This window comes from Nyctereutes procyonoides, unplaced genomic scaffold (assembly GCF_905146905.1).
Source record: "Nyctereutes procyonoides isolate TBG_1078 unplaced genomic scaffold, NYPRO_anot_genome, whole genome shotgun sequence".
Taxonomy (NCBI): Eukaryota; Metazoa; Chordata; class Mammalia; order Carnivora; family Canidae; genus Nyctereutes; species Nyctereutes procyonoides.
This window is the reverse complement of record NW_026575146.1, coordinates 43,927,744-44,071,922: the sequence shown is the minus strand read 5'-3', so window position 1 is coordinate 44,071,922 and position 144,179 is coordinate 43,927,744. Positions and strand designations below refer to the sequence as shown.

Genomic DNA, 144,179 nt, shown 5'->3' with positions numbered 1-144,179 from the left:
AAGTTGAATCTTCTAAATTGGGAAAATCAGGCAGGTGCTAGATTTAAGAAGTGCTGTGAAGAAGTAAAGGGAGATGACCATGGACAATTTCAAATATACAGGGCAAACATAAAGGCCAAAGAAGAAATAGTACTCAAAGTAGGCTAAGAACAGCTTTATCTGCCAAGCAAAGTGATAAGTTTGGAAAGCAAAAGGGTATTGGGTAAAAATGACTGGTGAGAGGTCTTGAAGTTATTTTTAGCCAGTCATGAGCCCTTATTTTTCACTTTCAAATGCATTTAGTAAGGGATGAAGAATTGCCAAAATATAAATGTATGCACATAATTCTCTAAGTCAGACTTTTTTGGGTTCTTGTTCTAACTTTTAATTTTGTTCCTTCCCGTATGATTTCCTACCCTGAATCATCACAACCTGCCAAGCTGAAGATGTTAATGACCAACATATTCTTACCCACTGTTTTAGTTTCTCATTGTTCCAGTTGTTTTATTTCATTTTGAAATTTTGCTGGGATTTAAAATGATGCCACACAACAGGTAAGTTTGGACCATTCCTTCAACATAACAGTCCCATTTTATCTTTGGTGCCATTATTACTGGCTTTATTGTTCATGAACTCTTCACTTCTGAGTAATAGCACTAAGTCTCAGTCAACGAGTTTTAACTTTTGGACCTATGAGTCTGCAGTCCATTTTATTCCATTTGTTTATTTTAACTAAATGTCACTGACTTTGAACTGTTTAATCTGAAGCATCTGATCTCTCCTGTTCTTGGATGCCTAGACTTTGGCAAGCCAAATGTTAACTATAAGAATTGAAAAGAAGAAACACTGAAACTAATGAATTCACTGGAAATGGTTAGCAGTCTAAAGAAAATATGACCATCTGGGTTAAGTTATTGTAGGTTATGGATTGGGCTTTCTGTTTAGTTTGGCTTGGAGAGGAGGGAAGTTTTCCCTCCTATCACCCGTCTACACTTATGTCTAGAGGCACAGTGTCAGTATTATTCTGTGAGGAGCTTTAGGTCTTCTGCAAGGCTATCCCATTAGACAAGCAAATCTATGTGATCTTGCACATGATGGGAATTGGAAAGCTTTCCCACATATACTCACACAGCTTCCTAAACTTTGCCCTGGAGTGCACAGGGAACATAGTGTATGGTCTACTTTCACTAGATCCAGGCACCTCAGGTTCAGGTGTGCAACTCTGTCTTAAATTACCTCCCCAGGGTAGTATGAGCTAGCTGAAGGCAAAGTGCAATCTGAATCTTTTCATCTAACATGGACAAGGACTAGTACAAGCTCTCCTATTGATTTGTGGCTATCCTCGGGAAGGGAGCAGGATGACTGTGAGCCCAACTCTGCTCTAGCAAGAGGTAACACTGGCCTGGATGCCCCTCAATAAAGGAGTATAGAAAAAAAAAAAAACCTCATTGGGAGATTTCAAGGAGAGGAAAAGTTAATGATTCTGCCACAAAATTCTATCTGGATTGAAAAAAGAATTCTGTTTTTATCCTCTAAACCTAGAAGAAAGTCTTATAGAATAGTAAAGCTAATGGTAGCAGCCAAAGCTAAAGGAGTATTGTAAAAAGTATTTTATTCTTCCCCAACGAAGCTCCCTGTATATGATTACATTTTCAGAAGGGGCTGAAAGTTATTTTGCGAAAATTAAAAGCATAGTTAGAAAATTCTGCTCCAAATACAATGGTCTGCTGGATTTGAAATATTGCTCCAGAAACAAGCCACATGGTGCTAGAGAATACCTGAGTCAGCAGAAGGTGGGGAGTACCGTGAAGACGGTATTTATTATGTCTTGAGAAGACTCCATAGGTCACTGCTGATTTCTGTTTACACTGTGCTGACCTTTCACACTCTGGAGCAGTTTGTTCAGCTGTGATCTACAACCAGGAGCACATGCAGTTTGTCATCTGTGGGGCCCTGGACGAGCCAACCAAGAAAGAGGCAGTATGGATCCAGAAACGTCCATCAGCCTGCAGTTCTTGGAGTTCTCTGCTTTCTCATTCTGTACTTTTGTACTAACAAAAATTTATGGGATACTAGCGTAAAGCATGATCCAAACAGATTGGATTTTAAGAAAGTGATTATTTCCACTATACATTAGGTTAACTGCAAAATAAGCCTCCAAAAACAATCCTATCTCTAGGTCATTATTTCACCCATCTCAATTAGGATACATTCAGTACTGGAGTGCAACATAATACTTTTTGTAATGGTCTACACCAACTCTTTTGCAAAGGATTATGTGAGGTCACCAAGCTGTGATTATAAAGAACCCATGGGCAGTTCTTTTATCCTTTGATAGATGTCTGTGTGCTGACTCGCTGGGGGTCTGTTTCTTGAATTCAGAGCTCCCTGACAATTTTATCCAGCCATTCTGAAGCAGAAGATTCCTCCTGTTCTTCCTGGATGTGATTGCTTAACTCTGCTGCTACAGGAAAAATGTTTTGTGATTATTTCCAGACTAAAAAAAGGCCCATACATATGTTAACACAGCAATAATAATATAGTGCTTGTTTTCCACATAGAACTCCAATTCCAGGGACTGGACCACTTTGGTCACTCACTCCTGACCTACTATATTAGCTCGTGGGGCAGGTGGGTCGTCTCTCAAAGAGGAACTCTCATATACAGATTACCCTTAATGATGGCCTCCTCTTGAAAACCTTCCACATACTCTGTGATCACTTAGCACAGTGTACTTTCCCCACAATAGCACCCCATACTGTACCATCACCCCACATAACTGGCTATTTGAGGGAAGAACTTTATTCATTCATATGTATCAGTTCCAAGCACAGTACCTGACACACAGGAGGCACTCAATAAATGTGTAAGTAAACAGTTATTCTTTTACTTCTTCCTTAAAAGCATTGCTACCTTGGGCTTTAGATTCATGGATTCTTTTTAAAAAGGAGAAGGATTAAGAAAGAACAAAAGAGAAAGAGAGGGAGAGGGAAGGAGGAAAGAATGAGAGAGGAGGAAAGAAAACAAAATAAAAGATTAAAAGGGAACGAATAAAAGAAAGAAGGAAATGAAGGGAAATCCCACCTTGGTGTCCAACTTAAGGAATGAGGGGATAATAAAAGAAGTAATGTAGATGAATATAAAGAAATTAAGTAAGCATTATTTTTTGAAAATGAAACAAATAGAATTTAGAATTCTTTTTCAGCAACATCGCAGACTCATCCCTCCCAGCAGAGCAAAAATGTTAAGTAAAATATTTAAAATGTCATTTGAATGCATGGCTTGGCTAGCAGGAAAATATAAGGGTGGATTAGAGGCCAGAGATGAAAATTGTGAATCTAGAAAAGTAGGCAAGCAGTAAAGAAAGAACTTATCTTAGGACTATCTAAAAATCCTCATGAGGCCTACAACTCAGGGGTGCCTTGGTAGTGCAGTCAATTAAGCATCCAGCTCTTGATTGTGGCTCAGGTTATCATTTCAGGGCCATGAAATTGAGCCCTACATCAGGCTCCATGCTCAGCACGGAGTCTGCTTAGGATTCTCTCCCTCTCCCTCTGCCCTTCCCCACCACTCATGTGTTCTCTCTCTCCAAAATAAGTAAATCCTAAAAAAAAAAAAAAAAAGGCCAGGCTTATAATTCTTATAATTCATATTTCCCTGGGCTGTATCCAGCTCTCACATGAAAACAGTTATATTGAAAAGCTTTGTCATAAAGTACCCCTCCACACACACCCTCCCTTGCCTGCCCAAACACACACTCTGAGGGCAGAGGAAAAAAACATCCATATACATTATAGAGGGATATGCTGGGCATACATGTTTCACTGAGCTTTGGCTTTGGATTTAAATGACATAGAAAAAAATTATACCATGAGAAATTCTAACCACAAACCCCATTTATTTAGGTATGAGAGAAGTATTCCTTCTATCTGACTCCTAAGACAATACACATGGCAAAAAAATTCCTTTAAATGGTCCAGTCATCACATTCACAAACCATGAATGAAAGAGAAGAAAAGGAGAAAGACTTCCACTTCCCAGAAGTCGTACACACCATTTCTGGCCACAATTTACTCATGTACTTCATCTAGCTACATATGGCATCCTTATTCTGGATTCCAGAATTCTACTGATAAAGAGAAATGGAAGAATGAATACTGGGTGTGTGGGGGGGGGGTGGGGGGGTAGTAAGCTCTGTCTTTATTTCCAGATATTGAGAAGACCTCCAAGACAGAATTAAGGTAATACTTGTTTCTCAGACCGTTTTGATTAATGACAGAATGTTTGAGTTTTATTGTGGAATAAATCAATTTTGTTTGTCTTCACATTTTCATTAAAAACAAATGTAAGGAGATAAAAAATATATTTGAAATTGGGAATCAATTTCTTAAATAAAAAAAGGGGAAGAAGAATCCAAAAACAACAAGTCATATAAACTACAATTAGAATTCTTTCTCAGGGTGGGGGATCTTGGAATGTTCTAGGATAGATAAAACTGATCAGAATTAGAGCAGCCTTATTCTTTATCTCTTTCATTTTTCTCCTCATAATACAAATTTCCTCAAAAGAACATAGTGGCAAAGCACTCCTGCAGAGGTTTAAAAAAAAAAAAGAACAGGGAAGTAACTGATTTTTTTCTTTTCTGAATGAATGAATGAAGCATAGGAAACTGCCACCTTAAATTTTGAAAAGGTTTGGGATGCCTGGGTGGCTCAGCGGTTGGGCTGAGCGTCTGCTCAGGGAGTTATCTCCAAGTCCTGGGATCATCAGGCTCCCTGCATGGAGCCTACTTCTCCCTCTGCCTGTGTCTCTGCCTCTTTCTCTGTGTCTCTCATGAATAAATAATAGAATCTTTAAAAAACATTTTTTTGAAAAGGTTTTAAAAAGAGAGGTTTTCTATATTAAGATAGGATCTTTTTTTAAAAAGCCACAAATCTACAGCTAATATTACTAAATGTTTTTTGCAGAATGGAAGTATAAGTTTCTCTCTATAGGATTACCTTTATATCCAAAATAAACCAACAAAAACCACAACACTAAATCTGAAAATCTACAATAGAGGCACACACAATTTCCCAGATATAAGGGGAATATTTTACTTTTTGTGTGGTGCCTCCAACTAATCAACCAAAATTAAATAAATAAATAACACTTACTGTTGTGCAAATATCAAAATAGCAGTGACTACTGGGAATGATTATTCTGGCTAAGTTAAAGAGAAAACTTACAGGCTAGTTTCAGGATACAAAGAGGACAGTCTCACACACTCTTACACATTCAAACATACACCTATATCATATACTTCTGCTGAGTTGAAACAACCACTTGTATCAGCACAAAAGATCTTCAAATGATTCCATTCTACAATCTGATTTTTTAGTACCTCTACATAGTCCCTGCACATGGATAGCAATAAATCTATGGACAGGAGGAAAACAAACAAAATGCCTCTGCAAAAAAGTGACTACTGCTAAGAGCAGATATTTTGTCATCTAGCTTTTTAATGAATTTAGATCTATTAAGTGTTTTTCTTATAACAGGGCTTACAACAATCCTTTTCAGTTGTCTTCTTCCTTCCTCCTCTATTTCTGGAACCACCGGGGTCCAGGATAGGAAGACACCAAAATGTAGAATTTACCCAATGGCCTTAACTCTCTGGAAGACTGGGATCATGAGTAATATTAAAGATATTTAGTTAAGTTGCAATTTGATATGAGTGCATTTTGTAGGATTGTCCTGGGGTTCAACATAAGGTAGATCCACATAAAAAAGCTTAACCAAATCGGGCTTTATTTTTCTCTTGTGGCAAGTGGAAGAGTAGACAATCCTGCTCTATTTCTATCTTTTCACTTGGCCATCTTTAGCACTTTGCTTTCATCTTCATGGTCCCAATATGGCAGCTATACCTGCAGGCACAATTCAGACACACAGAAGAAATCAGTGACAAAGGAAAATGAAATGTCTATCTCAAGCCAGCAAAACTTTCCTACATATCCCTTATAGAATTCAACTCTGGTCTTGCTGGCCAGAATTGAAGGAAAAGCTGCAAGAAAGGCTAGACTAATGGGCTGGCTATTTTCACCAGACATATTGCCACCTCAAACAAATCAAGGTTCTAAATAGGAAAGATATGAAAAAATAGTATAAATATTAGATGCCAAAATTCTGGAATTTCAATCCGTGGAAAAAGTAATAAAGCTTCTCAGAGGAAAGTGCAATATTATATTTACTTTTTTGCTCTCCAAGTGCTGAAACATGGTACATAGTCATTCAGTAACTATTTCTTGAGTTCCTATTATATGCCAGGTGCTACCTTAGGTGCTTGGGATACCCTCAGATAAAAATTCTTGTCCCCTTAGATCTTACATTCTAGCAGGCAGAGACAAATAATAAACCATAGTCTCAATAAATAAATACATTCTATAGTTTATTCATAGGTGATAAATTCTATGGAAAAAAGGTATAGCTGAGTAAGGAGAATTTGGAGTGGAAGGTTGAATGGATGGGTTATAACAAAAATAAACAATGATCGTGTATTAATTTGCTCTTCTTTTTACCTCAGACCCTTCTAATTTCTGAACATATAGTGTGTTTTATCTCAGAAAAAAATTCATTATTTTTTCAACTCATTCTTCAAAGTGCTGAATCTAGCTGCTGTTATTTACACAAGAAATGTCAATGATTGTGTCAGGTAGTGTGTTAGGCTAGACATTGCTTCACACAGGGGGAACTGTTTGCAATTTACTTAAAGGGTCTAATTCCATAAGGAAAAAGGAAAATTCTGAGGAAAAAAAGAGCAATCAACAAAGAGAAAATGCTCTCCTGACCTGGTGCCTTTTCAGTATCAGAAGCATGGTCTTTCTGGGGAATGTGGCTTTTCAGTGGGCATAGTACAAATGAACTAGCTCTCTTCTGCTCTAAATCATAAAAATAAGAACTGCGCGCGTGCACACACACACAAACACACACACACACACCACGAAGTTACATTTCAGAGTTAAAAAAAATTCCAAAATCAACATCTCCCAAGGGACTGGGGTTTGATTGATTTTATTTAAAGTCTGGGTGGGTTTCTGACCACTAAATATTTGCTTAATTATCCCAGCAATGAAGAGTGATGCTCTCATTAGCAGGGGTTAGAAGCCCATCTGTGTTCTCTGTCAGTTTTTTGTACAGGATTATAAACCTGCAAATTGCACGTACAGTTGGGGAGTTGGAAAATTGTAATTGCAGCTCTGATACTCATTATGCTGTGAACTTGGGCAAAGCAATTTTTTCCCTGGGCCTTGGCCTATTTGTGCATAAATTGTAGCTAATAGTACTCCACTATAATACACAATTTCAACATTTTAATGTTAAGCCAAAAAGTCTTGTCTTGTGTACTACTCATTGGCAAAAAAAAAAAAAAAAAAAAAGAAACAAAAAAACAAACAAAAAAAAACTTTCCCAGATTCCGAGGCTGTTATTACACAGAATCCAAAGAAATTACTGCATAGAGAGAAATAAGAGGAATCTTATCACCTTGGAATTTGTAAGCACAGAAATCACAAACATGTCATGTCCCTGTCCTGAAGAAAATTGGAAGGGAATACTTCTCCAGAAGGATGTGATATACTGTGAGATGAATTTCACAAGTGTTTAGGGAAATGACCAAACCAAAGTCATTTGATAGTTACTCTCAGCAGGGGCAAATCCAGACTTTGCAGGCTTGGAGCATTTATATTTTTGTCAGAGAGAGGGAGGAGCTTTAGTAAAAGGAATACTTACTGAATATTTCTTTAGAATGAAAAAAATCACAACACATAATAATTTTAATGGAAAATATCACAAAAATCACAAGATGTCTGAAAAAACTGACATTTGTAACTTCCTGATGCACTGCCCTAATATTTTTCCCTAGAATTTTTTGTCTGCATCCTTGACCATCTCTTCACACAACAATAATTTTGAAAAGCATTTTCAGAGGCAGATTTACCATGAAGCAGTTGAAGCTTCAGGGCCCCTCACTCCCATGGGTACCTTGCAAGGCCCTATACCAATTTTGTATTTTCTTCAATTCCCATCACAAAGGAAAAAAATTATGGTGTTTTTATAACTGTGTATGTTACATTATCAGACTATATTCCTGAGAGGAAAGAACTTTCATTTACTAGGCTTCGATGAAAAACAAATTTTCTACTAAGAACCAAGGATTGAACAAATTTTCCCTATTAGTTTCTGACTCTAGTTTCAAATTTTGTTTTCCTCCACTACTCACACTCTTCTACTGTTGGGCTATGAGACACATTCATAGTGCAAGACCACTCATTCCTCACACCCTCCATGCCATAACACCAGGTCAGCTAGCACAATGGGCACTAGGAACCTTCCAGGAGCCATTTCCATAGCAGGTCACCTAGCATAATTCTCATTCTAAGTAAATATTCTATATGTACTTCTGAAAATGACTATGAAGCATGTAAATACATCTCACCAAACCCAAACTACCTGTATCCCTAACCCAATTTCCTCTTAGCTAGATTCTCAACACACATGACCATTCCAATACCACCCTATGCAAGAGATAGCATAGTGGAAGGAAATTTGGAATGGAAAGAGATCATGGTCTTAAACTAGATGTTTCAAATGTTTTACTTTTTTACTTTTACAAATTTTATACATATGACCTTGCAAGTGAGTTGTGCTGAAGGGAAAACATCATTCATTTAATGGTAAGTCTTTACTGATTCTGAATCCTGAGGGCTCCACACACATATGCTCCCATGACAGGGGTGATGCCTCAGAGGAAGTAAATGACTATACAGGTGTATAATATTCTGAGTTTCAGAAATAGCATTTTGGCATCTCTAGCTCATTTGAACCTGGAGATGTGAATTCTTGTTTGGATTCCAAGGACACAAATGATTCCCTCAACTGTGGTTCACTCATCTATCAAGTCACACACACACACACAAACAAAAAAACCTTATTAAATTCTATCATCAAGAGACTATGCTAAAGGTTGTTGTTGATGGAAAAATAAATAAGCCATAGTTCCTTAAGGGATCTAGAATCTAGTGGAGAAGACAAAAAATACATAACGCAAGGCAGACTGCAGTGGAAGAACAAAGTGAGTAGATGTTCAAATTAGAGTCCAAATGGTCAAACTGTGAGATCATTCATCTGAATAATTTTATAACCTCTGATCCTCTCTGATCCTCAGTTTCCCCATATGTAAAATGCAGGTAGTAATAGTCCTCTCACAAGACTAATGTAAGGATTAAAGGAGATAAATAAAATTATACAAAATTGCCTAAATATAAGGTTTTCTGTAAATATCACTCCCTCAAAACAAAGGAAGTCTCATTCTTTTATATATCTGCTTTTGTTCTAATGCTCAATAAATCTCTATTGAAAGTAGAATAGTAAATAACAGAGCGAATGAAATAAAAATATAAGAAGAGATGTGAGGACTTCCCAGGGAATATCTGATCTTACCCAAGCCTGGAAGGATGTTTTGAACAAAGAGAAGAGATAACAAGAATGCATCACAGGAATCTTTCAATGACAAATGACAAACTCAAACTGGCCTCATCAAAAAAGAAGTAATAGTTGGCTCATGAAACTGAGACCAGGGGCAAATCTGGCCCCAGGCTGGAACAACCTTGGTATCCAAACAATATGCTCAGAACCAGACTCCTCTGCTCAGCTTTGCTTTTCGTCACGTTGACTTTACTCCCAAGCAAGCTCTTCCCATGTCATGGCCAGTGGTCATCTTCAGCTCCAGGTTTGTTTACATAGGCCCAAATCTGGAATCTCTGTGGCAAGAGTCTCAAATGTGGAACAGGCTGAAGATGGTTGGAGGGTTGGCATACCTACAGAGAGGCATTCCACCCAACCTGAATTTTGGACACTGAGAATAGGGAATGGGTAGATCCCTAAAGAAATCCAGCACCTTCAATAGAAAGAGGAAAAGAACTGCTGTGGAATTCTCCTAGAAAGGACATTTCAGGTAGAGAAGAAAATAAGAGCAAAAGCTCCAATGTTTACTGAGTACACACTTCTCTAGTGTCTGTGAGGACAGAGGGGTGAGAAGGATGTGATTCTGGCCTCAAGTACAGGAGGTAAGGCATGTCTGAAAAATAAACAACCATAATCCAAGATAGGAAGTGAGTAAAGCCCTAAAAAGGTAGATAAATATCATTCAGAGAAGGCAGAGATCTCTTTCTACTGGAAAGACTAGAAACCTTTCAGAAAAGACTTGGCACCTGAATTTGATTTTGAAGGAGCCAGCAGGAGAAATGGTATTCATAAATCATCTCAGAATCAGCACTAGCATCAGCCTTTGGAACTGTGGACATCAGAACTTCCAGTCATTTCTCAAATCATCATCATGGTCAAAGATTAGAGTGGAAACAAAGGCACATAAGAAAGGTACAGGGTGGTTTGTATTGTGGCCAGAGTTATACTGCCTGAGCTAAAATCTCCATTTTAAATTTTAAGTAATTATATGTTCTTGCATTTGTCCTTTTATTCATCAATTTAACTAGATGTCTTTCTTTTATTGAGGTAAAGTTCACACAACATAAAATTAAGCATTTTAAAGTGAACACTTCAGTGGCATTTAGTATATTCACAAGGTTATCCAATCATCACCTATATCTAGTTCCAAAATATGCTCATCTCCTTAAAAGGAAAAACCATTGAACAGTCACTCCCCATCACGCCATCCCCCACATCCCCTAGCTTCTGGCAACCACTCATCTGTTCTCTGTCTCTATGGAGTTCCCTGTTTCTGAATACTTCATGTAAATGGAATCATATAATATGTGACTTTTCATGTCTGGCTTTTTTACGTAATGTAATATTTTCAAATTTAGGGACGACTGCATGGCTCAGTGGTTGAGCATCTGCCTTTGGCTCAAGGCATGATCCTAGGGTCCTGGGATCAAGTCCTGCATCAGGCTCCCCTCTGGGAGCCTACTTCTCTCTCTGCCTGTGTCTCTGCTCTCTCTGCATGTCTCTCATGAATAAATAAATAAAATCCTTAAAAAATATATTTTCAAATTTAATTGGACCTCTTTTGATACTCCTTCCCTTAGTCTATAATATGGGGCTATATATATCAACCAAATTCTACTGCCTAGCAGCACTCCTGAAAGGAACTTTCTACCACGTAATGTCCCTCACTGTGGTAATCAGTATGTCCCCAGGGGTCATGTCTTAAGAAGTTCTTTGGGCTCTTCTGTAGACATAAGCAAGTCTTGATGAATAATGACTGGTAAATTGCTGGTTGCATATTGGGTACTGGCAGACTCCAAAATGGATTCTTTGGCCAAACAGAACTTCTTCTCCAATGACAGTCAGTCAAGGAAAGCCCAAGAAGTAGGCAGAAAGCAGGGTGGCAGCTCAGCCTTGAATCCTGTCCCCCCAACCTTTTTACCCTTTATCACAAAATTTAACACCTCAGAGCATTCTTAGAGAAAATCCTTTTTTTTTTTTTACATAATGAAACTGAGATACTACAAGCTTAAAAAAAATCACATAGGCAAATTATCAGAGCTTATAGAAAAGCTCAGAAATTCATGGGCTAAACTCAGTGTTCTCAGATATGACATGGTGTCCAGTACTTTTCTCTCTAGAAAGAAGCACCAAATATAAGAAAGCAGCAAATCTAAAGAAAATCTTTCATCTCTGGGAAAGCTGAAAGGAGTCTCATCTAGCTAATTTTTAATTTGTGCAATAATAAATGAGGTACCACTGTCCTTCACAAAGAAGCTCGTCTATCTGCATCCCACTACCTCATTTTAGATTTGCTTCCCAGGGCACTGAAAGTGGATGACCCAGTACTGTGGGGAGGAAGGGAGGATTAGGGGACAGCGTTTAGGAATTGAAGGCAATGAAGACATCTTATTCAGGAGCAGCTAAAATGCTATTCTCTCTCTCCAAAAAAATCACTTGTAAATGGGAGCTGAGATCCTTCTAGGTAGAAATGCAAGCCTGTAAATACCATGTCAGGATCTTGATTTTTTTTGTAACATAAAGTTAATGATGCTTAAAATATGCACAATATGTACCCCTGTGGAACACTGAATTATCTTGATGTCTGAACTTCGGGGATGGTCTATAAAGAAAATAATTCAGAAGTGAGTAGACATAGGCGGTATTGTAAAATGCAATTAGGGAGGGGGTGGGGAAGCCCCAGATGTATATGTAGCAGAACTGACGGGGAAACAAAACAATGCTCTGATGTGCTCATCTTTGTTTTTTAATCTCCTCTTTGAAAGATTTACTTCCTGAATTTTTGCCTGAGAAATTTGTGAACATTTCCTTGGGACAATTTACTTTTTTCTTTTACCTTCGGGAAAGAGTGCTTTCAAAAACAAGTCAACTGGACCGTTTTCTCCCTGCAGAGCCACAACACTCAACCCTCTGCACCTAAAACAAACAAACAAACCAAAAAAAAAATCTAACTAATATTTAGGCTTTCAAAAGCAGGTTGGCTTTGAGCCTCACTAGGATAATCATTTGCACCTTCCTTCAGCCACACATAATACAGTCTTTATTCAGCAAATAGCAAAGTCGTTTCCCAGCAAGTCAAAGGTCACTTTTTGCTGTATTAATAGCTGCTCTGGGAGGGTCAGTGTTGTGCTATCCTACATTTTTTCCAGGGCCTGGAGATGCAATTTCCTACAATCTGCAGGCAATTTCCTACCAATTTTCTTGGGGAGCTAATAGGCTGTGACAGGAGATGGAGCTAGCAAGCAGCAGGCGGCTTCAGAAAAGACAAATTGCATCTCTGCCACCTAACTGGGCAATCTAGATCGACAGAGTTTATAGCTTTGTAGTGTTATTGGGCCCCATGCTAACAGCAAATCATTCACGCTGCTCGCTGAATTTCATATTCCCTTCCTTCCGACTTTGTTATTGCCACATATCACTTTGTAGCACTTTCCCTGGAAATTGCAGTAAAAAGGGGGATCACATATATATTAGTGACTTAAATGTCTTCTAAATTGCTTACCAGAAATGATTAGCACTCAATAATTTCTGTTTATGGAGTTAGGGCTAAGCTGCTGATTTTTTAAGTGATGGGATAGGAAGGTTGGAAAGATGACTCAAAAAGGAATGAAGACAATGATATGCAACAGGTTGTAGCCATTTGGCCAGCATAGAAGAAATTATTTCTTCTACACAGGTCCATGTGCTTGTGAACGGTCAAATGCATTTCAAAAAATAGTATAAACATTTGCAAAACATGCTCACGACACTGATTTATGCTTTGCCTAGATTTTTTTTTTTTTAAAGTTAACAGTTTAGGGCACCTGGGTGGCTCAGTGGTTGAGCACCTGCTTTTGGCTCAGGTCGTGATCCCAAGGTCCTGGGATAGAGTTCCCACATCAGATTCCCCACAGGGAGCCTGCCTATGTCTCTGCCTCTCTCTGCCTATGTGTCTGCTTAAGTCTCTGCCTCTCTCTCTCTCTCTCTCATGAATGAATAAAATATTTTTTAAAAGTTAACAGTGGAAATGCTTGCACAGGATTAAAAAGAAACACCCTTATTTTACTGAAATATTTTGCCTTATTATATAATACACATTCAACATGAAAGGTTTAGAAAAGAGAAGGAAAAATCTGATTAAGTAAACACCTAGCCAGGGACACCTGGGTGGCTCAGCGGTTGAGCATCTGCCTTTGGCTCAGGGCATGATCCCACGGTCCAGGGGTCGAGTCCCACATCGGGCTCCCTGCATGGAGCCTGCTTCTCCCTCTGCCTCTGTCTCTGCATCTCTCTCTGTGTGTCTCTCATGAATAAATAAATAAAATCTTTAAAAAAAGAAAAAGGGGAGCACCTAGCCATTGTATCCACTCAAGCATTATTTAAAATTAATTTATAAGAACACTACTCTGTGCCAGGTACTGCACAAAATTGAATATGACAGGCTCCTGCTGCTAGGGACTGCAGTCTAGTGGAGGAGACAGGAATGCAAACAAATAAGTCGTAAGACATTGTCCTCAGTATCTGAATGCCAATTGTGAAGAAAGGAGGAACAGACTGTCTGCAAAAGTAAATTGAGGGAAGAAGCAGAACAGCTCAGATGGAGTTAAACAGTGCAGGTAAATAAATAGCAGAGATTCAGAGTCTGCTCTGCTTTCCTTAAAGTGGTTCTATTTGAGAGGATCGATGTGGAAATAGTAACCAAACACTCTCATTATTTGCTTCTAGAGACCATGACTTGAAAAGCATATAAACAGTACTGTTTCAGACAACATAATCTATGCTGTAATGACTGCACTAATATTAGGGTAATATTACAGTAATTCTACCCTCACCCTGCCATAAGAAGGCTGGAAGGAGCCTCGGGATTACAAGGGTCTGCGCAGGAAAGAGTGCTTCGCAGAGTATGTGTCAGAGAGAAATGCAGAATTCCTACCTAATCTTATGAACTTCATTTCTAAATAATATCTAACTCCAGAACTCAGAGAAGCCTTGAATGTTTAAAAGAGACCAAAAAAGACTCCAGGAAGGTGAATCGCTTCCTAAAGATTAAGAAGTACCTGATCTTTACAGATGAGTAAAACACCTCTCATTTCTCTGGGTTACATTAGGCAGCCACTGGCAGAACCATTTAGTCTCTGCTATATTTGTTGATACCTCCATAAAAAGTAGTGTTATGATGCTGTCTTTTTCAGCTATCACACCAGGTACGTGTAGAGGTAAACATAAAGGATCACCTCAAAGGGGGAAAATGAAAAGTTTTGGTGTGGAAATTTTTAAACCTTAGGATTTGCGGCATTGATTTCAGCAGATCATCCCAGCTCACTGGTTTTGAAGGCAGGCAGGACAGGTCTACCCAAGTGGTAGAAATGTGAAGAATTCCAGCAAGATTTTTTGTTCTATATGATCTGTTCCACTTGCTACTTCTGAAATCTGAAACTCCATCATCCATATTTGTTCCTAACCTGAAGGCTTTTTTAGATGACAGTCAGCCTTAAACACAGAATGTGTTTTAATCTCAAGGTGTCCAGAGCCAGGCCCATAATAATCCTTAGTATACAATGGCTGGCTGAACTGAATAGAATCAAGAGTCCCTCAATTAAAATGCAAATACCTCTGATATAAACCACTTATTACCCAAGTATCCCTACAGGAAGAGACTAGTTGACCAGACCTGGGCAAAGGCCTGGCACCTGCCTGTCTGACCCTCCTGTCTTGCTGATTTAGAAAACCACTGAGACAAGTATGGGTTACCAGGGGTGGAACAGACACCAAAGTATACCCAGAAAGAATATCTCAGGACATAATAACACACCATGGAAAAAGTATGTGAATGGGTCCTCCATTCAAAGTCGTACTTTAAATCCTACAAACTATGGGAATGCAGCCAAGTGACCTGGTCAGAATATTTTATTTCCTTATCTATTATAGTATGGGTGGTCATAAGGGTCACAGGAGGTGATGCTTGTGAAGCTCATCCCATTATGGCCAGGACTGGTAAAGCACACCTTGCACAGGGGAGGCTTACAAAAAATGGCAGCTCTTCTCTCTTCTTATCCTTTCTTCATCATCCTCCCCCTCTTCTTGTTCTCCTCCTCCTTATCATCCTTCTCCTTCCCCCAGGTTGACAGTGGATGTTCTAGCCTCTCCTGCCCAAGCCATCCCTGACAAATGAAGTACAGAGCCCCTCCACAGTTTCTCAAGGATCCACATGGATCCAATCCAAACACGGGTACAGTGTTCTCTCTCCACCCTCCCTCTTTCACCTTCTCTGTCACTGCATTCTCTTGGGCATAACTTCCAAATGGGTGAGCCACTATAGAATATTATTACACCCGAATGGATGTAATAATTCAGTTCCTTCTTGCCATTTCCAGACATAATGGTTTTTAATCAGATTCTGTACCACTTCTTGTATGCTACGTTCCTTTCTCTCTTTCCATACGTCTCAGAAAAGTGAACCCTAAACTTAATACTACTGAAACCATATGACACAAAATGGCACCCTGTGGCTTGAAAGAGGCAAAGGGCTTCATTAAGCGTTTTACTTGCTACTTGAAAAATTAGGTAGAGGGAGAGAATTTAGCTCATTATATTTCCTCCATAGATAAAGATAAGTTAAGGACAAGGACCTATCCCAAATCACACAGTATCTCATATAATCCTCAATGTCAAAGTTAAAAGAAAAACTGACAGGCATATTTTCATGACCTTCGTGGACTTAGATATAAAGGTTCAGACTCTATGACTTTCATGGGGGCATCTAGGAATTAGGAATGAACTAGGAAAGGTCACGGCTGAGACAAAAAAAAATCAGATCTTTATATATGCTTAACCTTTAAGACTAAATGCCCACCAGTTACTGAATCTAAGAACACTTATAATGTTGAATGAAATTAGTAAAGCTTGCAATTTTTCATAATATGAATAAATGAGACAGAATTAAAAATATTTCCTACTTAAATTAACACTGTCCAGTGGGAAAGAAAATTAGTTTATGCTTAGTAGAAAGATACATAAAATTTTGCTATAATTCAGCCCTAAGGAATTCTTTAATTACCTCAGTAATGAAAAATGTAAAATTACTATTAGTGCATGTCCTGGGATCTTTCAACACCCATTCCTCAGCTTTAAATCACTTGCCATTTGAATATCTAATTTCATAAATATTATATTTTCAAAATGTTTGGCCCTTCAAAAGACAGGAGTGAATATAACATCTAGCAATAACGTGAACTCAACAAGGGGAAAAAATGGTAATATCCAGAGACTGTATGGATCCAACTGAGTTAAATTCCAGCCACTCATTTCTTAATCAAGCACAGTGACAAAAATCACAAATTCCACTGCTGCTCTGTCTTCAGAATTAGGTCCAACGAATCAAAAATGACAACCTTTACTCGTTTGTGTGATCTGGCAAAGGATAAGCCAAGAAAATAAAATATTTTCCCAATCAGCAAATGTTCCTATGAATGGACTGGCCAACAACCCCACATGCATTTCTCTGAATTATATCTCGTATGCAATTCCATTTTTCCAATGATCCATTAGTTAACCAGAAATACTGTACATATTTTAATGGGTTAGAGACCTTAAGGGAATTGATGCATCTCAAATGAATGCCTCAGGGGACTCTGGTTCACTGCATAGAAGATAATTCTTTCCTGAAAAGGGGGCAAGCTTCATTTGAAATTAAGATTTGGAGATCATAAACAGAATCAATTGAGCCAAGCCGTCTTTTGTAATGTATGGTGCATGGGAGGGAAATGAGCATTTGCAGGTTGTGCAGGGAGTCAAAGGAAGGCCTAGTGGGATGAGAGAAACCTTTTCCCCTACCTGTGTCACTTCAGAGCCTGCAAACAGTATGTTTTGTGAAGGAGACTGAAAGGATTTTCCCTGTCAATGTGCTGCACCAAAAAATTCATTCTTGAGAGAGAGGGAAAGAGAGGGAGAGAGGAGGGAGAATAAATGTTGGTCATGTTCCAGAATATCTTGACGCCGTTAACCACAAAATAAGTTATTAGCTTATTGTAAGTGCAGCCAGTTTCTAAAGTAATGGAGTAATCCACTGTGGATTGCAGCAAGGAAGTGGAACAAAGGGTGTGAAATGAGCAGGAGGATTTGATTTTAAACAAATTAGACCCATGACAAGGGATGTAACAAGTCATTTTTCAGTTTTCCATGCTATGGGTTAACTTCCCTTCCTGACCTTTCCAGCCTGCTAGCTCGTATTTCCCCTCCCCAGATCTCAGTCCTTTCTGGGAAAGCGGTTTTGTGCTCTGTGATTGTAAACTACTGTCTCTAGCTTCTACTAAACTGATCAAACAAGGCACCATGGGGATTGCCACAGCTGAATGCTTGATTAATCTTAAATTAATTAATCTCCAAACTATTTGTCCTCTTAATGTTGGACTCATTCCTGAACATATTGATAAATATGACAACAAATGTTCAGGAGATGTCACACCTTTGCAACGCCAGATTCTCAGAGCACTCAACAATCCCATACTTGTATACCCATCAACGCGTCTTATAACAACCGCAGGCCGACTCATGATTCGGATCATCTTTGTCCCTTCCACTCCCTTGAATTCCATGCTTGCCTCCATGTTCCAACTTCTTGTGTTCAACGGCCAAAAGCTACCGGAGGCCAACCCTGTGCAGTTGAGGTGTACCCCTCCACCAAGCCTGAACTCCCTAGCAGTATCCACGGCCATCTTACTGCCTCAGTAAAACGGCCATGTCTTTACTGCTAATGTCAGCTAGGGTTTTGGAGGAAAACAATGGCTAAATATAAATTCATAAAAGAGGTGAATGACTGAGCACGTTGGCCTAAACTGCAAGTCTCCTAACTGACCCTTCCCTCTAGTCCCACCTTTACAGAGCTATCTGAGTGATGTGTCCAAAGTGAAAAACTGACCAGGTTCTGAGGTGGGCTCCCTGTGACCCACAGAAAGTATTTAAGGCCCCACGTCGCTCCCTCTGCATCTCTGCTCTACCCAAACACGCACCATTCTGCCCCGGACTCCAACCTTGCACATCCCTCTCCCCATCCCAGAACCATACTGAAATATCCACCTTTCCTCCAAACTTTCACATCTCGATTCAGAACACACGTCCTCCGTCACGACCGTTGAGCAAAATCCGAGTTCAAAATCTCAGGGCCAGTCTCCCCTTCTCTGGAAGCTTCCCTGCCTGGCATCCACCTGGCGAAGGTCGCGCACCTCACTCACTCGCGGGTCAAAAGTCTTGGCTACTCATGACCGCAACTCCCGCAACATCCCCTCAACTCCTGCAAACTCAAGGGGTACCCAGGACGGAAAAGCTACTGGCCTGGGGTCTAGGAAAGTCTTCAAGCGAGCACTCAGCTCTCGAGAGGCTTTCAGAGCCCTGGGGGGGGGGGGGGGCGGTCGTCCACGCCACGAGGGCCGCTGCTGCAGGTCTGCGAGAGCTGGAGACCCTTGGCCCAGCGCGAGTCCGCCCTGCGGTTCCTGACCCACCCAGGCGCAGAGGCGCTTCCTGTGCTTCCGGAACCTTCTCTGTAGGGTCATCTGGGTGGTCTAGGCTTGCCGAATACAGCCAAGGACACTTTTTTTTTTTTTTAATTACGGTTTATCTGAAATCCAAATTTAACTGGGTTTCTTGTATTTGCTAAATCTGGCAAACGGAGGATGCTTCTCAATTCGGGGTGATTTTGCCCCAGTGGACGTTTGCCAACAATCTGGAGGCATCTTTGGTTGTCATAACTGGCGGGAACCTGCTACTGACACCTAGAGAGGAGAGGCCGAGGATGCTGCTGAATATCCTATGTTGCACAGAGCAACTGCCACAACAAAATTTTCAACCCAAATGTCGGTAGTGTTCATCTACATAAAAGTTCAGCAGCTGACATTCCATAGGTCCTTTTTATTGTTTGTATAAGACAAAGAGTGATCGATGACCAAAAAAAAATTTGAGCCAACAAAATTAATTAGTCTGCAATATTAGAGGCTTTAAAATGTGTAAACATTTGAATTATTTGGAATAAAGCATCTCAAGAACACATTCGGGAAAAAAATGAACTCTTATTTTTAATTATATTTGTTAACTGGAATGTGCTCCCTTAAATTAGAGTGCATGAGGAGAGTGGGCAATATGAAGCTCCAGGATTTTGTGAGCTGCAGATTTCTTCAACATTTCAGTAAGACTTCATAGCCATGGCCCCCTGGGCACCCCAACAAACTCACAGGTACATCATGAAATACCTCAGGGCTTGAACTCATGACACTGAGATCAAGATCTGAGCAGAAATCAAGAGTCCAAGACTTAGCCAATTGGGCCACCCAAGTGCCCTAATATTTTACATTTCCAAGGGAAACACAGATGTACTTAACAATTGCCAGACGAACAAACTGTATGAGTGATTAGCTTGACTAGTTTATGGTTTTAACATTATATCACAAAAAAATCAATATGGGTCAGGAAATGAGGGGTAGTGGTTCAATCTACCTCTAAAGTTGTTTAGTTCCCAACCGGTGTACATATCCAGAGTAAGTGTGGTCATCTAAAAAAAAAAAAAAAAAAAAAAAAGAGTTTTCTCATCCAATTTATGTGTATTTAAACAGCTACTAAGTTTATAGGACACAAGTATTATTAAGTTGTTTGGACATAACTACTTAATGAGCAGAACAGTTAGATATTTCTTATGGCCTAGAGTGCCATGAAAACATTACAGGATGTCACGAACAAAGAAAGTTTGGGAACATCTGCCTAAGACAACTGAGTAATTGTATAAATTCAACAGTATTTATATAACATACCACACTATTTTGCAGTTTTTGAAAATAAATGTCTTTTTCCTTAAGGAAAGGGATTGTCTTATCTTGGCCCAAAGACAAGGAATGTTTGCTAAATGACTTTGAAAGAAGGGTGGCGGGGCAGAATGCTTTTTCATTTACTTATTTTTAAAGCCACTTTTATCAAGGTATGATTGACATACCAAAAAATATAGGTATTTAATGTGCACAACTTGATGAGTTTAGAGATAAGTATATATCTGTGAAACCATCACCACCAATAACATGTTTTTTGGAAAAGGGAGCTTATTACCCCCAGAAGAAATTAGCTAAGGCATGATTTCAGTCAATGGGATAAAATATGAAAACCCACAAAAAAGAGAAGACAGGAAATAAGGAAAATTTGAGACCAGCAGATCTGAGTGGCAGGCTTTTGTTTCCCTATGTCTTGACATGACAACACAGACACAACAGCCCCTTCTGTTCATGGGAGTGATTTGGCCTCCATGTGAGCACAAAAGGCTCAAGATAAGATTTCCTGGGCTGAACATTAGAGAAGCTGATGTCACCACATCCATCTCATAATCACCAGTGGAAAATAGCCCATTCCTCCTCGAGTTAGCATAGAATTTTTCCATTGTGTTCAAAGCACTGCCACAGAAATGTTCATTTTGTCGCCTGCTTCTCACTTAGCAAACAGCATGAACATCACTGGGCCCCCAAAGCCTGGCCCTGGTTCAAATTCTCTGGCTTTCCAGAAGCCCTCCAGGCCTCTCTGCTTTTGCACAGGGCAGTATCCCCTTGACCTTTTGCAGTTTTCCACGATTGTGTCATGTTTAGACACTCACAGGAAAGCACAATTAGTTGCATCATCTAGTGCCAGGGCAGAAATGCCAAGTTGGTGAGGAAATGAATCAAAATGAATTGAAATAACCTGCAGAAAGCTGATGAGGGAGACTCAAGCTGTAGCAAACATCAATGAGTAAAAAAAAAATGATCTGCCTGAGAAAATCAATGAAACCAAAATGAGCTGACCATAGAGAAGAATTCTCTCATATACACAGGCCATGCCTGACCTCAGACATGCTCAGCAAATCCAGCACTTGCCCAGCTTACTAAAGAGAGCATGACCTCTCTCCTCTGTAGCAGTTCTTCTCGAACTTTATCGTGACCACAAGTTACCTGGGGATCTTGTTAACATGTGGATTCTGAATCAGTAGGTTTGGAGTGGGGCCTAAGAATCTACACTTCTAACATACTTCCAGGACATACTGACTCTGCAGGTATATAGATCACACTTGAGTTGCTGTTTAGTGGTGTGTTCTCCTTGGAGAGCATCATCTGGGAACTTGTTAGAAATGCAAATTCTTGGACCACACTCCAGACAGACTGAATCAGAAACTCTGGATATAGGGTACAGAAATCTGAGTTTTAACAAGCTCTCCAGGTGATTCCAATGCATTCTAAAGTTTGATAACCACAAATATTCTAGATCTGGACCATTTTTTCATGTACATTCATACCCATCTCTACCATGAAAACTTCTATTGGTACGCGAACTCTAAGATCTCTTCCTGTCCTCTGAAATCATCATCTCTTACACTTCTATTTTATGTCATTAACTTTTTATATGCCCTTATTTGTCTCCTAAATTATATCAATAGCTATTGTCTTGTCTTCCAAGCTATATCAGGAGCCACGTGAGAACAGGGACCATACCTTGTTCAGCTCTGTATCTCCAGCTCAGCAGTGTTTCCCACACACCATCTGATCAATAAATACTTGCTGACAGGCTGATGATATAATGTGGGATTCACATTGAAGTCAAATATGACTCAGGGGCAGGAAGTCAGTTGCTAGTTTGAGCATTCTCTTCAAATGGATAATGTAAGGTATTTGTATTAATTATCTAACATTACATAATAAACAAAAAAGAACCCTAATGGTTTAACATAATAATACTGATTTACTATCTTTTATGGTTTCTGTGAATCAGGAATTTAGGGTAGGCTTGGCTGGGCAGTTCTAGCTTGCTTGGGGTCTCTAATGAGGTTGCAGTCAGATATAGATGGGCTGAAGTCAACCAAAGGCTTAACTGGGCCTTAAGAATTTGCTCCAAAAAGCTCACTCACATTCCAATGGTTCGCAAATTGTGCTGGTTGTTAGCAGAGCCTCCAGTTCCTCTCCACGGGGCTGCTTGATGACGTCACAGCATGGCAGCTGGTTTCCTTCAAAGGTAGTCACCCAAAAGACCAAGTATTCTATCAGTCATACATTTCCAATTCAATGTAGGAAGGGATTACACAAAGCCTGAATAGGATAACTGGGGGCCATCTTGGAGGCTGGCTATTATAGTGTGTATCTTCTGGTTGCTACAGATAATAAGTTTGCTCTCAAGAGTTCACAGACTTAGGGAGGAAGAAAAACAATAAGTTCGCAAATAAGGATTTAAAACAAATATGTGCATTAAAAAAAATAACAGAAAGAGGTGAGAGAGTGACTGTAGGTAATGAAGTCAGGGGACACCCTGAGGTAATGATAGTTGGGCTGAATGACGAGAAGGAACCTCCGTGTGGCAACAAGACAGAAGGAACAGTTTGTACGAAGACACTGGACAAACCTGAACAAGCTTGGCATGTTTCAGAAACAGAAAGAAAGGCAAATGCATCTAGAGGGTAGTAAAGAAACAGGGAGTGCCAATGAAAAGAGGCTAGTATCCAGAAGGCAGGAGGGAACCTGGAAGACTTTCGTGTCTCCAAAGCCAAGAAAAGTTTCTAAAAGGACTGTGTCATCAATTGTTTTAAAAGCTTGGTGAGATTTTAAACAAGAAAAACATAAAACATTGGTCAATGGGTTTGGCAGGAAGAGCATTGGAGACCTTGTCAAAAGCAGTTTCCATAGTGTGATTGGGATTAGAAACCTGAGTGTGTTAAACCAAGGTTGGACATGAAGAAAGGGAGGGAACTGGTATGGGATTACTCCGGGAAGAAGTGATGTGACACAGAGAGGACAAGGACAAGTATGGCAGTCCCTCAAGGGCATGGAGTTCAGCGAGCTTTTTTGATTTCAGGCTTTGAGTTTGGTTTTTGGTTTCAAGATGGGAGATAGAACCCCTATATGAGCTGAAGGTAAGATATAGAAGCCTCTGGAATATAGCAGTCACTCAGTATATGCACTTTTCATCCTTACCCTTGTGACTGGATTTTATTTAGACACAACTAATTTGAGACAGCTAATTTGGCAACTCGGGACATTTTTGTTCCTAATTTAATTGAGAATGGTTGTTCTTCTGGTAGCTCTTCTCATTTAACCCATGAGTAGCTATTGAGATTTCAGTGTCTAATTTGCTGAGTTTAGGGAAATAATAAAAGAATCTTTTTTTCTACAGTATGCAGTTTTAAATTTAGACTAGTCTCTTTTCTTACACTCTTTGGCTTATTCTTACTGAGTTCCCGTGACTAAATGTGGCTGGGTGCAGACTCACCGCCCCAGGCGTGCTCAGCCTAGGGAATCTTCAGTGATCTCAAGGGGTAGTGAGATATTTTCCTACTGGTTGTTGAAATAGTCAACTTTTGTTTACTTTATTTACATACACATGCCATAAAGGAGGGGTGTTTTTTTGTTTTTAACAAATAGCCAGATCTTCCTATTGGTTGCTCTGAGGCACACTGGGGGAACCACAGTCCCCAGTGTTGTGATACTCAGCACAAGCAGATTCTATGTTCCTCCACTGTATCTTATTAATATTTTCTTGTTCTGTATGTGCCATAACCTGAAGAAGGTTAGGAAATACTTAAAACACTGAGTGGGAGTCCCAAGTCAGTCCAGGCCTTCTTGCTTTTTTCCTAACTCCTCTTGGATGGGTTGCTGGGTGTCCCCATGCCCCTGGAAAATTTCATTGTCTACCTTGCCCTTCTCCCTTGGAGAGTTCTATCCTCTTTCAGTCAGCAGCCTTGTATAGGACAGTATACTCAAGTTTGGGGTTGCTACCTGGAGAAAGAGGTGAGGGAAGAGACTGATAAAATCAGTGATCCATACATGCACGCAGGTTAATGGCAATCTCCCTGGTTGCTGTGAGTTAGCATGAACCCTACTTAGGAATCCCTACTCCAGGGGCAGTTAACCCAGAAATGAAGAACCCTAATCAAGAGTTCATACTCCAGGGCATCTGGGTGGCTTAGTCAGTGAAGCATCTTCTTTTAGCTCAGGTCATGATCCCAGGGTCCTGGGATCAAGTTCTGCATCAGGCTCCCTGCTCTCTTCTCTGCTTTTCCCTCGACCCCTTCTCCCTGCTCATGTTCTCTCCTTCTCTCTCTGTCTCTCTCTCTCAAATAAGAAAAAAATCTTTAAAAAGAAAAAAAAATCCATATTCCAGATTCTGCAAATGCTTCAGATACTATCTAAAATAGCACCAAGTTTCCTTAATTAGTATGGGGATGTTAGGTTTAAGTTTTTCACTGGGAAAATAAATGTGTTCAACCCTATAATTACACACATGTACCACCATCCTGCAGGAACAAGGCAATAAACCCTCAGAACAGCAATTTAGAACCTTCCCCACTTCCAGAATGCCCTGTGGTCCTGAAAGGCCTCGTTGTCTGATCCAACTAAAAGAATTGCTGACCCTTTCACGCAAGGTGCTGTTCAGAACACCTATAAGGACAGAGAACAGGGACTGCACAAGCCTAAAAGAAAGGTTGTGTGATGTTTTTGAACCTGTTTTCCTACAAAAGTTGGAACATTCTATTAGAGACTAGCTTCCATTTTTAACAGACCACCAACTTCAGTTACTTGTTGCTGTTCAGTTACCACCCCAAGCTTATTGATTGGCAACTATGACTTATTAACTTTCCAGATTCTATTGGTTGGCAGTCTGGGTCATTGTTCTGCTGGTCCCCTGCAGGTATAGTCATCTGGTGGTTTGCCTGAGGCTATAGGTCCTGGCTGTCAGCAGGGCCCCTCGTCCACTGCTTGAACAGTCAGGTCCCAGGAGCCTAGACTAGAATTCTTCATAGATGATGCTTTCAGCCTTCTCAGAGTGTGAGTGGAAGCTCAAAGGCCTTTAGAGAAACTCAATGTCACTTCCATCATGTGCTATTGGTCTAAGAGTCTCAAGATGACCTCAAATTCAAGGAGGCAGAAAAATAGACCCTGACACTTGATGGGACTAGCAGCGACATTACAGTGCAAAGAGGTGTGGCCACAGGGAGGAATAATGTGTGGGGCCATTATCACCATGATCTATTTCCCCATCAGTAGTGAGGTCGGGGGGGGGGGGGTTGAGGGAGCGGCAGATTACAAAGAACTCCCATGTACTCCCTGCCTCCCATCATTTAACACAAGAACTCAGCACATGAGGTTAAAGTGCATTTTCAACCAGGGTAGATGTAAGCTTCGTTTTTCAAACAGTCTTCTTGATCATTTTGAATTTTTCTTCTCAACAGACTACTTATTAGATCTAATGAAGCCCTCTTCATCCCTCTTTTTTATCTCATCATTTATCTGATGAAGAGTTCCAAATATTCTAAGTAGAAAAAGGGTCAGCCCCAGCACTTTGGGCTGTGTATGTTTGTATCCTTCGCATTACTTTCAATTTCCAGTTCCACTGCTAGAAGGTTTTTAAGTCACCTTTCCAAGTGTCAAGTTAGTTGGTTAAAATTAGATAGATTGATACAGAAATCTACTTCCTCTGCACATGGAATCTGCAATGTATCATAACTTGGTATGAGGACAGCACTGTCAACCCCCACTCCACTGTCCCTGTCATTCCTTGAGGCACCTCATGAACTGAATGGGACATGGGGCCTGCTGACATATGGACTCAGTAGGGATTATAACGTTAAACCTGCTTTTAAATATTACTAAGCCTTATTTTATTATCTTATAAATACTGTATCAATTTATATCTATATATAAATCTATAAAGATTATCTATGGAAGTTGTAATATTTATATATACACACATGTAAGCATATAAATAGTAAATCTATGTTAATCAATTAAAGTTATATTTTCTTCCCATGCCTCTAGTGGAACATCTTTCACACCTCTCTTTGGCAGCTCTCACAATTACCTTAATGGAACGTATCATTTGATACCTTATTTTATAATTAGCTGTGTGTACAACATCTGTCATACTCAAGGCTGAAACTAAGGTGAGAGGCGCTCACTGTGGGCACAAAATTTAATTTAAAGGGGTGCCAGAAAACACTGTAATCAAATACTTTTAAAAACCAAAACTGAAGCAAAAAATTCATGATGAACACAGCGTCAAAATTTTACGTAAAGCTAGGATCAAAGAGGATCAAAATTAGGGTAAAGTGAGTGAGTCAACAATGTGCAAAGGCACAAAGATTAAAGGTTAGGCCTTTATTTAAAATATTCATATTGTGTTCATTATAGATTTAAGCAGACTTTATTTTGGGAAGTGTGGGTGGCTCAGTGGTTGAGCATCTGCCCTCAACTCGGGGCATGATCATGAGGTCCTGGGATCAAGTCCCACATCAGACTTCTTCTCCTTCTTCTTATGTCTCTTACTCTCTCTCTGTGTCTCCCATGGATAAATAAATAAAATCTTTAAAAAATAAATAGTTTTTACTTTTTTAGAGTTCACAGTGAGATTCAACGGAAGTACATGGTTCCCATATACTCATTGCCCCCATGCAAACATAGCCTCCCCACTATCACTATCCCACCCCAACTAGTACATTTCTTACAACTGATGAACCTATGCTGGCACATCATTATCACTCAAAGTTTACATTAGGGTTCACTCTTAGTGGCATACATTCTACGAGTTTTGAGAAACCTATAATGATGTGTATCTACCATATTAGTTCCTGGCAGAATTTTCACTGCCTTAAAAATCCCTCCCTCCCCACTACCACTCCAGGCTGTCTTCATAGTTTTGTCTTTTCCAAAATGTCATAGAATTGGAATCATACAGTAGGCAGCCTTTTCAGATTGGCTTCTTTTACTTAGTGATATGCATTCAGGCTTCTTCCATGACTTTTCATGGCTTGACAGTTCATCTCTTTTGAGTGCTGAGTAATATTCCTTTGCCTAGATATGCCACAGTTTATGCATCCACTATATTGGCCTAGGTTTTTCAAGGAAACAAAACCAGGCAATATATATATCTATGTATATATGTACAGAGAGAGAAAGAAATTTATTTTATAGAATTGGTTCACGTGATTATGGAGACTGAGAAGTCCCAGGATCTGTAGTCAGTAAGCTGGAGAACCTGGGGAGCCAAGGGTATAGTGCCAATCCAGGTCAGAGGCTGAAAGCAGACAAAGACTATCTCAGTTTGAAGACAGGCAAAAAGTAAATTCCTTCTTATTCAATCTTTTTGTTCATTCGACTATTGAATGAGACCTACACATATAGGCGAGGACAATCTGCTTTATTCAGTCTACTGATTCACATCCAAAAAGACCCCCCCACACACCAGAATAATGTTCTAGCAAATATCTGGTCACATTGGGGACCTGTCAAGTTGACACATAAAATTAACTACCATATCCACTCACCTACTGAAGGACATCACCATTGCTTCCAAGTTTTGATAATTCTGAAGGAAGCTGCTATAAACTTCTATGTGGGAGTTTTTGTGTGGACATACGTTTTTTAACTTCTTTGAATAAATACTGAGGAGATTGACTGCTGGATTGCATGGAGAGAGTATATTTAGTTTTCTAAGAAACTGCCAAACTGTCTTCTGAAGTGACTGTACCATTTTGTATTCCCACCAGCAATGAATGAGACTTCTTGCTGCTTCATATCATCACAGATATTTGCACTAATTTTGATACTTTAAGAATTTCAGGGGCAGCCCAGGTGGCTCAGCGATTTAGCGCCACCTTCCGCCCAGGGTGTGGTCCTGGAGACCTGGGATCGAGTCCCTATGTCAGGCTCCCTGCATGGAGCTTGCTTATCCCTCTGCCTGTGCCTGTGCCTCTCTCTCTCTATCTCTCATGAGTAAATAAATAAAATCTTAAAAAATATAATAATTTCAGTAAAAAATTATTTATGTTGATCACTGAGTTTTTTTGGTGGCATCTTAAACATGGAGCCCAAGAATAGTCCCTGCTTTTCCACCCTAGTCCTGGTCCTGGACTTGGCTCCTTTAGGGCAGAAACCATGTTTTACTATTATTATTTTATTTTTTTTAATTTTTTATTTATGCATGAGAGACATAGAGAGAGAAAGAGGCAGAGACATAGGCAGAGAGAGAAGCAGGCTCCCTAGGAGCCCGATGCGGGACTCAATCCCATGACCCCAGGATCAGGACCTGAGCCAAAGGCAGAGGCTCAACCACTGAGCCATCAGGCGTCCCTTATTATTATTATTATTATTTTTAAGTGAAATTTGGCAGAGTAGTTAGTAAAGTACCTGACATACTCAATAAATATTAATCATAGTATTATTATGTCCCTCAAATAGCACCTTCCAGAGTTATTTGAACATAGTGAATGTTTGTTGAATGAAGTATAGACTTTTATACAATTGAAGTATCCTCTAAACTTTCATGTATTCTAAAAGCATGCTATTATCTGTTTTGTTAGGCTGAGCAGACTTGGTGTTGGGGACTGTCCATATTTTTACATTTACTTCTAACATTTCAAAAGTTGGAAATCAAATCTACTGCTTGTATGGAGTAAATGCTTCCATTGAATCCTGGATGAAAAAAAGAAAATCTTTTCTATTCAGGCTGGAAAAAACCTGGTTTCCTTTACCTTCATTGTTATGGAGTGCAGTACGGATATGCATTTGCTCTGGGATTCTATTGATGATTAAAATAACATTATGATTCAATAAAGAGTGCACCAGGCAGTGTCACTTACACATGGCTACATGTCCCTGTAGTTATTTTCTATTTGAAGTTCAAAAACTAAAGTATAATTCAGTATTGACTAAAGGGTTTGCTCTAATATTTTTATCAACTCTAATTTTACTTAATCAGCATTTATTTCTTCTATAATTTTCCTCACATTCTAGAATCATTGAAATGCTGATCTGAATGACTTGGAAGATTTTAATTACTGGCAAATTACAGAATTACAATTCCTAACATCAAAATACCCATAAACCAAAGTAGCTCAGAGTATAAATAATGATGACGAGAGAACCTTGTGAAATAGTCTATGGAAATGCCAGAAAAAACACTGTCCATTTGAACAGGATAGTCACTGATATTTTTGTGACTATGACAAGAAGTAACTTCAAAAGTTCTCACAACTGCACAAGACACGCTATTTAACAACTTGCTTTAAACAGCTGTCAATTGTCAACCTAAGGAATCACACATTACATACAATGAAATTTCTGTTCAAATCAAACACACATTTTCGTTTGTTTATACATTTATATATCTCTCAACCTAACTCAAAGAAATCATGTGTGCATCAAGGGCTTTTAGCCCAGTTGGGATGTCAGCCTCCCCAACTGTACCGTCAATGTGAAGAAAGAGAAGGAGGAACAGAGGAAAGTGGCAAGTTTAATGTCTTTTAGCTTGTGGAAAAATCAGCTCACTGGTGTCTTATCTTTTCTGCCCCCAGGAGAGGGAAAAGGCCAGTACCAAAATCCATGTCAGCACTTTTTCAGTATGACTCATTGAACCAACTCAACTAACTCTCCATCACCTCGCCCCCAGAATACATGTTGACTTGTGACTAATGGGAAAGTTTCTCTCAGCTATGAATGCTAAAAGGAATGTAGCTAACAAGGGCAGCATGGACTGGGGGCTGAGCTCGTCATACTTGAGTACTGCTCTATAGATGTGTTTCATCAGACATGCAGGTAATGTGCTAAAAAATCAAAGAGTTTATATATATAATACCACCATTAACAGGTAGCAATTGATATTTACTAAGTGCAAATAATCCATTGATTTAAAACTTGGTGAACATCTAGTTGATTTAATCTAAATAAGTCTAATATTAGTAGAGGAGTCCAGAGAAATATCCATTGTATTTTTATTTTAACAAAAGCCAGATGAAAAGGCTAAAATTCATAATGTAAGTGATCCAGCATCTCTACACAATGGTAAGGGTTGAAACTCTTTTGAAGCCCTCTGTTCCTTTTGAAGAGTCCCTTCTGCTACTAATTTGCCCACATTAGTAAGAAATAGCCATTCTGTGTTGAAGTGTTCAGTTGGATTATGGCCACAACAATGCAGTCTTTAACAGCATATAGCTTACCTGTGAGGGATTCAGCTCCTCACATGCTAGGGACTTCCTAGAGCTTTTTAACTACTAAGACATATACATTGAGATTTCCAAGTATTTCATCTTGGGAGTCTACATCTTCTAGAAGGCCAAACATCTAAAATGGGTACAAATTAGTAAGACGATGTGACCAAATGTTTAGGCACTACTGCAGAGATTAAAATCAACACTAACATTTACATTCTGTATACTGAAAGTTCAGAAAATCCAACTATTTCAGTGTCAAAATATATGATATATTAAATTACAGCCCAGAGGAGATGGTTGTCATGCTGTGAAGTATCAGTCCAGAAATCAGAAAGACAAACATGGTAGACAAGGAGGTTTGCACATTGACAAAGTGACTATTATGGGAAGCAATAGTAATCAACTGAACCATATTCCTGAATTATTTGTTTGATAGAAGTTAGAAGGACAGATGTTGTGCCTTGGTAGATTCCATTTTATTCACTCTTCAAATAAGAGTCTTTCCAGCCCAATGACATGTCTTGGGATTGAACAAATTGGCATTTGCGGTTATCAAAAAGATGCCTGCCACCTAGAGAGACATGTGAGTTTACTGTCAGTTGCTGGCTGTCAGCGGCCTTTCTGATCTTGTTGCCATGGAAATTGACATTAGACAGGTGGGGAGAAGGGGAGTTATAGGTTGCATTCTTATTTCATTATTTCAAATAAGATGTTTGAACCTTTTGCCTTCTTTGCACCATCTGAAATTGGTTTCCCTGGTAACAGAATCAGGGATGCCACCCCTTAAGAGCTGAGAGCAGGAACTCTTTCTTTGCTGATCTCTGAAGGCAGCACTGAAGGCAAGAGCCAGTAAGGCTGTGATTCCCAGGATCAGCCGAGGGGATGTAAGGAAGAAAAGAAATTGGAAGTCACCTGAAACTTCTAAGGTTAAAAAAAAAAAAATACAAGGTTTTCTTTAATTCAGGCTCTAGTCATTCAAGTAAACAAATATACAAGTGGTAGTCTGCCACCAACTTTAAAATCTGCCACCACTCGAGGTAACTACTTAAACCCCACTGGTCTACACAATTTCTCTCTCCATAGCTCAGAGAGCCTGCTTGTGCATTTTCATATAGATTATGCTCAGTTTTCCTAAAGGGGAAAAAAATGGAAAATTTCAGACAAGGGCTCATTGGGTCATCTTTCCTCATAGATCAATGTTTTCTCATCCTAAATGGTTTGCTTTCCAAGGGACTATAAGTTGTTTTTAAAAGGATTTTCACTGCAGAGGGTTATGTTCAGTGGAGAATGTGGTAGCACTAAAATGGTTGGTCTGCTTTAAAAAAATAATACACAAGAAACCATAGGGGAAAGGAAAGAGTGGCCATTAAACTGAACTATTAAGAATGGTTGCACTTTACATTCCAAATGTGAAGTTATGTATCGGGGCTATTACAATTGCAGAGTGCTGTGCAGTGGATTCAGTAGAATGGCCATGTAAATTGAAAAGCAAACTAATGTCTCTTCAAGCTCTGGAAACCACAGAAGGAATTTGCTCCCAAGTGGAAAACTCTAGGCAATCAACCAATGAATCACTCACCCAAAGAACAAGAGCTTTGTCTTTCTCATCAACTGTCTTTGATGCATAAGTAGGATATGGGTCACTTCATACAATATCAGAAAGAAAACCAGAAGGGCATAGGTTTCAGCACATACACCTTATTCGTGTGCTGATGGTTTGCATAATGGAAAGGGAAACTGTGTTTCTTTCTTTAATTCTGCCATATAAAACATGCCCATGAAATAATAAATCCAGAATGTTTGGTAAAAATAAAACTCTTGATTGAGATGCTTGTGTTGGGTGGAAGTGACAGATTTTACTTTTGTGCAAACAAGAAAGCCAACTACAGAAATGAAAAATAAGCTCATAAGACATTCAAAACCTATGATCTAGCAATATTCCTGAGATTATTCCAAGAAAATAATTCAAAGGAAGAAGAAAGCAGTTCTATATGTGAAGATGCTTAATACTGCAGTAGTTATTAGAATTAAAACGTGGTTAAAATAGTCATGCAATATTGTAGAAGTAGTCTAGTACAGGGTGGTGTATCATTTGATGGAGCCAATAAAAAGAACTGAAGATTATCCAGATATATGGGGAAGGAAAGGACTTGTGATAGCTTAATGAGAAGAGCAGAATGCAAAATGGAGTGAGTGCTGTGCATTCTCATATGAATGGTATGGGAAATACATCAAAAACAGAAATATTATGATGGAGAGGTTTTGAGGTCTTTTAAAAAATGCTTTGTAGACCCTTTCTTCAAATATATATATATATATATATATATATATATATATATACATACACACACACACATATATTACTATATATATAAATATATAGAAGTAATGATTTGATTTTTGGAATCTTCCCACCTCACTTTTACAAGTGGCTTTTGCATGTTGGCTGTTGCTTATTGCAGAGTATACAGTAAAGCTGGGTTGTTACACTGGTTACTTCACTAACTAGACAGAGTGACAGAAACAGAAATAACAGCATGCCCTGCTCACAGCAAGGGCAATGGCCACATGCATCAAAAATTGCTGACACCCTAGGGCCATTGGGTGGCACAGATGTTAAGTGTCTGACTCTCGGTTTTGGCTCAGTCATGATCCCAGGGTCCTGAGATCAAGCCCTGTGTTGAGCTCTGTGCTTAGCATGGAATCTGCTTAAGGTTCTCTGTACTTCTCCCTGCCCCTCCCACTTGTGCTCTCTCTCAAATAAATAAATCTTTTAAAAATATTGCTGACACCCTGACAATTAGTGGACTAGGTAGAAATTGTACAAGCCTTATTTAGCTCACTCCTCTTGGGTGAAATGCATCATTATAGCCTTTTAAATGGCAAGAGTATGCACACAACTCTTACCTAAACCCTAAAGGATACTGAAACACATATTTTCCTCTTGGAGAGAATGGTCTGAATGATTAGTGTTGTACAAAATGAAGGGGAACCCTCCCAAACTAACCTATTAAGTTCAAGTCCATTCACTGGCACCATGTGCATTTTTCCAGAGCACAGAGTGAACAGACACCAGTTTTCAGCAGAGGGTGCCAGGAATGCAGCACCCCTCCCATCCGAACATGCTGCAAAAACAATTCCGTGTTTCTTTACTAACTGTCTTTTCAGAAGGCAATGTTTGAGTTTGGTTATTTCTAGGGAAAGATGCCAGTTCAGAGGGTCCTGGACACAGAAGCTTGACACTTTACAAGATAACGGATGTGCCTGAGCAGACTGAACTGGAGTCACCAGGTCAGGTACCAGTTATTAATGCGCCAACTTTTGTTAAAGTCTGCTCTGAGACCATTAACTCATTGCGCAAGGCACTCACAATATAATAAAAGCTAGCTGATGAGTTCAATGGTTACCTAAACTGGACCTAAAATAGGAAATAAAGGCATGACCAGTGCCATGTTAAATTCTCAAAACAAAGTCTCAAAAAAAAATTCTTTAAGACTGTAGAAACTCTCAAATGTGTTAAAATTGTTATATTCTCAGAAAATAGAATCTTGTTTTTTTTTAAGATTTTTATTTTATTATTTATTCATGAGAGACACAGAGAGAGATAGGCAGTGACACAGGCAGAGGGAGAAGCAGGTTCCATGCAGGGAGCCCGATGTGGACTCAATCCTGGGACTCCAGGATCATGCCCTGGGCAGAAGGCAGGCGCTAAATCGCTGAGCCACCCAGAGATCCCCATGGCGTCTTGTTTAATCCCTTCAATAGCCTTGTAAGGTAGGCATTTTTATTTCAATTTGTAGTTGGAGAAAAATCCTGAGAGGCACTAAGGAAGTTGCCCAAGGCCATACCCAAATGATAATAAACCCATATCACACCTGGGATCTGTGCCTAATTCCAAACTTGGTGTCCTTCCAACACATCACAGTGCCCAGTGGGCTATTTCCGGCTCACATTCTCATTACAAGTAGGATATCACACCTGCAGCTACAGAAGAACCTTTTGTTTTAAACAACAAAAACAATACAGAAGTAGGTTATCATTCCTTGCTTTTAACTCATTACTAGGGTTTACCATCATTGGGGTTTGTAAATTACCTCTTTGAAGCAAGCGGCGGATAACTGTAGAAAATAATGAACGTACTTTCTTAATATTGAAAAGAGATCATACAAGTTTATATAACAGAAACCCATCTTGAGAAAATTAGACACTCACTTTAGGTGTCTAAAAGAAGCTATCAAGGCTCTATGAAAGATTTCCTAGGACTGCTAATGGGACAGAGATCTTAAGTATAGGGATCACATGGTCAACGAGCTGACCTCGTCTGGATCCTTTCAAAGAATAAATCTAAGCTTGAGCAAAACTAAATGAGAAAATGGGATATCACTTATTGCCTACCATTAGCAAATATGTCTTAGGGTAAGAACCATGTGGTTGACCTGAGGCAAGCTAGCATTACCATGCTCTGCTGGGAGTAGTATAAATAGTCCCAAGACTATTTGAAAGTCTTCTAGAAAGCAATTTGGCAGTGTATATCAAAGATCTGCAGTAACATTTTATCTTTTGATACAGTAATTCCATTTCTTGGGATTAATTCTAAGGAAAGGAAGAGAAATAAGGAGAGAAAATTATATATGAACATTTTCTTTACAAGGATTGTAACAATATCCCAATATTTGAAATAGCCCACTTACCTAACAAATGAGAAATGAGCAAATTATAGTAAATCCAACATTGTGAGTTGTGTGCAAATAAATTTTAATAAAGAAAAATAAAGTCGACTAGCAAAAAATCCTCCAAATAACCCAATTAAAAAATGGGCAAAGATGTGAATACATGTTTTTCCAGAGAAGACATACAAATGGCCAACAGGTACATGAAAAGGTGCTTAGCAAAAAAAAAAAAAGGTGCTTAGCATCATTAATCACTAAGAGAAACAGAAATCAAATACAAGGTGATTATCACCTCATACCTGTTTGGATATCTATCATCAAAAAGACAAGCGATAACAAATGCTAGCAAGTGAGTGGAGAAAAGAGAACCCTTGGTGCATTGTTGGTAGGAATGTTCACTGGTGCAGCCACAATGGAAAACAGCATGGAGGTTCCTCAAAAAATTAAAAATAGAATTATCATGTGATCCATCCAGCCATCCCAATTCTGGATTTATATCCAAAGGAAATGAAATGATTATCTCAAAGAGATATCTGCACTCCCATGATCAATGCAACATTGTTCACAATAGCCAAGGTATAGAAACAACCTATGAGTCCATCAGTGGATGACTGGATAAAGGAAATGTGAGACACACACACACACATAAAATTATTGAGCCTTTAAAAAAAAGGAAATGTTGCCATTTGCAACAACATGGATGAACCTAGAGAAAGACAAACACTGTATGGTATCACCTACATGTGCAGTTAAAAAAAAAAAAAAGAAGAAGAATGAACTCATAGAAACAGAATGATGATTGCCAGGGGCTGGAAAGTAAGGAAAATAGGGAGAGGTTGGTAAAAGGGTACAAACTTTCCATTTTAAGATGAACAAGGTCCAAGGATAAAAACACTGTAGTATATTAACTGAAATTTGCTGGGACAGTAGAACTGAAGTGTTCTCACTACTTCCCCAAAATAAATATTCAAGGCGATAGATATGTTAGTTAGCTTGATGGGGGAATCATTTCATAATATATGCTTCTATCAAATTATTACGTTGCACACTTTAAATATCTAATAATTATTTTTGTCAATTATACTTCAAGCTGAAAACAAGAAAAGCAAAAGAAGGCAAGAAACACATTATAAAACCATATGGACAAGAAGGTAGAACAGAATTAAGGTGCTAGGTTTTGGAGTCTGACCACCTGGATTAAAATCTGACTCCACCAATAATTAGCTGTGTGATCTCCAGCTAGTTAGTTACTGCCTCTCTGTGCTTATTTCTTTATCTGTTAAATGAGCATGAACCCAATAACCACCTCATTGGGCTTCTTTGAACATTAAGTGAGATAATACAGTGTACAAATGTCCTTGAGTATTTGGTACTCAACAAAAGTTCATTATTATTAATTATCTATATTATATTGAACATATTTGATATGAGAATACAACATTGTTTCTTAGAGGCATCATTATGGAGTTTATTTTCTTCTTCATACCTTGTTATATTTTCCAAGTTAAAATCAGAGGTATATGATAGTTTTATGAGTAAAAAAATACTATCATGTGGGAACATCTGGAAGCCCTTGGCCCAGTGCCTGGCACACAACAGTTCTTCCAAACTGTTGCTAAAATGGCAACAGACAGCTAATGACCTAGACAGCTAATGTCAAATGAATAATTTACATCCAAGACTGTTGAGAGCTGCCTGTCCAGTCCTTTACTGTTGGGTTTCCTTAGGGCTGTGGTTCACCCATATTGCCCTCTGTTATTATCAGCAGATCTTCCCCAGACCTCTCTCAGTAGAATAATTTCACTAAGGGCCGAGGTCACATCCTCGATAAATACTGGTGGATTGACTGATCTAATATGATAATCTGAAGAATAAAAACATTCTATAAAGTCAGCAGCTTGTTATTTTACACACAGTAAGTATTCCAATTTTCTTTTTTTTTTTTAAAGATTTTATTTACTTATTCATGAAACACACACAGAGAGAGGCAGAGACATAGGCAGAGGGAGAAGCAGGCTCCTTGTAGTGAGCCCAATGTGGGACTCGATCTCGGGACCGGGATCATGCCCCGAGCTGAAGGCAGATGTTCAACCACTAAGCCACCCAGGCATCCCGTAAGTATTCCAATTTTCAAAGAACAAGTTCTAACTTTTAATTATACATCACCACTCCAATTAAGCATTCACAAGGCTTCCACTACTTTAGGTCCTTGTGGTAGGTTTTCTAATCCTAATAGAAGTCTCATATAACTCAGATTAAATTAGGACTAAGTGAGGCACCTGGATGGCTCAGTGGTTGAGCGTCTGATGCCTCTGGTTCTGGTCGTGATCCTGGAGTCCTAGGATCTAGTCCCACATCGGGCTCCCCACAGGGAGCCTGCTTCTCCCTCTGCCTGTCTCTCATGAATAAATAAAATCTTAAAAAAAAAAGATTAAGGCAAATGCAACTGTTTAAAGTACTCAATTTGCATTTGTATTATAATATTCAGCTTCAAAAGTTAGTTTGGGGACCAAAAACTAAAGCAACAGCCACCTCCAAAGAGTAGGTCTTATGTTTTATTGTCATTTTAGTTCTACTCCTTACCCCTGAAGATTAAAAGATGGGAGAGATCCAGGCAAGAGACTACGAATCCACTCTAAAAGGTATTTTTTTTTTTAATTTATGTATGATAGTCACACACACACACACACACACACACACACACACACACAGAGAGAGAGAGAGAGAGAGAGAGAGAGGCAGAGACACAGGCAGAGGGAGAAGCAGGCTCCATGCACCGGGAGCCCGATGTGGGATTCGATCCCGGGTCTCCAGGATCGCGCCCTGGGCCAAAGGCAGGCACTAAACCACTGCGCCACCCAGGGATCCCTCTAAAAGGTTTTTAAAACACCGATAGCTCCATTATAAAGACTATTGCTCTAGATGAACAATTCTCAAAGTGTGGTCTCCAGACCAGAAGCCTCAAGACCAAGTAGAAACGTGGACAGTTACAAATTCTCAGGTCCCACCCAATCTACTGACTCAAAAACTCAAGAGTTGGGGACCCCAAAATCTGAATCTGTTCCTACTGGTGATTCTGATGCCCATTAAAGTTTGAGAACAACTTTTCTAGAAATATGAACCCAACTCTCAAGCATTTAACTGTTTAAGTGCCAGGACAAAATATGAAACCAAAGCTTTGGGTATCTGTTGAGTAAATTCCCCAGAGCAGAAAATAACCCTCACCCAAGCTACAGTTTGCTCAGGGAAGCCCGAAACTGTGGTGATCTGACGCTTTCATTGCTGAGCGAGGAGTGAAGAGCTGTCCGAGAAGAAAAAAATCCATGGATCTACAGCAGAATGGAGTTTGAAATGTCATCACTCAATTTCAAGCTGATGACAGAGGCAGCAGTCAGTCTCTTGATGGCATGAAACAGCATGCTGAAGTTAAGAATTTGATCTCTCTCTGATTTGTTGGAAAACTCATTGGGGAAAGTCACAACCTCTGTGTGCCAACAGCAAAAGTGCCATTTTAAAAAAAAATCTCCGTATGAATGCTCAATGGCTTTAAAGCCAGAAGCTACTTACCAGTCATGAAATCTTTAAAAAAAAAAAAAAAATTAGGCCATCAAAAAATCCCATCTCTCAACCGTTGTGAAGATTATAATTTATGTCAAACACTTCCCTATCACCTGGCAAATAGCACAACCTTAAAAAAATGCTAATTATCATATTGATGAAATATTTTGTCCTTATTAGGAGTTCTAGAAACATCTAGTTTTACAAAAAGACATTCCAAACCTAATCTCACTAGGATTTCAATTTTTACCCAGTAAACTTCAATTCCATGGACGAGCCAGATGGCATAAACCTACATTCAAGGTGCAAAGACTGCGAGTGCTTAAAAAAAACAGGATTAAATACATTTAGGGATAATGACAATCATCTCCGAACGTGTTTATGGGTAAAACTGCCTAGTACCATTTTTGGCACATAGAGGTGACCAACATCTAGTTGAATCTGAATTTATTAAACCTGAATTTGTAATCCATATTCAAAGCATGGAGTATACCAACTTTTGGCTTACCAGGGTTTCAACAATCCCATGATTCCAGACTGCTTGGGGACAGCAGCATGACTCCTAATTTCAGTTTAGGAAAAAATTGCTTTCCCACTCACATCCTCCAATTGTGAGAGAGCTGCCACTCAGTCCTGCTTTTGATCCCCTAGACTCAGAGGGGCAGGCACAACTATTGTATCATTCCCATTTTACAAGGAGGGAAACAATTGTCTTGGCAATTCCCCAAGATTCCAAACACCCTGAGCAGAGGAGCAGGACTTGCGCTAAGATGCCTCTTTCAGCACCACACTAGCAAATGGAGACGGTTTCATTAGATTCACGATAATTGAGGAGTTGTAAGGTCTACACCCTCAGAAAATATAACTAGAGACAGAATATCCGAAGCTTGAGAAACAAGAAAGCATGGAAGGAAAAAAATGCACCAAGAGAAAACAGGGCTATTTCTTTAACCTAGAGTCCTTTCAAAACCCCCTCCTCTTAATGGGCACACAGCTAGCTGCACAGCAAGCAAGACATCCCTTTTCCCAGTCTCCCACGTGACTGAGTTCTAGCCAATTAGGAATAATGAACAGACTCTTAAGTCATCTGCTTGAAAGGTTATCTGTCCCCTGGACTTTAACTTTCCCCACTGCTGGCTGGGAGTGGGGGCAACAGAAGCCCGCATGAAAGCACAGCGCGGCACCACTGGCTCAGGTCTCTAGGGGAAGGCACAAACTCCCGTGGTCTCTAAGCCACTGCATTGGAGGTCTCTGTTCTAGCAACTTAAGTGCTTCCCTCCTATTATAGAAAATAGGGAAGTCAGGTAAGAGACAACAGAAAAGATAAATACTACATTAATAAGCCATCAGCATATGTAGTACAGAAACATGCTTCATTATACAGGGGAGGGATGAGAGAAATCAGCTTCCGTAATTAGGGCTTTGCCATTCTCTTAATGAGAAGAGAAAATATTTAACAAACTCTCAGCATACACAAATATTATTTTGGCAAAAGGCAAACAAAATAACGTTGTTAAATGTATAAAAACAAGAAGGTCTGGATAACAAATGAAAAATATTAAGACAAACTGCCAACAACTTGCTGGATCCTAAGAAAACAAGAACATTAAAAATTCCTTAGGTGCTATTTTTAAATAGCCAGGAAACTTGGCTTAAAAATATTAACCGTTCTTTTCTAAAATATAACAGCAAATAATAGGTATACGAAGAAGTGAGCCACGTAGCCTTTTCAGGAGGAAACATGAATGGCCAACGTTAAGGTTTCATCTAATCAAATTAATAAAAGCTTGTCCACCAAGAGCAAGACCAGACTAATGAGAGATCACAATGGCTAGAAGAAGCTGAGGGGAAAGCCTTAATGAGAAGAATGGGGCTGAGTGCTGGGTGTGACTGGCTTAAATCAATCCATATAATAGATTAAATAAATATTAACGAGACAAAACCAGTTGGGATCCCATCTTTCTTTTACAGGTTAATGAATTCCACAGCTTTGTGAACATCATTGATCATAACACTAGACACAAGTCACCCCACATGCCTCGAGATGTGCCAAGAAAGATTTGAAGATGGCCTTTCCTAAAGAATATTCTGTCTCCCTATGAATCACCAGGAAAAAGCAGATTTTAATTTGTGACCTCCAATCACAAGTGTATCTTAAAAAAGGAAACATGAATCCTGATGAAGTTATTTTAGCTTCCCAAATAAAAGTGTCACTAGCAAACCTTCAAGGACTGACTATTCTTAGTCTTGAGTTCCCAGGAACTCAGAAGTGTTGATCAGGTGCCAGGGCAGTGCGAGCCCATGGCGAAATATATTGGCAAATTCAAAAGTGCATTTTTAAACATCCTCTGCAAATGTGTGGACTTTGCTGATAAAATCTACATTAATGATCCCAAAGCTTTGATAGAAACAGAAAAGAAGGAAAGGGAAAACCACTTATTGGTACTAAAGCCTTTACTGTAATAAACCAAATATATTTACAATTTATACAAATGTTTAACCTTCAACAAAAATACAAAAAAACATTTCACAAGATGCAAAACCAGGAAACAAGTTCATTGGAGACACCACTGCTCTACCAAGCACAGAACGTGAGGGGAACTGCAAGGAACAGAAAGGTAATCTAGGCAGATCACACAGAAAGGAAAGAACAGGCTCTGCCTACAGCCCTTGGCCCCTCTGTCCACTCTGCCTCGGTGTCCGTTTGGTCTAGGTAGATCGGTGACCTTCAGTTGATGGGACTCGTTGCCTCCTCTTTGTAGACTCAAAATAGTTTTGTGTCAAGGTTTGGAAACAGGTTTTCTTTTTTTTCCTTTTAAAGTTACAACTTTTCTATTTCTACAAATTCAAAACATTTTGGCCCGATTCAACTATAAATGTTAAACCCATGTTTTCAGTAGATGACTTCGTAGACTGTAGCCTTCTTGTCTCCTGAGCCAGTGACTATGTACTTATCATCCACTGAGATGTCACAGCTAAGCACAGATGAGGACTCTTTGGACTGGAAGAGAAAACAAGAGGCAAAGGTTTTCTGTGAATGGCGATGCTCAGAGGCCCTGCTCCTCCCCCAGGCACCTTCACTTCTGGAGTCATGGAGAATGCCCTCATCAAACTGCCATTCCTGGAAGGGGCAGTGACCCACCTGGAATATACTAGCTCCGTAGGGGGTCCGCCAAGCATTGAGGAGGTTGTCCTTGCCAGTACTCACAAACCATTTACCTAGAGTCAGCAAAGGAATATGGGGTTTAGCAAGATTAAAATACCTACTATATTATTAGCAACCCAGACTAAAACAAACTCAGAGCATTTCTAATCATGAACTATCATGTGCAACGGCTTTGGCTGGGATGTGAAGGGAGAGATCAGGTTTTAAATCTGGGCTCCACCGTGAACCACCTGTGGTCTTGGGTTTTATCGAAGCAGCAGGGGCTGTGTCAGCCCCATGAGCCACCAGATACACTTCGGAACACTCAGCACACAGTGGGTCCTCAAATAGTGAGATGATGAAGCTACTGTCCTTTTCATCACTTTCCTCATGATGAAATGGGACTAGGAAGGATTAAATGATGAACTTGAGTAAAATGCCAGACACGAATATATGGCACATAGAATGTGCTCATTGACTAATGGTCACTCATCCCTCAGTCCACTCCAAGAACAAATATCCGACTCCACATGAACTTCTTCCCTCTTCACTGTAGCATATAACTGTGTGGGGGAAGCTAAATAATCCCTTCTGTGATCCTCATTCCCTATCCTGCTCAATCCAAAGTGACTTCCAGTGTGCCTGCCCCAGGCTTCTGTAAGTTCCTCCCCGCATTAGAGTGGTAACTAACTGCCCTCCACCTCGGCCCCAGACTCTCCCGCTAAATAATAATGATAATGATAATGATGATAATAATAATAATGATAACAATAATAATAAAAAAATCTGTCAAAACCTTGCAAGCATTACCTACTGACTTTTCTCATATTAGGAAAATGGGTTGAAACGGACATCACTATGCTCTGAGGGACGTATTAACACAATAGAATTATTGCATCCAGCTGCTCAGAGAACATTTTTTCCAGACATGATCTCCACTGTATTTTTTTAAGAAGTATTTTCTATTGAGGCCACTGGCATCCTCCAGTTTCCTTTCAGCTCCACTCACCACAATAAGCAAATTTTAGGGACAGCACGCAGCTCTCATGGAGATGCAGCTGGTACTTGTCAGGCTTATTTACATGAAGAACTTCCACATTGCTACTCTCCATGCCCACGGCCAGCCACTCCCCAGTTGGGCAGTATCCAAGGGAGAAGATCTGTAGGAAGCAGAACAGGCTCACTAGTGATTTTGCCCAATAAACTGAGAAGTAAAATGGCAACAAGAAACGGGGGTAAATTAGCAAAGAAGAGGAGATGTAATTCAGCAAACTCCAGTCTGTAGTAGTCCATGGGACAAGAGACCCAACACAGACACACTATGTGTTAAAAACCTTTATGAAAACAATCAGAAAACTTGGAATACATACATCACATGGAATGAAATTATTTTTTAAAAAGTATTTTTTTAAGTTTACATATTTAAATAATCTCTACCCCCAATGTGGGGCTCAAACTCACGACCCCGAGATCAAGAGCCACATGCTCTTCTGAGTAAGCTGGCTAGGTGCCCCAAGAAATGAGTCTTACTAATAATGACATCTGTGTGTATGTTTTCACGTGGTGCTTGTCCTTTGCAGATACTCCCTGAAATGCTTATGGATGAAATGACACGAGGTCTGGGATTTACATTAAAACAATCCAGTGTTTGGGGGGCAGGGATGATACATGAGACAAGTTATGGGTTTGCAGCTGTAAAGCTGAGTAATGAGCAAACAGGGTTTATCGGATACTTCTCTTACTTCCATATGCTAGGACATTTTCTCCACTCGTATATATCTGAAATTTTCCATAAGAAGTTATTTTTTTTAAAAAGGCAGACCAAAAACAGTAGCCTAACTCATGCCGAGAAAAGGGCTGGAATGAGAAGACTCTAAGAGACTCCCCACAAGATTAACAGGGACACAAAATTTAGAACTGTGCACAGCTACACATGAGTAATGATCAAAAGATCAATCCCACCGTCAGAAGACACCTAGAATGGCACTGTTGTTCCCAGAACAAGTCTAGATTCAGATACTTGATATCTAACTCATCTCCATGATCCACAAAGTTGCCATTTCCTGTAATTTCAAACCTCCATAAATCTAGCCAGCCACGAGTCCAGTTTCCGAGGGATGAATAAGAAAACGGGCAACCACTGAGATGCTGCTGCTGCATTTTTTTAAGCTCCCCGATGCAAGGGAAATGAATTAACTTTCAGAGTGTTGTGATTTTTCTTGACTCCTCATGATAACCCGGCACATTTTTCAAGCTCTGTTTATATGTGGATCCAATAATGACCTCTCACCTCCCACACTACATGGTGGGAATATGTACAGCAGGTCAAACTGTATGTCCCTTGTTGAACAAGTTCCTGCAGTGAACTCACATATAAGTAAAACTCACAGGTCTTACTGACAAAGTTTTAGAAACCACGCTAAGCATTTCAGAGGCTTTGTTTGTCTGTGGGGTTTTTTTATTGTTTGTTTTAAATGGGTATCTCAAATTTAAGGCTAGTCTGTCTGCCTCCTAATTACTGCCACGGGGTATGAAGGGAGGAAGACATCACACACAGGACACTTCAGAGATTCCTGTGGGGAAAAGCGCATCACCTGTGAGGTGAAGTCATGCTGCTGCAGCTGGCGCCCCTCGCGTAGGTCCCAGGACCTGACCGTGTTGTCCAGGCCACCCGTCCAGAGCTTGGTGCCATCGTTAGAAATGTCAATACAGCTGGCCCCATCTGTGTGGCCCTGGAATTGCCTGATAAAACAAACGAGATTGAATAATGATTTCCTGCCAGAGCTCAAGGTAAACACTGTTGTGTTGTTAGTTTTGGACGCGGGGTGTGTGTGTCATCTCTTCAGTGTCTGCTGATGTGCAAGATCAAACTAACCTTCCCCCGAGGAGGAAACAGCACCTGCAGATTTTTTTCCCTTTTCTTTTTTCACGATCCAAGTGCTAAAGAAATGGAATGCCATTTTAGGTCATCACACAGGAGAAGTTAAATGCGCTCTTGTAGCTCTTCTTACAAATCCGTCTGGAAGGTAAAATTCCTCCCGGGTCTGGAAAAGTGTTTGAGTGTTAAAAGAAAAAAAAAAAAAGGACAAACACACAGAATCCCAAGTGTATTCTGTAAAGAAAGACGTCGGCCCGCATCAGTACATTACCAGCTCAGGGTCCCAGAAACACTCCCTTTTCCATGAAGGAGTCCACAAGGCAATGCCCTCCATGCCAACACAGCATGAGCTCACATATTTACTCAACCTCGCTTTCTGTGTTAGAAAGAGCCCTGCGTTAGGAAATCTGGACTCCCAGAGATGAAGGATCATACCATCCGCCTGATTCGGGGGCACTGAGCAGAGACTGCTAACTGCTGAGGCTGACCCATGGGCACCTCCTTGCCACCCTGCCTTGAAGGTCAGCTCAAGGTTGTTCTCTTAGAGAGAACTCATGTGGTTCAGTCAAAAAAAAAAAAAAAAAAAAAAAAACAAGACCAGAAACAATCAAGTGACAGGGGTTTGTGGCGCAAAGAGGCTCTGCTAGGCCCGAGGTGGGGTCTGCTGAGGGAGAGGCCACACTGAGCCACCGCAGGGTTGGTGGTTTGTGGATTCTGGACCTGGTTCTGCAGGGCAGGAGGGAGTCAGCAAGGAAGTGACCAGAACAGGCCCCATCGCTACGGGGAACCAGGCGGGATACGTTAGAGGGGCTGGGGAGTTTCAACACCCAGAGAAGAGTCTCTATGTCTGTCCTTCCTCTAGGTCCCCTCACCTTATTATTCTCACAGAGCTCCAAACTTTGAAACTGAGCTTAGAATTTAATGAGTGGAGTGTGGGGACGCCTGGGTGGCTCAGTTGAGCGTCTGCCCTCGGCTCAGGGCATGAGCCTGGGGTCCTGGGATTGAATCCCACACTGGGCTCCCCACAGGGAGCCTGCTTCTCCCTCTGTCTGTGTCTCTGCCTCTCTCTCGACTAAATAAATAAAATCATTAAAAAAAAAAAAAGAGTTTATTGAGTGTGGAAGACAAGACAAAGCACCACTTGATGTGAATTCTAAGATGAGAGCTTCAAAAATCGTTCCTCTAAAAGCTATTCTGAACATCCATCTTAGTCTTCTTCCCCACATGCACGCAACCCTCCCCACTGTGTCCCATGCACACGTACCCCAGCCAGACTTTCCTTTCCTCCAAGACTTCCCCACAGGTCACCCAAGATGACTGCAGCCTCAGACTCATCTTGTGAAAGTTCTGCTATTCCATCCTGGTTTCTACTCGAGAAACCCAGTGACCTCTCTGCATTCTCTGCAGAGTCATGAATGCCTTTCTCTGCTGACGTCAGGTGCCTGGTGGGTGTTCCTCCACCTCTCCCACCTACAAATCTCGGTACTAATCTCAGGCTCCTGGAAGACAGGCTCAGACCGTGCTGGGTCTCGGGAGATACTGAGATGCTCAGCAGATTCCATGTCACCTTCTCATACAGAGAAGCCACCAGCTACCTGCAGCCAACCCAAACTGAGCAAGACATTTGTAAAACACTACCCTGTTATATTCAGTAGGGCGCCAGCACAGAGCAGGAGTTCAGAGCACAGACATAAGAACAGCATGCCTGTGCCCCATCACATCTCCCCCACACCCAATTGTGTGAGCCAGGCAAACAGACTTAACCTCTCTGTGTACCTCAGGTTCCTTACCTATAAAATCAAAATAATAGCAGTGCAGATGTTCTGAGGATTAAACGGATTAGTATTTGAAAAGGCCTTAGAATTAAAATGTTGAAAGTGTTATTTATTGAGATTAAAAAAAAAAAAAAGAAAAGAAAAAAACAACAAACACCTGTTGGGCTAAAAGTTTGAAGGGGGTGTCAGCTCCAGCTGCATGTGTCCATTCTGCACATTCTGAGCTGCTCAGCAGATGACAAGAGAAAAATAATGGCCATGGTGTCACCCACACACAGGGACAGAGCCTGGCTCGGTGACACTGACTGGATTTCTATAGAGGACATCTGGACGGAGACTAAGCTGCTATAATGACATCTAAAGTCCATCCCTTTGCTCTGGCACATGGACCCAAAGCATTAGGGGACCTGTTAAGTAATTCATGAACCTAAAATGCACCATAAATGAAGAGTACTTCTGAGCAAAGTTGAAATAGGGAATAAACCAGAACATACACCAGTTTCACCTGGGATGTTTAACTGGTGCTTCCCTTTGGAAACTTTTCTGTAACATCTCTGGTGTGGACTCTGATTCCAGCAGAGGGAAGGAGCTGGCCAGCACTGAGAAGAGACACAGGGCTGGCAGGACTGCAGCTGTCACCACAGTTAAGAGGACAGATTCCAGGAAGTTGGGCTCATTCCTGGGGAGAATGACCCTTGGACAGTGCTGATTTAGTTTTTGAGAAACAAGGATACTTTAAAACTGTTTTGTGTGTGTCTTCCTCTAATGTCCTTCTGTTGATTTTCTGTTATCCTCTGTCACTTGGCTTCTATTTGCACAAACAAGGTTCTAGTCAAAGTCAAAAACATCTAGTATTAAGAACCCTCCGTACCGCCATGTAATCCCATGGTATGCATGCCTCCACTTGGCGGAAGTCAGGAATATTTTTTGAACAAGCCTGGCATCTCTAAGTGGCTGAAGAATGGGGATGTTGGGGAGGTAAAGTGTGGGGGACACCAAGCACAGCAGCAAGGCTGTAAGCCCCCCAGACGACAGTGTCAAAGTTTTGTCTTCACACTCCCAATACCTAGAGGTCTATGCCTGGCAAAAAGGAGGCTCCTAACATGGGCTGAGAGCCTGGGTGCAACCAGAGAGGCAGAGGGGACAGGAGGCTTGAAGGCCCAGGGACCCAAAGAGGGAACCCTCACCCTAGAAAACCACATCTGCTCACCTCACCAGTGTCTGGTTGTGCAGGTCCCAGACCGCGATGTTACCGTCACTGCAGCATGAGAAGCAGACCTTGGAGTCGGGGCTGATGGCCAGGGCGTAGCAGGCAGGGGCTGAAGATGTCAGCTCTGCCTTGATGCGTGGGGTGGGAGCTGCCAGGTCCCAGATGGACAGAGTACTGGCTTCCCCTCCCACTATGAGGGTACAACCATCAGGGAGCAATTTGCAGGAACGGATGTAGTTATCCCTGTTCTGTGAAATAAACATAATTCAATTGCTATGATGCATGACCAAGCAGTAACAATACCATGCTCTCCAACTGCTATCTTGGTTTTTGACTTGAAAAGTGGTATTTTGTGGACACTAATAAAGCAAGAGTTCAGTAGCAAAGATCAGGATCCAGATATAACTGTCCCCTTTGAAACAGTAAATAAAAAAACGCTGAGGCTTGCTAGGGCACGTGCAAACTCTTAGATGGAACTATTCCTGACACCCAGTTTCCTGCTGAGTAGAAAGAACTGAAATGATCAGTGGTTGCAAGGTAGGTGTGTATGTACTTCTCTGTGAAGAAACCACTTTTCAAAGCTGGGTTATAAATCTCTGACCTCATCACCTTCCCTTATTTACTACTTGGAAACTGCAGACCTACTGCCTATGTTCTGGTTTTCATTACTCTTAAATCTTTACTTAAGACGTCTTCATTAGCACTGTGCCTTCATTAGCCACATGGATCCTTATTAAGACTTTAACAGACCTGCTTTCTCAAGAGGTAACACAGCTGCTGCCATATTCAAGCCTCTCAGCCCAAAGAAATTGATAAAAGAGGGCATCTCTCTATCAAAACCAACACATACTAAGGAAGGTGAGAGGGGTGCTGAGTGGCTCGGTCAGTTAAGTGTGGGACCCTTGATTTCAGCTGAGGTCATGATTTCAGGGTCATAGGATCCATGATGGGCGTGGAGCCTGCAGAAAGTTCTCCCTCTGCCTCAGTCCCTACCTCTTGAAAAAAAAAAAAAAAAAAAAAGGAAGGTGGAACCTAAAAATGTCCCTCCCTTCCCTGAAAGAAATAACTGCTAACCTTCAAACCAAACAGAACTGAAGTTTTCCCTGTGCTTTGACCATGGCCTATTATTCAAAGATGAGAAAGGCTCTAAGCACGTAAATTAAAAAAAAAAAAAAAAAAAAAAAAAAAAAACAAAAAAAACGGTGATGAGTATCACAAAACACCCCTACTTTATAGATGTGGGCCTATGTGTAAGCATGTTGAAATCTCATTAATTGAGATCTTTTAAAGCTGTTTGATTAAAAAGTAAATCAATCACAACTCCAAAAAAAGGCTTTTGCATCTCTAAAACACTGCTGTTCTTCTTCTGGAAACCTCTGTCTCCAGAATCCTCAGCAGTCGCTGGGCAGGAGGTGGGTAAACCGCACCACCGACCATGGAAAAGCGCAGGCAGGCACCCTATCGGGGCGAGGGGGGCTGTGATATGTGGTCTGTAAAGTCTGGGGTCGTGGTTTAGAGATCGAGACCTGTCCCAACAGGTTCTTCGATCCCGAGAAATGCAAAAATGGTATTCTCTCACTCAGGGGAGAAGGCGGATTCGGGTGCTCTGGGAAAGCATTCTCCCCATTCCCCTTCTGCCTGCGGCCACCCCATTTTCTTGGCAGTGTGATCCATTAACCTTTCCTGAAGTTCAAGTAATAAAACCCGGCCAGCCCTTCCAGGTCTCCCTGAAAACACAGACCCCGTTCAGAATACTTTTTTATGCCACATTATCAAATGTTTACTGTTCAATATTTATCCGAAGGCTTCAGGGAAATTAAAAGTTGAGTGGATTGCAGGGCTCAGAGTCCAGGCCTCGCTGTGCTTTCACCCATTAAATGGGAAACCCCCTTTTGAATACACATTGAAACAAGGACAGCTTCTGTAAACTCCTGGAAAATATCTTTTAAAAGAAATCCATCAGCGCGGAGACTGAACCACTGAAACAGCAGCAAATGAAACCTTCAAGGTTTCATTGCAGGGTGAGGGGTGGGGGAGCTAAACAAACGGCAGGAAACAGAAAGGGTTTCCATTTCCTCATAATGGGAATAAAACCCAGGCCCAAACAGCCATTTCCTTATTGAGTCTCCAGGGAGACATTACCCGGAGGCCAGTTCCTGTTCACTCACCAGACAGTCGAGCTGAGAGACGGGGCTCTTGTTGCCGGGGTGGCTGATGTCCCAGACCTTGACGCAGCCCTTCCCGCCCGTGTACACGTGCCTCGTGGGGTTGCTGATGGTCACGGCGCACACCACCTCCCCGTGGTTCAGGGTGTTGATCTGGCGCGCGTGGCGGGGGATGCCGGGTCCGATGAGGGCGTCGGGGGGGAAGGGGACAGGCTGCATCTGACCGTCTGCGGTCACGTGGAAGGAGTACGCGCTTTTGGAGAGGGGGAGGCCAGGGAGAGAGACGGGAGACGAGACAGAGCGTTTAGCACAAGCAGCTAGTCGTTACCTCGGCAGGTCTACAGGGACGACAAGGAGGGACCGGTGCTCCTCAGGAGTCTCTTGAAATCAGTAGGAGCTGAAGTATTTACTGAAGGAACAAACTGAAAGCACAGGCCCACGGAAGTCTAGGGTGCACCAAAGGACAGGTGTGTTGAACTATATATTTTTTTCAGTATTTACCGGTCTTTCGATTGTTGCCTAGCCATTCCATAGAGCGTTCCTTCCGATCCCATATCAAATGCTAACTATGCTTCCAAATTAACATAAAATACCTCCTTCCATGTACTTTGTATAATTGTAGGATTTCTTGGCGTAATTTTAAATGACTATTTCTTATGCTTCAGATGAAGCCCTTAAGAACTCATAATAATTTTGCACAATAAACAGTGTATTTCAACATTAACACCACAAAAAGTTTTCTAAAGGCACCGGTTTCAGGCTTGAATTTACTCTCTTTTGCATAATCCAGAGAAAATAGTAAAAGACTTTTGCATCAAGTAGCTTTATGACGATTTTAAGTGTTCTCAACATCTCCCCATCTACCTTGGCCATGACCCCCAGTTTTATCTAAGGCAGCAAAGCTGCTCTCTACTATTTTCCAAGCTTCCCCGTGGCCAGGTTTGCCCCATTCTCACCATGGAGATGTACACGGCTCAACATACATGCAGGGAAGGGTGGCAGTCAGCTCATCACTTCAAAGAAGGGAACCCTGAGGTTTACAGAAGCTCTCTGTACTTTTGGCTCAATTTTGCTATGAACCTAAAACTGCTCTAAAAAATAAAGTTTGTTAATTAAAAGAAAAATAATTTTAAAGGTGGGGGTAAGATCGGGGTTCCTGCTCTTTTCTTACTCCTTCCTACTGTCTAGACTATGAGTCAAGGAGACCAGACCTCCACCAGCCCCTCAGAGCCACAAGGGGACTCTGAAGATGGAAATCAATTGTGGAAGGGCGTAGAACACATGGATAGGATGTGACCTGCCCTGGGCTGCTGACAGCCAGTATCTCTTATGAGAGAGAGAAATAAACTTTTATGTTACTTTAAGCTACTGTTTCCCACCCCCCCTTGTTACAAACAAACAAACTTAATCCTAGTACATTCTTGTTTCCACCCCAAAATCTTAAAGCATATTTTATGCATTATGATCTAATGATTTAAGCACTAGTATATTACAGACATTATAACATGCACACAAAAAAGATAGAGGGCGGAGGATACACCCCCAACATCCAAACTGATGGAATGATGCACATGGCACTTTGAAGACCACTGCTCTCACTTACTTTTTTTTTAAGATTTTATTTATTTATTCATGAGAGACACAGAAAGAGGGGTATAGGCAGAGGGAGAAGGACTTGATCCCAGGACCCAAGGATCTTGAGCTACAGGCAATCACTTGACCACTGAGCCACCCAGGCGTCCCTGCTTTCACTTACTTCTTATCTGAAGCATCACTAGGCATTCTAGAGGTTCAACATTAAGCCTTTTCTATAGGTCTGCATACATAACAAATGAGGTACGTAGAGTTTTCTCCTTTCCATGACCCTCTGGGATAAGTCTGGGCCCTTTCTGGAACTTGTCATTGGCACCTTGCAGTTCCTTTACAGATCTAACAGACCATGGGTATTAACAGAGAACTCAAATTTTCATTTTAATGCTAACTCAAATTTTGTGAAATAAGCTAGCATGCACAAAATTGAAAACTGATATAGGATATTAGGTTTCCAACCTGCTTACACATAAAACCCACATACTTCCTAAACTTGGAAGAAAATATACGTTATTGTTTTCTCTCTATGAGAGCAAAATATCAAATACATGAAGGTTAGAAAAAGAACTTTCCCTTCCCCCAAGCAAACGATACAATCTTAGATATATGTGATTTCCTGACAGACTGGTTCCATAACTAATATTACATGGCTAGCTGGACCAAATCCTTAACATTACTCTTAATTTGAATAATCGAGCGTACAGAATGGGAACCCCACAGAATGTCCTAGAAAGTAAATATGCATAAAAAACTACTATAGCTTCAAGCCTTTACATCAAAATAAGCCATTAAATCCCCTCTGTTTTATGCAACAGTATCCTTTGGTGTCCGTGGTAACATATCAAGCCCACATGATACTCTAATACATGAACATTGTGGTTAAAGACTCTACGCCGTTTATTATGGGATATTTGGAGTTGGAATCAAATAGCATTGGATTGCCTTTGAAGATGGAACCACAAGAACTGGAGTTTAACTCCATCATGTTCTAGAAGAATTCTTTAAGGTCCAGTAGCAAGTTATGTGACCCAGCTATCGGGCACTGTGAATTGGGACTGAAAATGACAAACAAATAACTAGGTAGAGAGAGGACCAGGGTGTTTCCATGAAACGATCAAACGCAATGTATCTGGTTAGAACAGTGGTTGACATGGGGAGAGAACTTGCCCTTGACAGCTTTCTGTGCTGGTGATGGCACAAGTGAAGGTTCATTTCACTGACGTAAATCACGGTGGGCGCCTCCAGGTTGGCAAACTTTCCATCAGGCACCCTTTTAGCAATTCTGGAGTTTTAGGGGAAGAAAATTCTACTTTGCTTCAATTGGAACCCCACTTGTTAAGGGAGTTGAATGTTCCAGACTAGAACAGATGCACAAAGTGTAGACAGAGAGCTGTACACTGAGTTTTGGAAGACACCCACCTCTCTCCCAGGTGTCTTCTTCTTTAAACCACACATGAGGTCTGTGATCATCATACTGAGGCAATTTAAAATTGATTCACAATGCAGTCAACTGCTGCCAGAAGCTGTGAACATTTCTGGGTCCCAAGGGAAACCCACATGGATGTTAATACATCAGTCACAGGGGGCCTGGCAGGAAGCTGGTGCTGCCCGCTGTGCTGGAGAGCCTAATCAAATGAACAAACCAGAATGACACAAAGGGCTGATGGGTCTCAAAGAGGGATCAACTATAAGGAAAAACCAGGGAAGCATACGAGAATCTGGAATTAGTTACTCACCCACAGGAAGAACAAGCATATCGTTGAGCAAAGGCCACATAGATGGCCTATCATGTCAACGTTAAGACGTCCCAGAAGGAAACTGAGATCTCTACTTATTGAAGGGAAAACTAGGGAAAGGAAAGTAAAAATCAACCAGGAAGGGGAATTTATAAACAGATAGTGAGGATTTATAAATATCTCCCAAGCCTGAATTCAGAAAGAGGCCAGCCACCAAAGAATGCATATGGAATGATTGGATTTATGCAATTTCAAACACAGGCAGAATTTATCTGTGATGTTGAGCCAGAGTGGTGGCTCCCCTCGGCTACTGGAGAAGACACAAGAGGGGCTTCTTCAGTGTTCTTGGTGAGAAGTCACTTAGCTATATGCACTTTTCTGTATGTGTATCTCAGGGTTAAACACTGAAATTTATTTGTTGGTTCAAGAAAAAGTCAAGAGGGCTTCTGACTGATGATGAAGTAGACTAGGTCTACAGCCAAGTCAACAGCCCAACTGCTGGTGTTGGGCTGGAGTTAAATGTATAGGAGATGCCCAACTCGCTGGCCTAACTGTGGTCATCCTTACTGGCCTAACTACCTGTAGCCTATAACATGTCCATTCCTGATACACAAGGCAGAAATATAACAAGGTATAGGGCTTGCAGGGGTTGCTGTAGGCTGAAAAGAGCTGCAAAATCATAAAACACTGAATGCCGTCCCACACCTGCATCAGTATTAAAACACCCATGAGGAAAAGTGAGGGCATGCTCAATCAAGGGCTCTTTCATCAACCAGTGGACAAGTGTGAGGGCCAGAATTGCAGAAACGGAGGAAGGTGTGGGATGGGGGTCAGAAAAACACATGGCAATGACTAGGCAAAGAAAATCAGGAAATCCAGAGATCCTGAAGGGCAAAAGTGGAGAGATAGCCCTTGGCAAAGAGGAGAGGAGGACGTTTAGGTAGGAATGTGGGGCAGAAAGAATGAGTTCTCAGCACCACCCACCTACACCCAAGAAAGCCTCAGGGAACTGAGCCCCTGCCCCAACCCAGCTTTCTGAACAAGCACTTGGTGATTAGGATCTAATTCCGAAATCTGTTTGGAGAACTGAAAAGAATAAAGCCCTCTGGACAGCACAGATGTAAAAACTGGATGAAATCAAACTCCTTCCATGCTGAAGACACATCCTGTATTGGGCACAGAACAGAGGTAAAGGGACTTGAAGGAAAGAGTCCCCACTGAGAAGCCTCCTGGGGATACAGCGGCAAGCTGGAAAACAAGAATGCGTTTTGGAGACGCAGGTTGTTTTGTCCTAGCACACTGATGGCTGCTAATAAAACGATGCTGTTTTCTGTGGCCAAAGGAAAACAGGTGTTGACATAGTCACTGGTTTGCTGTTAACAGGCAGGACCAGCAGTGGTGGATCTGGTAAACGGGGATGAAGAACCTGGGCCTCTGGAGACTGGGTGCAGCCACCTTGGCCTTGGCACCCTCCATGGGTAATCTCTTGCTGCCTTAACAGGTATCAAAAATCTAATCACATCAGAAGCCTTCAAGTGCTCTTTGGGGCTCAACAAGCCCCTCACGATTTACTGCGGCTGGGCCTCAGTTCATGTGAGCATCCTGGAGCTGAAACTCCTTGCCACGCAGAACAACGGGCCAGTCCCCTAAAATATCGCATGCTGTCACGTCTCCAAGTTGTGCACAAACTGTTCCCTCTGGCCTAGAATAGCACCGCCTCCCTCCTAAGTGCACGTCACTTGCTCTGCTCTTCAGTCTGCCACAACCCCCCCAGGCAGGAGGATTCTTTTCTGGGGTCCTGGCTCTGCTTGTAAATCTTGACCATAGCACATCTCACACTGTGTACCACTGCATGTGTTTACACTTCTCATTTGTTGTTTCCCCACTCCAGAGTTCTTCGGGGACAGGTGGGCTGACCACATAGCTGGCACTCAGTATGTGAATCTCAACACCCCAGGTCACTCACTCATCGCTACCGTAATTACTTATAGATTGAGGCAGGAATGGTCTCTATGGCAAGGAGGAGAGGCTAAAGAGAGTGGAGGGTCCTCTAACCACCTGGCTTAAGCCAGCCAACTTTCCCCAAGGGATTTCCAGCAGTCCTACCACATGTCGCTAAGAGACAGTGTGAGTGCGACTGCGTGTGTGAGTGCGAGTGGGAGTGTGAGTGTGAGTGAGAGTGCGAGTGTGAATGCGAGTGTGAGTACGAGTGCGAGTGTGAGTGTGATTGAGAGTACGAGTGTGAGTGCGAATGCGAGTTCGAGTGCGAGTGTGATTGTGAGTGCGAGTGTGAGTACGAGTGCGAGTGTGAGTGTGATTGAGGGTACGAGTGCGAGTGTGAGTGAGAGTGCGAGTGTGAGTAGAACTCACAAATGTAGAACTTCTTAAAATGGACACGAAGAAAGAAAATTACTCCAGAAAAAAACAGGTGATGGTCTAGCTGACAATCTCAGGTTCTCTAGCGAAGTTAGCATTTATGATTCTGGATTCCAGGTCCTACCTCCTCCACCAACTAAAAGTTTCAAAACTTATAAATGTGCTGGGCAGTGGCAGGACTCTCATGCAGGACAAAGATTCAAACCGAGAGATTCCTGGATGAAAAGTAAGGCAAGGGACACCTGGGTGGCTCAGCGGTTGAGCGTCTGCCTTCAGTTCAGGGTGTGATCCTGGAGTCCTGGGATCGAACTCCATATCGGGCTTCCAGCATGGAGCCTGCTTCTCTCTCTGCCTATGTCTCTCTGCCTCTCTGTGTGTGTCTCTCATGAATAAATAATTTTTTTTTTAAAGAAAAGTAATACAAAGAAAAGTTTAAGATACAGCCCTTTCAAAGCTCACTTACAAAATTCTCACGAAGGAACCAACTACTACAGGCCTACAAGCATTATATGAACAAGAAACAAACAGACTATACTTATATCTGATAAACTGAAAGGAATTTCTGAGGAGGTGCAGAGAGGACAGCTACCTGGTAGCTAAACATAACTCACATCAAAAGAAAGGGCCTCACATTTCAATATAATCTCAAGAAATTAGCTACACATTCCCAAAAGATCAAAGAGTAGAAAAACAGAAATTAAACCAACCCCAAATGTGATAATGAGGCACAGAGCAAGCATGTTACTTTGAGCATTTCATAGATCAAAAAAAACCCCAAATATCATAACATGTGAAAAGAAGGCTGAATTAATTTTCAAATCTACTACATAAACCAGCTGTGGATTCTAGACATGGTCAACAGATAAACCAGAAGCAAGATCAGGACTGGGACATAGGGTGGAAGGCGGGAGGGGGACCGGCCACAGAAACGTGTCCTTGGCTGAGGCTGGGATGGCCTCTGGTCACTGTTGCAAAGCATGGTTTCCTGAGAGGCAATTTTACCCCATATGTGGTTAAGATTTTCTTTTCTCTTTAGGCTCCAACTCCTAAAAGGTACTTTCAAGATTTATTTAAACATGAAATGAGTGGGTGTAAGATTTCTCAATGACATGTCTAGCATTAAAACACAGGGTGAAGGAACCTGGAACTAAGCTGGAATCTTCAGTCAAACCATTATTATTCTGAGCTGTTACTGACCTCTAGGTGCTACTACACGAGGCAGGGAGAACAAGTTGTGTATGGGGAGGAAAGCAGTATTTCTGAGCCAAAATGATGTCCTGGATGGGGAGGGCAGATCAACAAAGAGATGTTGATCTAACTCAACTTCAGAATTTCTCTTATCAGGGATTTCTACAAAGCTCAGGGGAACACATTTCCTCAACCCAAAAGCGAGTTCAAGTTAAGCTGATCAAACAATACCAATTAAATCTTGCTTTGAGGGTTTGAAAACACAGTCGGGTTACCTCTTGTAACTCAGCAACGCTGAAGTCTACAATGCAAAATGTGAATCTCCTCTGGAAGGGATGAATCACAGGGTCTTACACAATCCTGGCCTCATCTCCCACCTACTCAATGCACCAAATATTTGCTTACTGGGTAGTGGTGCTCAAGGGGACAGAAGAACTTTGGAAGCTTCCATTTTAGTAGGGAAGAAGCAGGCAGAAATAGGACATGTGCTCATCATGGTACTTAAGCTCCAAGTGTGCACGGTGTCACAGACATTACAAGGTACTCCTGGAGAGGGATCACATTTGGCAAGCCATCAGTGAAGGCTTCGTGCTATGAAGGCAGCAGCAGAAGCAGTCTTTGAAGGACAGGGAGTATTCCCACAGAAAGAAGACTGGTGAGAATGGACATTGTTCCAGAGAGGAGGAAAGGCTGTCAGGGAGTGGAAGGTTACTTCTTTCAGCCCAGGTACAAGAGACAACACACGACACGAGGCTAGAAAAGCAGGTGGGGGTCATAGCACCAGAGGGGCCTGGAATGCCCTGTCACCAGTTTATGTGCAACTTCTGAAGATCTCTGGGTAAGAAAAGAGCCTAATCAGGTAAGCACTTTATAAGGGAGAAAACAGACCTAGGATCTTAGTGACAAAAGCAAGTAGGAATCAAGTGAGGATCTTAACAATTAAGATTGATGGGGCACCTGGATGGTTCAGTCAGTTAAGCGTCTGTTTTTGGCTCAGGTCATGATCTCAGGGTCCTGGAATTGAGCCCCACATGGGACTCTGGGCTCAGCAGGGAGTCTGCTTTTCCCTCTTCCTCTGTCCCTCCTCCTGTTCATGCTTGCACACACACTTTCTCAAATAAATAAAATGAAGAAGAAGAAGAAGAAGAAGAAGGAAGAAGAAGGAAGAAGGAGGAGGAAGAAGGAAGAAGAAGAAGAAGAAGGAGGAGGAGGAGGAGGAGGAGGAGGAAGAAGAAGAAGAAGAAGAAGAAGAAGAAGAAGAAGAAGGAGGAGGAGGAGGAGGAGGAAGAAGAAGAAGGAGAAGAAGGAGAAGAAGGAGAAGAAGGAGGAGAAGGAGGAGAAGAAGGAGAAGGAGAAGGAGAAGAAGAAAGAAGAAGAAGAAAGAAGAAAGAAGAAAGAAGAAGAAGAAGAAGAGCAAAATGTGATTTAAACAAGGAAGAATCACAGGCTAATGTTTGTGCCCAGATGCCAGAGAATGAGGACTGTGCTGTTAACAAAGATAGAGAAGTTAGAAGAGGCTGGTATAGGGGTGAAGGGACACAGGGAAACTGACCAGGTTGGTTGGAAAACCCTACTGAGATCTTACATCACTTTAACACCAACACTAAGTACAAAATAGTGGCAATAGAAGTCATCTTGCTCTATTCCACTTTGATTAAAAAAAAAAGGTAAGGCCACGGGGCCTTTGAATATGCTCTTTTATACCTCCCCTATGAGGTATAAAAGCCCTTTTCAAGCAGCTCAGAAAACACTTCTTCCTTGACCCTCTCAGACAGAATCAGCCTGTCACAAACTTTAATAGAATAATGTCCTTCTGAGTCATAGCTCTTCTCTCAATTATAATCATGCATTCATTTCTGTGATTATTTGATTAATATGATCTCTCCATCCCTGGGCTGTGAGTTTCTAATAGGGTCCCTTATACCTATGCAGCAGGTTTCCATGAAATCTCTGGGAAAGGACAAGAGGGAAGTGACTGTTAGATTTTAGTGAGCAGATGGTGTGGGAACCTGAAATCACATTCCACAAGATAGGGCTGAAGCAATGGACACATTCTGCCAGGAGAGAAGCCTTTGGCCAGACGGTGGTCTCCAAATATCTGAAGAGCTGTCACAGGGATGATAGATTAATGGTGCACCGTGTGGTTTCAAGGCGTAGGAAAGAACCAGGATCGATGGATAAAGGTTCCAGAGAGACAGATCTCAGCTCGAGGGCTGCAATGGTTTTCACACAGCCAGGGAAAATGGCTTGCTCCAGGTATCAGAAGTCACCACACTAGACCTGCTAGGTCAGAGGCACACAGCCACGTGGTGAGGCAGTCATAGGAGATGTGAGCCAAATGAGCATTTACCCTAGAAGCGCTTTCAAAGTCCCACCGGGAAGTCCCCCAGCTGTGCTAACCCAGGGGAACTCACTCATTTGCAGAGGAATCCCTCAAGCTCTGTCTGCACTGGGAGCATGTCGCGGGCTGCCCCTTGTCCCTGCAAGGGTCCACATTTTCTGACCCCTTTACTCTGTGGGCTTGTTTTTCCTGCTCATGCTCAGTTTTCAGTATCTCCTCCTCACCCCAAGAAGCCCTTCCTATCCTCACCACGGTCACTCTTGACTTGTCTGCCTAGCACCCACTGCTCTGCCTTCGCAGGGCCACACAAACATACTGCAGCCTTTGTCTCTTTAGTGTTTCTCCATCAGAGGGGCCCCAAGGGGTGGGGAAGATGAACATCCTCCTTCCTGGAGCCTGCCCAGCATGGAGCACAAAGCCTGGCACACAGTTCTCTCTCAAATGTCCATGAGTAACCATCCGTCGCCCTACCCAAATATTATTTCTTGGTATTTGTCAGATGATGACATTCACAAACCTTTACCACCCCTTTTTTTTAATTTTTATTTATTTATGATAGTCACAAACACACACACAGAGAGAGAGAGAGACAGAGAGAGACAGAGAGAGACAGAGAGAGAGAGGCAGAGACATAGGCAGAGGGAGAAGCAGGCTCCATGCACCGGGAGCCCGACGTGGGATTCGATCCCGGGTCTCCAGGATCGCGCCCTGGGCCAAAGGCAGGCGCTAAACCGCTGCACCACCCAGGGATCCCCCCTTTCTTACCCTAACCCTGGCCATGCTGGTTTGTCACCGTTTCTCTTAAGTGCCTCAGACCAAAGCTGTTCAGAGTGTGGTCTGCAAATGTTTGCTACTGTCTGCACATAGACCTGCTCTGCTCACTCGGGGACAGGAAGTGTTGAAAATGGTTATACAGCAACTTGACAGAATTGGTTCACGACAGCTGACTCTTGTAACTAAAAAACCAGGACTTAATGTTGTGTATTTTTCTTCCTCTATTCATCCCTATTTGTCTGTTCCTCATGTTGGGAAAAGACTGGTGATCATAGATGTTTTGAGAAGCACTGCCTGGGGGAGTGCACCTTTACTCAACAATGAGGACAGGAACCCTCTCATAGTAGCTAATGGATTAAAACAAAGAGAGTAAGATGTAAGATAGCCCAGATCCCAGAGACAATGGTGAGCTCCATATTCCCCTCTGATATTCACTTGATCTTCCTCACAGAATACAGCTTCCCTCAAACTTTAAAGAGACGCCAAAAAAATATATTTTCACTGTTTCGGAGAGCAAAAACCACTCTGATGCAGTCACCCTCATCTGTGACTCTCAGGACTTTGCTGTCACATCCACTGTCACTTGTCCCTGAGCATGTCATATCCTAGCTTAATACAGCTGGGAACACAAAGAAACCCAAGGTGCTTACAAGCCAAGGACATGAATATTTTGGCTCTAAGAAGCATGACACCAGTATTATCATAGAAGGTTTAAAGTTTATGTCTAATTGCATTATTCACACACACACACCCCAACTGTAAGGAGCTAGGTCTGAATTAATGGTCCTCTGCATGCTAACCTCCAAGACCATCACCATAGCCTAGAGCTCTTCCCACCCCACCCCATGTGCGTCATACCTCACACCCCACTCAGGGTGGGGTCTTGGCAGCCAGATACACCCTCACACCTCTGACTCTTGAAACTGGCTTTCCCTAATTGTCAGCTCAACTTGCCATTATTTTCCCCTGAAGATTCATCAGTTACTATTAATTATTGCTTCTTATCACATTACTCATGTGCCCTTTATTCACTCACCAGTCTGCAGGACACCCCACAGCTACACTGCCACCAACAACAGACAAGAAATACCCATTACATGCCCGGGGGCATCCCAGGCTGGAAGCAGAGGGGCATACCCAAGAGAATACACTACCTAGCAGTTCATGAATTTTCAAGAATGATTTGCAACACTGTCCCTAATCCTGGTCTTCCCTGGGTCTAGCGTGTCACCATAAATTCTTAACATCTCTTCCGGTTCTTAGTGTAGACAAAGTCTCATTTCATCATGAATCAAATTACCATGAAATAGATATTATAATACATGTAAAATCGAGTCATGGGAATCTGCTTTCCAAAATGCAGGTGATGGAGGTAAGGAATTCCGTTTTTCCTCATGCCGCTGGTTTATTTGAAAAAAGGCTCCAGTCAAAATCACACAAAGATGACCAGGTAGTTGAATGGACCACTCAAATTAATGTAATACACAACATGCAGCAAACGCATAAATAAAAGCGGAAAGCAACCACACAAAGGTAGAACAGTATAAGAAAAATAAACCGAAGGTCTGTGACATGTACCCCTATTTGGAAAAAATCCAAATTGTAAAGGCCCTACAGAAAAGCAGAGTATGTGCTGGGAGGTAAGACAGATATTCAACCCGCCTCAATATTTCAATTTTGCTTTGTTATGAAAATTAAGAACTTTAGGAATTCTTCAAAATCACATTTCTAATACTAACATATGGAAAGCCAAGTGATTTGAAAGGATACCGAAAGAATAGCCAATGGGGCTTTTCAAATTCTGAATGCTGTTTTGCCCCTTCAATTTATTTATCTTGCTTTCCCACAAAGCCACTCTGCATTTTATAGTCTAGGACCTCTCAGAGTGAAGCACGCACCAAACTTTATGGGGTGCAGGGTGGGGGCGCAGGTGGGCGGGGAGGTTCCAACTTCAAATGCTGGCATCCAATAGATGTCACAACTACCCTTCATACACCCCTAGTTTCCACTCAAATAAGAAAAAGTATAGCACTGAGCCAGGGACAGGGACAACATGTTTCAAATTTCTGAGATTTCAGGAGTTCATGACAGCTTATTACTGCCCACAAACACAGTCCTGTTGAAAATCTCCAGCAGCTGACCAAAGTTAAAGCAGAGCAGCTTTCCGAAGAAGGGTCAAGCAAGGAGGGCCAACCACCCCCAGTTCTTGCCTCCCTCTAGGTCCCAGCGACAACAGCTTCTCTCCAGAAATAACTAAATGCATGAGATCACCCATAGTGAGAAAACACAGGCATGACACCTACAAGGTGCCTATTTATAGAAAGTGTTAACACTCCTCAGGAAAAGACACTAGAAATCTCCTTGGAAACGTCCAAGCCTGTGCTCCCTTTGGAATTCTAGTCTGCTAATAGCCATGACTAAGTAATTGCCTTTAAAACAAAACTGAGGAGAGTTGGAGGTACTTACGGTTTCCCCCCAGGGATTCCTGCCAGGTTGGGAGGGATTGTAGGTACTCGCATGTGAGGGGGAGGATCAAACCCAACCTGGAAACAAGAAAGAAGACATTAAAGACTCAGTTCATACAGAGTAGGCACTTTGTGAACATCTATAGACTTCTCACTAGAAACTCATAGACCTCCAAAGCCACATAAACAGGAACGGTAACATGTGCTAATGCTTTTCAAAAGAAAAATTAGTAATAGAACCACCTGTAAATACAACAGGCCACACTTCTTTTTGGGTTGGTTGGAGTGTGGTCTATCTGTACATCGAGAACCAGCTTCCCATAGTAAAGACTTCCTGTGGACCTGGGATATCCTGCCTTCCCCAAAAGGTACAGAGAACAGTACGTTTGTCTGAGTCAGGATTTCTTGACCTTGGCACTATCAATGTTTTGAGCCAGATGGTTGTTTGGGGCTGTCCTGGGCATGGCAGATGTTTTAGCACCACCCTTGGCTTCTAGCCTCTGCGTACCAATAGCATTCCCCACTTCTGATCCATGGTGGTGGTCGGGGGGAGGGGCAAAATCACCCCCAGTTTCATACCACTGGTCTAATTTACTGCATAAACATTCATGGATTCTCTAGGTTTTTTTTTTTTTTTTTTTTTTTAAGATTTTATTTATTTGACAGAGAGAGCACAAGCAGGGGGAGTGGCAGACAGAGGAAGAGGGAGAAGCAGACTCCTCCAGGAGCCTGGGATCATGGCCTGAGGGGAAGGCAGACGCTTCACCAACTGAGCCACCCATGTGTCCCTGAACGTGACATATCCTAAACAGCCAAGAGAAATATATAGGGACTTCTATTTGCTACAGGTTATAATCTATTAGCTTTCCCTGATCCAATTGAGGATTATAATCACTTTTGCCCTTTGCGGTCAAAAATGAGGCTATTCACATAGTGGTTAAACCCTGGACAAGAAGATGGGCAAGCTGGCCCAGAGTTCAGCCACTTCTGCTTTCTCTCTGCTGCCCTGAGATCACTGCTTACACCTGAGTCACACTGTTGGGTTTAAAGAATAATATAGGCACGGAAAGAAAAAGTTACACCTTCTCAAATATTTTTTCCTAAGAATTAAAGAAGGAAAAAAAAAAACTTCAAGAAAATGAATGAAAAGGCTTCTGTGAGCTACTTGAGTCATTTCATTGCCTTCCAAAAAAAAAAAAATCTACTTGGGGGGAGAAAACCAGATGTCCCCTGAATCGCGAAAGTAACTCCTAAACACTGCCTTGTTTCATCCACAAAAACAGTAAACCAAGAAGCGCCGAGCCCTAACTTAATGAAGCAGCATAGTGATGGTGGCAGGCGGGGCGCAGTGGGGACACTGGGGCTCTGTTTGGTGAGCAGGCGCAGGTGAAGGTCCAGATCCTGGCTCACCTGCCTGCCGGTGCACCCACCTGCCCGCCCACCTGTGGCATCTACGATCGAGGAGTGCCCGTAGGCCACCACAGCAACGGCGGCGGGGGTCCTGGCCCTGGCTCACCTGCCCACCTATGCACCCACCTGCCTACCCACCGAGTACCCATCCGTGGCACCTACCATTGGGGAGTGCCTGTAGGCCACCACGGCGGCGGCAGCAGAGATCCTGACCCTGGCTCACCTGCCCTCCTGCCCACCTGTGCACCCACCTGCCTGCCCACCTGCATGCCTGTCCGTGGCACCTACCATTGGTGAGCGCCCGTAGGCTACCACAGCAGCGGCAGCAGCGGCAGCGCTCATCTGCGGGGACATGTTATGCAGGCTGGCGTAGGCGGCGCCGGGGCTGGTCAGCTCGCCGTTCATGCCGGCGTGGGGTACCATCCCGAACGGGGCGGGGTATGGGCCAGGCACCGCCAGTGGCGTCCTCAGGCCGGCCGCTGCAAGGAAGCACAAGATGTGCAGGATGTCACTCAGCCGGCCGCTGTGGTCCAGCCTGACCATCAACTCCAGAGTCACCTCTAGCGCCATTCACAAGGGGTGAGGACAAGGATGATGGCCTGGGTGACATAGGGGGCGGTCATCACCACCCACTCAGCTGAATTCATCTCCAGGGAAGAATGAACCCCAGGGGAAGCACTGTCCGTGCACTTTGTCCTTGGCTCCCCAGCACTGGGAAACCAGGCAATTAAAATTAATAAACTGCACTATTGTGCTCGATTCACAGAAGGTAAACCAAGGCACAGGGCACTACCTGTTTATCTGACTTAATCTCAAAATTAGGTTTTGGTAAAATCCAAGATTCCTCCTAGAGTCTAAATTTTCATTCCCTGCTACCTATTCCAAAGGAAGACCTGACTCTGGATTCATGACTGAAACCAAAGCATGGGTTTAGATGGAATCTTCTAGGGCCTATTTTCGTCTGGGGCCAAGGTGTTAAAGAAGATTAAGTTAAACGTTACTAATTTATTCATGGGCTGGAGACTCCGTGAAACCCTCCCAATTTCTAATGACAGACCACTGATTCCTGAGGGATATACCAGGAAAAAAAATGGCCAACTAAAAAGTAAGCAAGAAGCACACTTGGGCGGGCAGTTTTGGTATTGGTGAACTCATTAATGCAAGTGATAGTTTGGTCAGGAGCTTATGTGCAAATAATTATTGGAAACTTTATTGAAGTCCCTGGAATTTGGATTATTTGTGGGGAGGGGGTGGTGGTGGTGGTGGAGCCAAATATAAACAGTCGGAGACCGAACAGGGTGCAGCTGCTGAAACCTAAGGACAAACATCTGTTTCTTATCATGGCTTTTCAGGGATGGGAAGGAGGCGGGCATTGAGTGTGTTTCATATTCATGGGGAAATGGCGTCAGGAGTGCACACACAACGAACCAAGCCAGGAAGGGGAAACGCAAAACAAAGCACAACAAGAGGCAGTGTTGCTCTACCCGCTTGGTTAACGAGGGGGTCCATGGCTGGAGGCTTGCCGAGGCCTGGACGGAGTCCTGGAGTGGCACTGGTGCCCGGCGTTGGCATATCGCTCCGAGGCGTCGGTGTGCTGGATTTCAGAACAGGCGTGCTGGCTTTTTCATGCTGGTATCATTAAACAAATTAAATGAGTATTATTTTTAATCCAAGCCATATTACACAATTTATCACAACAGCAGCTGGGACACTTGGGCACCTTCTAGCTACTCCCTCAGCCAATTTTCATAAATCCACACAATGTTGACAGCATTAACTTGTGAGCGAGAAATGTTGACCTTTCCTCTTCCTGCCAGAATTAAAACTCTAGCTAGAGACACAGAACATGATCACACTTCTTCCTCCGCAGATTTTATTTTAAAAAGTATTTTTCCATCAGGCATGTGGACTTTGGATGTGGGCCAAGTCAGAACGATGACCACCCAGAGAAAAATCCCCAGGCACTTCAGAAACAAATGGCTGGGTCACTGAGAATGTCAGAGGGAGGATCCCTCTTCTAATCTTGCCTGTTAGTGGCAGTAGGATTGAGACTATTAGTGAGAGGCAGCAGGGCCATGGATTTGATGAGAAACAAACCAGCATCTCAAAGGCAAAAGCCCGAGGAGTCCTGTCCCTTTGAGAGCTGTGTGAGGTGTTAAGCACCACCGCCCATTTGCCTACATAACAGATGTTGACCTCTAGCGCAGAGGCCATCAGGGGTGTGGCAGTAACAGGGTCATGGGGCACCATCCTCTGCATCTCATCCATTCCTTTAAATCCCAGTCTGAGGAACACTGTGGAGAAGCCAAGAGCATGCATGGGCTAGGGAGAGAGACCCTAGCTCCCTCTGGCCTTGGATCTGATGGGCTGTATAAACTTGGTAGGCTCCTCAGACTTTCTTCCCCATAGGTGACAGGGATAATGCCCAGGAAGACTGTATAAGCATCACACGCAGAGCTGTTATGGCTCAGTTTTTGTGGGTTAAGAGATGACATGCTCCACGTTATTTGTTGAATGGTTGAAAGTAGGAACAGGCAAAGAGGCTCTGCCCTCCCTGAATCAGTTTCAGGCCTCTTGGGGCGTGACCACTTGAGTACATTCCCATTCTGACTCCCAACCCAATCCCAACATGCCCCAACACAATGGGTCAGTTGAAAATAAGGTACTAAGGGTCCTCTGAACCACAAAGGAAAATAAACTGCTGAACAGGCAGGGGACAGCTCATGGGACCTACCAAGCTCATTTCTTTGGATTTCAAAGAAGTGGAGCTTCCTGAAGAGGCTGTGGACGCTGGGCTGCTGGAAGCATCTTTCTTCAGCAGGCGGTTTTTGTCGATCCCGTTTTCCCTGGGTGAATGGGCAGGGCTTGCTCGTGGAGAAGAAGGGTCCTCAACAAGCATAAGCAAAGCTTGTGTGATTTCACTTATAATGAATGGACCTTGCGCTTCACAGATTCTATTTCCACACTAATTCTCTATATTAAAGGAGGACCCTTTAAGTCCTTTAGATCTGGAGCACTTGGGAGTGTGCACCCTGACTAGCAATGTTGTTATAATTAACAGAATTAACAGGATGGCATTTGCAAACACATCCATGAAGACAGCACAGAGGGAGAAAACATCCAAGAACAATTCTACCCTTACTCATGTTCAGACACTTTTCTCAGGAATGAAAAAGGCACCAAGCCTTTTTCCCAGGGCACAGGAATGAAAGGGGCACTAAGCACCCAACTTACGAATCCTAAATGACTGGGAAAACAGATTTTTTTAACAAAAGTTCGTGTCAGATCACTATTGCTCCATCTGTGAACCACCATGAAGTTTCTAAGGTGTAAAGTTGTGAGAAACTAAAATAACATGGCTCACTTTCTGTTTCTCATAAGTCACTCTGAAAATAAAGTTTGAGAAAATGAGTGGCTACCTCATTAGACACATCCACAACTAAGTTGTCATCGCTTTTGTCACCATCGCTGTCCTGGAAAAAGAAATTGTAATGCCATTTATTAAAGGGTTAGAGGCCCAGTTAAATTTCTATAGTTCTTGGTAGCAGGCAGACCGAAAAATGGCCCAGGACATGCCTATAGGTTCCCTTCCAGACTGCGAGGCAGAGTCACTAATATTTCCTTCCCCTGTCATCTGATGTGGTCTACCCAAAGCCCCAAGCAGAAATTATTGCAGTGACATGCCTGCTATAGATCATACTGGTGAGGGCAAGTTGCAAACATGGGGTGCATAGTAAGAGCTCAATAAATGTTTGCAACAGCTGAATCTCTCTTATAATTTGAAACCCATGCATGTCCTTCCATCAGGGCTCTTTTCCCACGGGATGTCAAATTAAGAACACAATTTCATGTCATTGCTTTAGGTATATCATCCTGAAGATAGCCAACAAATCTTGTGTTCAGAACACAAAAATGGGGATGCCTCGGTGGCTCAGCTGGTTAAGCATCTGCCTTCTGCTCAGGTCATGATACCAGGGTCCTGGGATCCAGCTCCGTGTTGGGCTCCCTGCCCAGTGCGGAGCCTGCTTCTCTCTCTTCTCCCCACTTGTGTTGTCTTGCTATCTCTATCTCTCTCTCAAAAAATAAATAAAATCTTTAAAAAAAAAAAAAAAAGAACCCAAAGATGGTGGTAAAAAAATATAAACAAAATGTTTTCCCTTTTAGAAAAAAACTTATAAAAATATTTCACATAGTGTACAAATTGGCAAAAAGTAGCAAAGAACTCATTTATTATAATGGGACTATGAAATTGAGTCCTTAAGTAGCCTATAATTTCAATCTTAGCTGTGTTTCAAATCCTGCAAATGTGAACCTTCACAATACAGTGTACACTGGTCAATACATCACCCTCAACTACCTATACATTTGGACATACTTTAAATGAGCAGGTTATAAAACAATAATGTAGAGCTATGGATTCTAGATCACTTACTACTAAATATCTACCTGGGCCTCATGCACAACTCAAAATTATATTACTGGCAACTTCCAAATTTCTACATGTCATGGACCTTCTGAATAGCTTATTAACAGTTGATGCCATATATAAAAGTACCTGCTAGGACACTGGCTGTAGGCAAAGGTGAGGGGCAAACGTGTGCCACAAAAAAAGTTTGGACTGGGATGGGGATAACCTACACTCAAAGTTCTTGTAATGTTATCATAGTGCAAAGGATGGACCAATATAAGGGCCTCGGCAAAATATCCACTCCTAGGCCCTCAGTATGGGGATCCTAGCACAGTGATGAAGAGCATGGATTCTGGAGTTAGACTGCCCCCAGGCTCCACCACTAACTCTGACCTTGGGCAAATCACTTCTAAGCTCTGTGCTTCAATTCCTTTATCTAAAATAGAGGTGATGGTACTGAACTCCCTGAGTCATTTTAAGAGTCAGATGAAACAATTCATGTAAAAACCACAGAGTACCCAACATTAACAAGCTGTTGCTCAGAAACTACTTCCCACTGTTAGCTGTTGGCCTGAACCAGCCAGCAGGAGGCAGAGAGGCCCAATATGTAAACCCCCATCTAGCCCCATCTCCACCAGAGATGGACACTTCTTCTATAAGCAATGGGAAGTGGACTTGTCCAGCATTCTACTCTCATAGCATTCCTGAGAATGTGTCCATCTTGGAATAGACACACTCAGAGATACACAAGAAAACTCCCAAGTCATCTACCAGCTGCAATGTTTATGACCCTCAGACTTGAGCCAATTGCCATTTGGCTTGGTTTGCTCTCCTCAAGAAATGTGGTTCCAGCTAGATATGAGTCAAGAGCCCTTCCTCCACAGTCACGCGTTCTCAATCTGCCGGGTCTGACTCTCCAAGGTTTTTTCCATTGTTATCATGGACTTAACATGACCAAAGTGCTAGCTGTTCAAGAGGACGAACTCTACTTCAAGATTGAATATGAGTCTGAAGAAGTCAACAGAATAGCAACCAAAGAGGTATTTTTGTGACACTAATTGTTTTTACCCTGATTATTTTAGCAGGACAGGCTACCAAAATTGCAGGGCCCAGGACAGATGAAAATGCAGGATTTGAAGATGGTGAAAGCAGAGCATTAAACCAAGGGCAAAGACTCTTTAAAAGCAGACCCTGTGCAAATGCATTGGCTGTATGTCCATGAAACAGGCCCCGAACACTAGTATCCCCTCTTGTGAGGAACTTAGGCAGAAAGCCTAAAATGTACTAGTGAGTCTGGCGGAACATAGTTTATAGCTCTAGAGGGAAACAGTACCCTTATAAGAATTTATCCTCTTTACAGTCTTATTTAAAGGGTGTGGAATTATCACTGAGATCTTAGAGCTTGTAGGCTCCCTTAGAAGGTGAGTAAGCAAACAAATACTGTTTCAAGTTCTTTATTTACTTACATAGTGGCTGGAGTCCTTATCATCCACCTTTCTTTTTTTGATGTCATTGGGAAATTCAGGCCCATTTCTGCGTTTATCTGTGCCCCTTAGACTGTCTGGGACCAAGAGAGAATTACTCTGCAAGAAAAAAAAAATAATCAAAGATTCCTTGCCAGGTCTCTTTGTACACATAAAAACCCAAACTGGATGTGACCGCGGTTTTAGAAAGGTGATACCTACACAGTCTTTCATTCCATGTAATTCATCTCGGCTGAGGACTTTGATGGCAAACATTTATAGAGGTTCAAGCACTTAAAAGGGAGACCCTGACTATGCAATTAAACCATCCAGAGCCTGGTGGATCCTTCAGGCCCTACTCACTTTAAATGCTCTTGCATCCTTTTTTCTGTTAGAGAATCGGGAGCTTGCTGTTTACATGTGGATGTGTTTTTATTCTCTCCTATTGTGATTTCCTGGTCAGGAATATACATGGCCTGTGAGCAGAACCTGAGATTATTCTATCAGATGTACTCTGTGACTAACAGTCAATGTGTGCCCCTCGAAAAAGACACACAGAGAGCAGGTGGGATTAACAGCAGGGCTTCCTAAAAGGCAAATCACATTTTCCACAGCAACAATGAAGGAACTCCTTTGAATTCTTTTAATTCACTGTTGAAAATTAAGATTTGGTTTTCCTCGCCAACAGCACTGAAATTTAAGACCCAAAGCGAGTATTTCAGCCAGTGAATCTTCAACAGCAAGGCCAGCCCCGCTGCACAAAAGCAGGAACAAGGACTAATCTTTTCTACCAGCCACACATGATACTTTCATTCCCATGTGCTGAGTACGAACTGTTGACCCAAAGAAAACAGGCATTTTTAGATATTGGGGGGGGGGGGGTCACATGATCTGACATCCCTTCAATTCCCATCTCCCCTTAGGCTAAGGCATCAGAACATGTTACAATGAGTCCTTTTAAGTACAGGATTAGCATATGCAAGGGGGCAATTTGTTCAGTGATATGTTAGTGCCTTGAAGGAGCCATGCAAAAATCTTCCACACAAAGCAGTTAACTTCAATTTCCCGAAGATGTTGGAAAACTACCAGGGTGATGTCCAGGGCCAACAGACAATTGTTACCTTTCTCCGCCACAATTTAAAAGAGAAGGGGCTGGGGGGAAACCTTTAAGTTAGACCACCTCTAATGTAATGGCATATACCAGAAGCAAAAAATTTAAAAGCCAGGGGGGACAAAGGGTGGGGGGAAGAGGTATCTTTGCTCTTAACCAGCCCAAGGTAATCAGCCAGGTGGCTAGGTGTCAGAGTTCCCTCATGAAACTGTGGACCCCACCATGGGAGCATTCCCAGCTCAACCACACACAGGAAGAAACCAAAACTGGGAGCCAGGAGGCAATCTGAATCAGCCTCTTTGCCCACTGCAGGGGCTGACACTGAAGTGAGCTGAGCTTTGATTCATGACCATTCAAGCTACACAAATGCAGGAGGTTTACATAAAAGCAGAGGGAGGGACTCATGCAATCCAATACGGGGTGGCTTAGAGTAATGTCTTTAGCACAGTGTGTGGGGCTGAAAGGTGAGCTGGCTGGATCCCTCTACTAATTACCGTGGTAAATGTCTGCTAAAAACTAACCCCTCCGACCCAGACCCACTGGCTGATAGGACACAGGAGACTTCACAAAACTCCTCAAAGTGCTAATGTGCACTCCAAAAAGGTCAGCCACAGAGTGGAATAGCAGCTTGTGCTCGTCTGTAAACAGTGTCCAAATACACCTGCCTGGGTCCTAGATTTTATCAGCATTCAAAATCTCCTTGTCCAGACTCTGATCAGATGCGCTGGGGGCAGCACCAGAGAGCACTCAACTTTACATTTAAACCAGTGCCCAGAAGAATGTGGCACAGCCTTGGTGTCCATTGGCAACTCTAAAGTTAAGGATCTCTCTGCAGGGTCACCTTCAGAGCCTTCCTGCTGTAACCAGCACCGGGCATCCAAACCACTCAGTTATTCAAAGATAGCTTTTTAACGATTTTATTTATTTATTTATTTATTTATTTATTTATTTATTTAGTCAAGTGGTACTGTAAACATAAAGGTAAACTAAGCTTCTGTTAGCAACAATGCAATTTCTGTTAGAAACAGTAACATTTCTATAGTTGGACCTGTAAGTCTGACAAGCTTTGAGGCCTCTGCTTCTGCATGTTAGAAGTTACTGCTGTAATTCTCGCTTGAACGGCTTAAATGAGGCCTATCATCTGAATAGGTTTTGAAAAGCTCTGGAAGTTCCTATAAATTCGGATAGGGCTAGTAATTAGCACTGCTACTTATGTGAAAATTGGCTTCATTCAAAATGGCAGACTCAGACAAGTTACAAAACACAAGTCTCATCATACCTTTGATGCAGTAAAATGGATTCAAAACAAGGCAGCAAAGACTGCAGGCAGGGAAGGCGCAGAGGAGCGACAGTCAGGAGCCAGGGGGTAGCTGGTGCATGGGACAGCACTGCCAAAAGTGGACCACTTCCTTTTACCCTTGTTCCCATGAACCCAGTCTTCTTCGTGGAATGTCCCCAACATCTTCCAGCCCTGATGCTGCTTTCATTGTTGTTCCTGATTTAAGCAAATAGTTCCAGCCTAATGAACTTCACTGTTGGCAATAACAGCTGCTTTGGTTAACTACTGCCTAGGTGACCCTAATCTTTATGATTCTCTCATGCACTCCCCAGAAACCCAAAAGTGACTTCACAGGTATTATTACTGGATGTCTCATGATACCAGAAGTTTGTTTTTCCCTCATGCTCTGTGTTTTCCCTCACACACCAGTTTGTGTTCCTTATGACCCATCAGTCATACTGATGGCCATTATGAGCCATTTTATATGCATTTTAAGAATAAAGAGATTATACCTGGGTACTATCATTTGGATCTTTCAGAATTTATCTGGATTCTATCTTGATTTGTTAGATCTGGACTAGAATAAGATAGCTTCACATTGAATGTTAGCATTTAATCAACATCTAGGAGGAAGCCATTTGCACAAGAATGAAACTGGGGTTGCTTCAAGTATTTTTTTTTTTTTAACTTGTGCATCAGAAACACAGAAGGTAATTAGGGTCACACGTCTGAAGAGGCCAAAGCAGCCTTAAAAGACTTCCCTGTTCATCCTCTTCACTCCCCTCCTTTTATCTGGAGGCTGCCCAGAGAGGGGAGGCGATTGACCTAAAGTCACCAAGCTCTTCACATTAAGTCAAGGCATCTCTGCTCCCAGAGGAGCGATTCTTATACTCAATTTATAAACATAAAATACTGGCCCCCCACATATTTATCACTTAAAAGTCACACTGGCTCTTTAACCATTTAACATTCTCATTGGACATAATAATGCCTAATGCATGCTGCAGGCTTTTTCTCTGACCGCCTCCCAAGCTCCCCAAAAACCACAGTCTCTCTCTCTCTCTCTCTCACACACACACACACACACACACACTTGGTTTTATGACACCAAACGAAGACACACATACACTTGGTTTTATGACACCAAAGACCATAAACCTAGAACAAAGAAATTACATTCTACATTAAAATGACCTGAAAAGTCCCAAATGTCTGCCTTTCCATTCCTGAAGCCTGCCATTCATAATCCAAGATGCACAGCAGAACAGGCCTCAGTAGAGAGGAACAAGTCATCCAGAGACCCACGGCACCAGTCCATGTGATGACAGTCATGGCCGATGGCTGTTCTGCAGACATAGCTGCCACCAGACTTCTCCCAGAGTCCGTATTTTGAAAGACTTTAATCTACCAAACAGCATTCATCAAATAAAGTTCATTTTCAAACATTTAATCTGCCAAATAAATATTTAATTGTGAATCAGAGGGTTTTTTTTTGATCAGCATGAGATCTCATGTTACCACATTGACTGATACACTCTAATTCTAGCCAAGAAACTCAATGTTTTATTCACCTTGCAGCTGGTGAAATTTTAGTGTCTGCCAGAATTTTTCAAAAACGATAATTACTGGGCAGATTTCTATTACAAATGTCCCGAGGTCTGGGATTTTTGAGACTGTGTATGTAAGTCTCCCTTTGTTTTAAAATTGTTTTAACTAAACAAAATCATTTTATTTACTTTGTGTCTTCCACAAGAGCTCAAAATTGGACATTTATACCGCCCTCAGGGGAGATTACAAATCTGAGCAAATCAAGGTCTGAAAACACATTGACTTCAAAACAAACGAAAATTCTACAACCATAATGGCTTTCCATACCTTATGTGTTGCACACTTATGGGAACAGAGCCAAGTAAAATGATAAAGGGAAAGGTATATCTGACAAGTCTCTGGAGAAAAAGGATCTCCGTGGAAAGCTGAGTACCAGAGTTAGAAAGAGGGTCCATAAGACCTGTTAGCCTCACTGGTATGACTGTCTCTCCATTTGTAGGTTAACTACACATGAAATGAATAGATGAGACACAAGGACAGAAAACATGTACCCCAAGGGAACACTCTCTCTTCAAAAAAACCTGGAGAACATACTTTTAAAAAAGATTTTATTTATATGTGAGAGAAAAAGAACAGAGGAAGAGGGAGAAGCAGACTCCCCACAGAGTAGGGAGCCCAATGTGGGGCTTGATCTCAGGACCCCAGGATCATGATCCGAGCCAAAGGCAAATGCTTAACAGACTGAGCCACCCAGGTGCCCCAATTCTAGAGAACATAAAATCTCAGTGTGCACCCTCACTGACAAGAAGCAAACTGTTGGCTACGGTTAACATATACTTCCTGAGGGTCATTTCTTCTCCCACTCACAGTGGCATGATGGTTAAGGAAAGTTCCAAGACTGAAAGAGTTATTCAAAGAAAAGAGAGTAGCAGATCTTCTCCTATTACGACTGGTGTCCACTACCTCGAGCTGCCAAATCCAGATCACAGTATTCCAAATGGGTGAACCATGTTTTATAAAAACACATACCAGCACTATCCTCTGCTGCAGTTTTCTGGGAACAAGGTAACTAGAGACCTGGCAGAGGGTTTGAACCTTGTGGGCAGAGGTGCACGGTCATTCTCTTAATGTCAAAGTAAACATCCAAATGCAGTAATTAAACCATACCTTCATATAAGAACGTCCGATGGTAAGCGTTAAGAGCCTGTTGAACTTCAGAGAAGATTCGCTGAATCAAAAGAAATCGTGACAATCTGGACTTCATATTACCTTTATTCTCACCATCTGGATAATGATGTTTCTAGTTCATGCTCTGAACACCCACTCAAGACTGAGGCAGTGAGACTCAGATACTTCAATATGGATAAAACCCCGTCTTTATGCCCTTGCTCCAAGACTTTCACTTTTCTTTAGCAATTTAACAGTAATGGCTGTTCATGTAAACGGAGGTATTCTGGAAGGTAAACTCCAGAAAATATGAAAGAGAGCAAGTTTAATGGAATGTTACACTGTCAGTGTTACCACAACACTCGTTACAGAGCCTTCATGTAGCCTTCATTGATTCTGAGACCTCAAAGCAACTCTTCTGCCAACTGTGTCTAAACCCTGAAGCCACCAGCAGCAAATCTGAAAGGAAACCCCGCTCGTGGAGACAGCAAAAACTAGACAGGTTTCCCTAATGTGAAAATAATGCACATTATTCAAATGGTTTTCTTTAGCTGCCATGCTGATTCCCCTTGGGAACTTTCTCCTCCCGCAGGAAAAGTGTTTGTGTCAGAGGTACAGATTGGAAACTCATGACACCTCATTTATCCTCAGTTACACTAAGGCAGTGGGAACCTAATTTGCTAGCACACTCTACACTGACAATTAACTTCTCGGTGAACATTAAAACAATTAGGTAGTGACGCACCCCCATAACATCTGTGTGCCTTCTCCATCTACACCTGGTACCAATTAAGCCATCACCCTGCGCTGTACTCTTTGCTGCAGTCCAATGGGTCATTCACAGATTCTGCCTGACATTTCAACAAATGCATTTTTAACCCCTAAAACCAAAGGGATCCCCATGCATCGACTGTGAGAAGTGTACGAAAGTAAAGATGGGTGGAAATGCATCCACTTGGCAACTGCATCACATCTCAGGAGCGCTGGCTGTGAAGCAGGTCTGAAGGGTACACAATGATTTTTCATACAGTTTGAATGCAAAATATGGGAAAGAACCCGTGAGTTCTCGTACCTTGATCTAGGAACTCAGCACTGTCAGATTGCAGCTGAGTGGTTTAGTCCAGACACCGCTCAGGAAGGAAGGTGGCCATGCAGAAGGTACAGACCCAGTAAATACATGGGCTGGAAGAGGCACTCGAGCACGAGATAGATAACCCTGGTGTCACCTGTTAAGCTCCCAGTTCGTCCTTCCACCCACTCTAGGTTAAGGAAAATAGCACACCACACACACACACACACACACACACACACACACGCACGCACTTTAGAGCTGACAATAAATATTATTATTTCAATATAACTTTTAAATGCCCTCATGACTTCATTCCCCTAATCAGGACCTTGGTAACAGCAAAAATCAAATCTGTATTTCACAGTTTTCAAGAGCCATTTTCATAGAGCTATTTAGCTGTCACGGTCCTTCTTCGTTCTCCAATCCCTGATGAGATACTTTCTAATACAAGAAACCGGAAAGTTCCAGGTCAGGACTTGCCTGCAAGGTAACCTGGATGTCTCATGGCACTCACATCTAACTCTCCTCATCTGAAAGACAGAGACCTCATTTCTTGCTCACTGCGTTTCAGAGGGAATGATAAAAATGATCATGGGGCCAAAAGGAAAATAAAATTTTTAAAAACCTGCTTTCGGGGCGCTGGGGTGGCTCAGTTGGTTAAATGTCTGACTCTTGGTTTTAGCTCAGATCATGATCTCAGGGCCCTGAGATCAAGCCCCACACAGAGCTCCACATTCACTGAGGAATATGCTTCTCCCTCTCCCGTGGCTCCTCCCCCTGCTCTCTCTCTTGCTCTCTGTAGAGTAAATAAAATCTTAAAAAACAAAACAAAACAACAAAAAAAACCCAACTCTGCTCTAAATGGTGAACGTTAAGTTTTCTAATTACGCAGCACAAACTGAAATCTGAAAAATGTTTCGGAAGGAGGAAATATTGTCTATCTGACTTTCTGTTTTTTTAAAGTAAAGATGCCCAATGTCCCTTCTTCGGAGTGAGCAGGAGATACAACCTGGAGCCTTTCTCCAGTTACACGCAGGTCCCGATAGCCACCGGTGAGTTAGGGCATCCCCAGTAAACCACACCCCTGCTGGTACAGACAGACCACGCCCAACCATCTAGAAACCACTGTCACTTTCCTGTCTTCCCTTCTCACAGCAGGGATGCAGTGAGCAGTTCTCCCAGAGATCTCTTTTTTTTAAGCACAGAGTTTTAAATTTTGCCAAAAATGAAATCTGCTGCGACAACTGCTTAAGAAAACTTAGTGTTTTCCACTGTACATAAACATTGAAATTTTAGGTGACTCATCTCAGTTTTATCCTTCACTTCCAGGCAATTCCTTGAAATGTCAGGAGATCAATTCACAAACATTTAGGCAGAAACATTTCATCCTTCATGAACTTGAGTATCATGAGCCTAATCAAGTTCGTAATGGGCTAGGGTCAGTATCATGCCCCCCTCCACACTGAGAAACATCAGTAATTGCCCACATCTCCATAACTGCCTCACACATTTAAAAACAGGCAAAGAAACCATCAGTAACTACATTGAGCATGACTAATAATGCATTTATTGCTGTCTTGCTACTTTGTAGGTTGAGAGAATGGGGAGGACAATCCCTAAAGGCTTGATGTGCTATGTCTGAGAACTTTCTGCTTGTGGTCCCTAAAACCCCTCACCCTGTAAGGCAGCCTCCATCACCAATTTATAGATGACGCTAGGGGAAAGTTCAAAAGGCTGACACACCTGGTCACACACATTTGGTCTGTGCCCAAATGCCACAGAAGTCTCTGTCCAAAACCAGTGTTCTTTTTATCACCCATGGCTCCATGGTGCCATGGTCCTAACAAACTATTACTGGGAGCTGATGTGATATTTAAAAAAAAAAAATTTTTTTTTTTCAGAAAAAGGCCAAAATTTCAGTCAAGTATTTTCTGAAGAAAAACTCATGTCTCACATTTTCCTTGCGTTCTATGGTGCTGAGTGAGATCTGAGAAAAAAATCATGGGTGGTCCTTACTAGGATCTGGTCCTACCAATTAACTAGTTAAGCAGAACAGCCACAGAAGAAACACAAAGACACCACCTCACATTAAATAAAGTGATGGCTGTCAGCACTATTTTAAAATAAGCTCTAAAGATGAAGTCAGTTACAGGAGTGATAACACGGTCCCTCAGAAAGACATAATCTAAATCTCTACCTCCATTAATTAATTGTAGGATTAGAGGTACCTAGCTTCCTTGAGCACGGTGTCTTATTGGTTAAGATGATGGTTTTGCATCATTATGACCTCTAAATACATGAACAGTGCTTACACTTTTCTGGGCCAGGAACCCCTTTTGAGAATTTGATGAAAGTTATAATCTCTCCTCACAATTATAGAAAAGAGCACCAACCCAGAACACTATGCACACAATTTTAGAGGGGGTTCAAGGACCTTCTGATGCCCACCCATGTATCCCACCTAAGTCTACAGACCCTCTGCCCTGGAATCTCTCCCTGACACCTATCCCCATTATCTCCCTCTTCCAAATGTCCTGACATGGATAGTGCTGACATGTGTTAGGCATTCTAGTGGTTTTCATTTAACAAATATGTGGCTGTGATATTAAAAGATAATCATTGTAAAATGGTGGCAAGTACAACTGACCCTTGAACAGCTAGGGGGTTAGGGGTGCACCCCCGTCTCATTCAAAAGTCTATGCCTAATTTTTGACTCCTCAAAACTTAAGTACTAATAGCCTACTGTTGACCAGAAGCCTTACCAATAACACAGTTGGTAACACATAACATATATTTTGTATATATATTATATGCTGTGTTTTCAAAGGTAAGCTAGAGAAAAGAGAATGTTAAGATCATAAGGAAGAGAAAATGTAATACTGTACTTTGTTTATCACAAAAATCCATACGTAAGTGCACCGGCACAGTTTAAACCCATGTTGTGTTGTTCAAGGGTCATCTCTACATGTAGTGCCTTACAGTGCTTGGCACATAGTGAGTGCTCATGAAATATGTGTTAAATGAATGAGTATCAAAACACACGTTCTAGCATATTCTTTAAAAGCCATACAATGCCTTGTCAATTCTCTGATTCAAGGTCTTTCAAGCAGACTTATTAAAGACTGACTTCAGCCAAAATTGAATACAATTCATCTCTAAATTAATTGAGATAGCCAAACTTTTTATTACTATGTAAGAAATAAAGTCCTTTTTGCTAGGTCATGTCATAATTCTTCGCTCAACTATAGCACTCTCATAAGTAGCTTTATGTTAAAAAAAAAAAAAAGCAAACACGTTTTGCAAATTAGTAAAAAACAGTAGTCAAATCTTAATTTAAAACCAACAGCCAAATAGCAAAATAAACCCTCCTAAAAGTTATTACTTTTATCATTCATCTTTCTCAAAAAGAAGAAAGTTAAAAAATAGTGTCCATTAGTACCTTCATTTTTTTCTTGGGTTTTATAGTAAAATAGGCTACAGTAAGGTTCATTTGTCTTTCTACCAAATCACCTTAAACTAGCAAATGTAGTAATTTTGTCACTAAAAATAAACAAATACAAACTATCTACAAACCAGTTTTAGACTCATAGATGAAAATCCATACACACTCACATTCCCCCCTGGGTTGAGAAAAGTCCCTGACTGCTGAGCTTGATATATTTAATTATCATGTTTGTTCAATACAAAAAGAACAGGAAAAAAAATAAGACTATGTACCAACGTAGAATGCTTCAAAACTCCTTGGTCTTATTTATGACAGGTTCTCCGTTTGGTCCAAGGACCCGTGAGGTTCTCAGAGACCATTAAAAATCTCTTTGGGGACACATCTTCTTCCTATGTCTCAATCAAAACAACGTATTGCAACAGACAGGACGCAGAAGCTGATGAGACTACGTCTATCCTCTACTCAGTCATGCACTGAAGAGATCTGGAAACATGCCACACAAAGCCACTCATCCCACCATTTTTTGTTTGGGAAAATAGATCATTTTCATTAATAATGTTATTGATGGTAGCACAAATTAAGAAGCTCTTTACCTGTTCTAGTTATTGCCACTTTTTTTTTAATTTCTTAATCCAGAAAAATTTCAAAATATATAATCCACATAGAGAAAAACTGTCTGGGGTCATCAATAATTTTAAGATGTAGAGGATCCTGAGACCAAGGTTTGGAAACCACTGCCCTGTAGCAACTCATTGGTTTGAAAAAAACAAACAAAACAAACCCAAACACGAAGAGTATAATCAACTTTCTCTGCCAAGTAAAATTCGACTTCATAATTCAAACCACTTTATGAAATACAGAAGTATTACACTATTTTATGTACTACGAACATACATCATCTCATTACCCACTGCATCTCATATTCAATTTTACACAAAGTTTGAAGAGCTATTTCATTTTATATAACTGTAGCGAAATCCCACTTATGTGGACAGTGAACAGCTTTGTTTCTCTCTACAGACTGAATTAAATGTTTAGGTTACAAATCAGTATAGTTTTCCCATTTTATACCAACACCACCAACAGAGGTCTATAAAAGTTAGGCAGGAAACACAGTATATATACTTATTCTGAAAATACCCATTAAAATTATCATTAAAACTTGTGGAAAATTTGATGCGAAAGAGACATGCAAATAATGCATTAAGTAACCATTTATTTTGTTTTTGTACTGATTGGGTTTCTGCAATGTAGCCACCATATTTTGACTTGAAAGTTCACAGATTGTGAAAACATGAGGACCTAAGAACAATGGAAAGTGAAGGATGGTTTTGCACTTGGAGGGTACAACTCCTCACCTTCCTCTACCTCCTCACTTCCCCAGTGAATTAAGTTCTTGCTAAATTTGTCAGCCAAAAATACAAATTGGTATTTGATACACTCAGACACACACGGAGGTGTGGAGAATGCCCCTACTGGGTTAAGTCAACTCATCACTCCTGCCACAGAGCCTCAGCGAAATCCATACTACAGAACCCCTCCCACAACTATCTAGAACTCTTGCTGGAACTTTCTACAATCTTCTATCTAATATTTCTGTCACCTTCCCTCAGTGCTTTGAGAAAGGGCTTGTAATAGGTGTGCCTACCTATCCCTGACCAGAGCTACATTTCCTGTGTTGCTTTACACACAGTAAGCACTCAATAAATACAGTGATTTTGGATGAAACAGTACCGAGAACAGGAAGCTAAAGTTAGAAATACAGTTCCAAACCTAGAATAAGTTCAATAAATTAAAACTTGCAGCCGACTATAGGTCTGAGGGACAGGAGCTTTCTCAATATCTTCCACCATCTCTGTTCTTCGGGATTAGGGTTTTTTAATTAACACTCTATTGAATGAACATGGCATAAAAGAAGACAATCTACAGTGACACTGAGTCAGTGAAAAACATAAAGGTCACCTCCATCAGTCAGTTTATTTAGGTTTGTACTTTGGGAGTAGGATATTTTATTCCATAGCTGGCATTCTTTTTCTCCCTTCTTTCTTCTGCCCCCAACATTGTCCAGAGAAAACTTACAGTATGAGAATTGCAGAACAGCTAGCCCATCCTTTCACCCTTATCCGCTGCCCCCAAGGCATCCTGAAATATAAAGTACACCAACCGACTCTTGATTTTGGCTCGGGTCACGATCTCAGGGTTGTGAGATCGAGCCCATGTCAGCCTCTGTACTGAGTGTTGAGCCTGCTATAGATTCTCTCTCTCCCTCTCCCTTTGGCCCTCTGGCCCCACCATCTCACTCCCTCAAAAGAAACAAAACAAAGAAAACGCAAAACAAAATAAAGTATACCAAGTTCAGGCTCAAAGAGAATTTTAAAAGCAGCCACTATTCTACACTGAAGAGGGAAAAAGAACTTTCCACACTCAAATGATTTAACTACCTTCCCCCAAACTCAAAAAAAAAAAAAAATCAGAATGATTTAAGAGTTCAGTATCTCAGTTTTGCTACCATATTCATATTTAACCTGCCATGTTCAGAAGGAAAGGAAAGGAGGAAAGGAGGCAAAAATCGAAGGTTATCCTCGCTGACAAGGGGCCATTTTCTTACTCCATTTGTTTGCTCCACAACATTTCAGAGATGCATTTTAGATCCAATCTCCCCACAGCTTACTGACAGATACATGTACAGACTGAACGTGCAGTATGTAAAATGGGTGAGATTTAGGCTGGTAAAAAAAAAAATGAACACCGTAAGCCTAGAGCCTCTGTCCACTGAATTTCCCTGTTTTTAAGAGCTTACTCAGACGCTCAGTTCTTTGGTCAAAAATAAATCTGAAGTTCAAGTTCACCCTCCAAGGGCAATTATGAAAAGAAAAGTAGATATGGAAACCTAGCAACTAAGATGCATTTGTAGAGGATAATGAATGGTTTAATAGAAATAACATATTACTAACCAATTTCACATATGGATTGTGACCTCTTGCCTGTAAAACTGATTTAAGATAAACATGAATATTCTTTTAAACTACAAGCAACCTATAGTTGGAATGCAATGATAAACATACTTTTAAAGTAGGCCTGGGGCATGTACAGATGAAAGTGTATTTCCAAGTGAGTAATCATAGCAGACAGCGTGGCCTCCAAATCATGTCCCTCTTATCTAACAAAAGTTTTATTAAAAAAAAAAAAAAAAAAAAAAGGCCGGGGGAGAGGGAGTGGATAGTCATATTAAAAAAAAAAAAAAGAAAGAAAGAAAGAAACCAGGTCACTGAGAGAGACAGCATATGCATGTCTGTGGCTGTGTTTAAAGAAAGGCAGCTTGGGGTACATTGCAGGAAGGGGAATGTGTTTTATGTGCAGCAGGCGTTTGAGTACTTACTGTGCCCGGTTCTCTGTCTGCTCCCGAGGTTACCAAGAAACGCACAGACATGCCCGTTCAGACACAGAGGCAAGAACAGAAATAAAAAAAAGGGGGGAATAATTAGAACACAAGCCCCAAACAGGTTTAAAAATGGCTTTTATTTTTATAAGTCATTGCACATTCCTAATACAGTGATTTCCTGAAAATTACAGTATTTTTTGTAAACATAAGATTTACAGTTTAACCATACACAAAGCCTATTTTTTTATTTCTTGACAGAATAAATTACTTTTCTTCAAAAAATTAGTCAAGTGCAATTTTGCCCAATATTTAATGCATACTAGAATTAAAGCCTATGAAACTAAGTAGTAACAGATGCAATTATCAAACCTTTCATTTGAACACATTCACTTTCAAATTTAACTTCTTATTTCGCCCCATTTAACAACATTACTTTCTTTGAAAATTACCCAATTAAGCAGTTAACAGTTTTCCATAATATGGTACAGGCCACTGGCATTAACTAGGCAGTTGCCAAGATGTCAAGATGCCTGCAATCTAAAGAGATCGAGAAATCTACAGATGCCCACGTTAAACCCTGGAAACTTCCAGGGAGAACTGTTTCAGTGGCCAAGCTTTGTGACAGTTCCTCTTAGCTCATTGTTTGCACTCTGTATGGGGTGGGGCTTGCTTTAGCGGTGCACACAACTTTGCAGCACTGTATGAGTATTAGGACCAAGTCCTAATCTGGCTTGCCCGGCCTCTCACCTCTGTGGTGCTCTGCATCGTGGTGCTTCTTGTCATCTTTTATTGCCAAGTGAGACTGCCCACTCAGAGCACTGGACAGCGCCAGGAGGCCAGCGCTGCCCCCAAGGGGTGGGATTCCAGGAGGCTGAAGTCCCGAAGGGTGAGGTGTTAGGGGCACTGGGGGGCCATGGCCATGAGAAAGATGCTGAGCTTGCAACTGCTGCTGCTGTTGATGGTGGTGGGAGGGGAAGGGGAAGAGGAGGGTGGGGAGAGGAGGAAGTGAAGAGAGGATGTTGGTAAGAGGGAGAGGAGAAAGTGAGAGAGGAGGAAGACATGAGAGGAAGGGGGAGAGGAAGAGGTAAGGGAGGAGGAGGAAGGAGGGGATGAGAGTGAGAGGAAGAGGAAGAGGTGAGGGAGAAGGAAGAGATGAGAGAGGAAGAGGAGGAGGAAAAAGGAGGGACGAGGGAGGAGAAAGAAATGAGAGGAAAGGGAAGAGGAGGAGATGAGAGAGGAAGGGGGAGGAGGAACAGATGAGAGGATGAGAGGAAGATGAGGAGGGAAAAGAGGAAGGAGCAGAGGAAGGTGGAAGTAGCAGTAACATCCAGGGGGAAGTATCCCCAAGGTGCCCAAGAGGACGGAGGAAACACAATAGGAAGTTCCACAAGCACACGAAGGGGACAAAGAGACAAAGGGAGGAAAGAGGGGAAAATGTGATTAGCATTTTCAGTTCATCAAAAGCTTCCATCTACACAGCTGTCTCTCCCCATCTTTCCACAGTCTAGCCCGAGACCTAGGGCCACTGCCTCCTCCTGGCATGGCTGCCCACACTGTGGTGGCTGAGGGCAGGGAGCCAGGCCAGTCTGTGAACCTCCCATGTTAGATCCACCTCTAAGCGCCTCCAGGGATGTAATCCAGTCTGTCCCTGAATGTGAGACTCCTCCTGACGTCAGGAAGGTTAAAGTAGGGGGGAGGGCGTAGACATGTACCCTATAAACCAGTAACTCTACTCTCTACTGGTCACCAGTTATGAGGTGACTCTGTCTCCCCAATATTCTTGTGCTAACGTACCAGCATGGTACAATGAGGCGCAACCAAAATACTACCTTAAATTAACAGAAGGCTGAAAAAAGACCCAGCATCTCTTAGGCACCCCTGCTCCACCCCCTCAAGGACCCCTGTGTCCTTACTTCACTGAGCCCTCACAGAACCAGGAGGAGGCCCTGACATCCCCCTTTCACAGAAGGAACCATGGCACAGGGTGTTAACGAAACTGCCGAGGTTCTCCTGCCAGGAGGGAGGGGTGTGGGGTCCCAATATGACGACCTTCATGGCTGCACTCTGGTCACCCCAGGGGTGAACTCTGGTGGCCACGCTGTGGCAGCTAGAAGAAACCACAGCTGGAAGAAACTACAGCCTAAGATTGTTTATGGCTTCCTTTCTTGAGCACCCCCCCCAATCCACCCTTTCAGTGTCAGAGGAAAATACTGAGACCCAAGAGGCCTTGACTGGGAACCCCGCTATATGGGCCTCTCCCCACAGTGACCCAAGTCCCCACTCCCAAATGCCTCGGCCCTTCTCTCTTATATGCCAGAAGTCAGAAATCTGTTCACACTAAAAAGTACCGTTGTTCTCATATATTTAAGAGCATGTTGTAGTAAATGAAAAAGTATCCAAGAAATGGCCCCTGAGCCATAAATCTGGCCACATTTCAGCTGTCCAACATAAAACTCGTTTTTGATGAGACAGTAAAAACGATTAAAGCTCAATTTCTAAGGTATAATGTTAGAAAATTCTTAAGATTCTGATTTGTGCTCACTTCCCTGGGACTCAATTACTCATTTATTTATTACCCCCTCGCGTGTACTGCATATATTAAATCTTCATGCCAGATCTTCAGTGATTTCTACCCAGACCACTGATCTTTAACTGAATCCTAAACATGCTTCCCGCCCTGAGAGTAAGAGAAAACTGCATCTGAAAGCCAGAGATCGGTGTCTATAGTCAGTTTACAGTAAATTTGCAACCACTCCTAGCATCTTCTAAAAAAAAAATCTTTAGGAGTCCACCTGGTCTTGAAACTCCTCTACTTCCCAGAGGGAAGCACAGTGCTCATCAGGGGACAGGTGGAAAGGGGGAGAGAAAAAGGTCAGAGCAGCCAGCATTAATAGTATTCCTGGAAAGTATTTATAAACTCCTCATTCACCATTTGAGATCATAATAACAATTTCTCTACACATAAAATCACCTTCCTGTCATCCCAAAGACACTAATTCTTGCTCTGTCACCTTTTAAGAGCTTGGCAATAGCAAGACATAAAACTGGAGAAGCTGGCAGCAGCACCATGGTCCACTAGGCATGCTCATTAGCACTTAATTAGGAACTAGACACCTGCCATAAGAAATGTGCTCGGAGAAGGATGAGGAACAGGTCTGCCCTCCCAGCAATTGCTATCATTACTTAGAGAAATAAGAGCTATGTCCGGCTTCTGGAGGGGAGTGCAATGATGCATACACAAGCAAGTGCACCGGGGTAATTAAGCATGGCATGGATTACAAGATGAGAGAAGCCAAGCAGAGGGGAAGGGATTTAACTACCGGGTGGGGGGCACCATCCTCTCATCCCTCCCTGCACACCCTGTTCCCCCCGAAAATCCAGAACAGAGCCACCAAAAAACTTTTGCAGAGGTGTGATGATTTTATGTCACCACAAACGCATACTCAGGCAAATGTATGGATACACAAGAAGGAAGTAGAGCTTTGCTGCCAAACCCAAGTTGGTTTTTAGAAAGATAAACTAGAAAGCATTCTATGATACATGATTAAAAAGAAAAACTAGCTCGCGTAATAACGGGGCTTCACCACAGCTGTGAAGTAGACCCACGTGATTAAACCCCACATTTAGGCTAATAACTATCAACAGGGATGTCCAACAGCCTTAACTGCCCCAGGGAATTCCCAACTCTACCCAGCTCTGGTTCTCCAGGATCCTTGAAGAAAGCTCACTGTCCCTTATTAGAGGCAACCAAGTTCCTCCTTCCCTTTGTTGGCCATTTTGAAAGCTTCTTCCTCTTTTTATTTTTATATTTTATTTTATTTAGTTTTTTAGAGAGAGCATAGGGTGGGAGGGAGAGGGAGGGAGAATGGTAAGCAGGATCCATGCCCAGCAGGGATCCCTACACGGGGCTCAATCTCACAACCCTGAGATTATTACCTGAGCGAAAGTCAAGGGTCAGATGCTTAATTAACTGAGCCACCCAGGTGCCCCACGGTGCTGTTTTCTTTTTTTTAAAAAAGCAAAAAACCTACCAAATTGGAAAGAGTACTAAGCAGAGACAGGATGGATCTCAACTACTGAAAATACTGTAGGTCTGGGAACATGGACATTGCAGCCTCATGTTCTACTTCTTCTGCTGCCATGCAGGGCTCCTAGATTTCCCCCTGCCCACAGCTCAGAACATACCCAAGGCAGGAAGGATCCTATTTCACAGAGGAGACAGTGGCTTGCCATGGGGCTCACAGCCGGAATGAGGATTGAAAACTTTTTAGGATTTCTCCTGAGATCCCACAGCAGCCCAGTCACATTCACAAGGAATTAGACGGAGTGGTCCCAAGAATGGGGAAGGGAGAGGGCAACCTCCTTCTCCAATGAAGACCTCACGTCTTTCCCTTCCCAGGTAAGGGGAGGCTCTTGAGGGCATATAATGCCACACATCTTGAGACAATGCATCCTCACCAGAGATGAATCCACCTTCCCATGCAGCCTTAACAGCAGTGACAGATGAAAATTTGTTCCTAGATCTGTGTCTCATGAGTCCTACTTCTGCAGTCCCCACTTCCCAATACCCCATGCCCCTACATCCAAAAACGGATCTCTTTAGCTCCAAGGAAGCTTGTGAAGAACCACCAAGCCAAAACATTTACAGCCATGGTTTCTATCAGAAGATGATTAAATAAAAAGTGTCGTGTCTCAGACAACATACACAGCAACAGATAGAGGGCCCACATCCAGGAAGGTAAACTACTCCAAAAAGACAGCCCACCTGTCCCATATGTGTTTGAAGGACATTTTTCTGTCGGCAAGGCTTACCTAAGACAATCCAGTGCCTGGCACCTTCCCCAAAGGGGGGAAAAAACATGAATGCTATCTTAAAAATGTATTTTAGAACAAGCGAGATACTGACATCACTACACAGCCAGTGAAACCTCAAACAAACCCAAAGGCTCTAACTGGGGAATCTACACGCATTGGTCCCCCATAGACCCAAACTTGCACAGACCAATGAGGAAATGGAAATGTTTTTCAACAGGACAGCAGGTGTGGGAAAATCTAACCTTCTATCTCGTTACCTTACACTCATTAGTAAATTTTTTTTAAGTTAATGCTTGCAGACTTCTATAGAAAAGGACATGCAAGCAAAACTGTAAAGCCATCAGAAAAGGCATTCTGGATGAACAATGGTGGCTTTAAGCAATGCAGGTGGTTTCTCAGATGACCAGTGGTTATTATCCTTCTTTCCCCACCCTGGGGACATCTGGCAATGTCTAAAGACATTTATGGTTATCACACCCTGGGGGGGGGGGGGATAGGGAGGAAGTGCTCTTAAACATCCTACAATGCCTAGGACAGCACCCCCACCAGCATCACAGAGACTTAACAAGCTCGAAATGTCAACAGTGCTAAGGCTGAATATTTTTAGTCTAGATCTAAGCTGGAATTCTGTCCCATTACATTAGAATTCCTGTTCTTAAACAGCAAGTGGCCTGACAAATTGCTGACTTAAAAAAATAAAAATGCTTGTCAACAATTGTTCACTGTCCTTTCATCACCATCAAATACCTTGTCACAACTCAAAAAGTAAGCATCTGCTTCCCAGAGCCAACTCCACTGACAACTTTAAAATAAAACAAACAATAAAAAAAGTTCATATTTCATCAAACAGCTTTAAAATACACTGGAAACTTCCATGTATTGGGGGTTTTGTGCCTCAAAGGTGGCTGCATAAAGGTTTCTCACTGTTGACAGAAGGAGAGACATGCACTTGCTCTTACCCAAACAATGTGGACAGGCTGGGAGTCAGACAAGGAAAACAAACACCAAACCCTGAGTTAATGATAATAAAAACCCACAACGAATAAAGTCACCTCATCCATGTCAAACAACAGCCGCACATTCAGAATTTTAATTTGCATTTTACCTACTGCGTCCAGGGTCAATTATGTTACTATAATGAAATTGACTTTGCTGTTTACATTTGGAGCTTTAATGTAATGGTGTAGTGGTTTCTCCAGTTGTGTTTCTAAAACAGCTGTAGCACGTGCTTTATCACCATAGAACTGCCTATACAACTGGAAAGGTCACTGGAATGAAAACGAAGGCCGACACCCACCTTCACCTCACTAGCCGCTAAGCTATTTATCACCAACCACAGAATCAACTTGAATTTTTGGAATTTACCCTGCTTTATAAACCTGAGGGAAAACCATGCCACACAGATCACAAACTGAACCCAACCAGAGCTAAAACCATGCCCCAAAATAGCATCTCTAATGCTAAAAGCATGACAGTAAGTGGCATTTATAGCATTTGGTATTTAAACACTTTGAAAAGAAAAAAAAAAATGTGAAAAAGCAGCATTTGTTGACAGTTTTCTCCAAATCACTCTTCCTCGATTTCTGCTATTTCCCTGTTCTTTAAAAACACGCAGTTATCTTGGGAGACTGCAGAAGAAGAAAATTGGCATGCCGCAGGAAACAAGCAGGAAAGGGGGAAAGAGCCGTGTGGGAAAAGAAACATCATGGATACTACTCTAGGAGTTACCTGAAAACCTTCCATTATGTGAATGGCCTATCTTATGAAGAGGGGCAGGAGTGATAAACAGGCAGAAACTGCCTCCTGGGGGTCAAGAATTCTCAAGCCACTTGAAAACAGTTTTAAAAAACAAAACAAAACCAACAACAACCAACCCGAGACACCATGTCCATGTAGGAGCCCACAGAAAATGACACACATAGGCAAAACTGATGGTTTGTATGTAGGCAGGCACCAGGATGGAGGCCTACAATTCTGAAAAGGATCTAAACTCATCTTTATTCTTTCTGCTTTTTAGCAAATCCACAAAGGCCAACTCATCCTGCAACATCGCCGACTTACCTGCCCGTTCCACCTGCCCTGGATGATGGTAACACTTGTGACAATGATCAGAGCAATGGACTGAATGACTTAAATTAGATTAAGTTTTTAAAAGCCATATTTATTTAGGTAGATCCACTTCTAAAAACACGTAAGGATTTGATGAAAAGATGCTCACCATCATTAGCCATCAAGGAAATATGAAAATCTAAACCACGGATGAGATTCCAACATCACACCCACTGGAATGGCTAGAATCAGAAAGATGGGCAAAAACAAATGTTGGAGAAGATGCTGAGAAACTGAACTCTCATCCATTACTTTGGAAAATGGTCTGGCAGCTGCTCAAAGAGTTAAACAGTTATCACATGACCCAGTGATAACACTCATAGGTTCAGTCCAGAGAAAAGAAAGGAGATCCACATGACATGTACACAATGTTCACTGCAACTTTATTCATAAACAGCCAAAAGGTGGAAACAACCTAAATGTCCATCAGCCAGTGACTGGATTAATAAAGGTGGTATACTGATATATTATTCATCAATAAGGCTGAAGTACACACGACATGAATAAACCTTGAGAACTGTATGCAAAGTGAAAGAACCCACACACAAAAGGCCACGTTATCAGATTCCTTTTATACGAAACGTTTGGAATAGGCAAACCACAGAGACAGAAAGATCAGTGGTTGCAGGGACTGGGGGATGGGGAGTGGAGGGGGTAACTACTAATGGATACAAGGCTTCTTTCTAGAGTGATAAAAAATATTCTAGAATTAGTGGTGATGATTGTACACGTTTGTGAATATACTAAAACCCACTGATTCGTATGTCTTGAACGGGTGTATTTTATGGTATGTAAATGGTATATCAATTTTTTAAAAATGCATAGGTCTAACTCTTAAAATGGGGTGCTCTACTTTCTACTCTGGAAAAGAGAAAATGTGATAATGCCTTCTTCCAAGGAATCAAGTACAAATCATATGAATATACGCAGGAGAATTAAAAAATGAACAACGCCTCAACAAGTTTTCTAGTAACTAAAATCACGCTGACTATTCAGAAGAACCCAGACACTGAAGACAAGCCTTGCATTTGTACTCTCAGTAAAAAACTTAACTTGAACCCAAGAAGAAGTAGGATACATAACGGACTTTGCAATACAGCTCCTTCTCCTTGGAAAATTAACAAAAGGGCTGGACTACGGGAATTTAGGTGGAGGGCAGATCACTAAATATGTTAGTAGAGCCAGAATATCTATGCTAGTTGTAGCCCTGTCATTTTCTGCTCTTGGTAGCAGCTAGGCATTATTCTCCTAGGGTGAATTTGTTTTATAAAGAAACTTACAGCTGGGTTATTGTTGGGTTTTCCAGGGATTAACTGCATACTCATAAGAATAAGAGGCTAACCTCATCCTCTTAAACTCCACACACTGCAATCCTATAGATAGCTGACAGCTATAGCCAGAGGAGAAAAATAATCCAACATTTTGCTAATCCTTAAACCAATCATCTCATGCAACAATGGGGAGCCTTTAGGTCTACAACTCAATCTCTTAAGGACAGGAAGCCTCCTTAGAGGACACATCAGGAGTTTGTATTCATAGCCATCCCCTAACACAAACATAGACATCACAAAGCCCCTAGACTTCTTTTGTTTCATACTAAGTTGTTTTAAAGTGTAGAGAATTCTAAGTTCGCCTATGAAGCAGGAGTATATACATCTGACCAATAACTGGAGCCCCAAAGGCCTTGACAGAAGTTCTGTTCATGGAAAATTAAGTCAGAATAGGTCCAAATAAATGAGAAAGGACAAACAAGATGGCCTACACTAAGCCAAATGTTTTGAGCTCCTGAAGTTCACAGACATTGCTATGAGAAACTGCTCAAATTGTCTTAACATCCATCAGTGGGGCAGCTGTCAAAAATCAGGCATTTTGTAGTACAGGAAGAACAACCCCTACTCATCATCTGGCCATCTCCTCACTCTCTACTTTCAATTCTATCACAATGACCTGTGCAACCCCTCGGGGCCAGCACAAGCCTTGTTTCCCTTTCTCTTAGGTAAGGAAGCCAATGATGTCTTATCCTTATTTCTGCTTCTTGATTTTCTCTCCAGGAGCTCCCAAAATTTAACTTTTCCCCATCTGTTTTGTTTTTTTAAGATTTTATTTTTATTTATTCATGAGACAGAGAGAGGCAGAGACACAGGCCAGAGGGAGAAGCACGCTCCTTGCAGGGAGCCCTATGTGGGACTCAATCCCAGGACCCTGGGATCACGACCTGAGCCGAAGGAGTGGACACTCAACCACAGAGCCACCCAGGTGCTCCTTCTCCCTTCTGTTTTGAATCCTAAGTTTGTTCATTAAAAATTAAATCGTCAATGCTTCTTCCCTGCTGCAACCTTACTAAAAACCATTCACGTACGGCACCTGAATGGCAGGAACAGAGCATCTGGATGGGTCTAAACTCAAACACAGACATCCATAGAACCAGGGGAAAAGATTAAAGGGGAAGTGACCAGCCACTCGGAGCCACCACCCCTCACAGAGACTTGGTCAAGTGGACCCACAGATAGGCTACAGATACAGAAACAAGGTAGACAGAACTGCAGTTAGAGGAGTCAGGATCATGCTGGGTAAAGGCTGCCAACCATGGTCTTATCCCTACAAAAGCTAGGCAGGGTAGATGGTATTATCCATTACAGATGAGGATACTCAAGGAGGTTAACTGATTGGACGAGGTCACAAAGCTAAAAAAGTGGCAGCACCAAGCATCCCACTCAAGTTCATCTGATCCTGGACCCATGCTTTGTCCAAGGTAACACAGGGCAAATGCTCTTAGAAAGATGAGGACAAAACACCATCAGGTTGGACAGCTGGTCCTTGGATGCCAGTGGACATACAATGACACAATTTTTTTTTCAAATTACACTCAGCTAATCATTTTGTCCTCTTTAATCAAAAAGCAATCATCTTCCTTTGAGAATGGAGAAATACTGGCTGCGAAAATGTACAACGGAACTTCCTGGGGTGGAGAGAATCTGCACCCTGAAAGTAGTATGAGTTACAGGGTGTGCACACATGCCCAAGTGATCATACTGTATATTTAAGATTGGTGTGATTCACAATTACACCTCAATTAAAAAAAAAGTCTGTGTATACAAATTTATACATATGTATAACCATAAGATCTGTTAAATTTAAAAATATTTTATTTATTTATTCACGAGAGACACAGAGAGAGAGGCAGAGACATAGGCAGAGGGAGAAGCAGGCTCCCTGTAGGAAGCCCGATGTGGGACTCGATCCCAGGACCCCGGGATCATGACCTGAGCCAAAGGCAGACATTCAACCACTGAGCCACCCAGGTGCTCCCATACAATCTATATTAATTACATGTGATATATACCCACTAAAAGATAACACTACTTATCTGGAATCCCAACCTCAACTAAAATCATTATCATAGCAAGTAGAAGAAAGTTTTTAGTTCCAAACTCCCCACAAATAATACCAGGGAAAGTGACCTTGAAGAGTCCTTCAATCCTTTTCCCTGCCTTTAGGAAAGCATTAACTATTCCACAAAGTTTTTCATCTAAAGAGTTATTTTGTTTTAAGCATTTTTAATAGAATTCCAAATTGGAAAATAAATCTTTGAGGAAGTCTATTTAATCACGGAGACTGTCTTGATGTAAAGAATTAAAAAAAAAAAAAGATCAAGGTCTATAGTAAGTTCCCTTCCTACAACACACCTGTTTTCTAAAGCACAAGTGAGCCATGTGTCAAACCAAACAAACCCCATATCTTTTAAGATCGCTGCATTATTAAACACTCTTTCTATTGCTACAAGAACATAACATGTTTAATAGCAAAAGAGCTAATAAAAAGCAAAATTCAAAAAGTAGGGTTCCAGTGATTATTCTGCCAATTATCAAATTTGCTACCCGTCACAACTGTTTAAAAAAAGTATCACATTAAAAGTAACTATTTCAATAGTTTCTCCAAATATCAAGTATCTAAGAAGCTTATCTTTCTTAAATACCAGTAATCTATGAGATTAAAGCAGGTGTCACCATCTGTAGTGAAAAGGCTTTCAAATCCAGTATTTTCTGTCAGGTAGGAGAACTAAGTCTCCATGCTGGTGAGAAATGGCCATCGCTAATTCACTCAACGTGAACGGAAAAAATAGAACCAATCTCTTCCTCCTCCAAGACCATCTGCAGTCCCAGGACACAAGCTGAGCCTACCTTAGAAGCTCTGGTGTCCTTGAGAAGATTTCACTTTTTCCAGGTTTGCTAAAGAGAAATGTCTTTAGCCCTGCCAAGCAAGCAGTAAACTCCTTGATTGTACCTTAAAGGGAATGAGAATGTTTCGGCTCATTTGCATTTTAAAGGCTACTCTTTCATGATCTTTCACACTTGTAATAGATGTCTAAACCGTTAAATTACTATTTCTTTTCTTAGCCTGAAAGTCGATGCAGACGAAGAGCATGGCCTCTCCTATTGTTCTTCATCCTGAGCCGGTCCCTGAACAATACTGACAGCTGCTATCAAACCGGGCTGCATTTACTCTGTGCGCAGCTGCTGCTTGTAGGAGCAGACAGCCTCCCAGAGCCTCCTCCCCTCTGGGGAGACAGGTTGACATACTGCATGTTCAATGAAGGGGTGCAAAGGTCCACTGAATTGTCAACCCAATTTTATGCTACTTCAATTTTCCAGGACGCACACAATTCCTTTCAAGCAAAAATCAAGCATATGCCAGAGCATGAAACTTACGGTGCAGGATAATTATTGATCACTACAAACTTTAAAAGAGCCTTCTGACATAAATTAATAGACTGAGCCAAAAATTACAATTAGAAAAACCGCACATGCTAGTCGCTGAAGACATGCATTTGGCGTTAAGTCTTGTGCGAGGCCCAATTCACTGATTTGGGTTATTGTTGCTAGCTATCAGAGCTAATCTGCCTTTATAATCTCAACATGTTTCCTGGATGAAAGCCATTCATAAAATTAGCGATTCATCTGCCCTTCTAAAGCGACCTGCCATTTTCAGTTTCTGATTCAATTCAAAAGGAGTATTACCTATAAACATCTGGTTAATGCAATTTCCTCCTTCCTAATGTGTGGGACTGGGCAGGGCCTTTGAGAATTTACAGGTAGGAGGTTCGCCGCCATCAAGAAATGGTATGTAAAAATTTAGAGACTCTCAGAAAACAAACATGTTCCACAAAGTGTAACTGGGTACTTGAGCATTGCTTTGCATATGTTTCTCTTTAATCAAAACAGGCTTTTCCATCCTCATTCATTTGGGTTAAAAAATTTCTGTGCTCGAGCTACAAGTACAATTTGCTATTAGTCTTTGCTAATCAAACACGGTACATGCAAAAGTACCAGTGAATATTTGATTTGATCTCTGAAATAAAGCAATTCATTACACAAGAAAAGGGTACAGAAGGCAGCCGACAAATGCAGATGTAATTGTGTTTTTTGTTGAATGTGATTAGAGAGTAGAGAGCCCACTAAGTAACAGTCAAAAATGTGATCTAAAGAGCGGGGGGGGGGGGGGGGGGGGGGGGGAGGCAGAGGGAAAGAGGAGGAGGGGAGAATTGTTTATGCAGAGCTAAGCTGTCAAGTGTAATAAAGCAGCTTGAATAAAATTTAAGCTGAAAATCCACTGAAGCTCCCCATTTCAGGGAGGAAAAAGCTATTAAAAGGAAATGAAGGTCACCCTCCCACTTTATTTCACCTAATTGACTGCCAATAGCTTACTACAGGCAACCCGACTGCAGATCGGCAATTGAGAAACTGATGAAAGGAGAGTTTTCAAGCTGAGGCTCATTCTTTAATCCTCCTTGGCTCTTATGTTTTTTCTCCATCTCCAGTTGGGATGTAATTTTAAACCCTGATGGATTAACTGGTTCCATTGTCTGTGGCCGTCATTGGACTATGGCACTCTTAATCCGTACAGCAGCATGTCTAATTATCATTACAAAGTGTCTGAGGGAACTATAAAGACCAGCAGGGCATCTTCTCACAAGCAATTAACATAAATTGATAAATGAGTGATTTGAATCCGCTCAAGGCACTAACATATGAATAAAATCAGAAAGGATGGTCCCTTGTTTCAGCTACTTCTTTGGCTTAGTCTGGAAGGGCAGAAAACATGAAAACCGTCTCTGGGTCTCAGGGCCTGCAGTGGTGAGGACGAGCTCAGGGGGGCTGGGAGGGGAGGGATGGACCCCACGGTTCACTGGGCTCATTAATGCAGAGCAAATGACCTGTGATTGACAACCAGTTGCCAGCGTGGAGCGCTAACTGAACTCAACGCAGGAGAGCAGAAACCTGGTGAAAGGCTAGAGAGCACTGGGGCAGACAATTATCACTTCTTCAACGGCAAGAGAGAGCTCTTTTCATTGGGGTGCCACTTAAAAATTCATGCAAGAGGCACCAGAAAGAGAAAGAGCAAACAGTTATACCAGGGTCTAACACCCCAGAAAGCAAAAGGCAAAAAAGCAAGAATGGCTAAATGAAAGGATCATCCTGAGACCTGTCCTGACCTCACTGTGATCCAAAGTTAGATGCCAGAAGTCAGGAAAGTATTTAAAACTCTAACTAGAAGCTTTTACAAGGATGGTTTAAGTGTCAGGGTATAAACTGCATCTATTTCTCAATTTCTTCCCCTCCTAACAATGCTATCACCTTATGCTCACCTGTCTTCCTCAACACACCTCGACATTATATACATGTAGATATATACAGACAGATTAAGCCATCAAATTAATAAGAAATGAAAGCTGGTTATACACACTGTAGGAGGTAGACCTGGTAGGCCACGTACCCCGATGATGGCATTCAACTCTGCCATGGTCACCTGTTTGGCACGCTCGACAGCCTGGGCCACCTGTTGCTGATGCTTTGAAAACAAGGAGAAGAAAAAGTGTTAGCAAGGCAGCCAAAGAACTTCACTGTACCTTCCAACAACAACAACAAAAATATAAAAGCATATGCAATGCAGATCCAAGTAGAATATGGATTTAAATGCGAAGTTTCTCAAGTACTGATTATTTCACAGAACACATGTACAGCAGGAAAAGGAAAACAGAGAACGGGTGCTTTCCTTATTTCTAACCAACACTAGTCTCCACTTAACTTCTGATGGGAATTGAAATGATAAAAAAAAGTCAACAAAGACATCAAAACTGATAACCTGAAGCCTTAGAAAATCGATGGTATGAGGATTTGGATTACCCAGGTTTGTGAAAGGTGTTCACTGTAAGTTTGAGTGGGTAAAGTTTATAGCCAGTTTAAAACCCCCATTTCTATACTTAAAATTTAAACATTAAATCTTCCATTATTTCTCAAGTCAACAAATCTCAACCTGCCAGTAGTTTGTGGAAACTCTGGGGATTCTTCTCCTTTATTTAGCCTTTAGATTTTTCATCCTCCTGAGGGGGAAAAAAAAGGACACCCTCCCCCCCACTCTTAGTTCACAGGTTGGAAACCCCCTGCATACCTCCCAACTCCACTCACAAGTAAGAACAAAGCCACATCTTTGCTTAGAGAGGCATGAGGCTGTGGCAAAATCCGGGATTACTAAAGTCTAAGGACACCATCCCTAAAGCCAACAAATCTGAATTTTATCATCAAATAGATGTTACACCAGGAAAGGCAGAGATGAAGCCTATGCTATCCACTATGGAGCAGCAGATGCCAACAAGAACAGATACAGTATTTTAGCTGTGAGTTCAGGAAGCTTTTCACTGTCTCAAGATACATGCATCCTGTCCAGGCTGAAAACACAGCTTATCATTTATTAGCTTGTATCTGAAAGTACAGTAAACTTGCAGGCAAAACTATAATATACTGGTTTTGAATCAGTTTCATAGATTACTCATATGAAGAGCTTTTCCCTCTCAAAGTACAAAAATTCAACCTCTGTGACTTTGTAACTTCATAAAATGGCTTACATATGTAAGTGACTCTGTACATCACGGTAACACAAACTCTTATTTTATCCTTAGGAGTATTAGCATTCTCATCCTCCGTGGACATCATTACGTCAACCTGACTTGATGTACAAGTACAAATGGAGTACCTGCTTCCATGGTCAAGTCAATCATGATGGAACCATTTTCAAAATGCAGGAAAGGAAAAGCTCTCTAGAAGGACACTTGAATCACCAGGGGCTTACCAAGCTTAGTCTACTCCTCAAAGCAAAGGAAAGCTTTACATTTGATTGTCATTTTGCAGCCTTTCACAGAAAAAAAAAATCAATTTGAGGTTGAGCTATCGTCACCACTTTTACAGTGTGCCCTCAGATCTGTTAGATGGAATAGCAGGGGGTTTACACACTTCAGCTGTAACAGATGTTCTTCACACTTGTTCCTTGTGATAAAATTAACATCTTAAAACTAGCTAATTTGCAAACAGAGAAGCAACATAATTGCACTTTAACAGCTGAACAGTTTTACTTACTTCCTGAGACAGAAATGGGATGACTTGTGCACAAATTGTATTCAATCTCTTGGCGATTTCAGTCTATAAAGACAAAGCCATATAAATGTTTAGTATACTTGATAATCAGTTCAGAAAGATAAAACTTCATACCCAACACTTTAGCCTTCCACTACCTCACTCTGGAGGGCATAAAATTGCTTTCCCAAGCTATGTTGCTAATATTTATCTTGAGATAAACAGTAGATATTAATCCCACTTGCAAAGTAAGACATAATCGCACATTTTATTGGTCACTTAAAGAAAAGATAATGGGTAGCTTAATTGAGTCGGAAAATCTACGTGGTTTAAGGCTATACGGTCCTTTAACCTGGTGAGTGCAAACCCCCTCATACGCTTATTCAATTATGGTGTACTATTGAACTGTTTTTTTGTTGTTGTTTTTTGAAGATTTCATCCATGGGCAGCCCCAGTGGCGCAGCGGTTTAGCGCTGCCTGCAGCCCAGGGTGTGATCCTGGAGATCGGGCTCCTTGCATGGAGCCTGCTTCTCCCTCTGCCTGTGTCTCTGCCTCTCTCTCTCTCTCTGTCTCTCATGAATAAATAGATAAAATCTTTAAAACAAAAAATAAAGATTTCATCCATTCATTCATGAGATGTACACAGACAGAGGCAGAGACATAGGCAGAGGGAGAATCAGGCTCCCTATGGGGAGCCTGATGGGGGACTCTATCCTAGGACCCCAGGATCACGCCCTGAGCCAAAGGCAGATGCTCAACTACTGAGCCACCCAGGCGCTCCATACTACATGTTTTTATGTCATTATAGCAAGTTCATTCCAACTGGTGTAGTAAGCCAGTGGGGCAGGGGCACCGTCAAACTGGGTCTAGCCTTGAAGATAAGGTCAAGAGTGAGAGCAAGAGGAGCCCACAGACCTCCTTCCTGCTTGTCCCAACTCTTATACAACCGAACTTTTATACAACTCAAACAGGACTTCAACATTAGTAGCCCTCAACTAATCTCACTCTCACTATTTCAAACAGGCCAAGAAAACATAGCTGAAACAGCACCCAAGGCCAGTATGAGGGTCAGGTCGAGGTGCTCTGGGTATTTATCTGTCAAGTATCACCACAGTAAGGTATCAAATGTACACCTTGCTGGGAGAGCCCCATGGGTCAGCTGGATGTCACAAAATGTGTCCTGAGGGTCTGTGGCACAGGCTTTTATAAAGAAAGTAAGAGAAGTCCCCGCTCAGTTCCAAATCCACAGCAGTCCCTCTGCTGCAAGGGATAAACTGGCCAAGGGAGGCAATAAATAGTGCTCTGCTCCTTGCCTAGGGTAGAATCCACCTGCCCACCCTGCCTCTAACATCCTCCAGCAATGCAAAGCAGCTCTGCTTTCCTCTAACTCTGAAGAACCAGTTCTGCCTTAAAAACAAAACAAAACAAAACAAAACAAAAAAAGGTCATCTACAAAGGCCCAGCCTTGACCTTATTTATTTCATCATTTTCTGTCAATGCTTACTAATGCCACCTCTATTACCGAATTAGGTAATGAAAAGGAGCATGAGAAGAAAATTATGAAGCATATAGACTATCCCCAGAGAATGGAGTAAAGCAAGATAAAGTAGAAAGCCTAGAAGCTGTATAATCAAGCATATTAAAAAGAGCTGCCTTTCTCCTCCAGGATAATTCCAGTTAACTAAGCAACAAGGACTTTGGTTTTATGGGATAGGATTTAGGCCAAACCAACTCAATTCTCCCTGACCACCAATGAGACAGGGTTACAGACCTCTCCTTGGAAGAGAGGAGGAAATGCTCGGGGTAGAGAGCAAACCCATGACCTTGCTTTAACCAGCGGGGCAAACAGATCTATGCAAAAAAGGTACAGCTGTACCAGGTGCAAAAACAGAACTGGGTCAGCCCCACCCAGCTCATTTGATCAGAGCCACGGACTCTAACTCAAGGTCATGGCTCTCCTCGAAAGTATGGGTAGATTTCCCTTCCTTTACAACAGGGTTCTGCACCATATATTAGGGTACCCATGTAGGAGTAGAGCTGCCCTTTGCGGACTTGTAGGTCCTTATTTCCTATTCCATACCTACCATACAGTCCAACAGCATTCCGTACTTTCCTGTTCTCCAAAATGCACACTTAAGGTCCACTTTTAAAGAGGATATAGGCTCATTTTGAACATACACAGGCACACATTGAGATATATATGCAGAAATATAAAATAAAGTTAAAATAACCTTAAGGCTATCATCCTGGGATATCCATGACTAACAACATTTTGGTGATTCTGGAAAGGATCATTCCAGGCTCTCATTACATACATGTGCACAAGCCCAGGGTGGAAAGATATACTTTCCTATACCACGGGGTCCCATTATATTATTCACTGCTTTTCAATAATACATTATTTCCACCCAAAAATGTATAAATGGATGCCCTCCCACTCAATAAATACAAACATGATAAGGACATCATTCCACCATACAAGCATACTGGTGCACTCCTGGTATCAGTGGGTATTTATATTTCATCTAATTTTCCACAATTACAAACTCTGTGTCGAATAACCCTCTACATAGATCTCTAAAAGGAAGAAGTGAAACTGCTAGGTCAAAGTGTATACATATTTTACATTGTAATGCATGCTGATAAACTGCCCTGCAGAAAAGGTTACCAATTTACAGTATCACTAGTCTATGAGGGGGCCTGCTCTCCTACCCAATGTCAATATTGGGTTTTGTTGACCTTTTTAAAATCTCTATCCATCTAATAGATTAAAACAATGACTTCATTCTTATTTGCATTACTTAGATTCTTCCTGTAGCTAAACATCTTCTCACATATTTTTTGGTCCACTTTCTATTTTCTTTCCATTATTTTTCCTTGGGTATTTACTACTCATCACTGTCTTTTTGTAGTAGTTCTTGCCATGTAATAAATATTGACCCTTTTTCCATAGTTTTTACAGCTTGCCACGGATTTCTTGCTTGCTTACCACGGATTTTTTTGGCCATGTCTTTCAACCTTGCTTACCACGGATTTTTTTGGCCATGAGTAACTTTAAATTTTTATGTGATCACTTACTAAGGGATATTTTTCCTGTGTTCTTGACTTTAGGGTCAGGGTTAGAACAACCAAAAATCATAGAGGCCATTCTTAATTTTCTTCTAGCACTGCTAATGGAATTTATTTTGGTTTAAGAAAAGATGGATCTCTTTAATTAGTAATAATAATTATATGTGTTATTACATAGAATGGCTTCAAGGTAGAACTGAACTTAACTGTCAGGGGACAGTTTAGACCCTAAATGGAATGAACTCATAAACCTTCAATAATATCAAAGTTACTAAAAACAAAAAAAGTACAGGTTAAGGCATAAACAACATAAATTAGGTAAGAGTACATAAGATTGAAACAGAAGAAGAAGGTGAAAGATCAAAACTCAAACCGATGAAGAGACGTCAAAAGTCAAGCCATCTGTCCTGGGAATTCTCAATCGATGGTCCGGAGAAAGAATGGAAATCAGAGCAACAGAGGAGGCTATTAGCCCAGCTGTCTTCCCCCCTCTGCCAGGTCTCTAAGCCCTCATCTTAACGGATCCTCTGACAAATGAGCTTGATTTGGGCCTACAAAGCTAAATTCAGATCTCACCTCTGGTTTACCCTGAAATTCTTCAAGCTGCCCTGGTTCTCCCTAACAAGAGTACCTACCCTTCTGGCAGAGCGAGGATGCAACCTGTTTCCTAGACGGGGCTTTGTGAGCTCTGAAATATCACTGCCACCGGAGGATGGTTTCACAAACGTTTTCCCCAACTCTTAAAAGAGCGTGGACAGCAGCATAAAAGCGGACAGTAATTCCTTAGTATTATCTCTTGCTTCAATGCAAGGATATTCTGATAAGAAGTAGCAGTTTGCCACCTGTGCTTCTACTCCTGACTACAGAGTTTGTAAGCAGGTTAAACTGGACATTTGACCCGGCTTCAGCAGGTATTAAGAAAGTTCTATGACTCTTTTTAAGACTGCCTTCTATGTGCTCTGAAGGCTGGACAGCTCCAGGGGAAAAAAATGCAAAGGAGAACCGTATTTTCCCTCTAGAAATCATTCTTCTGCCCAAAGCTGAAGATATATTCGGTAAGTCATAATGCTCATAATAAATTTTCCTGTTCCTGTATTTATGACACCACGTAAGGCAACAACATTTAGGTTGTCAAGAGCTTTCCCCAAACCAGATCTGCAAGGAAATTTCATGCCCAGAAACTTAATGAGCAGGTCAAAGGCCCCAGCACCAAGCCTTCCTTCATGGATAGCTGCCACATACTGAGGTAGCAGGAATCCAAATTACCTGTCCAGAACTGTCTGTTATTCTCCTTGTCAGTGCCAACTTCCCTCACTGATTTGCTTATGGTAATAGCGTTGGCCCTGAAGATCCAAAAACTTGGGTTTCCATCTCAGCAAATGAGTGAGTACTCGGTGTCCTCAGGGAAGTCACTTCCACTGCTGGGCCCCAGATCTCTGCCAAATGACCTCAGTGTTTCGTCAGAATCAAGTGACCAACTATGTCAGCTATAGCTACACTAGTGCAAAGTGCTCTACTACTACTACCCTGACCCTTGGAGGCCTTCCTTAAATCCACTTCGAAGCTGCCCCGTAACACCAATAAGTACTAGTCCAGGCCATGCATAATCCTCCATAGCATTTACTGTCATTTAGCAACCTAGGCCTCTGTGTTTGTTTATTAGTTTTAAAATATTTTATTTAAATTTAATTTGCCAACATATAACACTCAGTGCTCGTCTCATCAAGTGCCCTCCTTAGTAAGCTTCTATGTTTAAAATCTCGTTTACCTAAAGGTTCCATAGAGTTTCATAACAGCTTCTGGCATTAAAGTCTTCTCCATGAAAGACGGGAAGCATGAGAGCAAGACTCCCAGGGAACCCTGACACAGCTCCTTGCCAGACCTGCCCCACAAAAAGAATGCTTCATAGAATCCCCGCACACCTTCAACTCAATGGCCAAGATGCAACCAGATAAACTGTTTCTAAATGGTGTTTGAATAAGGCTTTGTTTACAGGACAAAATCCTGTCTTAGGAAGTATGAGATTGGTGTACATGCGTATTTTAACTTCAATATAGACAAACCCCTACAGGGCCTGCAATGAACCAAAACCTAGTGTATTCTGCAAGGCTCTTAATGGAACATGGAATGTTCTTCCTAAACTTAAAGTTTTAGGATTTTATGATTCCTGAGAGCTCAGCTCTCCACCTTTTCATATTCCTTACACCTTGTCTACTATACTGAAGACCCCACTCCCCAACGTCTGCCCCCTTCTCTGCTATGCAGAGAGTAATATATATTGAGTGTTGTCTGAAGCTCAAAACAGGGCAAAGACTGCTCAAGAGTAATTGCCCGTGGGTCTCAAAGCAATCCAATGGCACCTTGCCCAAAGTCAGCTTAGGGAGGGGAAACTCCACCACCATTAAATTGCAAATTGATGGATCATAAAAAATGCTGCTTGTGCTGAGGGCTGGCAAACCGATCTTCTGGTTTCCTTGAACCAAGCGGGAAGCCAAGAGAAAAACACAGTGGAGTGTTGGTTAGAAGTGTCTGGCAACAGATAAATGGGCAAGAACATGAAAACAAAGCATACAAAAAAAGGAAATAAATAATCTCTAAATCCCTTCTGACTGGATTTCTGAGTCTGTGAAATGACAGCCTGAAACACAGGGGGGGTGGGGGTGGGGGAATCCAACCTCACCAGTAACCGAATAAAATGCAGATTTTGTTGTATGTAAGGAGGGTCATTCCACACCAGTTAAGTTATTTTATTAAAAAAAATTAATAAAATCCCACAATGATGAGTCCTCTGGGAAGCTGGAACAATCGTATATTACTGACGACAGAGTAAATTGGTACAGTCATCTTGGAAAGAGGTGGGCAATGTGTTTCAAGAGCATGAAATTATTCAAACCCTTTGGTAAGGCTTCCCACAGCTAAGAATGTATCCTAAGGAAATAGTTCAGATGAAAAGCATTCCATGCATGAAGCTGTTCACTGCAGCAGTCGTTTCAAAGCAAAAGAGAAAAAGCCAGGTAAAGATAGAACAGCAGTTCCACACATCACAACCATCTACAGAGTTTTTGAAAAAGTTAACGTTTGCCCTCCTGATAAGTCAGTTGTCTAATACTAGGAGAATGGTTAAATACACTACATCAACCCAAAGGCATGGCCAGTAACCATTAAAGTGATTTTGATGGATAATGATGCTTAAATGGCCAACACGTTCACTAGATGAAGCAGGAGGAGAACAAAGATGTGGTGTTAATGTGTCTATTTTTTTTTTAAACTTATGCATGTGGCCAAGTGCTATAACTTGATACCCAAAATAAAAACAGTGATTATGCTGGGGTGGCAGGGTTATCTGTAACTTTTCCCCCCTCCAGTGACCTTGAGAACACCACCCATGATTGACTGTTTTAACGTGTGATTACCCAGGGAAGGGAGAGAAGGGCAGTCAGGCCCACTACTCCTGTGATTGACGGTGGCGCTGACTCACAACAATGCTGGCAAACCCTAAAACCCTTTGGGTGCCCAGCTCTCTTACAATCCTCTTATCACAGTGCAGAAACCAATGCCTACAGGAAATGATTTGCCTGGGATCATAAAGCAAGATTAGAAGTCACTTCCTCTGCCTACTCCTTTCTCTAGGAAGTGGAAGTGGGAAACTGGGACACACTCAAAACCAGAAACAAAGCTGATGAACTCAGCCTTGTCTGCAAAGCAAGACGCCTAAGTAGGACCACAGCAGCGCAAAGTCAAGAGCATGTCATCCCTCAGCCAACAACAGCACCACAAGAAGCAGCCCCCATCTGCGGGTGGTGGCATGGCAGAAATGCTCAGCAAGGCAGGGGAGGAATCTTATAAGGGACCTGGGTTATAAATGACAAACAAAGAGCAGCCAGCCAAATAACTTCACTTTCATCCTTTCATTAGTGCATCAGCCCTAACATCAGGCAATCTAGCACCCCAGTAAAGCAAAATCCACAAAAACCCATCCAAAAATACATCTCTAGATCCTAAAGATGACATCAGGATATACCTAAGAAAAATTTAAGATGTTTGAACAAAAATTGCATACCTAAAATGATATATGAGGAACACTGTAAATAATCTCCCAATAGTCTCCCAGCTGCCCTTCACAGGAGGAGAAAGGTTCCCTGCCTACAGACTGTCTTCAGAAGGTTGGCATTTCACCAGCCTGTCTCCCATAATAATGGCACCTTGCTTCACCAGCACATGCATGCAAAGGTAATTTTATCTTAGATTCTAATGCATCAGTGTAGCCTTCTGTTTAAAATAGAATTATGTTGATAAAGGACTAACCACATTTTGGGGAAATCCAAATGAAAAGGGCTTGGCCTCTCTCTGTGGTTTTAATGGTTTAACGAGGTTGTCAGTGGTTTTCAGACTTAAGGGGGCAGTGAGATCACATGAAAGGCTTGTTAAAACACAGATGGCTGGGCCCCACTCCCAGAGTTTGAGTCAGGAGGTCTGCAGCGCAAGCATCTGCATTTCTCACAAGTTCCCAGGTGATCTGCAGTTCTTGAACCGGGAACCCCACTTTGAGAACCGCAGACAAGGGTCCGCCAAGACAGTGGCGGCATCTACTACCTAGTACACATACCAGGTCCTCTTACACCCCATCAATCAGCACAAGTGCCCAGTGAGAAAGGGCTGAAAGGTGAGCAAATCCTGCCTGGGGTCAGAAACAAGCAAGCAAGGAGATCCGACCCGCCTCTCCTCCAAGGCCTAGCCATGAGCAATGGTGCCCTTCTCTGCCCATTTTTTATAAACCAAGCCCGTGGCAGGAACACAACCCAGGGGTGCAGGAGCACATTTGCCTACTGTGGGAAACCTCAAACAATATTCATTTAAATGATACCATCCCTGGCAACATAGTCTCGCCCCTTCTTAAACCCTATGATTAAAACAAAACAAAGAGTACCAGATGACAGAAACCCTTTAGTGGCTCAATTAATCAGAACAGAAGTCACCAATTACTGGCAGATAATAACTTTTATGTCCTAACTCCCCCTCATTTGGCAGCTCCTACCGTGTTCTAAACCTGAGCCCTTTCCAACTGGGCGCATACTCCATCCTTTCCCTGCTCATCTTTCACACTCGCAGCTTCTCCGAAAACAGGGAGGGGTTAAAAGGAAGAAGTAGGGGAGGAAAAAAAACAGCCCTGCTAAAGGCTGCCGGGGCGGAGATAGCAACACTAATTGCTCCCATTCTCTGGCTCCTCACGAGGCAGATTGCAGGGGCCTGCATCTCCGGAGAAAGCTCTCCTATCTTCGCGGCAGCTCTCAGCAGAGCAACTCAAGTGCCCTTAATTGTTTATGTTCTTAATGCAGAGCCTCTTGAATGCATTCATTTTTAATAGCAGGCTTGAGTGTGGGGCCCATCAAAGAATGACAAAGCAACTCTATTCATTGGTTCTCTGTCCTGCAATGATGGTCTTTTGATTTATTTGCAAATGACAAGCTTGGCAGGCCCCACTTGAGGGCTGCCCTCATTTTTTTTTTTTTTTTAAGAATTCAGTTGCATTTTCCAAGATGAAGTTGAGTCTGCAACGTTGTGTTATTTGTGTAAAATTTTCCCCCTTCAGTTCCTTCTAATTAATGACTTAAATGTTTTGACCCAACTGTTGCCAAGCAGAGCATTTGGGCTTTAATTTGTCATTTTGGTAAAGATGCATCCTTGACAAAAGCATCGCAGCTGTTTCAGGGCCCAAACAGCACATTTCCATTATTCAGAAACCCTTGTTATGGAGTTCAGCAAGTGCTGTTCACATGAAATCGTACCAACTTGTCCCATGATGGAAAAAGACAGCTTTTGGTAGCCTTAAAGGAAAATGCACTGCGACGCCACAGAAGGTTTTCAAGACACACTCTGTGGGGTGAATCACAGAACAGAACCATGAAGTCACCACCTATTGTTCTCAGAATGGAAAGAGAACAAGTCTCCTGGAACACACCCAGAGCAAGCCTACACCTTTCACCCTCTTCACAGGTCTTAGTCATTAGGGAGCTCATGAGAAATTAGATAATATCATACAATAGCAGGATTAGTGGGAGGAAAAGCAGACTACATCATCCTGGCACGAAGGCTAAAATTACAATCACGAAAATAAAATATGCCTATGTAAAGACAAAGACTGCATGGGGATATGCAAAACTCCAGTTACCTCTGAAAACCAGGTTTTGTGAGACTCTTGCTTTTCAGAATTTGTTTTTTTTTTTTTTAAGATTTTATTTATTTATTCATAGAGGCAGAGAGAGAGAGAGAGAGAGACACAGGCAGAGGGAGAAGCGGGCTCCACGCAGGGAGCCCGACGTGGGACTCGATTGCGGGACTCCAGGATCACACCCCGGGCTACAGGCGGCGCTAAACCACTGTGCCACCGGGGCTGCCCACTTTTCAGAATTTGTAACGTTATTTTCCTCTCAATAAAATTTGTAACATTTCTTTTTCACTGCAGCTACCTTTTGGGCCTGTATAACCTGTCTTTGGTTGGCACTGACTTCCAACCATCTACAATCAGTATCTCCACATCTTCCATCATGACAAAGCAAATAAGCAGTGCATACTATCTATAAAGCACTAGTTATCATTAGCTTTAACACTAATCATTGCATAGCTCCCCACATTTTGTTTGGAGATCACTGGACAAACAGTGGGGTGTATTTCCCTAAAAGGTTGGAGCCTTTAGCCAATCCATACAGTGGGAGAGGAAATTCTGGCCTGGAGCGACTATGAGCCAGCAGTTCCCTAATTTTTTAATTTAATTTTACTTTATTTTTGAGAGAGAGCAAGCACATGTGCGCACATGCACATGCACACACACACAGACACACACAGACATGGGGATTGGGGGAGAGAGAGAATCTTAAGCAGGCTCCATGCTGACAGGTATGGAGCCTGTCATGGGGGCTTGATCTCCCTGAGATTACAACCTGAGCTGAAATCAAGAGTTGGGACACTTAACCAACCGAGCCACCAGGCACCCCAAGGATTCCCTAATTTTGAAAGCATTCTGCAGTGTAATCACCCACACACATACATGACATCTGCTACTCTTCTTCTAAAGCAACTTCTTAGGCAAAGCAGCTGCTCTATCAGGAGGCCTATGCCATTAGTGCCACATGGCATGGTGGCCACAAGTTAGATATGTGGTTGTGATGGTGAGGGCCCAAGGCAAAGCCTTCAGAGCCCTAAACTCAGTCTCAATTGGGAAGTCTCACTTCTGGGCTTTACTGCTCCCAGGCTGAGCTACTGGAGAGATGATCCTTTGGAAAGAAAGGCAAAGTTTCTGGCCTTCCCCATTGGAACCTGGGATTCTCTTTTCTTTCTTTCTTTTTTAAAGATTTTATTTATTTATTCATGAGAGACCCAGAGAGAGAGGCAGAGACATAGGCAGAGGGAGAAGCAGGCTCCATGCAGGGAGCCTGATGTGGGACTTGATCCCGGGACTCCAGGATCATGCCCTGAACCGACGGCAGTTGCCCAACCGCTGAGCCACCCAGACGTCCCAGGTATTCTCTTTTCAATTCACATTGTGTGCCCACAAGCCTGCAAAACTCTAGAATGCAGGAAGCATGGGACATCACAGGTTGGGAGCCACTGAGGTAGAAAAAGAGCTTGTGCACACTGAAATCAACAGTCAAGAAAAAAAATTATTTTCTTGATAGCATCTTAGATCATGATTAAAATGAAATGTGGGATGCCGGCGAAAATTTTCAATGCATCCTCCTTTTGCAAAAGCTTTTAAATATTTAGAAGACGGTAAGTACAAGGATTCTAGAGGACAGACTTCACTGGTGTATTAAAGATTCACAGACTATTTACTCAGCTATGCAGGTGGAGGCAAACAGGAATATCATTTTAAATACAAATTAAATTACTAAAAAACTAAAAAAATAAATAAATAAATAAAATCCCTGATCATTGCATCACAATACAATCCACAGAGAAACTGAAGCAACAGAAAAATAATTACCTATTTTCAAGATAACAACCAAGCTCCTTTCAGGGGAAAAAGAAAAAAAAAGTGTCTTGCATAAGAGATCATTTATTCAGGGTTCCATGGATTGACCTAAGATATATATAATTAAAAGCATGTCAAAGAAAAGCCTGGAGTCTCCTTCTACCCAGACGTGCCAACTTAGAACTTGAAAGTGATCCAGTGTTACAAGGTCACTGTGCTAAGCTACACTGGGGGAAACATTATATAAAGGGGGAACAAATAGGGCCATGAATGTGAGGGCAAGTCATAAGCCATGGGTCCCCAGAAGTTACCGCTCCTGTAACTCGCCAGTTCTTTTACAAGTGGGCAAATCAATTCATGTTCTCCTGTGTGTTTTCAGAAAGCATCCCAGATACCCTTTCATTAATTATGTGGGTTTGGGACACGTCAATTCTCATTTCCCAGAGCAGCAGAAACCAAACTGAACCCCATATTCTGTTATACTGGTTCCCACAGGGCTGGGCTGGCTCGATAATGCTGAGCTCCTTCTGGAAGAAGAGAATAGACTTCCTGCCATTTGGACTGTGAAACACAGTAATCCACCAGGGAATAAAGGTCAATGTTGCACTTTTGGTCATTACTGAATCATTTGAGATGATCTGTGGTGAGGATGAGAGGAAAATCGAAGGCTTCGAGAACGCTGCAAATGGCCTGACCTCAGACCAATTTTCATCTCCATCTGTCTAATAGACATGTGGATAAAAGGCCCTCCCCTGCCTCCTTCTGGGCCACTCGGCTGTTTCCAAATCCGCGGCACAAGCCAGGAACCAGTTAAACAATACATTAATAAGGGGAAATAACCTTCTAAGCCCCAGACCGACACTTACTCGGGTTTTAGGCCATGGGCTCAAGTTTGGAATGCAATTTTCCAGTCTGCAAGCAGTACTGCAAAGCAGAAATTTTAACGAATACAGAGAATTATCTGCAGTGCAGGGGCATGTGCCAAAATCTCCGTGTTTGTACATGCAAATATATGCATACTTACACCTCCACCCCCCACCAAAAGACAGCCACACGATTTCTATTACATCTGCTAGCGCGCGCGCGCGCACACACACACACACACACACACACACAGGGGAACAGCAGCGGTTCCAGAAACTGCATGCTGCTACGAAATAATTTTTTTTACAAGTGTCCAATTAATGCTGCTTAATCATTATTAAGGCATTTCAATCCTTAGATACAAAATATTCCCGGGAACCCAGAGCCTAATTATCAATTAAGCCATGGAATAAATGTTAATATCCTGACTTTATACTAATACTCCCCTTCACTGGTTTGGTCGAGCTACCTTTTTAAGGTAATGCTGCACCATATATAAGTTTAGGCCCCCACAGTATATCAATGTCAAACAACATCGTGTCAAGCTAAGATTCAATTCAGGTAAGTGCCACTGCCAAATTTTCTTGTTCCCAGACGGGCTTTAAGATTATTTTATTGCTTAAAATTTAATTTGTTCCAACTCGTGTCTCCATGACAACGTTGGCTAACCCTGCAAATCATTTGGGTAATTGGATATCTTATCTTTCTATTGCTCTCAAATCGAATGATTCTGCTAGAATTGTAACAGCCAATCAAATTTACAGTCCTCCTGAGTAATAGACTTGGAAAAGTAGCCACATTCATCTCCTCTTTACAGCCATATTAACCAGTATGCGACAAACAGTAGAATCTGGTCTTCAAACTGTACTCCAAATTATAAATGGTGTCAATACCAATATTCTCACAGTGCAAAGTCTACTCAAAAGCTCCTTCCCTTTTATACTGTTTTAATTTGAGAAGGAACAATTGGTAATCATTCCATACAAACCCTGAGCAATTTAAATACTTTGAAGGGAAATCAACAAGAGTGATGCTACAAACTAATCAGGAAAAGAAAATTAAAAATCACAGCTTTTGAGGGTATTCAAACATATGATAAAATAACGAACAAAGCAATGGCTACACAAGATGATACTAGAGCACTGACATTGATCCGTCTGGGCTCTTTAGGTGGGGAAGTCATACCTGACGCATTAGTCAAGAAATAAGAATGAATGCAGATCCAACAACTAATTTAAGAATCTCTGTACCCTTAGAGAAAGCCACATAGCCAAAATGCGTGACACCTCTGTACTTTATTTAATGAGCGAATAGCACATCTAGGGTAAGTCAGTTATGGAATACAGATTTCTCATGAGATCCAAAAGTCAGCAATTTCCCTCTAGAGTTAGTGGTATGCTTCTGGCCTTTGGTCAGCTAAAAAGTACATAAGTTGGATACATTTCAGTGGTCCAATTCCAATTGTCTTGGTAGCTGTGCAAGGAGACTGGCTTTGCAAGTGGGAGCTCACAGCCCAGGCACTGTAGAAGAGCCAGCGGCTCACAAATGTAAAAGGCTCCAAAACCTGGGCCAACTGGCAGGCTAAGTGGGTTGTCGAGAACCTCGTGCTTCCCCTGCAGATAGATACTCAGGACTTCAGGACCCCTTCTCAAGCTCAACACAGAGAGATAGCAACGTAGGGCTTCTCAGCACACAGATGTCAGCAGGCTGCCAAGCCTTTAAAGTGTGAGGGCAGGTACTGGCACAATCTGAACTGTGCTCTCTTCTACCCCAAACTCTTACGATGACATCCAAGAAGTTTCTACAGCATCTATGCCATCGTGCATGGCAGTTAAGAGCCGAAAACCTAGACTTCCACTGTGTCTAATCCCAATGCTCCTGCCTTTCTCCCCTGTGCATTTTTTTTCCTGCTTCCCCAAGTATTAGCACTTAAGTGGCAGCTGTGGACTGTGCCAGTCTACAATGATCTCAAGCCCGTGGAGAACGTAACACAAGTATCTACTCAAACTTCTGCATAACATTTTACAAGTTTCCACAGCTAAAAGAAAACGGTCTGTACATCTACCTTACCAAGGCTGGGGACTTTTTCCTTCTCTAACCAAACGACAACTTCACTTGATAATTCTCACCTCCTTTTTTTCAGGATGACAAAGCCTGTCTTCCAACTAAGAGTTGGATTTTCTACATTACATAAATAAATAAATAAGCAAGCACGCACCTATCATCCTTTATTCTCCCAAAACTCACTTCCACAAAACGAATCAAATCCTCTTTGTTGCTTCTCCATCCCTTTAAATGAAAGAACTCAACGGAACTCTGTTCCCACTGGTAGTCGTATTAACTACTTAAGGCTGTTGCCTTCCAAGGGCACATTGTGCTGTTTGGCCTAAATAAAGCATTTTTAATTCTTCTAGATTCCTTGGACAACAGAGGCTGCCAATAGGTGATTTAAAAAAAAAAAAAAAGTTTCCTCTGAAGCCTAAAGACAAATGCTTCAGAGCTTAGAAGGAAACAAATACAAACCTTTGTAATTGAAGGGAAATAACGAGAAGTGAATAATGCAAGGAGGAAGGAAGTTGCTGGGCTTGGAAAAACAAGATGGCAGCATGGCCTAGAATTCCAAGAGCAGGGGACAGTTTTAAAGGGACCGATAATATATCTAGGTAATCAATTTCAAGAATAAAGTATCCTTCCCTCAGGGTGCCCAAGTGCCAGGCACCAATGTAAACACTACTGCGTAAGAAACTCACTTACTCTAGATAACTACCCTCTATTGCCATCCTAACCTACCAGGCTGTTTTCTCTTTAGCAAGGAGAAATAATTAGTATCTACACAAAAGGAGGCCGGAAGGATTTATAGACAGGTTCTATAGGGCACAGGGGCACTCAATGGATGGGAGCCATGACTGCTCACTCAGATGCCCCATATCAGCTTACGCTACAATAATCAGCCCAAGAAGCTGACTTTTGAAAAAGACAACAGGGACACTGGGGAACCAGTGGAGACCTGTAGCTGCAGGCTGCTCGGAGACAGGGTACCCTTCCTCCACCCCAGTGGTCCATCCTTTATTCTCTCCATTCCAGACCAAGATGCAGATCAATGTTAAGACCTCCTTTCCTAAACCAAATGTGACCTTTTTATTTTCACTCACTAATCCATAGAAACCTTTCAAATGGCACAAATAAAGGCGGCTGCATTTTGTTCTCTAAATCAATTTTCTCCCCAGCCATCAACTAGATGTTCCCGCACAGAGAAAGAACAGCCCTTCCCTTCTAATTCAAAAATCCATACTGCCATTGCCCTTGCAAACTGCTAAACAAGCAGTATCGGCAAGTCACTTGTGTTCTGTAATATATTTACTGCAAATCCCAACGGCTCACCTCCTAATGCAGTTTTCTATTGTGTCTCTGTGTGTCAATACACTGGCTGGTCACCTTACTTGTAAGAGGCTCTGACCGGCTGTTTGCTCAAGGCATCAAGAGGGCGCCCAGGAGAGACAAAGGCTGTTGCTTCTGGAGGGCCCGGCCTCGAGAGCCTCCTCCTCACACTGGGGTCCTCAAAGAGGTTTTGTTTTCTGGCACTAAACATCCTTGCACCACCCATGGGCTCTGAGGCCAATGTAAACTCCCTAAAAGGACAGTTTCCATCCATCCAAAGTTCAAAATCAGAGTCCTTTAGCATCATTTCTTCCCAGGTTCCTACCTAACAACATGAAAACTATTCCCTCCCCAAAGAATATGCTGATGGCATCTTAAAGGTCTTTTCTGAAGGACCAAAAAATAGGAAAGGCTGGGGGGTGAGGGGAGGATAGTCTGGCTTTTTTGTTTAAGTACAAATCTCTGCTTCCAGGTAACAGCTGAAAAAGAAAGCGCCCTAACACCACATAATACAACCATGCCGCAACACAAAGGGCAAGTCTAAGAGGAAAGTGCACTAAAATGTTGTAAACACCTGTTGAGATGGAATTCTTAAAATGTACTTGGAGAAAAGCCCTCCTTCACCTCTCAGTCTAAAATGGGGTTGGTAGCTAAGAAAAGGTCCGGCCCTCCAACAAACCCAAGTTTTCCAGAATTACTCTTCCACTTATTTTCTGGGGGGAGGTCAGCAAAAGCTCTTTGTAAGGTTATGTTGACAGGCAAATCCTGGGATCACACAGGTGAGAACAGTGTGGGCGTTCACTGTTTATTTCCTTCTCCTTTTCCGTGTATTTGAAATTCTTCACGATAAAATGTTTGGTGGGGCAAAGAGGTATGTAAAGACCAAAAGTAAATAATCAAGAGGGATGATATTAGTCATTAAGAAATCTGGCAACTAAGTCAAGTTAAATGTCTTTATACTTAACACATTATGAGCTACTTATCCATAATTCTGTTTAGGGGCTGCAGTGGTCCTAAGGAGACCAGCAGGGACCCTAGAACCAATGATGCATGCACACACGCTGCCTGCATAGAAATCCAGGCCTTGGCAACACACCACTTCTGTTTTTGCTCTCTCTTCAGTACAAACCCAAATATACCACTGTAATTAAACTCCCCCATGAAGAAGCCTCCATGGATATTGTCTATAAATCACTGGTCCCAAAGAAAAACCAAGCAGAAGTGGTCATATGAGACCTGAAGTCCTGTAAAACATCTAGCAAAATCAAACATTTCATTCTTCACGTCAGCCTCAGAATCCAGCCTGGTACTCTGAGCTCAAGTTTTTAATCTGGATTCCATGGATTTACTGAAGGATCTTATGATAAATGGCCAAAACTGTTGGGTAAGGCTATCTTGCATGTAAAGACGTGTGGAATTTATTTGCCAAGCAACTTCCACCTGATTTTCAGATGGGTCCAGGATCCAAAATGATTAACAAATACCACCCCCTCTCTCTCTTTTATTTTTTTTTTAAGATTTTATTTATTTATTCATGAGAGACACACAGAGGGAAGCAGAGACATGAGGAGAGGGAGAAGCAGGCTCCCCACAGGGTGCCCCATGAAGGACTTGCTCCTGGACCCCAGAATCACACCCTGAGCCAAAGGCAGACACTCAACCACTGAGCCACCCAGGCATCCCCAACCACCACTCTCTTAAGCAGCACATGAAATGCTATCTAACAAGTGCCCACTTTGGCTAACCATTGGGAAGCAGTTGGAGTAAGTCTCAAATGCAAGCTTTGAACAGACCGTAGCCTAGTGAGAGTAACAAAAGACACATGTGAAAAAACATGATTACAGAAATTGGAACAAAACTCAGTGACGTGACAGGCTCCTGGTGCAGAGGACACAGAAGGCCTAAGGTAAACAGGGAGTGTTGTTATTTGAACTTGACCTTGAAGGATACTGAGGAAGGCCTGTGAAGCTTGACAAGACGACCTGGACTTTTTCTAAACAAAACAGAAAAATACATAACATATTTTAGGCAGGAAGAGGAGACCCACTAGATGGATTAACGGGCTTGGTGGAAGGAGGACATAAGTGACCAAGTAAGACTAGTAGGGACAGTAATTGGGGGCACACACAAGGCTGTGAGTGATGGACACAGACGCCCTGACAAAAGTGGGAAGTCAAAATTAGAAAGAACAGACACACCAACATACCTGAAGACTCAGCCCTGAAAGTTTGCATTCACCACTTTAAAGATGCTCCCATTCTGGGGCTGGAGTTTGGAGTGTCTGGATGGAGGCTGCTGGTCTCTACAGTAGAGCACATGGACCCAAGTGACCGCAGAGGACACACCAATGGCGTGAGGATTTTTATTTTGATCCCTCTGCTTATGATTTCCATTTATGACAAACATATACAATGTGTTAATACTTTTATATGCTTTTATAACTCATAAATTTGTAAGCAAACGCGTCTGGTGGTATATTTTCAAGTTTTTCAAGGACAGGATGCACAAAATACCAGGGGCTAACTAACAATCTAGTTAGAGCAGGAATGGTGCCCGCAATATCAAACCCGGTACAGTACTGCAGTTAACTGAGCAGTTCCACAAACAGCATGATTTGGACGTGCAAGTTCAAATACAGATTCATTCTCAAAAACTGGTTCTACTTTGTCAAGTGAAAATCCAGTACGTATCTACCAATACACTGGAAATAAGATATAAGACTATACCTCTTCGACGTACATAGGGCCATAAACATACCACACCCTACAGCCTTTCTCCATCTGGCAGATGAAAAAATAAGTTCAATGGACGGAATTCTCAGAGTTTGGTTTTTCCTCTTAGTTTTCATCTTATACCCAAAATGACCTTCACCTTGCCCTCTATCTGCCACACCTTAGTGCCCATGCCTTCTCTCTCTCTCTCTCTCTCTCTCTCTCTCTCACACACACACACACACACACACACACAAACACGTGCTCTAATTTAAAACACCAAATCACAGTCACAGACACATTTCTATGGCACATTTCATAATACAAAACTCACCAATCCCATTGGTGAGCACTGTTCTCAATCTATAAATGCCTACTCTTGTCAAATAAGCCTACTTATGAAAACAGCTGCCTAAAATTTAATTAAAAACTATCAGACCAAATATTCCACATTAAAAGTACTAGTTCTGAAAATCTGTTTTTCAAATTCTGAACTAACAGTAAGCCAACAGGGATTGGGGGGGGGGGGGGCTGACAATTGAGCCAATCAAAGCCTTTGAGAAGCCCAGTTTCTTATTTTCCTCCAATGTAATCCACTCTTGAAGACCACAAATATTTAATAATAGAAGAGCAAACACTCACATCTATGGAAACCTAAAATGGTTCCATGAGCCAGTAACTGAATATATCGTTAGTTTAACTACCACACAAGATGATTTACTTAAATATTTGCTAAAGGAACAGGTTCTTTCTGCATTTCTTAATAAACACTATTTGAAGGAGTATCTTACGCTCTCTGGCCAAAGACTCTCCTCAACTGACACAGGGCACCAGGTTTTCAACTCTGGCAGGGGTGCGGTCTGTAGGGACAACTCTCCTCTCCTAAGAGGAGTCATTCTGAGAACTTGCCTAGTCTAATCACTTATTTTGCAGAGAGGGAAACTGAGGCCCAGACAACTAGTCAATGACTCATCCAGTCCCCAAAGTCCCCTAAATCGGGACCCACCCCGATGGAACTGTATTTTACACCAAGGCCCATCCTTAAGATCACATATTTCATTCCTCAGAGTTTTTTGGCATGAATTTTGAATTTATAAATATTTTTTTGAATCTTAATGACTATGTTTTTTGACCCCTTCCTTAAATTCTGCGCCCCAGGGCAAGTGCATCCCTTACCTCATCCTAGTCTAGGCTCTGGATAGAAACCATGAACTAGCCAACTGTTGAAGGGGTCAGGCAGAGTTACACAAAGTTGGGAGGATTTGCCCTGCTTGCTGATAAAAACCAAAGGCTAATCTTGTGCCTCAGAATCTGTGTTCCAAATACACAGGGAGCTTTCTCTCTCTTCACTGAAGCTTGTGAAGGGCAGGCCTCACTAAGGGACATGAAGTTGGGGACCACTCCACTCTTGATGACAGTGACTCCCTTTGCATTACAAGGTAATTAACACCTGGTAGAGCTTAGCTGTAATAGCTGTAACTGCAAGTACTACAGCGAGTCTTTTCCCATCCTGAGACTTAAACTCAGGAAAAAAAAAAAAATCTCAAAGTGAGAAATGGTAGACAGAAAACACACATGGTTATAAAGCAGGAAGAAAGGTAACACTTGCAGACAAATAGCAAGAGTCACATCTAAGGGATTAACCTGCAGGTGAACTCCTAACAGTTTCACCTAAGCACTTTTAAAACACTAGCAGAGGACAATTTATTTTTTAAGAGAAACTTTAAAGCACACATCAAAAGCGTGAAAGTGGTTTCACTCCGAAATTTACGTGGTCTGAGACACGGCGCTGGCAGAAACATCACATGGTGCTTGGTTATGTTAAGCTCTCATCTGTTTCTCTTTCTCCTCTCCTTCCCCGCCCCACAACCACACTGCAGAATCCCTCTTTCCTTCCAGAGCCAGTCCTTTCATTTATTTTTAAATTCTTGGCCGCCCTGGAGAGCCCCGAGTGCTCACTCTGCCCGCTCTTCAGCTCTTCAGAAGAATAGAGGCACAGAGAGACAAAGTGATCACGCTCACTGTGCACTGGGCCTCAACCAGGAGTCCTGACAACAGTTTCGAATTTTCTTTTGTTCTTAGACATATTTTAACCTGCAGACAGTAGTGCTCGGTTGGCTACAACTTTCTACCTTACCCATGGCTGTGACCTCTGCAGACCAGTCACTACTGCTGATTTTCAGGAACTCTTAGAATGCACCAGGTCCTGATGTGACTGACTGTGTATCATGACATGAAGTTTTCAGCACAAAGAGCAAGAACAGGAGAGACATGCAGCCAGGGGCACTGGGTCACCACACGCAGGCCACAGGTGTGGCCTCATCCTCCAATGCAGGGGGGGCGGGGGAGGGGTCGATCAAGGAAAGCAGGACTGAATTCTAGGGAACCAGGTGACCAGCTTCAACAGAAACTTGGCCCTGACAAATCCCAGACTCCGAACACATGCCCACAGCTGCAGGCAGGGCAAAACACCTACCCAATCAACCACACAGGATGAGGCAAATCACTTCTGAAAACTGTTAAGTGCTGTACAAATTCACGCCACTAAGACAACTTATGGCATGGCCTCATCAGCATCCTGTAAAAAGATCCACAAGTGGAATAAATAAGGCTTATGTATTTACAGTGCATCTTGTTCCAAAAACACCAAATGAGGACATACCACACCACAGGACAGAAAACAAAACCTGAAAGATCACACTGCCAAACACACCAGGCGCAGCCCTCAAAACAACTAGACTCACGTTCACCCGCTGTTTTGTAATGTACCCTAACGCTTTGGGGGCATAGAACTGCCTTGACGTTTCATGAGATGTCTCCACCTCTTCTGGATAAACACACCAAGAGTTTACAATCTACCTGGAGAGAGATGGGTAGGCAGAGATCTATAAAAGACTCAAAAAACAAAACCTGTATTTTTTTTTTCTTTTTAAGATGTTATTTATTTTGAGAGAGAGAGAGAGACAGAGTGTATGTACACCTGCGCGAGGGAGGGGCAGACAGAGAGGGAGAGAGGATCTCAAGTCGACTCCCCGCTGAGCAAGGAGCCAGACAGGAGCTAAGATCCCAGGATCCTGAGATCACCGCACGAGCCAAAATCAAAGACAAAATCAAAGAGTCGGACTCCTAACAGACTGAGCCACCCAGGCACTCCTCAAAATAACGACAACAAAAAACAACTGTCTAAATGCCACAGCAAAAAAATTAAGTACCCATTACCATCCCTGGTGCACTGACTTTTCAGTAACCAGCCACATACGGGAGCAGAGAAAGTGAGGGAAAGGCTTATCAGGAAGTGTTGACACAACATAAACATGGACTGTGGGCACCAACCCAAGTAAGGAAACCACAATTATACCATTCTCCATTTGGACACGCTTCCACTTTAAAACTTCCAGACGGGAAAGTTGGTGGTGAGATTTGACACTGAAATCTCTAAAACTCACTTCTTAGACAAACCCGCTGAAAGGTGGAGAGAGCGGTCGTCACACTGCAGACAAATCTTAACAACATTAAAGCCCTCTCCGTGGAAAGTTTCCCCATCGCTGCATTTTTTTCAGTAACAAAGATGTTGTCAGAAATGACAATTTTTTGTGTCCCCTGATGATGCCTTGCTAGCATTTGGTTATAAGCCATAAAGCAGGACTAATTTCAGCCTGTCAGGAGTCTCACTAATGCCCAGTTTCCCCCCAGAGAGAATTCCTGTCAAATCTAATGAGAGCTCCAAAGGCCCTCTCTACAATATAATGAGCACTTAGGCCATGCTGGTGATCAGGCGGCAAAAAGCATCAATTTGAGCCTGGCTACACCCTGGGGGCCAGACGTCACCAGTTTTAATAAGAATTATGATTACTAGCTGCACCAAATGCCTCCTCAGAACTTATTATTAATGTGTGACATTCAGAAGGATGTTTTTCAAATGTAAGGCCACTTTAAACTGAATTACAGCACTGCTTTGCACACCACTCTAGTTACGGGTCTGTCAGCATTTACAATATAAACTAAATTTCAAGAGGCTTAATACCCTACTACGAAGAACATGGCATCTCTCAGCTTTTCACATTTTTCAAATTACTGAGCCAATTATACGCAGCATATTATTAATGCATAGTGGCTCACGGATGGACAGTATTACCCACAAATGCCCGATAGTGTATAGAAACTCATTAGAAACCTATTTTCACACCATGGGGCTCCTGACCCTCTTCGCCCCTTCTTCCTTTTTCCTACTCGATAAAAAAGAGGTCATGTAACCATGTAACCTTCAGGAACCCAGCAGAATTACACACTTCCTCTACCTCCCCAATAAATCCTGCATCAGCATACAGCATCATCCAGAGGTAGTGTTTCCTTGTAAAAGAGTTGGTGAAGTTATTGAATCCTTTGAGTTTATGAGTTTAAGAAAAAGCTCGGTCTCCTGTTTACCCTTTCTAGAATTGTGATTAGAAAAAGTATGCCTTTGGGGTAACTTAAAAAAAAAAAAAAGTGGCAGGTTACAACTCCTTCACCCAGTTTATTTGCATAATTCATTTAAATGACCATAGATCTTCTTGCCCAATTACTATCAACAAGTTACAACCGCCTCAATCAGGCACTTGCCATTCAAACACACAAAAAACAAAGGCACAAGCCCAACATAATCTAGGCTACCAATTTTGCAAATCAGAATAAAATCAGCATTTTTAAAGGCGCAATTATATTATTAAAGAAAGGCCCTGAACCTAACTATCCCTTTCCAAACACATATCTGAGAATAGATCTAATGTACACGACTTAACATTATGAAATCTATGATGAATTAAAAATCAAAGAGTGTGGAGTTACAAAAGCAGAATTCAACTCTGAAACACACTTGCTTAATGAAAGTCTTTGAATATAAGGAAGATCTGAAGGCTGAACTAATCAATTTCTCCACTGTGCCCCAGCCGGTCAGCCATGCTCTTTAATTTAATGAAACAAGGGTTTGAGATGAAATAGCACATATACATCAAGTAAGAATTGTATTGTTGCACTTTGAAATGTGTCCAACTGTGCAACTTCATCTGATGATAATTTTTTAAGAGGCAATCGATTTCTAAAAGACTTATTGTACCAGCGTCTTGATGAAAAAGTGAATGTCAGCATATCTCCAGAATACTTACACCCTGCCATTAATGCTTTCTTTGGCAGACAATGACTACTCAATCGAGGGTCCTTTGGGCTGAGCAATCATTTAGCTTTTCTTCTCTTATGAGGTCCTTAGTGCCTTGTTCCAGCTCAATACTCTTTTTATACACCATTATAGTAGCCATAAGTGTGAATTTTATGGGAACTTGCAAACTCATAGTCATAGCTAGAGCTTTCCAGTCACTAATCTTTTCATGCTTTTAAAACCACTAGGACTGAAGCGACTCCCAACATATGCTGTGGCCATAAAAGAATGCTTTTTCACCTCCAAATCTGCATCAATTGAGAAAGTTTTCAAAAAGATGTTTGCTAATAAGCCACTAATCTTGAATGTCACTTTATGCAACCCCGAAGCAAGACGAGAACCCCACAGTTAGTCATATACAATGTTTAACCTGCTTAAGAAACTCCTGAATATCCTTCTTTCCCCTCCACCCGCAGGACCACACTGCTGTTCCAACCAGCAAAAAAAAAAAACAAAACGTTAAGTTACTCTGAATTTCAGAACTCTATGGGATACCCAGATCTTTCAAGCAGAGAATAAATCTATCCAGGTGGAAAAGCCAACTCAGAGACTCAATTTCTATCAGCCTATAGACAGGTTGGGTCACATTTCCAAGGCACCTCTCACCTAGTCACTTACAGATTCTATAATTGTCAAGAAGCAACTCTTGCTGCAAAATACTACCACCAATTCACAGGAAGGGAAAGAAACTAAGGGCATACAAATCCCCCCCCCCCCAACCACTGAGGACACAGCCAGTTTTATAGTTTTATAATGACTGATTTCTCATTTCAACTTGAGATTTCAATAGAGCTTACCTGTTTATGCATTTCTATGTTTAATCCATAGGACATTTCATAATACTGCAAAAAGAAAAAAAATCAAGCATTTCATTAATTCATGTTTTGCAATGCTAGGAACACGTATTTGCTAATCTTACATGCAAAAGAGAGAAGTCTAGTCTCTGATACCTACCATCACATAGTGCCTCTGCATTTCTGTCTTTTCACTTGCCAGTTTCTCACATTCCAATTTAAGGCTACAAAAACAAAACAGGCAACTTAATGTAAACATTATGTCACTTGTTTTAACATCTGCCTCACATATTTGCACTTCAAGTAAAAACACAGACCAATTTGGAAAAGCCATAAACTATCTAGGTAAACGTGCAAAAGCTTTGTCCTTGCACTTAATAGGGAAAAGGAATAAGGTGAACAGTACAGCGTCTCCATTCAGCTACTATTATTTTTCTTCTTGATGCATACCTGGTCAGATGCCAAGAATGAACAATCTGTCAAAACCTCTGATCTACTCAGAAGACCAAATCCTCCTCCTGTTCATCTGTTCACTCCTACTTCCCTGGACCAGTTTGCTCCTCTGGATTCCACCAAAATCTGGCCTTTGCACAATTTTCAGCATCAGACACAGGCTGTCCCATCTATGCCAACTCAAACAGTCTCCAAATTTAAAAACTATACTTGTAGAGATACTTCTACAATTGTTGGTCCCTTTTGAAATCTTGTTTTTAAATCCCTGCCAAAATATGTTAAGTAGCTACTCCTGGCTTGGTAAACACAGTGTGAACAGGTATGCCTCAAGTTCCAGAGATTATTATCTTCAAGCAGACAAAAGGTCAACAATCAGAAAAGCCTCTGACAAAATAAGAAAATTCACACCCAAGCATCTGTGCACTTTTTCTCAAGCATGACCAAAATAAGGGCTGTCATTACAGAGTTATTTCTTAGCTCTAATCAGCTAAGACTTCACTGGAACATGGGAAAGAAACTAACAGTTCTGGAAAATCCACTATGGACAGGGCGCTTTACAATCACTTTTCATTTATAAACCTTTTGAAGTAGGTCTCAGTTAGGTGAAGAGACTAAGCCAGGATTTATATAAATGAGACTGCAGTCCCCTGTCCTGCCCAAACCACTCCAAAATGACGACGGCCAAGGCAGGGGAGCTTTCCCCTGCACCTAACCACCACCCCCACCCCCCACCCCCACCCCACCCCCATCACCAGTGACGGGCACAGCTAACAGCACCTGGTCTCCCATGATGGACTTTGTCTCAGACAACACAATCCCCTGGTATGGCAAAGAGCGATTTCAACACTGGCTCTGCCTCCCTAAACCTGCACTCCAGGGTTGGAGCATCGATTGAACCAAGGTTTCAGCTCAGCCTGTTGCAAAATAAATAAACCAAGTGCAAATATTGACGGTTCTCATGCAACTCCTAAATACTCAAAAAAAAAAAAAAAAAAAAAGGCTCCCTGTAGCAGCAGCAAACCGGCAAAAGGGAAACAATGGTAGTAGGAGGAGATTAGAGGAGAGACGGCCCAGGAATAACCTGGAAACAGGGTAACGCGAATGACAGGTCTTCACTGCGACTCCACACGCCACCGCCTGGACGCGAGCACTAAGTACAGCCGCCGCCGCCCCCGGCTGGGCGAGGAGGTGCCGGGGCGGCCCCCGGGGCTCCCGCTCGCCCGCCCGCCCGGCGCGGCGCGGCGCGGCGCGGCCGGACACGCACCTGTGGTACTGCGCCTGCAGGAACTGGAATTCCTCTTTAATGCGGTCCAGGGACTCCGGGATAGTGAACTTGAAGGGCTGGCCTGCAGCCTGGTGCGGCGTCTGGGGGCGGCCGCCGAGGGGAACCGAGGCACGGGGATGCGGATGCGGGGAGACAGACAGACGGAACAATGAAGTCAGAGGAAGCACAAGTGGGCGGGACGTAAACAAAAAACAAAGTTAGAAGTGGCGGAAAACGGAGCCCTGAACTCGAGTTTGCTCCGCGCTTGACGGAAGGAGAAAGCGGACCCTCGCCGGGTCGGGAGCCTCCTCGGTGCTCGGTACGTGCGCCCGGGTCACAGGCTGTAGGGACGGGGGCTCCCGGCGGCCGGGGAGAACCAGGCCAAACCGTCGTCGTTGCCACCGCCCCCTCCCCACGGGGGCGATAAGGACCCCGGGGACCAGAGAAGAAAAACAACTCCCTAACGCTCGGCGTTCCCAGAGACGCCGGGGCCACCTCCGGGCGCGCCGGATCGGGGGCCGCATTGACATGTAAATAGGCGAGACGAGAAACAAAGGGGGGGGCGTCCTACCCGTCCCGGCAAGGGGGTGGGGTGGACGGAGAAATCGCTCCGGGAAACAAACCCCAGCGTCCCCGGGAGCCGCCGCCCGCCCCGTCTAGACATCAACTCGGAGGGGGCCGAGAGCAGAGGGGAAGAATTGAGTTTCAGCTCCCTCCCCACCGCAGGAGGGGGGCTCCGAGACCTCCCAGCCTCGCACCCCTAGAGGCCTGCGCGGGGCGGGGGCGGGGGCGGGGGGGTCCTCCCGAATTTAACAGAGACCCGTCCCCCGGCCGCGCAGGGCGAGCGTCTATCCCCACCCCGCCCCGCCCCCCCACCCCGCCACCCGCGACCCCCGCCCCCTCCACCCAGTCCCCCGCCGCGCCTCACCGGGTGCCGGCTCTGCGGGAACATCGCTCTGGCGGCGGCCGCGGCTCTGTTTCCGGGCAACTCAATTCTCCGCTCAATTTCCAACTTTGATCCCGCCGAGGAAAATTAAGCCGAGAAGCCAGGCAAAACCCGGGAGCGCGCTCGGCGGGGCGCCCCGGCCACTCCTGCTCCCGCCGGTGCGGGTTCCCTCCTCGCTCAGGGCCACATCGCGGGGCACCCGGGGCCGGGCTGCGCCAAGAACCTGCGCGGCGACGCCGGCGCCCGAGAAGAGGGCGCGGGGGCTGCGATCCACCCCGCGGGCCTCCGCTGCCTCGGCGGGGGCGCGGGGGCGCGGGGGCGCGGGGGCGCGGGGACTCCGGCCGCGCTCCCCTCGGCGATCCCGGCGCGCGGCACCCGTCCCGGGCAAACAAATCCAGGCGGGCCGCTTCCCTGCGCTCTTCTCCCGGTCCGCCTCCTCTCCGGGTTTTCCCCGCGGCCACGGCCGCGGGCGAGGCGCAGGTGGCCCGGCGCCCCCGGCTAACCCCACGCGGACAAACCCGGCGACGTTCGGGGCCGGCCGCGGCGGGTCAGGGCAGCGCCGTCACCGGGCGCTCGTGGGCCGCGGGAGGCGGGGAGGCGGCGAGGCGGCGAGGCGGCGAGGCGCACGGCCCGGGCCGCGGCGGAGGTTCCGCGCCTGGCGCCCCGCAGCCTCAGCCCCGGCGGAGGAGCGCGGGATGACGCCGAGGCGGGGAAGCGCGGAGGGCGCGCCGGGAGGCGGCTCGGCACGCCCCGTGCCTCCGCCACTCGGCGGTCTCGGCGGCCGCACGAACCCTCCCGGCCCGGCGGGGCTACTCCGCGGGGGGCAGTGCGGCAGCCGCCCGCTGCTCCTCGAGCCCGGGGCGCATCCGGGCGCCGCGCCCCGCGCGCGCTCGCCCCCACGGCCGGCCCGGGCGCTCCGGACTCTTGCTCCAAGCCCCGGCCTGGGCCCTCTTTCTTTCCTTCCCTTCTTCGTCTGCCGCTTCGCAAAGGGCGCTCCAGCCCGCCGCAAAGTTCTCTCACGACCCGGGGGGCGACATCCACGAGACGCCGGAGAAGAGAGCGGGAGTGCGTTCCGCGCCCGGCCTCCCTCCCCGGCGGGCAAACTCCGCGGGCGGGTCCCGAGGAGTCGCGGCGGGGGGTTTGGTCGCCGCGGGCCGGCGGCGCGGGTCCCGCCCGGCCGCGAGCGGGCGGGGGTGGCGCCGTCGGTCGCCTCGGGGACGCGGGGCACAGGGTACTCGCCGCTGCCGCCGCTCCTGCAGCCGCCGCTCCCGCCGCCGCCGCCGCCGCCGCCCGCGCCTCTCGCGCCGGTTACATTAACACGCGGTTTCACACTCCGGAGCTAACCAGCGCCGGCCCCGCCCAGCCCCGCGCGGGCGGGGGGCGGGAGCGCAGAGCCGGCGGGGGACGCGGGTCCGGAGGCCGCGGGGGGCGGGGCAGCGCGCGCCAGCCAATCGCGCGCGGGCGCCCAACGTGGGGCGCTGACGCGACGCCTCCCCGAAGCCTATGGTAGCGCCGCGCTGCGCGGGCCGTCCTCCCCCTCCCCCTCCCCCTCCCCCCCACCCGACTCGCTCGCGTCTCCGCCGGCCCCCCCCCCCGTCTCCCCTCCCACCCCGCCCCCCCCCCCCCCCAGCCAGCCGCGTCCTCCCGGGCTCGGTGAGGAACTGTTCCCGGAGGAGCCGCGGGACGCCGAAAGCAGCCAATGGGAAGAGGCGAGACGCCGAGATTGGCACCGTGGATGGGAAGGTCGGTGGGAAGGAGAGCGGTGGGGCCGCGCTGTCAATCAAAGTAACGTGGGGCCGGCGCGGGCGCGGGCGCGGGTGCGCGCGGGCGCGGGCGCGGGCACGCGCGAGCGGGAGGGCCCGGCGAGCGTGCCGCCGCCGCGGAAGCTGGGGGCTCGAGTTTGCAAAAATCCTGCCACTTGTTCACTTTTCCCTTTAATGGAAATCCTCAGATCTCAGTGACAGTAACTCGGAGTCTAACCGCGTAGTTTCTTATGGGGGGCGGGGGAGGGTTGGCGAGGTTGGTAGTTCGAGCCAAATGAGTCTTTCCGTGCTTGCCCCTCGTGTGATGCTCCTCTTTTGAAAGTGAGGTCACGTTCAAAAATTTCTCTGAGGATTGTTTCTCCGTGAGCTGCCTCTTCGTGAGAAGGAGCAGTGGACTGTGCGCTTGGTGGAAAACGCGGCAGCGCGTGGGCTGGCGCACGGTCACCGCCGCCTAACACTAGGGCTTTTAATACTCAGCCCCCCCCCACCCCCATCCTTTGCACCCAGCGTGGGAGCGGTTGGCTTTTATTGAAGCATTTCGGACGACTTGGCGGGAAGGTCGGCCTGCCTTCGTTTGGCGGGAAGGATGCCCTGAGGTGCTGCCAGGGTAAGGCACGCGCGTCCCAGCCGCGGAAGCGCGAAATCTCTGCTCCTTGTCTTGGACCGAATTCGCCGCCTTGGGAGTTGGGGGCCGCCGAGAGTTTCAGGGGCCTCTCAGCAACATGCCCACGAGTCTGTTCCCAATTCCTAGAAACAAAGGGAGACAATGGGATAAACCCGCATTGCGACCCGGGAACCTGTCCTGCCCGCCCCTTACCCCCACCCCTTGGGTGGTACCCAGGGCAGGGCGGAGCTGCGTGAGGACCTAAATGGGAAGCGTTGGGTCCATTAGCCGCTCGCGGCTAAGATTCTTAGGAGTGGGACTTGACCCAAAAGGTATTTTGAGGTCTTAAGTAAATGTGGCATACTGTGTCAATCTCCGGTTTCTGCCCATTTCTCCAAATACACGACACAGCAGAAAGCCTTCAGTATTGCCGCATTTGTACTTTTATTTAAAGAACAGTTAGGTTGAGCTATTTTCGCACGATTGGCGAGTGAATAATACTGTGGTAGCCAAATGGTGGTGGATACTTCGGTAAGAAAGACACGTCTTTGACAAGCATTCGTCCTACCTTGGAATATACTTCAGTTTTTGGTACTAATAACTCCCACGTTCCCGTTATTTTACTTTCCAGGGACTTGTGGAAAAGCATTTATTTAAACAGAAACACATTTGATTCGGAGATTTTCTTTCTCAGGGATCTTTTTCTTGAAATATTAAAAGAGTCATTTTAGATAATACATTTCACCGTTGGAGTCGTTCTTAAATATGTATGATATTGATTTGTCTATAATTGCATCAATCCCAAACATCAATTATAAATGAAAAATTAAAGGAGCGATTTTAGCCAGCCTGTACAAGGCCACAGTAAATTCTTAAACAAGTTGGGTATGCGGTTTTGCAGTGTTCTCATTAAGTGGGGTTGGGGAGAGGGTTATATTATTCATTTTGCTAACATGGAGAATGAAGAGGAAGGAAGCACTGTCCCTCTTTCCTGAGTTAAATGGAGTGATGACTGGAGCAGGCTTGCTCCACGTATAGGACTTTTTGAAATAATGTGATTCATGGGCAGCTAAGTTTTGTCCTTTGGCAACCTGCGTTCCTTGTAATCTTCACCTAGTGATTGGGCCCCATATGCCAGTCTATGGTCAGTTCATCCCATAATCAGCTTCAGGACTGTGTAGAAAGAACTTGGATGCCACAAATATGCCTGTGCATGCTGAGCCAACTGGGGCAACTGACACTTCTCCCTGGCTTACCCAAGCTTTATTTTGATTTACTAGCACACACTGGTAATTAGGTTTAAACAGAGAGATTAAAACGGTGTACTTCGAGGCAAGAACCTTCTGAATTCCGTATAATGTAGTATCTGGAGAAAAGAAAGAGTAATGATTTCGAAATTGGAAGGCCTTTAATTGTGTACATAAAGATGGTTGGTTTTCGACTGTATCCCATCCTCCTTGACAGAGGGAGAAGGCTGGGCTCCTTTTCAAGGTCATATTTTTCTTTGTGATTGTCATGCTGTAATAATTATACTACAAAACTCTCATCAAACTGCATTACAAATGATGGTGTTTAACAATCAAGTAGCTTTAATCTTATGTTTTAAAAAAATAATATATGTGCAGATTGGCTACAGCCTGTTTAAAAGAAAATAATCCTACCCATGAAATCTATCATTTTAGTCTTCTATTTAAAGTCTGTTAACCATAATCTTTTTTTACCTTTAACATATTCATATGTTGATGATGTTTCTACATGAAATGGTACTAAGTACGCCGCTTCCATAGAAAATTATCTCTGAAAAAAACAATCCCCTTTTTATCCCCTGCAAAGCAACAAGAAGATTACCAGATTGTTTATTTTATCCTTGATGCATATAGGGGTATATTTCCATTTGTTTGCTGCTGACTATCAAATTTTCAAAAGTCAACCAATGGCGTAAGTCATTACAAAAAGTAGATGGTATATCGTACAGGTTCTAAACACGTCATAGAAAAAGCTATGGCTGCTGATCAATGGTATTATGCATCTTTTAAATCTATTACTTTTTTATTTGAAATGAGTATGTCAATTTCTGAAGATCACATTATTTTCTCTTTTAGCTGTGAGTTATTGCTCATGCATTTTCTCATTTGACTTTTTTTTTTAACTGAGTTTTCTTAAACCCTGAGAATGTAGGGTCCAGAAGAATTTTCCCAGCATTGCTTTATAGCCTTTTCCCCCACCCCTTTACCAAAGAAAAGGGCAGGATGGGTGTGGGGCATGGAGAGAGAGAAAGCAAAGAAAGGAAAAAAAAAAAAAATCAGTAGCCGATCCATGCAGCAGTAAAACCTCAAATAAAATCACATCCAAAGAATCTCTTGCGGTTTCACACAATATGGTAAAATTAGAGATTGCAGGAAACCAACTAAATTAAACTGGGAGCATTTGAAGAGAAACGAGTAGTTTATGAAAATGACACATTGACTGACCAGTGTGCTTTTTTATCAACAATTTCTTTGTTAAGATGCAGATCAAAGGAACCTGCATATGTTTTCATTTTGTTCTAACTAGAAAATTACATCCAGATGTTTAATAGGCATTTGGTTGGTTTTTCAGCATTGATTAGATATGTTGGTTCTGTTTGCTTACAAGTGTAGCCGGATCATTAGCTAATGCAAAGAAATGTTTGCTGTGAGTTGCTAATTAGGGCTTTTGGAAACCCTCCATGCTCAAGAACAATTTGTACAGTGGCCAGATGAACTTGAGGGACTTGAGGAAGTTGTTTTCCTTTCTCTGTCAGAATGGGGAGAAGCAGACATCCCCATTCCCTAATCTCCCTTTGCCTATGGGGGATTGGGATGCTATCCCTGAGGATTAGAGTGCAAATAAATTAGGAAGAGACCACACAGGCACTCCCAAACACAGAGATAAATGTGCCTTTTCTCAAACTACCACTGTGTTGTCTTCAGGGGTTGGGGGAAGCGAAGAACATCTAAAATGCTGAACATTAATATGTGGAAGATGCTCAGTGCTAATGTTATCAAATACACAGCCTTTTTAAGTATACTTTAGAGACAGATGGGAAAGCCCTTTATGATAAACGAGTGTACTTGAATTCATTACTGTAGTACTTATAATTAAAAATGTCTCCTTTGCAATTTCAGTACTTCTGCAGGGTACAAGAGACCAAGCTTAGGAAGGGGAAGGCTGGGGCCAGTGAAAGGGATGGAGGGAGTAGAATTTTGGAGCCTGGGAGGAAATGCAGTGTTTACTTTCACAGCCACTCATCTGTTTACCTTGTTAAAGCCCCAAAACTTGTAGGAGATTAGACATTCACGTGGTATTCAAATAAACTGTTTGAGAATTTGAGGCACCAGGCGGATAAACTTCTTAGCTGGCCAATCACATTTTTAAAAACACTTGCAGAAGGACACCACCTCGGTGGAGGTTGAACTTTTGTTTATTTAAGTCTGTATTTCTAGAGAGGTACCAGGCCAAAATAGCCTCTGTCTATAAGCCACTGCAGAAGCACAGCCCCAAATACCACTGGAGCATTTTCTCTCACATATTAAATGCCCCTTCTCGGCCTGTTTACATCTTATGCACATGGATGGTACACTCCTCCGTGTTCCCGTAGATGCAGGATTAGTTTTCCTTGAAATAGTTCAAGCAGAGGGCCTTTCTATCAGAGCTCTCCAAGTCCTTGGGGAGCTGCCCTTGAAAAGCAAAGACAGTATTTTGGGGCAAGAGCAGATATTTCCTGGAGCTCAGAGCATAATGTACCAATACGTCTCAGTGTAAATTAGCAAGTTTTTTTTTTTTATTCCATTCTGAAGTCTGATAAAAGTTGAGGTAATACACTTTTTTTTTTTATTCTTTCAGTTTAGTATTTAGCTCAACAGGAGCCAAAGAGTCATTTGGTAAGGCAAAAGGACGTTAAAGGAAGCATGTATGCTGATCCTTCCTTTATGTGTTCACGTAAACCACGAGCTGACCTTGATCCCCTGAGTGCTGTCTGTGAGGGCCTACCACGCTGCAGACCCTGGACTTGCAAGGAGATCAGTATTAAACCAGGACGCCTCTCTTTTGACCTTAGAAAAGCTTTTGCTTTGGTGGTATCCTTTAAATACTTTTTTTTAAACAGATTTTATTCATTTATTCACATGACACACACACACACACACACAGAGAGAGAGAGAGAGAGGCAGAAGCAGAGACAGAGACAGAGACACAGGCAGAGGGAGAAGCAGGCCCCATGCAGGGAGCCCGATGGGGGACTCGATCATCCCGGGACTCCAGGGTCACGCCCCAGGCGGAAGGTAGGCACCAAACTGCTGAGCCACCCAGGGATCTCCAATACTTTTTTTCTTGAAACTGGCAATTGGGGCAGCCTGGTGGCTCAGCGGTTTAGCGCCGCCTTCAGCCCAGGGCATGATCCTGGAGACCAGGGATCGAGTCCCACGTTGGGCTCCCTGCATGGAGCCTGCTTCTCCCTCTGCCTGTGTCTCTGCGCCTCTTTCTCTGTGTGTGTGTGTGTGTCTCATGAATAAATAAAATCTTAAAAAAAAAAAAAAGAAACTGGCAATTGCTTTGAAGAGTTGAAGCTGGAGTTCAGCTCATCTGTGATCTCGTGGTGTTCCTCATGGTTGAAGGCAGAGGAGCTCTGGGAAATGATAAAGAGCTAGAAGGATAGGCGGTAGGTATTCCAGATGTCTTCAGCCTCTAGAATGGAAATTCTAGGCCTACATGAACAAGTCAAATGACATAAATACAGAATGTTGGCACATGTCACAAGACAACTGGCCTGGGCTCTTTAAAAAGTCAATGTTAGGGTGCCTGGGTGGCTCAGTCAGTTAAGCATCTGCCTTTGACTCAGGTCATGATCCCAGGGTCCTAGGATTGAGCTCCCCATCAGGCTCCCTACTCAGGAGAGAGCCTATTTCTCCCTCTCCCTCTGTTCCTTCCCCAGCTCCTCCCACCTCAAATAACTAAATTTTTAAAAATGTTTCTTAAAGTCAATATTAGGGGTACCTGGCTGGCTCTGTCATTATGGCATGAACTCTAAATCTCAGGGTCCTGAGTTCAAGCCCAAGTTGGGTATAAAGCCTACTTTAAAATAAACAAACAAATAAAAATAAGCCAGTGTTACAGGTGTAGGGAAGAGAATAGGGAGGACTATCCCTCCAAACAAAGGCATATGAGAGAAATGTAATATGTGAATCTTAATTGGTTCCTTGTTATTAAACAAAATGACAACAACAAAAAACAAAAACAAAAAACCCCCAGCAACTCTGAAAGACTTTCTTGGGCAATATGAATGTGGGACTGGATATTAGGTAATATGGAATCATGGTTAATTTTCTTGACGTGAGAAATTTGTGGTTACGTAGGAGGATGTTGTTCTGAGAAGATTCTTGGTAAAGCCTACAACTTCAAATGATGTCTGCAACTGCAAATAAAAAGTGTGTGTGCAAAAAGAGAAAGCAAATTTCCTGAAACATGTAGTCTCAGAATTTAAGGATAGAATCTGTCACTACTGCTCTTAGTATTTCAACTATGTTTGGAATCTTTCATGATAAAAAAATGGGAAAATCATTTCAGGGTCAATGTTACATCTTTTTCTTTATGTGTCAATATGAAAATTTCCTTTGTCATTAAAAGATTGATTCACAATGTTTCTAGTTTTAAAAAGTATGAAAAAAATGGCGTTTTGTTTGTTTTTTTCTCTGATCATGGAAAAACTGTACTTAGTAACCAAAAGATTACCCACTTGGCTCTGGATCTTTTAGTTTTTTTATTATTTATTTTTGTTTGTTTTCTCTGCAGTCTCAAATGACCCTTAGTTATCAATTAATATAAAATGAATATCTTTAAGAAAATTACATTAGCTATCCTCTGATGCATCGTTTTTTGTGCCATCAAGCTCAAATCACCAGAAACTTCACTATAAAACAAAAAAGAAAAATATATATTAAAAATAAGATAGCAAATAAATTTTATTTTAATTTCTTAATTCCCATTATAAAAATAGTTGTTCTACTGGCCTTTTCATCGCTTGAGCTTTGCAGTGAAATTTACAAATTGTTGGTTCGATTTTGGAATTTCCTTAATATTTTGAAATATAATGCTGAAACAGATGATTGCTGTATGTATTAAGCTTTAAATATTAATTTGAAAGAAACGAAAATGGCACTAAATCTCGGACATTGATGTTATGCTCATCTAGAATCACAGAGGCACATATTTATGATGTGCCGATAAATAAATAGTTCCCCCCAAAAATCATGAAAAGTGACAAAGCATAATCAAAGAGTTGTCAGCTGGAATGTCCCATCTATCTTTTCTTTTTCTTTTTAATTGTAGCTGTTTAGCATGTTTTTGTTTTTCCTGTCCCCATTATGTTTATGGAAAGGGAAAATTTCTGTGACAGTGGTAAGCAGATTCTGGTTGCTGTGTGAAACAGATTAAATCCACAACTTTCAATGAAAAACTTGAATACTTTACAAGGAGGTGAATATGGGAAGGTACAGGGAAACGGGGATTTTTCGCACCCCGACTAATCAGTCCATCCACTATCTCTAGCCAACGTGCACCTAAGCCACGTTTGTGTAAAATGAAAATGATCAAAATTACTGCTTCACCATGGCAGAAAATGCCCCAGGGAACAGAGTTACCATTCCGGTTTTCCCCCATTCACAGGCGCCACACTTCAGAAGAACTGGCAAGCTACAATTGGCACTTGAAAAAGTGTTACAAAACACTGACAAGTATTAGAGGAATGTTGATTAATGTAAACAGCCTGCCTCAAGGAATAATACTTTTCTAAGGAAAACTGGTTTTCCAATTAGCATTTCTATGGAGACAGGTATCTCCAGGTAACTCCAGGGAGTGTTTCCAGACGTTATTTGCCTTTGTTGGAGAGTGGAGGTGTCCTATTTACATCTTTAGTTTCTGAAAACTCGAAAAAAGCAATTGGTAGGTTAAAAAGTCAACGAGCCTTAAAAAGGAAGCAAATTCTGACACACGCTGCAATGTGGACAGACCTGTAGGACATTATGTTCAGTGGAATAAGCCTGACAAGAAGACAGATATTGTATGATTCTACTTATATGAGGCACCAAGATAAGCAAATTTGTGGACAAGAAGTCAAATGGCCAAGGGCTGGGGAGAAGGAATGGGGCATTATTGTAGAGTTTCAGTCTTCTAAGAGTCCTCTGGATGAATGGTGGTGATGGCACCACAACCATGTAAATGTACTTACTGCCACTGAACTGTGCTTAAAAATGGTTAAGGGGCACCTGGGTGGCTCAGTCGGCTAAGCCTCTAAATCCTGATCTCCACCCAGGTCTTGATCTCCAGGTTGTGAATTTGAGCCCCACGCTAGGCTGGGCATGGAGCCTATTTAAAAATGTTTTTTAATTTAATTTTAAAAATGGTTAAGATGATACCTTTTATCTTATGTGTATGTTACCAATCTCTTTAAGTCAATAGGATTCCTTTCTTTGGTGATTTCACTGTGGGTGGATTCTCATTCTATTTATTTCCTAAATTTGTGCATATGATTGTTTATTGAGCACTTACTACATGTCAGGCATTCTTCTAAGTGCTTTTACTTGTTTGTATAACCTCATTTGACCCCCACATCATTTCTATTAGGCAAGTATATTATCATCCATGTTTTGTTGATAAAGAAACCTGAAGCCCAGTACTTTCCCAGAGTTGCAGGTGGGGGGACTGGTTTTGAACCCTGGCACTTGGCAGAGCTCCGTAGGAGGCTCTACCCGCTGCTGAGTACTTAGGTATCATTTCTCCCTCTCCTCTCACTAGATTCCATTGCTCATTGACCTACTGACAGAAAAATGTTTCTATGTATTTTGCCCACAAGCTTTGTAGGGATTTCTCTTGGCACTTTGGAGCTAAGGTTGATACTTTAAGAATTTATATTTCTGCAAACAGAGTTAACAGCTGCCTCGGGCTCTGGAATTGTGCCCACCAGCAGAGAAACACAGACACTTTGAGTTGTGTGCTTTCTGGCAGCACCCAATCCATACCCCACATTGCAATTCAGCAAATAAAGACAGCTCAGTAGCAGAGGAATGAGAGAGACCATGAGTCTTAACTCCATTAGGCCAACAGGGCAACTTGTTCTTATTTACAACTTCACAAATAACATTTTTAAAAATAAAAACACAAAATTATGGAGGCCATAGAGAGTTCTGTGATTAATAGTGGTTTGAGATGTCCTGGTAACAGCAGACAGGTAGCCAGGGCCCTGATAACACATCTGGAAATATTTGGCCTATTGAATGTGATTGGATTTATTTCTATCCTCCAAAGCCCTTTTAAAACCAATGGGTTTCAAGTGTCTTTGACCATGGACCGTAGTAAGAAATACATTTTTAAAATCTCAGTCCAGTTCTCTTTCACACATACACACACATGCACATGCAAGTCACAAGCACACATTGCAACACCTGGTTTAAAAACACTGCTTTAAATTATTCAATCATACTAGTGAGGGTTCTCCAGAGGGACAGAACCAATAGGACACCGAAGTCAGGACTTAGCCCATGCAATTATGGAGGCCAAGAAGTCCCACCATCCGCTATCGGTAAGTTAGAAAACCAAGACAGCCAGTGGTATGATCCAGTTCATGTATGAAGTCCTGAGAACAGAGAGACCACTGGCATAAGTTTTAGAGTCTGGAGGCAAGAGGACTGGGAGCTTCACATCCGAGCTCAAGAAAAGAGGAGAGTTTGCCAATCCTCCTCCTTTCTGTTTTACTTGGGGGACCCTTTATGGATTAGATGACACCCACTTGCAGTGGTAAGGACAGTCTTCCTTACTCAGGTTGCTGAATCAAATGCTAATCTCCAGGAACACACCTACAGACACACTCATAAATGTTTTACCAGCTATCCGAGCATCCCTTAGCCTAGTCAAATTGACATAAAGTGAACTATCACAGCTATAGAATTTTTAAATTTGATTAACATCTCTGACTTATGGAAAGGCATTAACCCCAAAACTATAATCAATAACATTAGGACAGGCTTTCTTTCCTTTACACTTTTTACAACAATGAATCATAATCCCTGCCCTAAAGTCAGTCATAATTCCAAACTGGTAGGATCCAAAGCCCTTCAGGAAATTTCCTGCTTATCCTTTTGGTGCTGCCTGCAATGCTGGCCCTGCATCCCCATCCCATTCCCCTCATCTCAGGGTGCCCCTCATCCACCTCCCTGTCCACCCCGCCCCCCAAGCATAGAAACAAAACCAAATACCTAACAAACATAATTATACCAAGAAGGGTACCAGGTTCAGAGACAGAGGGCCCTGCAATGGAATTCCTATATGCTTCTTACTATATGAGCTGGGGCAAACCACTTCCCCTCTCTGGGCCAGTTTCCTCGTCTATAAAATCAGGATGACAGCACAGATTTCTCTGGGTGGTTGCTAGACTGAATGGGATGAGCTGAGATAACATAGTATAGTTCTTAATGCAGTGGTTGGCCCTAACAGCCTTGTGTTCTTTCTCTTTTTACCTGGGGCTTGATAAAGGCTCTACCCTCGCAGCTGGGGAAGTACCACCCCTGCCTCGGAGCAGCCTAGAAAATCAGATGGCAGCAGGGATTCCCAAGGGGCTTTCTGTGGAACTCTAGTCCAGTCGTGGGCCAGTCCTCTGGGGCTCAGGAAGTACATCATCATGGTGTTTCATGGGGACAGGATAAGTGGATCTCCGGGAAAGGCAGGAGCCACTGACCTTGAATGCTCTCTCCTTATCCCACTGCTACATTCATAGGCTGTTTCATACTCAAGAAAAAATAACACTAATACACCTATCTTTTTGGAATAAAAATGAAATTTTGGGGGTGGGCTATGAAAAATAATGAACAACTTCATCACAGCATACGACAGTTCCTTTCATGGCTAAATGCCCTGGGTTGCCCCTTTAGAGAATATAATAGTAAAAACTTGTAACTAACCAGTGAGCACTTAATGGAATTAGATCTCTAATATGTTTTCCTTGAATGTCATGCCATCTTACCCAACAAATATGAAGTCGTGCTTGGAAAGGTCTTGAGAAACACATATAGAAATTAGGAAGTCATTTAGATATTAATGGAACTTTTTTAAGGAGTGTGATCTGGTTTAGGATTATTTTTGAACTGGGAACTTCCACTTTCCTCCCAGAGACTTTCCTTCCACATCATCTGTTTTATTAGCAATGGCCGAGGTCTTTCACATCTGTGAATAAGGTTTAGTGAGAATTGATGAGCCCTGTCTAAGTAAGAATCCTAATGGCTGTGCGTTGCTGTTATATGGTAGAAGTCAAACTCAATTATCTTTAAATTCAACAATTCTGTGTCTACCAAGAGACTCTTTAGGACCTCTTCTATGTGTCTTTCTTCATTTGAAATCTTTCATTTGAAATCAGGCCTACTTTAGAAAGAAGGGGACAAAATTGAAATATAAAACCTGTGTTTAAAAAATAAATAAATAAATAAATAAAAATAAAATAAAACCTGTGTTTATGACAAGAGTGAGAGAAAAAAAAAGAAGGGATTTTTCTCTCTAGGTTTGGCTCTTTCCATTATGGAAAAATTAGACCATCAGTAAATAATCTTGGCTACTCAAATTAGGCTTAAAAAAAAGAGAGAGAAAAAAGAACCTTATGACCTAAAAAACATAGTATGTTTAGCGTTGCTATATATGTTCCCTCCCCCATGACAGCCATTTCAGGAAAAGTTCTGTTTGGGAAGATAGAACAAAGCCTATCTTTATGTTGTGAACAGTGCTGAGCTCCCAGGATTGGAGGAGGGGAGATGGAGAAGGAATAATGGACAAGCAGAAGGTGGTACTTCGTTCTTCAATTTCCCTCAGTAAGAATTCTTTCAGTGTGAAATGGGGACGCATATCAATAGTTTGTAGTCTCTTAAGTGTCATCCAACGTTTTCAAGCAGGTCCTTCGAAATACACCCCTCTTTTTTAGTAGGTATATTCACATAATAATGTATTTACGGGCATCAGAACGAGCATGGACTAGAAGAGAGTCTTTTCTAGGCATGAAGTATTCTCATTTCCATCATCCCTTTGAGTTAAGTATGGCAGACAGGTGGTAGGGAAAGGCATGGGTGGGGAGGGGGGTGTTCTTCGTGAGTGGAAGAGGTTAAGGCTGAGAATGTTTATTTCCAGTGCAAAAAAAGCCTAAGATGTTCCTTCTGTCAACTCCATCATTCACATTTCTTGAAAAACGTTCTGACAGGATACTGTATAGTTCCACAGTCCAACAGATATCCAATAAGAGTTTCAGGCTGAATTTAGTTTCACCGTGTTTAGCTCAGTGGTCTGTGTAGAAAGCAAAAACCACAGTTCTTCCATATATAAAAGGAATCAATAGGGAGACAGCCTCTTCAAATGTTAGGACCCAGAAAAGTACAAGTCATTTGCAGTTTGGTAGTGAGGGCCACGAATAAGCCTTTAGAGCAAGTGGAATTACTTTGGTGGAGCCGAGTTTTTTCCCCAGCCACAACTACTTTTAGGGGCTCATCCTCTAATCATGAAGCTCCAGCTCTAGACCTCATACTATGGGCTGTTGGTCCTTAGTTGGCAGACATTTTCTAGTTCCTTAATGATTAAGATTTAGCTACCACACATCTCATTTTGGGGGGTGATTATTGGAAGCATAATCCATGCGAGGCAACAAGTTATTAACCAATGTGTTTTTTTCAGATATACACCAAAAATATAGTTTTCTTCTAGACATGTCTTAAGACATAAGGAACTATATAAAAGTCATTCTTTCATAGATGTAAGTGTAACTGGAAAATAAAAACTAATGCTTTAAATGATGAGTAATAATAATAAAATCCTATAAGACAGTACATGCTAACAGTCAGATGAGTGTTATGTTTAGTGAGCCCTGTATACAAAAGAGGAGCCATGTGCCTGCAGATGGCATCATGAAGGCCTTCAGTATCTCATCTTGGGGACCCAAATTTTCTCACCTAGCACTGAACCTTGACCCTACTATCCTCTTGGTAGGACAAAACCAAATACTGACATAGTTCATTCTCTCATACAATTGAAGACTAATTTTACTAGCAGGAAAATAACTCTTATATTTATGCAATCTAGAATAGAAACAATTGGGTACATCCTGATGAAAAATAATCTGGCTGTTGAGCTATGCCTGGGTGACTATTTCTGAGCATTTCTAGTAAGAATTATTTTCTACTCATTAATTCTTTCCAAACGCTCATTTAGCATTGAAAGTGTAAAAACTAATGGGATGAAAATTTAAGTTTAAAAACTTAAACTTAAGTTTTTAAGTTATCCATTAACTTAACTTGATCTGCGGTTAGTGGAGAGAGGGGTAGGGAAGGCTGTCATTATATGATTGTAGCAATAAATTACTTTGGCCCAGCTCCTAAAGCAGTAGCATCCTCTGACGCTACTTTGGGGACCAAGTAGTTTGGGGACCACTTTAAAATGATAACAGTGGTCAGAGGGAATTTTATGCCAGCAGGTTGAAGGAAAATGCCATTTGGTTGCCATTATCATTATCATCACCTTCTAACCATTGTTCTGAGTTCAGTGTTCTACATACTTTACATATAAATTCTTTTATTCCTCACAATGACTCTGAAGTCAATACTGTTTTCACCTGTGATGGTTAATTTCATGGGTCATTTTGATGGCTAAGGGATGCCGAGAGCTGGAAATGTACTTCTATGTGTAACTGTGGCAGTATTTCAGGAAGCAGAGTGAAAAAATAAGGAAGATTGCCCTCACCAGTGTGAATGGGTATTATCTGGTCAAGTCAGGCCTTCAATAGAACAAAAAAAGGTGGAAGAAAGGCTAATTTGCTCTTTGCTTGAGCTGAGACATCCATCTTCTCCTGCCCTCTGACAGCACTGCTGGTCCTCAGACTTGAACTGGGATTTATGCCATCACCACTACTACTACCCCCTCACGGTGGTTTCAATCCTTGTCCTCTCTTTGGCCTCCGACTGAGAGTTACACCATCAACTCATTTGGTTCCCAGGCCTTTAGAATCAGACAGAAGTACCCACTGGCTTTCCCAGTGCTTCAGCTTGCAGGCAGACTTCTCAGCCTCCATAATCATATGAGCATTTCCTGTAATAATTCTCTCTTCTGCCTCCCACCGTATATCTCCTATTGGTTCTGTTTCCGTAGAGAACCCTGGCTAATACATCTCCAGTTAATAAATGGGAAACTGAGCCCCAGATCTCACCTCTAGTGAATGGCAGAGCCACATTACAGTCCGTGTTCTTAGCCAGGATGCTGGCTACTGACTACTCTTTAGCTAAGACCTAATGTCTGGATTTAACCGAACGAGCTGGACTTAGAGCAGTCCAATTTGGAGATGGTAGGAGTTCCAGTCATCAGGAGCATCAGAAGAACTCAAAAGGAAGTGATCTCTCTTGAACTCACCACCAGCAGCAATACAGTAGTGGCACGTTTTTGGACAAGTACAGGATTTGTTAGGCTGATCAATATCTGCTTTGATTCTTCCCTGGCATCTTTTTCATTTCTTTCTTTCTTTTCTTAATTTCACTAAGTTTTTAAAATTTAATTCCAGTATAATTAACATACCATGTTATATTCCTGACATCTTTTTCTTCACTTCTGGCCCTTAAGGAAATTGAGACAGCTTGTAGCAAGTCTTTTTCTTTCCAAGGGCTTTGCAGTGTCTTTTGGAGTTAGTTTGGGTGAGCAAATGTGGGCTTTACCTCAGAAAAGGAAGAGTAAACATGGTTGAAGAGTATGCCTGGTAGTACTTGTGGGAGAAGGAATCCCATTTCCCTCTTGTCACAAATGATAACTCTAGGTCTAGGAGAAATCACATTTCTCCCCCTTTCTACTCCTCTTCTTGACTACCTTTCTCTCCATCCTCCGTCTCCTCCAATATGCCAATCTGGGCCACACATTTTTTGGGGCATGTTAGTGTTGATTAAAGCTCAGAAATCATGCCCATCTTTCTCTTTTTCGCTGCTATCATGAAAAGCCAGGCTAGTCTTCATGGTGCATTCTGAAGGTGCTTAGACTAAGAAGGTAAATGCAAGTGGGAAGTCTTGCCTACAAGTTCTGGCCTTTGCCCCATCTTCCTCCGCAAATGTGCCAAATACTCACTGATTTAGAGAAGGGGCATGAGTGAGATCTGGTTAGGGCACTTGCCCACCTAGTTCTTTCTTCCATATTTGGCTCCTGTTCAGAGTGAATTTGTTGTTCTCTCCATTAGCAAAGATCCCTAGAGGACTAGAGAAGACAGTGATAGGAACTATATGTCAGAACTCTCCCCTGAACTTCTAATACCAGGAGGACAATGTTAGATAATGCTACTGCTTTAATATTAGTGACTGACACCAGCTGAGGGAGGAAAGGCAAAGATACATGGTCCCAACCGGGCCCATGAATGGGCTGGTTGTACCTTTGTCAATATTGAATCAAGAGCCATAAAATATTTCATCTTCTGTAATCCAATAATCTCACTGCTGGAACTGTGTCCTAAGGAAACAGTTCAAAGCCAAGGTGATGGTGAGTGTACAGTGCCCACATCTTAGTTTCTAAATACCATTATCTAATAAAAGATATTAGAGATCCTTGGAGAAATGGCTGATTCAGATCCGGGGCAGGAAGACCTCTTGTTGTTAGCAGATGGGCAGTTTTGAGTAGAGAGGTAATTAATTGTGCTTTGTATTGGGTTTGAGTTACAGATGTTCAGTAGATCCTACACAGATGTGAATGTGGTTCTGTGTAGACATGGAGATAGAGATATAAACAGAGTTTACACTGGCAAAAGGGCTCAGGAGTTCCTTCATCAGTTCACAGAAAAATTCTCTCAGATGCTTGGTGAAAATGCATTTTTCTGAGTCCTACCTCAGGAAGCAGAACAACTGCATTTTTATGGTATTCCCCAAATCATTTTTGAAGCACATGTTAGTCTAAGAAATATTTAAAGGATTGTGAATATGCAAGGAGCTATTATGGGAAATTGAGAAGAATTAGAGAAGCATGAGAACTAAAAAGGAACCCTGGGTGGATATAGTGTCACATGGCCCAAGAGGCAGAGTTTCATTTATGGAGCCCTGGCCGATGTTATTGAGAGGGCAAAAGGGATACTGAAAACATAAATGTAAAATGGAAAACCATGAAAGAACAGGAGGAAAGATACATAAAATTTTACACAGTCACAACATAGAGGACTTTATAAGTATACAAAGGAAGGAAACACAGCATGGCTAGGTTTGACTTCATGAATGTTAAAAATTTAAACATGTCAAAAAGAAATCACACACAAAATTAAAATGAGAACTGGGGGGATCCCTATAGCATATATGACCAAGTAAAATTATATCATTACTTATGATATTTTTATAGTCCATTTAGAAAATTATGAATACCCTAGTAGAAAATGAGCAAACACATGAATAGGCAATTCCCAAAGAAAATATAATTGCCTTATATGAAAAAATGAGTATGAAATACATATTCAAAATGCTTTTTTTTTAAAGTACAGTCCACATTCAACATGGGGCTCAAACTCACAACCCCAAGATCAAGAGTCACATGCTCTACCAACTGAGCCAATCAGGCTCCCCTAAAAAGGCCCATTTTATGTTTGTTATTTTTTAAATGCCATTTTTAAAAATTCCACATCAAAGTGAGATCATACAGTTCTTCTCTTTCTCTGACTTACTTCACTTAGCATAATGCTTGAACTGCCACTTTTAACTCCTCAAACTGGCAAATACTTTTACCAAAATGGATAGTAATACTCTGGCATAGAGGGAGAATAGGGAATAAGCAAAATCACCTGTTGTTAGTAGAATGCATTTGGTACAACTTTCCTGAAAGGCATTTGGAAGCGGCTATCAAAAAGAAAATATTCTTGCCCTTCAAAATCAATTCTGCTTCTAGGAACTTCCTTTTACATTTATGTTCCTTCTAGTAGTATTCGTAATATCAATGAACTGGAAACAACTTGGATATGCAATAGCAGTGATTTGGTCTAGTAAATTATGGAAGTCACATAATGCTGTATTTTCTTTCTCTTTTTAAAGATTTTATTTATTTATTTGAGAGAAAAAGAGAGCATGCACACATGCGAGGAGAAGGAGAGAGAGAGAAGGAAAGAGAGGATCTCAAGCAGACTCCCCACTGAACACAGAGCCTGAAATGGGGCTCAGTCTCTCATGACTCTGAGATCATGACCTGAGCCAAAACCAAGATTCAGACACTTAACCAACTGAGCCACCCAGGTGCCCCAATGCTGTATTTTCTAAAGCTTTTACAAAACATGCTTTAGTAAAAGGATTCCAAACCTAGGTGCTAAGCAGTAACAAAAGTGAGTGAAAAAGTCTGGATGTAAAACAGAGACATGGAGAACAGGAGGACTATTTCACTTTCCTCTTAACTATTATTTTTTTTTTTTTAAGTACAAGTGAAATTAGAAATGGCAGCTGCCAGTCTCAGATGGAGAACAGTAGAGTAGCAGAGACTTCAGCAAAGTAGAGAACACAGGCCTTGTCTCAAAGGATTAGCTCTCCTCAGCCCCACTTGGTTGGCCACTGTTTGAGCCAATCAAACCTTTTCATTGGCTATCAATTTACAACCTTTGCTTTAAAATTTTTATTGGAAATAAATTATATATAATTACTAAGAGAAGGGCAGCCCGGGTGGCTCAGCAGTTTAGCACTGCCTTCAACCCAGGGCATGATCCTGGAGACCTAGGATCCAGTCCCACGTTAGGCTCCCTGCATGGAGCCTGCTTCTCCCTTTGCCTGTGTCTCTGCGTCTCTCTCTCTCTCTCTCTCTCTCTCTCTCTCTGTCTTTCATGAATAAATAAAATCTTTAAAAAATAATTACTAAGTGAAAAAAGTACATAATGAAGTAGTATATATTAGTATATCATAGTATGGTATTGGATTGGTTAATACCAATCCTTGTGTGTATTTGTATGTGTGTGCCTATAGGCACACACACACACACACACAAAAACCTGGAAGGACATAAACCAAAATATGGCTTTATGTAGGTCTTATGATCAAGGCTGTGTTTATTTTTTTTTTGCATTTTTAATATTTTTAATACTTTCCATAGCAAATGCATGCATACCTTTTAAAAACAACCAATTGGGGTTGCCTGACTGGCTCAGTTGGTAAAGCATATAAGTCTTGATCTTAGGATCATGAGTTTAAGCCACTATGTTGGGTATGAAGCCTACTTAAAAATAAATAAAAATAATA

General features: G+C 42.4%; 1 protein-coding gene across 5 annotated transcripts; it reads right to left on the bottom strand.

The window, feature by feature from the left end:
• Positions 1-37,054: 37,054 nt before the first annotated feature.
• TLE1 (TLE family member 1, transcriptional corepressor) lies at positions 37,055-125,814 on the bottom strand. 5 transcript variants are annotated; one of them, XM_055310529.1, is made up of 20 exons: positions 124,540-125,814; positions 123,612-123,712; positions 122,055-122,118; positions 121,898-121,942; positions 97,922-97,984; positions 96,255-96,359; positions 83,334-83,538; positions 82,584-82,600; positions 69,586-69,702; positions 67,131-67,184; positions 66,446-66,598; positions 65,196-65,340; positions 64,000-64,190; positions 62,303-62,379; positions 49,835-50,084; positions 47,667-47,914; positions 44,398-44,545; positions 42,813-42,963; positions 41,801-41,877; positions 37,058-41,659 (listed from the first exon to the last, which is right to left on the bottom strand). In XM_055310529.1, exons 1-20 carry the CDS (start codon positions 124,561-124,563, stop codon positions 41,552-41,554), a joined length of 2,343 nt encoding a protein of 780 aa, XP_055166504.1. In that variant the 5' UTR covers positions 124,564-125,814; the 3' UTR covers positions 37,058-41,551. The 5 variants fall into 5 exon arrangements, with proteins under 5 accessions (XP_055166508.1, XP_055166504.1, XP_055166505.1 ...); XM_055310530.1 differs by having other exon boundaries at positions 83,334-83,535; XM_055310532.1 differs by having other exon boundaries at positions 83,334-83,535; positions 96,285-96,359.
• Between the last annotated feature and the right edge of the window lie 18,365 nt (positions 125,815-144,179).

Excerpts from the sequence above, each read along its gene's own strand:
- TLE1 (XM_055310529.1), bottom strand. The coding sequence starts at position 124,563 with ATGTTCCCGCAGAGCCGGCACCCG. Across the intron at positions 96,360-97,921 it reads TCCCATTTCTGTCTCAGGAA|CATCAGCAACAGGTGGCCCA; the intron begins GTAAGTAAAACT and ends TTGTTTTCAAAG. Across the intron at positions 67,185-69,585 it reads ATAAGGACTCCAGCCACTAT|GACAGCGATGGTGACAAAAG; the intron begins GTAAGTAAATAA and ends TTCTTTTTCCAG.